The following is a 144,179-nucleotide window of genomic DNA, read 5'->3' on the forward strand; positions in this document are numbered from 1 at the left end:
AAAAGAACTTATATAAATTGCACACAGTGTACATGAAATAAAACATTGTTATACACGGAAAAGTGTGTCTCTATTAAATTATATTTTCCCTTGATGTGCCTGATGTCAACATTATATTCCTGTAGCAACAAACTCTATCTTGTTAGACTTTGTTTTCAGTTTTCATCTTGCTGATGAAAGTAAGAGGGTTGTGGTCACTAATCACACTAATCGAAGAAGGAGCTGAACTAAGGTAAACTTCAAAATGTTGTAATGCCAATATCAAAGCCAAACATTCTTTCTAGATAGTTGAATAATTTCTTTTGTGCTTATTTAGTTTCTTATATTAAAAAATAGTTCACTGGATGATCAGTGCAATTTTCAATTAATCAAAACTGCGCCAACCCCAACATCACTTGCATCAAAAGATAATTTAAATGATTGGCTGATATTTGGAGCTGCAAGAACTGGCGCGTTTACTGGTATGGCTTTCAACTTGTCAAAAGACTCCTGACATTTTTCAGACGAAAGGCCTTACCCAAAAATCGCATCAGTTGATTTTTATTAACAGGCACGGGAAATTAAAAGATAGCATTGACCTTAGCATATATAGGTTTAACTTGTCCATGTCCCACGATGTGTCCTATTAAAGTTAACTAGCACGACATAACTCACTTTTAGATAAATTAATTGTCAAACATGCATCTGTGAGTCTGTCAAAGAATTTCTGAATTGTTGATAAATGTTCTTTCCAGGTGTCGTTGTAGATGATGACATCATCGATGTAAGCATCACAATTGTCTAGACCAGAAGTAACAGTATTCATGAGACGTTGAAATGTACTTGGCGACCCTTTCATCCCAAACGGCATTACTTTATATTGGTAAAATCCATCTGGAATCACGAATGTCGAAATATCCTTTGCACTTTCCTTCAGTGGAATTTGCCAAAATCCTTTCAGAAGGTCAAATTTGTTGACATACTTGGTATTTCTAATCTTATCGATATAGTCATCGATTCTTGGTAATGAGAATGAATCTGTTTTTGTCACAATATTCACCTTCCTGTAATCAGTACACATACGAACAGTTTTATCTGGTTCTGGAACAAGTATGCATGGTGAACTCCAATCACGTTTACTGGACTCTATAAAATCATTCTCCAGCAAATATTGAATTTCTTTTCTCAAGTATTCCTGTTTGAGAGGGTTCATTCTTTACGGGTGTTGTTTCACAGGTTAGGAATTTACAATTTCAACGTCATGGAAAAATTTGTTCGTTCTTCTAGGAACATCTGGAAATAAGTGCTCATATTCAACGAATAGCTGTTTAAGTTTATTTCTGTCTTGCTCGTGCAAATGTGAAAGTCTCTGGTCCTGATGTTTCATAATTTCTGAATTCCAAAGATTTGTCACTCCAATATTAGTAGAATCCGATGATATTCATTCACATAAATCTTCAATGAGTGGGACAGGTACAACTAAATTAATTGCATGTTTAACCTGGCTATATATTTCAAAATACAGGTATTCCTATAATTTATTTAGATTCCAGGAGCGCCAATACTATAATCAACTCATTCATTTTCCTCTCAACCTTGTATTGGTCGCAATATCTAATCTGAAGAAAAATTTGAAGACTGAGCAAGAGAAACAGAACTCCATTATTACAAAACTCAAACATTCTCTCCGCTACAGTTCTGTCAAACCATAATTTCACTTTTGAATTGAATTGCTGATTGCCAAATTCAAGCATAATAGGCTGGAAAGTTACAGACCTAACAGTTAACCCTTGACCTCATTGGATAGATTTGGGAAGACCAAATTGTGCTAAACAAAAACTTTATCAAAGTTTTAATATTCCTCAAAGGAATTGCCTCTGGAAACCTTGCTGACGCACACATAATGGTCAATAGGTATTGGTTACCTAACTTAGTCTTAGTTAAGTGGCCAGCACAGTCTATCATAATTCTAATAAATGGTTCGTCAAAGGCATGAATAGGTCGTAGATGAGCCTTGTGATTTTCTGATTTGGTTTTTCTACCATTTGACAGGTATGACCAGATCTACAGTATTTACCAATATCACTTTTAATTTTTGGCCAAGAGAAGTGAGTTAAGATCTTGTGATAAGTTTTATTGATCCCTAAATGATCAGCCAATGGAGTTTCATGGGCAAGACTAAGTATTTCCTATCTGTAAAGTTTTGGAACTACACTTTGATAGCTCACTGATAATTCATCATCAGCAGGCACCTCGGGAAGTCTCCATCGTCGCATAAGAGTTCCATTTTTAATGAAATAACAGACATGAACTTCAGTAGCTTCAGTTTTACTAATGGACCTTTGAAACAAACAGGCGATCTCATGATCTTTATCCTGCTCGACGATTAGTGATTGTCGTATTAAACATTGATTAGAATAAAGACACTGTGATCAATATCTTCTGATTGATCCAAAGTGATTGAGTGAGAGTGACCTCCTCAAAAGCCTGACCGTATTGTATGTCAGCTAAAGGAATACTTTCCTTATCAACATCATTCTCAAGAGCTTTTTTGGCTATAGCTCTGGTAACTGCACAAGCTGAGAATAAATCAGGAAATGCTTTTTCAATTGGATCGACTTTCTGATCCAAGCAAGGCTTGTGAGTTACAAGGGGATTAACTCAACCTTGTCTCCAGCTAGGTCGTTACCTAATAATAAATGAATGACTTCAACGGGTAAAACAGTGACTGTTCCGACTGTCACGATCCTAAGACTAAGTCTGATGACAAATTTACACAATGGAGAGGAACATTAACAAAGCCGCACTCTACTCCCTGATTAAGAACACTCTCATTAGAAGAAGACTTCTCAGAAAAAGGCAAAGTATCTGACCATAAGAGACTCTGACAAGCTGCTGTGTCCCTTACAATTTTAATACAGATAGGATTGGACGCAATACCTAAGAGTGATATAAAACCCTTTTATAAGAATGGTTCATAATTCTCCACAATAAAATCAGACTGGGGTTTATTAGACACAACAAATGGTTTGCTTTCAATGCATCACCCTCACCTTGACCTCTTAGAAATAAGAGCATTTGGAATAGATCTGTCTTGATTCTGATGCCTATTCAATTAGTAGCAATCAAAAATAACGTGTCCATTTTTCTTGCAATAGGTACACGTAGGAAGAGACAAGGATCTTGAATCATGCTTCATTGGAGTCTGATTTTTAAACGTTGTACCAGTTTGAGTCTTAGAAGGGCCTGTATTAGGCTGAAATACTGTTATGCCAGAAGACTGTTGAGTAGAAGTCGTAGTTTCAAAAGAACTTTATGAGTGAAAGAATACTCATCGGCAGCTCGAGCAGCATTTTCCAAGGTTTCAATCTGATGTTCGTCAAGATAAGACCTAATGTCACTACGGACACATTTTTTGAAATATTCAAGTAATACAAATTATTTCTAGAATAGCACCGTCTATCAAACTGTCGAGCCTTTCCCCATGCAAATTCGACATAGGTCTGGTCAGCATCTTTTTTGTTTTCCAGTGGCATGCGTTCATGGTCCATCCATTCGACCTTGTTGATTCCCTTATAAATCCCACTGGTGTGGCTTAATCTGATAGGGATGGTGGCATTTTGCGAGTTCCATCAGCCTGATAATTAAAGAGGAAAGTAGATGATGAAGTTTGCGAACGTATCTTGGGCCATGATAGGTCTGTAAGACGGAGGTAGAGAACATTGCATTTGTTCCATCTCCTGTAACATCATAGCTGCTATAAGGACTTTATTATGTTGTGCCTCTTATGAAAATGACCATCCTATGAATATGCTCTTGCTTATTCTTTTCACTAAACTCGTGAAGCGCCCTGAAATGATATTGTGGCTTCCAAGCCGTCGCTGTGTACGGAGTTCCTTCTCGTAGCAACGGGTTGAGAACTGTTGGTATTTAAGGCACTAACCTTGTAATCGTAAATAATTAGTGTCTTGAGAAAATATGCGTGTTGGACTTTTTTCTAATTGCCTTTATAGCCCGGGTTCGATTGTGTGAGTTATCATGTATATGGTATGGTCGTGGCCCCTCTGATCCCTTTTATATGGCCTAGTCTAGTCGAAACGGAAGTGGTTCATCTGTGTATGGAGAACATCAACCGATTCATTATGTTGAGACATGGTACGGGATGTTGATCCACGTATCCTGTCCATAATTCTGGTATGTGAGACTTGAACTGGTGCTTGTTGCCGCTCTCTATATCGCTGCCCAGAAAAGATATGGTTCGGACTCCTGCGTGCAATCAGATGTTTTCCTCCCCAAAGTATGATTGACTTCTGTCCAAAATTTGTCCGACGTGTATTTTTTTAACGTAGCTTTAAAAACGTTTCAGTCATATCGCTACGTTGTTTGCAGTGTGACAGTTTTCAGTGATGTCTAGCACTAGGGCATCATGCCGCAGACATGAGCATGACGTCCCACCCAGTCACAATATCCTGACATGGTCTCGACCACGGTCCAAATCTGTATGACAAAATAGAGCAGACCCTCTATACACGTTGTGTGTGTGTGTGTGTGTGTGTGTGTGTGTGTGTGATTTGGATTTTTAACTTAGCTTTAACAATTTTTTCAGTCATATCGCTACGATGAGTGCAGTGTGACAATTTACAGTGATGTCTAGCATTGGGGCATTATGCCGCACACATGTAGGATGATGCCCCACCCAGTCACATTATCCTGACACCATGCCGACCAGTTCTAACACTAACCTCTTAATGCTTAGCGCCAAGCGAGGTAGATGTTACTAACATTTTTGTGAGTCTTTGGTATGACTCGGCCGGGGATCAAATCCACGACCTCCCGCAATCGATGCGGACGCTCTAACCACTAGGCCAATGGAGCGGTCTACACGTATTGTAGTGAATGGCCTGCTTATGAACTTGTGAGTATCCGTGCCGAGTTACCCATGATAATAAATACCTGTAAAAGGGTGCACGGGACCTGTACAGGTAGAATTAGAGCATCGCTATTAATATGAAAAATGTGGACGCTAAATAGTCAAGTCTTGTCACAATAACCTGTAGGCATGTGCATTTGACGGCCTGTACAGGTAGAAACCCTGAAGCGTCGTTTATATTGATTTCATGTACTAACTGGACGGCAAATAATCAATTCTACTCACACCTTATCCGTAGGAAGAATGCCTGAACAGATAAAATCACTCAAGCATCGCTTACAGTAATATGGATGCAGCTGAGTGAACCATGCATAAAAAACGTGTCTTACTTATCCGACCTGAGCGGAAGCTATACAGTATAATAAACAATTTGTTTTTATTATTACTCACAATAACCACAAAAATGAAACCGGGACCTCTCGCCAATTTCTTATGTCACTTGTTTAGACTCAGATAAACAGTAACACAAGAAAGAATGAAAACAACAAGCTTTGAAAAAATACAATCTGTAAAACTGAAAAAAATATGAACTTACGATTTTATAGAATTAAATCCAAACAAAATCAAAAAATAATCAGAGAATAAAATTTTGGTAGTCCTAATAATAAAATGTTCTACTGAATTCACGTTCTAATCCCGACGAAGAATCCAAGATGGAAGACGATGACTATGCTGCAATCTGGAGTGTTGAAGTCTACAGTTCCTTGTAGAAAAAAGAATTATCACTCCGGTTTCTGATAGCTATATAAATTTTTATTTTAAAAAAAAACTGCTTGTTCCACAATTTTACACGAGCACACGTATTTTCCAGAAAAATAACAGAATTGATAATTTTGAATCCAAGTAATTTGAAATAACTCCAAACCAAGTAATTTGAAATAACTCCAAACAGCACAGCATAAAACAGTTGAACAGCCCAACTTCTACTGAGATTAATTCTCCAAAACATGGGTCATATGGGCTTTCTAAAACGTAAACAAGGGTCACTTGATCATCTTCTGGAAGTTTATATAAGCAAATACTTGTTACAGATCACGTTTACCCAATGTGACCCTGACGAAAACCAATCATTTTTACTTTAAGAAATAAAATATTTAGAATAGAAATAGAACATGTTTACGAAAGTTGCTACAAATTCTGAAACAAGGTCAGGATTTAGATCAACACCTGGTGTTGATAAACTAACAGTCAAGGTCAAACAATTTTCTTAAAAAAGTATCATCTCTTTGAATAAATTTACATTACAATATCATGTAATGAAAATATTAAACAAATTTGAAACTGACAAACAATTAAATTTGAATAAGTATATATTAAATCAGATATAATTAAATCAAATATACATGCCATACAAAAGACAATGATATATTACTTCTCCGTCTCCAGTATGAATTTGGCATTCATGATACAGCCTTACTGTGGTTAAAGTCCTACTTGGTCAACAGGACACAAATTGCGTCTGCAAATGGAATACACTCCAGTCCAGTTGATCTATGTTATGGTGTTCCACAGGGGTCTGTTCTTGGACCTGTTCTCTTCATTACTCAGCCGCTCTAAAGTGTCATAGATCACCATCCAGTGTCTCACCAATTGCACGCTGACGACACCAGACAAATCTAGCCACCCAACTGAAGTTGATGCCACCATCCAATGTGTTCTGATGTGCATTTCTGATGTGAAATCATGGATGACATGTAACAAGCTGCAGATGAATGATGATAAAACTGAGGTCATTCTGATCACAATACAAAGACTCTTATTCACATCCTTTACCTCAAAAATAAATATCAGCAACACCAACATTAAATTCACACAGTCAGTACGAAACCTAGGTGTTACTCTGGACAGTACTCTCACATTGCACCAACATGTCATGAACATATGCAAGGCTGCATATCTTGAGCTGAGACGCAACAGCTCCATTTGCAAATATCTTTCAGTTGATGCCACGAAAACACTTGTGTGTTCATCAGAACTTTCAAGGCTGGACTATTGTAACTCATTTCTGTATGTTTCATCTCAATATCTACTACAGAAACTTCAGAAAGTTCAAAACACAGCTGCTAGGATCATCCTTAGAGAACCACAGTCAGAGCACACCTCCCCGCTGCTCTGTACCGTATACGTGATATCCATTCGATCCAGAATCAAACACAAAATTTGTTCTCTATGCTACGTTTCACTAACAGACTCCAGTCCAACATACCTATCCAACTTCACCCACGTGTACACACCAGCAAGATACTTACGCTCATCTTCTGACAATCGTATGCTCATTATTCCCACTAATGAAAACGAAGTCATATGGACAACGTTCTTTTGCATACCAGAGACCAACAACGTGGAATGAATTACCCACTGAACTTAGACACAAAGTATGAGTTGATAAATATGTATGCAGTCGAGATAACACGAACAAGTTACCTTAACGAGAAGACAAATCAGTTCGACACTTCAAGAGTTCGTTTAGTTCTGAAACCGTCGGGATGTAAAATAGACCTTACGCGCCCTCCGGAGTGTCATTACTGGTGAGTAATGGTAGCTCAGTAGTTACTGTGCCAGATAAGCTATGGACAAGGTGCAGGTTCGAATTCTACTACTGGACATTTCGGTTGACTACTATGGTATGTCCTTAGGCAAGACACCTGAATCCAGTTGCTCTTGAGCTAAATAATGTACTTATATTGCCATGCTGTAAAACAACATTCTGAAAACTTCTTCAAGGGACAGGTGTAAAAACACCGTTAGACCGTTTCGAAGCAAAACGTAATATATTAGGGGAATGAAAGAAATGAATGCTGGGTTAGATATTTTCTTAGAATTAATTACACAGATTGTTATTTGAAGAGATGTGCATTCTCCCGTAACTGTATGACACCTTTGTCTCACCGATGCGACCGAGAAATCTACCCGTTTTGCTAACTATACTTTCCCTGTCTCAGTCTGGTTATCTCAGTCCTGTCGTGTCGGTCATGGTGTCCACGTCCTAAGGACTACTTTATCAAGGGACGCAATCATTGTTGCCTTCTACTTGGCCTGATGGATGTTTTCTGATCAAACAAACGCGGACACTTAGGAAAATTTACCGAAATAGTTTTTGGAGGAGAGAAAAATATTTCTTACAAAAATAAGATTTTTAAAAAATTATAAAGATGAAATAGAATGAAAATGGACTACAAACTAGGGAACATTTTGACTTTTAAATGTAGGGGAGTAAATGTTTACCCAAGTGTGTCCCAGTTGTATCAAACACGTACATGCAACCATTAATGACAAATAATGCACTTACCAGTTAGAAGGAATCATTTATCCGTCCACACGTTATTCCACAAGCAGATTACCCTGTATCATATCCTTCCAATACTAAAAGAAACACTTGCCATAATTCCAGGACAGAAAATATAAATTTGTAAAGAAACCGTGAACATGACAAGTTTAGCACAGTGTTATCCGATCAGGTCTGCATTTGGAAAATGTTTCATACACGTTTTTTTTTTTTTTTTTTTTTTTTTTTTTACAAGCAATATTAATTATACATTAGTGTGTCACAGTTTCACCTCCTCCAAAGAAAAGGAGAGTTATATACGACAGTGAGATAGATATTTAATTACCCATGAATCATCCAGTCACGGTCGCTCGTGCTCTTCTTTATGGTTATGTACTGAGTAGAGCGGTGTATCCAGTATCGTTTTATTATTTACAACATAACTTTTCCAAATTAGAACTGATGAAATGAAATATTCTCTTGTAATTACTATTAATTATTTATTGTTAACTTCATATAACATCCATTTATTAAATACGATATCTCAATACTATGAAACGTTTTATGTTAGTTTTGGTCACTTGTAAAATTTATGTACTTTCAATGAAACTGTCACGCCACAGCCCTCATTGATCTATTTGTATTAATGCGCCGCAGTAAAACATTTGCGCGTGAACTGTATTGTAAACGGGAAGAATTCTTTTCACTTTAGAGGAGATTATAGGGCGAGAGAAACAATATACGCTGGGCTTTGCACCGAGACAAGGAAATCTCAGTCCAGGGCTTACATTATTTGTCTTCCCAAGAAACTTCGATTTCCGTGTCTGTGTGTGTGTGTGTGATTTGGATTTTTAACGTAGCTTTAACGAGTTTTCAGTCATATTGCTACGATGTCTGCAGTGTGGCAGTTTATAGTGATGTCCAGCACTGGGACATCATGCCGCAGACATGTAGTACGATGTTCCACCTAGTCACATTATCCTGACACCAGGCCGACCAGTCCTAACACTAACCTCTTAATGCTGAGCGCCAAGCGAGGCACATGTTAGTACTATTTTTTAAAGTCTTTGGTATGACTCGACCTCCCGCATCCGAGGCGGAATCTCTAACCACTAGGCCACCGGAGCGGTGGTCCTTGTCTCGGTGCAAACCCCAGCATATATTATAATAATCATTTAATCTTGGACATCAGTGTGCCGTAAATTTAATCGATTTTGAATAAATCCTTCTACATGTAAATGTGATTGAGGAAGTAAAACTGTTTAAAATATTTGCTATCTGCATAGAAAGTCGTCTGATTGTGCGTGCCTTACTTTGTATAAAAGCGTGCTTTATTGACTAACAACCAACTTTCGCTGGACGTGCTCTTGGCCATTCTGTTAAGCGTACAAGGCTTTAAAGTTGGAGTAAATTAAATGTACTGGAAAGAGAAATATTGTAATTAAAATGATTTTATACTAAGGTGAATTCAAGCAGAAAAGTCATCCTGGTGCATTGTTTGTTAAAAGAACATTGAGATATTGGACATGATAAATAAAAACGAAACTATGTTTTTCCCAACCCATTTTTTTTTCCACATTGATGATTCAATAAAGAGTCATAATCAAATAGGCAGCTCATAATTATTCTCCATCGTTTTGCAGAATGTTTTGTAAAGAACTAATATCTTAGAGCGACTGTGCCCAAAATAACAGTCATTAGCACAATTTATCGTCTTATCTGATGTTGGTCTCTCTGCTTTGAATCACTCAAAGTCACCGCCAAAAGATTCTAAAAAATTGCAACCTGTTAACATTAGATTTGAATTAAGATATGATTGTTAACATCTCAATGGATTTCAGATACATTTTCAAAAATAAAAGAAATTCAGTGGATATGATCCCAGTTTGTGCACACTCAAGTAGTAGTATAATAAGAATTAGAATTTGTATGTCTACGCTAGGTGGTTGGTCAGATGGAGATGGACGCTCAATCCCTTTATTATACCATCCTCTTGATCTTCAATCTAGCATCAGGAATATTAATATTTATCGCACATATGATTACAATATGACAGATCAGGTAGGAGATCACTGCTATTTCCGTCAAATAGACAAATATTTACTGAACCATCATAACATATAGTGTGCCGGAGATGGTTAATATTATCCGCAACACTTGAAGACGTTAACAATCTTCTGAGACAAAAGTATATTTGCAGTTTTAAACAAACTGAATTATTCTTCGCAACATGATATTATATCAGTTTTCAAGTCTCCTACATGTTTCATCGCGCCCTATTGTTTAGAAGGCATGGCAGCGAAAATGACAAATTGCAAACGGTTAAGACTTGTACGATTGAAGTTAATAAGATGATCATAAAAATACAAATAGATGAAAACGGATTAACGCAAGGAAACCATGCAATGAATCCAAAACTACTTGAAAATATATAGGTAGGTGTCGGTAAGTGTCATTACAGATACATATCAGATAGTGCTCAGTCACTAAATTACTCATGTAATAATGCCGAATTTAAAAAATCATAAAAATGCTCATTTAGACGGTCAGAGATCCCTCTTATAAAACACAAAAGAAAAGGTTTTGCCGGTGATCGAGCTTTTTTCAATATGACAGTTATTAAGATTAGATAGGTTTCCGCAACAGAGCGACAATGCTGCTGAGTTATGACTGGTTATAAATAACTGACGAGTTCTCAAGATCTCATGTACTTTTCGTGAAGTTTATAATTATCTTTCTCATGGCTGTTTTTGAGATTATTAAAGGTGTATTAGAATTTTTATTTTTCGTTATTTAACAAGAGACATACGCCATAAACACGTCTTTTAACGTTCTATTACTCCACGAGTTTAAAGCGCTACGATTTACTTAACAAATGATGCCAAATTGATGATGTCATAATGCAATGTTCACGTCATTTCCAGGTGCTTAATAAACCTTTATTTCATGAAAGCGGACTACCTTAATTGATGTCAACACTTTAAACTAAGTGAGCTTCAGAAAGAGATATGGTCTGATAATATCACAAAAATTTCATTAAGATAGCACGTGACTTCCAACGTAATTTATTACACCAGTGATGTAGAATGCTATTCAAATTTACTATACTTTTGTGAACAAATACGAAATATAGCATCTAAGTCAAACGAACATTGCAGATCACTTTATTTTTTATTCTTACACATTTGAATTCAGGACTAATGATTACGTTCACATTTCCGCTGTAAGATGAACATCAACAAAAAATTAAAAATTGATCCTTTAAGCAATGATTTGAGCATTGCTATTCTGAGAAACGAGCAGATTTTATTAATCCTGGAACAAATGCAGCCACCGCAGTCGTTTTTGTCGTCATCATAATCTCCAGTTCTGTGTTAGCCAGTGAAATGCTTTCATAACCAAGGGAAAAGGTATGACCATGACACTATCTGGAAAATATGATTGGACGCAGTGAAAATTCAAACCAATGAGTATTAATTTCCCATTCACTAAGTTTTCGTAGTCTGCAATAGCCACTGTAAACACTAATTATCATGCAGAAACTAAATTGAGATTAAAGTAACCGTAGCAAAGAAATGTTGCCCTCTTTTGTAACGAGTAGTTGTTTGATATATTTTATCTTTACATTTTAACTACTACTATTTTTAAAATGTAAGATTTTAATTTTTAATCGGTATTATATAGCCACCATTATGATCACATCCAGTTAACTACATGCAAACATATACGCATACTGAGAAAGGCTTTTAAAGACATAAAAAGAAACAGAACATACTTTCATATATGATAAAAGCTGAGGTGCCATAATGAGTTGATAAAAGGAGGAGATTAACGTTGTTTTTGTATAGTTGTTAATATTTTTTCCTAAAATCTACTTACGAAGCAAATGTCATTATCCGTCTCTAGAAACCAGATTTTACGGAGTGAAAGTCAGAGGATTACTTTAAACCAGGAGTTGTAGTCATCAGTACAAGCAGAGTTCGTGCATCAATAATTACCTTGATTCGCCTCACATAAAATGCATGGAGCCGGTTACCGATGTATCTAGTTCATATGCTTATTGACATGCACAACACAGTTAACCTGTTAGGGATAACCTATGAAAATATGCCAAGTATTCTCAATAATATCGAAGGTTAAACGTTGAATAAACATACTTATTCCTGCTTTGAACTGAACTGGTTAAAAAGGACTTAGGATTAGACTTGGATATTTAAACAGAGCCTGGAAATATCTATATGATTATAAATCTAAGTACTTAGCAAATGTTACTAAGGCATAAATTCCTACATTTTATTACCTTGTATGGTGCAGTATTAACAGATATAATCCATTTTTTTTTAAATTTCTGATTAGGAATATACCCGCTGTCCAATAAATGAACGAGAAACAAAATTTCAGTAAAGTCATTCAACACTGAGATTTAGGCCACATGTATATTTTACGTGAAGTCAACCCTCTCAACAAGTTACGTCATTTTAGGCATGGTGCTATGCACACAGCATGCTACAAAGTCATCTGGTCAAGAGCTAAACGAATTCAGGGGTAGTACTCACAAGTTTGCATCCCTTCATCAAGTTTCTTGAGTCTAAACTGGCTAATACTATGTCTTAGCAATATTAGTAGCATACACAATAACCTACGTGGCCACGAGTTAATCACATAAATTTAATCAATGCACGTAAAATGTGGAATTACATTACAATCGCTCTCCTCAACTTTGTAGAGGTGAGCTCTGATAACTTAATTGGTAACAAATACAAAATGACCAAAAACAAGAAACAATATATCAACTTATTACCAAAAAGTCATTATAAGAGGGTTACATAGAAGTCTGTACCAGGGGTAAATACATTTAGGAGGTGATTTTGAAATCTAAGGAGCTGGAATACATATGCATTGTTAGGTTTATTCAAGACAAAACAACTCATAACGATCACATTAGACTAACAAGCTACGAGTTTCTTATGTCGTTAAAGTGCGGCCCAAATGCATTCATTAATTTACTTGCGACTTTTGATGACTATGCCTATATTTGATGACTATTCCATATATTCTGATAAATCATTCTTATACAGAAAAAAGTTTAAAACTAAAGTATAAATATTAATGTAATTTTAGAAGAATGTGAAGGCTTTGAGAGTATTTACTGCCTCAAAGACTAAACTAATGTAAAAAAAAATTAGGGGAACATCTATCCATTTCGATACATCCTCGACATCCAACATATTTGATGGCGGGTAGCAATTTTTATAGATTCAGATGCTCAATATTTACGAGAAAATACGTACTCTTTATCCGTAAAGATGTATTGGCAGATAGTTTCGAGGTTAATTCTTCAGTATGTATGAATAGAATGGACTGCACAAACACGTGAGAAAATTCAAGACTCGAGTAGTTGAGGACGTTCTCCGCATGTCTTCTACGCCTTACGGGGCACGTCTGCAACATAATCATAAATCCATGACAAAAACTATAGACCAACCAATCCAAATATATTTCAACTTTGTTAAATGACTTCAAAGACTTCATTATACATATTTCAAAAGTGAATGATTGATGGTCAGGTAAATATTTAAATCTCTGAAATAAATCGACATTCTCATTCAGATAGATACAGTCCGAAAGATGAATAGATAGGAGTGTATGTATGTGGTATAGCATGTAGTCGAGTCGTACATTTTTGTATATACGAACGGATAGTAGGTCAACGAGGAGTTGACAATCGAGCAGGAAGTTTGAAAGTTCATTGAGGTAGGAAATTGCTGGTCATTTAGTTGGAGCTATGTTCTCACTAGCATACTGCAACATTAATACAAGTGAACGAAAAACAAGATGTCAGTTTAATTTTCCTTCACGCAAGGTCTCCATTATCACTCTAAAGAGAAAGAAAGTGTGCATGTAAGATCGAAAGAAAGACAAAAGAGTTGGGTAAAATATTAAACGAGCAAAAACGAAAACTAAGTAGTATTATTGCGAACTTACATAATTACAAGCGATCTGGCCACGCGGGCACACAAGCACTTTGCACTCGACTGTGATGAAGGGACTACTATGGAAGCGAAAAGCAAACAGACTGGCAAGTAATACGTCACTATGGTGGTCACTTTTACCCAACTCCTGACCAATGGCTTGAAAATTGCTCAACAGTGATGTGTCCAGTGAGCAGCTGGAATGAACTTTCAAAATACAGTTTACAGGGAATGGTGACATAATGTAGTATAAACCATGTGTGTGCGGTATTTACACTTTACAGCAATGTTAGCAAGATAATCTTTTAACTTTATTTTCAAGATTGGGATATACGTTTTAAAGAGGCTATTTAATTCTTAAGTGTTTGTTCCTACAGATTCTCATTTTTGTCCATATAGTTATTAGCTGATTTGTACTTTTGATTAGTTCGTATGAGAGAGAAACAGTACAGCAGACATGTGCGACTTCCTCCAGGGTGCGGGCCGGATAAGAGATTTCTATTGCCACACAAACAGAAAAGTTGAAAATATAATACATACTTTATTTTCGAAATGTGTGACAATGCCGTCAACCCTTAGTGGAATGTTCATTAGTCCCTACTCAAATCTAAAACTAGGACATTGCCGTGAACCCGTAAATAGCATATTCGTTAGTCCGAACCGAAATCGAAACCAATTTTGTTTCCTAGTAAAATGTTTGTCCTCGAAAATACTTACCCGATCATAATACCTTAGGAGAACTACAACTACCTCGCAAATCGGGGCCCCGAGTGGCCGGGTGTTCTAAAGCGCTCTCCGTTACGGATCACTGCCATCTCATTTTTGTCTGCGTGTGTTCGACTCTCGGATTCAGCCAATGTGGGTATGTGAGAAAGCTTTCCAGTAGCTTCTCGTGGGTCGGTGGTTCTTTCCGGGATTTTCCCGGGTTCTTCCTCCACCATTAATACTGTCCGCCATGTATAGCCTATCGTGTGCTAAAAAAAGAGCGTTAAACCCTACAACAACAACAACCTCGCAAATCCACCCTTCACAGATAACACTTTTAGCTTAATAAGCTAACAGTTATCTACCCATCTACGAGGCGGTTGGGCAGAGTGATCTCCCCTTGATAAAGGGATTGATGTCAAATGGAGATAATTTATGTACGCTCTAAATTTTTATGTAACTACGGGGAGGCTTGGGTGGGATTGTATATTAAGATTAGGTAAGCATTCTCAAAGAAACATATTTTACTAGAAAATATTGGCTACTTCTTTAAATAATTCACCCAATCATAATACCTCAGGACAATAGGTAAGATGTGGAAGGAGATACGTCTCCTTACCCGACACATGCCATGTCTGGTCCCTTAATGTATGTGAGACAGCTCTAGATAACCCGATTGGAGAAGACTCCATCTGTTGAATAGCAGCTTCAAATAGGGAAAACAATTTCACCGCAAATCCGAGTCGTGAAACCGAGTTTTAAGAAGTTGTAGTGCTACCTGGAAAGGCGACCTGCTGCACCACGGATATAGATTCAACCAGATTCGAGATAGGTCTTTGGAATGAAAGAACACTGAGATCAAAACTGGAAAATGTAAATTCCGATCTCCATCTCACGGTCTGATTAAAGTCAGAGAACAGTTCCGGTCAAATACTATGCTGTTGGCAATTGCTCTATCCTCGTGAACTGCAAAGCGTAATAATTTCATTTGAGCCTTGGGTTATTGTTGGATATGAAATGCGAATAACCCGTATTATCCAGAACGAAAGTGAGTGGAATTAGGTTGGTCCAGTGGGCAAACTATTGGCCTGCATTTGGATATAAGAATAATTTGTAACGGGGGCATATACATGCGACCTAGGATTATGAAGTCCGCTTCCGCGTTAATCAATTCTATTACGTGAATGAATTACCGTGCGGTTCAAGTTTTCCTCAACAGTAAAGAAGCTATTATGGTCACGATTTTCAATGCCCGTCCCTGAGTGAGACGTACTCTGTTTACCTTTGTGTTGAATTCATACCTAAATGAACACATTCTTGAGATGGGGCTAGGTCGGATTTGTCCTGGTTGACAAAAATGCCTAGATTGGTAAGTAGTTTAACAAGGGTGATCAGGTATTCCAATATATAACTCCGCTGATGCTTTTGTAGGACGTCGTCCATGTAACTTGCCATTGCCACCGTAGAGAAAGTTTGGACAGGAGCCATTACTCGGCTCAACAGAGGAGTGAAGACCCAGGAACTGATGTTGAGTCCAAGTGGTTGAGCTCTGAAGTGATACACGATGTCGTTTTACGCGAATCGCAGAAAATGCCTGGAAGCCTTGTGAACTGGGACGTGACGATATGCATCTGTTAGGTTCACACTGGTTGCGGAGTCCCATTGTTGGATGGCATATCAAATGCGTTTTGCTGTTTCCATTGAAAACCAGGGGGAGTGAATTAACTCACTGAGGACACTTAGGTCGATGGCAGTGCGCAGATTGTCGGTTGCCTTTGCGACCAAGTCAAGTCTGCAATAAAAACCGAGCACATTTTTATTTCGAACGATATCTACCTCCTATTCCGGTGAAGGTCGTTTAGTTCTTGCCGCATGGTTGTGGCTTTTGAATGGGTATGCTGGGACGTTATTAGCGGATGAGGATCTAGACCATGATGGTGTATTGAAACGGATGCAATATGCCTCAGAAACAGTTTGTCGAGTCCATTTATTATCGTGGCAAAGGTTGTTCCATTCTGCAGAAAGAATTGAAGCCTTCCACTTACTGGGATCTGTGGTAAATGATGAGTCCAGATAATGTCATTTTTCAAGAGATAGAAGCGAAAGTGTAGAGAAACCAATTTTTCCTAGTAAAATGTTGGGTTTTTTTCGTCGAGAATATATACCCAATCATAACACATTAGGAGAACTACTACTAACTCGCACATCCAGCCCTCGTAGATACTACTTTTAGCTAAACCAAGCTAAACTTTGTATGCCGGCTTATGTGGCGATCGTGTGTGTGTGTGTGTGTGTGTGTGTGTGTGTGTGTGTGTGTTGGGTAAGTATATTCGAAGAAACATATTTTACTATGAAAAATTGGTTTATTTTTTTATATACGTTATCCAATCATAATACCTTAGGGGAATAGGCATAAGGTTAAGACAGGTACATCCCTTTCCCCGGAGATATAATCGTTGGTCCCCTAATGTATTGAGACAGCTTCTACTAAAGTATTGAGACAGCTTCTACGTAAACCGACTGGAGGGGACTCCATCTGTCAGGACGCGGTTTCAAAAGTGAAAGAATTTCCACCATGAAATCAAGCGGAAGCCGTGAAGTCGCGTCATAAGAAGATGTCAATCGATCTGGAATGCTGACCTTTTAAGTTGCGGCTATTTGTCCTAACACATCGAATTGGTCACTGTGGGATGACAGATTTCGGAGATAAAAACTATAGAATGTGGACTCCGATATCTATCCCAGTCTGAGTAACGACGGTTAGTGAACAGTTCTAGGTTGGTGGCAACTGCTGGAACCCCGTAAGCCTAAGTGCTTAACTATTGCATTAAGTTGGGGTTATTTCCCTATATCCTGAGCGAATAATCCCCCTTACTCCAGGACGCGATAACATGTGCTGATAAATCTTCCTGTCCTTTTATGACAAGCAGAAAGCGGCGTTTTCGCCCTCGACGCAACGGCTCGTGCTTATAAGTATCACCTGAAAACCCGGACTGAGTCTAGTAGGTGGTCTTTAGTTGATTTATCCAGATGTGAGAGCGGGTTCATTACAAAAATTTAGTTACCCGTGGAAGAGAGATGGTTCTTGGCAATAGAAGAAGATGCCGTTACGAGCAAGACTGTCACTTACAGACATTCTGACCCGCCTTCATCATCAGTTCGTCGGCGGTTCTACCTTTGCCACATACCAGTCTTTTATTTTATACCTTAGCAGTTGACAGTGATTTTGCCTCTTTGGGGATGACACAGCCAAACTCCACCATACGTATGGATCGGATGCTCTTTTTTGACACTCTGCAGTTAGCGAGCTATATCGTGGCCGTGACTTCGTTGTTGAACTTCGTTCTCTCTGGCTATCTTCGACGGAACATAGCTTTCTTCTCCCACTCTGAATACCTCATGACATTCATGGGAGTCATTTTCAAGAATAGTTCGAGTACTGAGAGAATCCACTCATCATATTTGGCCAATGCAGTAACTTCAGTTACCAGTCTAAATTGGCAGAACGCAGCTCAGTGCCCTCTGCCTGCATTTACTGGAAGGACCACTATATGGCCAAGCTAAGAGTGCAGCTTTTTAACCTCTACCCTTCTGTGTAAAGTCCCGATGGATGACGTCAGTAAACAAACCACCAAGGAGACATATTTCTCTCCCTCCCATAACCACAGTGTCGATTTAGGGATAGTACGGGAACGCAATATACGGACCTAAGACGGGGAAGAATCTCTAACTCTCCCAGAATGTTATAGTAACTGAAGTCAGCATCTTCCGTTCCGTCTTAAAATCAACAGATGATGGAGCTCTGGGCCAGGATATTGATGGGGTGGGTGGAGAAGGACAATATCCTCAATGGAGGCTCGCAAGGCTGAATCTTCATGTGCCATCGTATAGAGTAGAATAGGTGATAGTACTGGCAAACAATCAGCATCACCTTGGTTTTGTGAGGTGAGGCTAATGTTCCTGTAACTTTTGAGACTTAGCTGGTGAAGAGTGCCGAGGTCTGTCGATCACTAACCTCGAAGAAATCCCTAAATTAGAAAGTTACTTCAACACAGTCACTGAGTAAAGAGTCTCTTCTATTATCAGAGTGTAGAGAAATTGCGAAGCGACGTGTGTTGATGCGTGAAAAACCATCTGTGGCATAGTGCCGAATGAGTGTCTCGATGTGGTATAAGGGTTAGACTTTCCCTGCTCATGTCTGCAACTGTCGGTTTCGAAGTACTATGTCACGTTGCCTGCCCGCGATTACGTAAGTCAAGAACAAAGGAACTGGTTAGAAGCCATGTATATATGCTTGACCCCGCGGCTATAGTGATACTGTTCGTAATTGTTACGAGAGCCAGCTTTGTTGAGTGTCAAAAATCACATGTGGATGTTAAAAGCTTTGTTCAAGAACAAAGGACCCTTAATGGTGTCGTAAATCTCACCACGGTGACAGACGGCCGGAGCATCCTCTGCTAAGTCTAATAAAACAGGGTAGAATCGATATCTAATCGGAACTGAGAGAGGGTGTGGTCACCATTTCAATCCGAATTTAAATGAGTAATTTAAACTAGAAACTTCCGTAATTGTGAAACATCGTGCTGAAACGTTAAAGCAATAACTCCGGGAAAGCCACTCGTAAATTGGCGGGCAAAAAATAGGAAAGACAAAGCTTCGTAAAGGTCTGTGAGTTATTTGCTCGATTGTTGTAGGATATTATGGCAATGTAATTGTAATTATGTAAAGTATGTATACTTCATTACTAGAATCGTTAGTACGTAGAATTACCTTTATAGTGTTTAATTTACATGCGTATTTGAGAAATGAGCTACGATTATGTAAAGAATTATGTAGATTGCTAGCTCGTGGTTAGAATTAATATTGTTGTTGTTGTTGTTGTAGAATTTAACGCCATTTTCAGCACGAGATAGGCTATACATGGCGGCCAGTATAAACGGTGGAGAACCACCGACCCACAAGAAGCTACTGGAAAGCTTTCTCACATACCCACATTGGCTGAATCCGAGACTCGAACCCACGCAGACAGTGATGAGATGGCAGTAACGGTGAGCGCCATAGACCACTCGGGGCCCTCGAATTAATATTGTGATTCGCTGTTTGGTTACTTCGTAGTAAACTAGTGCATTTATTCATGTGATATTCTAGATTTTGCAACTGTTGAATTGTAACTTTGGAAAATTGTTGCAGTGTGTAAAATTAGTTAATATGGATATATTTGTGTACACTTGTGGCAGTGTAATGTACAGAAATGCTTCTGATTGCTGTGCTATTGTTCGTTATAATGAGATTAGAATATATATATATATATATATATATATATATATATATATATATATATATATATATATATATATATATATATATATATATATACTGATGTGACGCAATTTATTGATGTCTATGATAAGTAGTTGATACCGTGCTTTTATTACGACGTTGTTTACCATACAAGAGCGTATTGGTATTTCGATGTTCACGAATGCGTGCCCGAAAAATGAAATAGCCTTTATCTGATGACTGACTGTTGGTTTAGTGTCAGACGAGATGGCTAAGGAAATATGCTAACGTCCTTGTGTTTTCACATTAAGCTTTTAGGGGACAGACCTACGGTGTGGTTTAGTCCCGAGTTTCTAGGAGAGAGAGACGGAATAGAGACTAGTGGAGAAGTTGATTGTGAATCGTAGGATAGTCGGAGAGCAGTCAAGGAGGAGGAGGAAAAAGGAGTCGAGGAGGAGGAACTGGAGAAGAAGGAGCAGTCTAGGAGAAGAAGTTAGGAGGGAGGTCAGAAGGAGAGAAGAAATTGGCGGGATAGGAGAGATACAGATGACTAGAAAACAAGGACAGGTGGAAAAGCGATCTCACACTATAAATCAAAGGATGTAATAGGCTATCACTTGGTCGAGAGAAGGAAGAGTGATTGGGAAATTATTATCATTTGAATATTGAATTGTATTAAATTGTTATTCTTTTTGATCTCAATATTTTAACTGTCGGCATTGCTGACTGGGGGCTCAGAGCCTTACCTCTTTCTATCACTAATTACACCCCCTACAAAATCGAGCCCGTGGTGGGACTTCTATGGTAATTTAAATAATACATTGGGAGCACCCCTCCCCAAACCTACCAAACGCCACATACTGGAAGCCGGGCTTTTGTTGACTGAGTACGTAATAATGATGGTTGGCCCTTCGTGACCTCTACTATATGGCATAGACAGGTCTCAATGTATCTAGAATATCATTAGGATCATCAGTTTGGACGGGTTATGGTATATTTGATCCATGTAACCTGTCCTTATAGACGTTCAAGGAGAAGGAACTTGGCTGTTTTAGCTATATCCCGCGCTGTTCCGCGAGAAGAATCAAGTCAAACCCCGAGGAGGCAAGATAGAAAGAGTTCCACAATGCTGGAACCTGTGGTGATGACGTGGATGCCGGAGCTGTTTCAGATCTTGTCAATGTCTGGTGCGTCGAGGCTGAATGACAATTTGAATTATCTACCTTTTCCCCATAAAGTTTCAAAATGAGGAGAGGCAGCATTATTTGTCCTGATTGTCCTAAGCTGTGTGTTGTTTGTGCTTTGGCCATAGTTCTAAACTGTAAGACAAAATAGAGCACAACATAAAACTGTAGCCCTGCCCTGTCTTTACAACGCAATATTCATGCTGAGGAAATTCATTAACAAAGATGACCAAGAATAGATTACAGAGAATCTGATGAAGCAAGAAAGCATACAGGTAAATTATAATGACAATACCACCTGTTTGTAAACCTGTGAGCCTGCACGTGATGTTTGAATATCGCATGGGCACAGAGTCGTACGAAATAACGGTTACCTGAAAAAAATTGATAACAGATGATCTCAATTACAATGCTACCTGTGGGGAAGGTCAATGACGGCTTGTAGAGGTAGAATCATTGAAACATGGTGCTCCAAGGCTAAAGATACCGTAGTAAATGAAACCCACCTGTATATACCAAAACTGACTGAATTATATATATATATATATATATATATATATATATATATATATATATATATATATATATATATATATATATATATATATATATATATATATATATATATATATATATATATATATATATATATATATTTCTTAACAGCAAATAGACATGAACACATGTAAATAATTTGCTCGAAACTAACTTGTGAAGTCGCAGGGGCTACACATTCGAGGATTAAGTGTTCGATAAATCTGGCTTAAACGTTTATACAGATAAACATGACTAAAGTGTCGCCTATAGAAACATGCATGCGCAATATCCATTCTGAGACAATAATTGTTGGGGAAAAGGTCCAGGGGCATCGTGTACAAGTAAATACATTAATATTGGCGCCCGGACGGTACGAATACCTTGGAAAGAACCTTGCCGTTGTGTTCCGTTTGTAATGGAATTAGATATATACAGGAGTTATATAAGCACTAAAGACTTTCACGTACAAAATAAGTTTAGCCTACACTAAATGCGAAGTCGCTTAGACTCCACGACCAAGTACCTAAATGTGTGACGACGGCAAAGTGTGAGCAACCTGTAGAGGCAGAACTTTGCCGTGATAGAAAAATTTGGAAATATAGATTGAGTATACTTTCCTTAGATGTATCTCCAGCTTGCAATTGTACATCTTCTACGTAGCTTCTGGTTTGTGCACTGTGTCTCGTGACGAGAGCGTACTTCTTGGCACGAACGGAAGAAATAACTGCTGTATTTTAGTTTTATACCTAAGAGGAGATGAATCTGCCTGACTGCCACATAGGCTGGTAGAAAACGTTTAGCTCCCTTCAGCTAAATGTAGTATCTGGGACGGATGGATTTGTGAGGTAGTAATACTTCTCCTAAGGTATTAAAAGTCGGTACCGTATTTTTTAAGAAACGTTCGCGCAAATGATCGCTTCTTCTTTGTCTTTTATTCACTTTGGTTTTCGATAATTGTGCTTTTCGACGGGTGGAACTTCGGTAGGAAAGTTTTTCAGGGGTTTGTGTCCTAGGTGAGTTCCTCCTTTTTGTGTTGTTTTTGTTCATTTCCTGGACAGTATCTATGATACGATTGTGGAGGAGGAAAATCGGTCTCTTTGGTGGCTTGTTTGCGGGCTTCCTTGCTCTAGCCATTACAATGTAGATTAGAGGATACAGGCTGTGATTGTAGCATGGCTTTATGATGATCCTTAAGGAAGCTTGCGGTAGAGAGCAATGCGTATCACTCTGCCAGTTGTAAATTTGTAGGTTCTGCTACAGCATTTGCTATAGTGTGTAGAGCAGCTCTGTCGAATATTCGGGCCACTCTACAGAATAACCTCCACGCATACCCTGTGGAATTCGAGAAGGGAGAAGACAACCTATGCTCCGCCTGCTGCAAGATAGCCATGTATACTAAGTCCAACATAGAGCTACCAGCTAAGATATTGCGTACCAACTGCTGAGAGTCATTAAGCGTCGTTCGATCCATATTTATGGAATATGGCTTTTTCATCCCCAAAGCTGTGATATCAAGGTCGACGGATAGGATTTCCAAATTAAATACTGGTGTATAGCGATTATAGAATGGTGGATGTTATGCACTTTTGTCAGAAAAACTAGTTGATGCTTTGATCTTGTAATTGATGATGTAGGCAGTTCAGAATGTTTGTAACTATGTCGGACTGCAGAAATAATTTAAAGTTGGATTCTTCATTTTCGTCATAATATCAACTGATGCTGTAGCCCAGGTCCAGATAGTTGATGGAGTGGGAGGAGCAGGAGGGCAGAACTTCCGAGCTAAAAGGCGGAAAGCTTCTTCACTAGAAGCTCTAAAGGCTGTTCATAGGCCTCTGTTAGGGACATAAAAGGTAACCAGGCTCTGGAACGGATTGTGAAATGAATACAATTAGTGACATTACTGATGAATTCAATGAAAACAGACAAGAACCCGGTAGCATGAGAACAGCTCATACTCGTTTACATAGTCATGTTCCATGTTACTAGGAAGAACGTTGGGCTATTTAAGGTGAATCGTTTTTGTTTCTTTTCGTTTGTTTTCGTTTCTGTTTTGATTCGTTTTGGTTTGTGGTTAAACGCCATTGTTCACCATATGCTACGTTATCCGTGACGGACAATATATTTGGTGGAGGAAGACTCAGGGAAGAACAACCGATCTAATGGAAATCACAGGAAAGATTTCATACATTGTCGTGTTGGCCGAGCCGATTCCAGTCGAGACTCGAACCCATGCGGACAGAAGTAAGATGGGAGTTATCTGTAAAGGAGAGCGCCCTAGATCACTCGGCCAGCGTGGGTGCCGAGACAAATCGTACGAGATGAAGTCGCAAGAAAAGAGGGATTCTTAATAGGACGACAAAGCGCCTATACATGGCCCTCTGAATATAAAGGACTAAAGTATAATAAAATGCATCAGTTGCCAGCAACTTGTATTAACAGTACATAAATGGTCTGGTTGTTTATTGAGAAGAAACTTTATTGTAGACTTCATTTGATACATTCCAATAGATATTTGGCGCATATTGATAAAAAATTTGACTAACATATATTCAAATTCTGTTAATAGCGAAAGTAACAAAATTGATAGAACAGCTGACGATGTATTAAGGCAAATGTTCATTTTCTGAGTTCTCATTTTCTCTTCTAGAGCATAATTACAATTACGAAAGGCAACTGATTGACTTTCGGAAGAAAACAATATGGCGGCCATTTTACCAAATATTTTTTGTATCTCTCTGAAGGAATGGACCCGGAGTCTGAAATCCTCTCATTAAGAACTTTCCATTACACATATTCGGATCGGGGTCAATACTCTATGGCAGACATATATAAATAACCCAATAAAATAATTAATTTCTACATAATGATTGTTATTCTCGAAAACATGTTGTGCAGTAAATAACTTTAACTTTCCTATCCCAAGCCTTTCTGATTAATATTCTATTTTGGAACTACATTTCCGTATTATTCTCCTATCAGAGAGACTCAAAACAGTGTAAAAATTATTAGGGTATATTTTTGAAACATCTAACGGACCTTTAATCAATGATGCAGAAACATTCGAATGCGTATATGAGAATAATATATAATTTCGTGGTTTGCCTGTCCGTCAAAGATTTTCTGTGAATTGTGATGGCACTGAAAGCATATTAGTAGTGAATGGGGACACCCTAGGGACAAGGGGACTTTAATGTTAAATAGGGGTATATCCACTCTGGGGACAATGGAAATTTAACATGGGAAGCAATATCCACTCTGGGGACAATGGAAATTTAACATGGGAAAAAAAGACATCCACTCTGGGGACAAGGGAATTTAACATGGGAGAAAGGAAATATCCACTCTAGGGACAAATGCATTGGAACAATGGGAGAAAAAAATATCCATTCTAGGGACAAAGGCAATTGAACATGGGATTTTATTTTTTTTAATTTTTTTTTAAAAATAAAAAATAAAAAATAAAAAAAGGGGTAGGCAATGGAAAGTCAATCTCTTTTCGAGAAATGTGGGTGGCCCTGAAAAGGGCCTTTTGGTTTCATCATCATCTTCTTTTATTTCCTCCACTTCTGTAGCCATCTTCTAACTTTTGCCATTATTCCTGTCTTCTTCTTTATTTCTGATTCCGGTATCCAGTCCGGGTGATCCATGGCTCGGAACTTCTGTTGGATTTTCATCCAGTTAGCGTTTAGTTTCTCTAGTTCTTCCTTTTTCTTTCTCTTTTCTTCTTCTTTTCTTTCCTTTGACCACTTTTCTTTGATCTTCTTGACCTCTTCGGTCAGCACATTCCTCATTACTTCTTCCGCTTTCTTAAGCTTGTCTAAGCCCCACTTCACAAAAGACCAATCTGTCCATTCTACAATGTCTTCTAAAATACACCTTACACTCGTCACATAAACTATGGCTTCTTTCAACTTGCCCACTTTCACATACGGTGGGTTAATGAAACCTCTGATTCTCTTCTCCTCATCCTCTATCATTTCTTTCACAATATCGATGGCTAAGTGGAGGCTGGTTACTTATCTTGAGACGAAGTCTTTTGTCACTGCATGCCTCCATTCCTGTTCAAGCCTTTCTGCTACATTCAATCCATCCACCATCCAATACCATCTTCCCATAAGGTTGTTATACAAAGCTGAAGCTGCTGGCATCTTCTTGTTTGCTTATTCCGTGGAATGGGCTCCAATGGCAAACACTGTTAGTTTTATAGTGAAAGCGCGGACGTGATGGAAAACATCCCCCCTAAAGCCCAAAAGTTATATTACCTAGATCATCACTTAAAACGTGCGGACGTGAAGGAAAACATCCCCTACTTTTCTCATTTCATATGATCTACTATCCACATACGTGAAGCAGCAATAAACAAACCCCTAATCTACTATTCACACACGCAAAGCATTAAAATGAAACCCAAATCTACTATCCACACAAATGTACGTGAGCTCTTACAAACTCTCTCTCTCTCTCTCTCTCTCTCTCACACACACACACACACACACACATAAAAAAACACACTCACACAAATAAAAAGAGTCAGTGTTTATATTCACACTACTCTACATACACACACACACACACACACACACACACACACACACACACACACACATTGGCAAATTGATTACTATTTCTTTTCTAAAGGTTGGGTAGCCCTGAAAAGGGCTGTTTGTTTTTGAACTCCAGATGCACCTATCTAATGCTGGCACCTTCCTGGCCTGGCACCACACACACATCTTCTACTCCAATCTTTACAGTTGACTCGCTTGACTGGGAGCGCAGAGGGAGGATGATTGGCTTCAGCACCCCAATCCTCTGTCTCTGGTATCTTGTAAGCCATCCTCTCTCCTATTTTCTTTTCCTCCTCTTCCCTCTGTCTTCTCTCCTCCTCTTCCTTCTTTATTCTTTCCTCTTCTACTATGGCCTCCGCGGCCAGTTCATTTAACAGGCGCCTGACATATTCCAGATGTATCTGGAGTTCAAGAAGTTTGCTTATTCTGGTATTCATTGTCTTGTTAACGAATGAACAGGGTAGCTAGACTGCCCAGCGAGTTTCAAATTATACTGAAAGCGCGGACGTGATGGAAAACATCCCCCTAAAGCCCAAAAGTTATATTACCTAGATCATCACTTAAAACGTGCGGACGTGAAGGAAAACATCCCCTACTTTTCTCATTTCATATTATCTACTATCCACATACGTGAAGCAGCAATAAACAAACCCCTAATCTACTATTCACACACGCAAAGCATTAAAATGAAACCCAAATCTACTATCCACACAAACGTACGTGAGCTCTTACAAACACACAATCCTATACACAAACACATACCCTCACACTATAAAAAAGAGTTAGTGTTTATATTCACACTACTCTACCTACACACATTGGCAAATCGATTGTTATTTCTTTTCTAGAGTATTGGTTTAGCCCTGAAAAGGGCTGTTTTTTGTTTGCTATGGCAATCTTTTAGTTTCTAAGAATGCGACGTCCTTTGAGGATAGACTTTCTGACCATAGGTCTGCTTCTTCGGAAAGAGAAGAACTCTTTGGTGTCGATACGACAATCGACAAAGCCTCTGTCAGATTCAGGTTCCTGCTGCTGCTGCTGTTGTTGTTGCTGTTGCTGCTGTCTCTGAAGTCTGTACTTCTCTGTCCATTCTTCTTTCTCCCTGTTCACTTTTTCTCTGAAGAGCTCTTCTATCAGGTCTTCAGTGACTTTTAACATTCTCACATTCTCTATCTCTTCAGCTTTTGGTATCAGACTGTGTCTGACCCTATGCAAATTCACGTAGGCTTCGTTTAGCTTAGCTAGTTTGGAGCACATCTTCGTAGGAGGATGAGTCGACAATGGATGGTTAGACTGGAAACTCTCCCGGTTCTTAAAGTCAAAGCGCGGACGTGAAGGAAAACATCCCTCTACGGTTTTCGAGCCGGAACGTTCAATGAGTGTCATGAGAGGGATAGTAAGAAGTCAAAGAGCATGAATCAACATTCTTATAGCCAAACAAAAGACAAAGGCATTTTTTCAAAACACAACATTTTTTATTCAAAATCACTTAACACTAACAAACAACTCTAACATTTTTAACAATAATCCAACAATATAACATCAAACATTTTTTTTTCAAATGACAAACATTTTTTTCAATTCACACTCTACTTTAAACAGGGCTGACAACGTTGTGAATGAAATTGTGATTTCCACTATTGGAAGTCATTAGGCCATTGATGGACACTACGTTTCCTAGCTTGAGACAAAAGATAAGCATAATGGTCACAAAACCATCGATCTACTTTCACATCATTTCTAGAAGAAGAACGAGGATCAAAATGAGTCACTAAATGTTCTAAGGAATAGCCCAGGCTGCGATGATGCAGAAAATACACACAATATTGTCCACACACCAAGGAATCTGTGCCTCGTAATTTCACATTATTGAATCGGGTGGTCTGAGCATTTCTTCTCATAAAGTCAATGATATCGTCTTCCAAAGGGGGCAATCAGTACGAATCGAAATATTCCACACATCCTTCTTGAGGAAAGTAGACGGCTACCCAGTGGGTTCCTGGAAGATGACTGTCGTCCGTGTTGATCACATAAGCTAGATGGTCTTGAGGTTTGCGATGAGGGAGTTCATCTTTAGCACAGACGACAGGATTCCAAGAAGCCGTATACGAACTGTGGTTCAAAAGGTAATAAAGTTCCCAGGTATCCATGTTTTATGTGGTTTTTTTCTTCTTCACAGGTAATAATAAGTCATCAATTCGATCCTGACTTTTTGCTTGAAAATGTCTGACAAATAACCGTTTCTTCGTTTCGTTTCCTCACTCTGATTCAGAAGAGCTTCGATACGATGGATCTCTTGAGTGGTTAATGGTGGACAAGAATGTTCACGCAAGTCTTTATACCACTGGTGCAACACGACTTCGTCCGAGATGAGACTCCAAGCTTCGTCCAGATACTCCATCAATTTTTCTTCTTGACTCAGCATCAGGCATTTATCGTGTTGAATTTGACTGGGATGATCGTTTTGACATCCATAGCACTCTTTTTTGATCAATTCCGTCATTTTTTCGACCAAGTGTTTGGCAAAACAGGAGACTAAATGCGCTTCTTGTTCTGGCCATCTCGACTTCATCATAACTTCGTCGTCTTGGGATTCTTCTTCTTCCACGGTCTCCTCACATTCCATCTCCAAAGTTTCTCCACTAGGTAAAGAGGGATAACAGTCTTCCATAGCTTCTAATAGTCTAGAATGACTTCTCTCAAACTGTTGATTTCTATGGTATTATCGAATTCTGCATACAGGATGACGTTCACTGTCTCTTTCACTTCTTTTGCAAACTGAAGTTCCACACGAATCTGACCAGATTTTATAGGGTGGAAATGTCCCTCGTCGCTACCTTGGTCTGGAGTGAAATCGAAAGCCCACAAAGCATAGCCTCCTGCGTAATCTTCGTACGTAATGCCGTGACTGGTGTTGGTTCCTAACTGGCCGGTGGCTTCGTACAGGGACAAGTACGATCTCAAGTAATTCATTTTATTGGGATCAAAGTCAGGTTCGAAAGGTCTGGTACACAAGGTCTTGCCAACGCGACTGACTTCGATTTTCTTCACGTCGAAGTGTTTAAACTTAAAAGGATTTCAGCGAAGGCTCCGTTGAAGGCTGAATTCTTGACCATACCAAGGATTAAACGCTTGGGTAACTGTCCTTGAAACAGATGATCTTCGATCATGGAATGATGAACGTTTTCACTTCCACGCGTCGGATGGGATACTTGGCGGTCATTCTGTTCAACGTCTGACTGATGTCGTTTCCCACTTTGCGTAACACTTCCACGCGTCGTACGTAGAGTTTGACCTCCTCGATTTTGCTTTTGGGATTGACGTCATCACTATTAGCCAACAAATGGAAAGCGGTACTGCTACGATTCAGTCTCAAGCGGACATTTACACCGTTCAGCAAATATTTCTCTTGCAACCACATGTCCAAATGCAAACGATCCATCAGTTCTAAACTCTTTCCATTTAATATTTTGTTTCTTCGTTCTACAAATCCCTCATTGTGTGGTGTTTTGCTTGCATCCGGTTCGGTTGTGTTAAACTGGCCCGCATCGTCAGGTTCCCATAGCACGCAGGCATTGAGATGGGTGTTCTTGGCGTCTATTCCGTACGTCAAGAGATTTTCCAGGTAGGCACGATAAGGGTAAGTATCCATGCTGCTGCTGACCAGTTTGTTATTCAAGTACAAATCCACTGAGCTGAACAAGGAATGCATGAAATTGTTGACGGGAGCTACTTTCTCGTCTAGTATAGTATCTCCTCCCTTATCTAGAACTTTGACTTTCAAGTACAAGTAACTGCTATTTAGATCGATGTAATCTTCGGGCTGTCCCTTGATTTCAAACTCGATGGGAGCGGAATCTGTCAATGAGGAGACGGGGTGAAATTCCACCCATTGGGATTCTTGCATCGTCTTCATGGTGGGGGCATGGCAAACAGATCCAGTTCCGACTTGGAACAGGCGCAAAACTCTCGGTGCATCATTTTTTTCTTCTGTTTCTCAATAATCAAAAACGTCTAAGTCTCTAACGGTTCTTCTTTTCTTTGCCTTTCTAGCTTTAGACGTGTGAAGTCTGGTGAAAGGGTGTTTTCTTCGTCGTCTCTTTCTGCCTTGTCCTTGCTGAATGCCTGACTCGGTAGCCTGCAGGGCATTTATAGGTGTGTCTCGTCGGCCCAAAATGTCTTTACCCGTTTGTAGCAAGACATTTTTGCCTGCCCTCATGAAAGCTTCTTTAGGGTTTTGTTTGTCGATGATGACATTTTGGAGAAATTCTTTGCCTTGCGTCAGTGCCGCATCTTTCAAGGCGTGCAATCCGCGTGTCACCATCGGTTTCAACACCGGGGCCACCGAACGAAAGGCCGATTTTAACATATCTCCTAAATCGTGTCCTCGCTGTCGAGCAACCCCTCGGTACACTGGATACAAGACTTACGAATCGTGAGAGAACCGTTTTCGAAAATGGAGTTTCACCGTGACTTTTCCTTTGGTGAATGGAATATTTTGTCCCAAATCTCCTTTTATAGCAATGTTGACCGTGTCCAAATACGACTTGCTGAGAGGCAAATAATGAGGATGTACAAATTCGCGGTGGACGTGGTAAGTGTTTCCACCTTCCTGGTCATTGGTTGTGGCAGAATCCACTTTGAAAGGAATGACACGCAGTAACGGCACGGAGGTGTGTCCCACCACGTTGTACTCCACCACATCGGAGTACACGAACATCAAATTCAGTCCCTGGTTCAGTTCTACCGGGAAACGAAAATACCTCCCAAAATGCACGTTGTTGTCAATCTCTGCTATGTGAATCGTTTTGGTCTTTTTATCCGTGACCAAATTCAGGTCTCCACCCAACATGTCATACAATTCAGGGCAAACTTTAATACGTATACTTTTTTCCTCACTTTCAAATCTGATGAGTAGACGATGAGACAGTTTGTGGTACTCAATGGTGACACGTTTATTTAGTTTGGTCAGAACTTTGTCAAATGCTGCATAGAATTTGTCAGCGATGGCCTCCACCAGATGTTGACCACTAAAATAATGGCCTAAGTTAATTTTAAAGTGATAAACGTAAAAAGGAGGAGAAGTGTCACTGCTGCGGGGTAATGTGTCCTTCGCAAGTGATTTATGTTGAGAAGTGGTCGTCATGCTTTGCTGCACCGTTGGGTCCAGAATTTCAACGTCAAAAGTGTTTTGAGTTTCAGTGATGTTTTGGATTTGTGTAGGGTTAATCATTTCCACCAAAGCCACTTCCCAATGGGCTTCGTGATCTAATGGGATGGCCTGAGGTAATTTGGCCGTGTAACAGCACAACTTGTTGTTGGGAAACACTTCCATGGAACTGTCACTGGGTAAGGTTAAGTAAAATTTGTTTTGGTGACTCATAATTCCAGACTTCTGTGGCTGTCCGAGGGGTTACTGGACGTCAGAGGTGTGTCTCCGCTCAAAATGGGGTTCTGGTTGTGGTTGTTGTTGGAGTGGTGACTGGCACTGGCACTGGACACAAGGTTCCCGTGGTTCCCGTGCGAGGTGAATTTCAGGGAGGGATTAGGAAGCAGGTAACCGATGCAACTGCTCAATAAAATGGTCCACAATTGTTTGTCTCCTTGTTGCAAACTCAAATTCGCGATGGTTGCCCCGATGACACAATACACCACGAAGATTTGGCAGAAAAAGACGATTTGCGTTTTAGGCACACGTTCTCCACACCACAAGCACACAAGGGTTGTTTTTGTAAATTTTGCACAGAAGAACTGGGTGAAGGAGTGGTCGACGTAGCTGCGTCTGTGTGAAAGGGCATGATGGTCACTTCTTTTTATAGTCGATGACTTGCGAATCGTCGATCCAAGAATCAAAACTGGGTGGATATCCTTTCCAACGTACTTTGACTTCTTTGACACGTCGTTTGCCCACTTTACGGGTTCTGCGTTCGAGAATGCTTTCGATGTCGTACACGTCGTCTTCTTTTTTGGTGACACGTTGTAACTCGGGCAAATAAAACGTTCCTTTGAGCACTTCTCCGTTCATGTCTTCCAATTTATAGATGGTAGGATGACGGCCATGCACTCGTCCAGTGACACGAAACAATTCGGTCGTCCAGTTAGGTAAGTAACCTTTGTCGAAAGTGCGTTTGGTTTTGCCAATGCGCACCCAATCTCCTACGGTCAACTCTCCACTTTTCTTGGGGACAGCCTCGTCGGGGACGTACCAAACAGGCGCTCAAACACCAGCACTTCGTTGTCGGGAGTCACTTCTTGCAGGGCACGTCCGATGCTTCGATGGTAAGATTGGTTGTACGCTTGCACCAGGTGCGGTAAGATGTCGATGTACTTCAGAGTGTGGTGATGCGTAAAATATTTCCACATGCGTTCTTTCAAAGTGCGTTGAAAACGTTCCACGATGCTGGCTTTGGTTTCGGGATTCTCGGTGGTAAAAAATGAATGTCACGTTTCTTTAATTCTTTTTGGAAAGCTTGGTTCAGAAATTCGGTACCTTTGTCCGTTTGCCATCGAAGAGGGTGACGACCGCTTTGTTTCAACACCTGTTGCAGGGCTCGCACTAACTCGCTGCTCGATTTGGAAGTCAAGGGCACGACCCAGGCAAATTTGGAAAAGACGTCGATGACACAAAACAAATATTTGTAGCCGCGATTGTAGCTGGCCAAATGAGAGACATCGACTAAATCGGCTTGCCATTGATGATCGATGCCTTCCACTCGGGTGCGACTTCTGGAAAACTTGCGTCGAATGGGTTTGTGTAAAGTGTAGGTAGCTTGTTCTTGTAACCATCGTTGCACTTGAGGTAAACGGAGACTTTTCAGTCGCGTTTTGGCAGCACGATACAATTTTTGAACTCCTGCGTAACCTGCAGGATGAGAGGGATCGTAGTAAATGCTGGCTAACACTTTTTCCACTTTTTTTGTGTTTATTTGTGTGTTAATAAGACACCCACTCTTGAAGGATGCTACTCTTTTCTCTTGGGGTATTTTCTTGGATTGCAATGCTTTGCGTGTGCGACCGGCAATAGGTGTCGAGGAGGAGGAGGAGGATGTGTGAACAGGGGATATCGGTTCTTGTTTTACTTCTGTCTTCACTTCTCTCTTCACTTTCTTTTTCTCTTGTGATGAAGAAGGGGTGGCCATCATCTTTTTAATCCATCCAATTCTGGAGATAGGTGGTGTTGTTAACTTGCGTACTTTTTCTGGTGGAGTTTGAAACCCTTCTTCTTCTTCTCCTTTTTCTGTCTTGGTCACTGGTACTGGTACTGGTACTGGTACTGGTGATGGTGCTGGACTTTTCATCAAGGTCTTAAAATCTTTCAGAGTGGGTAGAGCTGTTTCGTCTAAAGCTTTCTGGTGAAAGAGTTGCAGTCGTTGCAAGAGTTGACCGTACTTTTGCGAATTTTCTGTTTCGGACAAATCTTGGCGATCCATCAAGGACTGCAATTCGTGCTGTAACTGGGACATCTCGCTCAAATGGGGATTGGGAGGTAAATGCGGGGTGCGTTGTTCTTGCCAACGATGGTATTCCATCCATCGTTTGTAAGGCACTAAAGCTAGTTTTCGTCCTTCCATGGGGTTGTCAGGGGTCGATTCTGAGATCTTGGGACTTCAGAGGGACTTTTTATCTTGCTCCCACCAGTCCTCCCAACATGGTTCCCAAGACTCCTTTCAGTAAGGGACCTAACAAGAGGGGTAAAATGCCTCCACGTTGGACCAACATCTTCTTCTTTTGACGAATGGGAATTTTCTTTTGAACCATTTGACGAAGAACGTGACGATGTTTGCCTAAGCATTGTTTCTGGTGTTTGGACAAAGCGATCGTGCCTTTCAAGACGTTTAAACAGCATTCGCACACGGTATCGATGACCTCTTTGGAGGCTGATTGAATGAGTTTTTTTCGTAGAGGTGGAGAAGCTCTGGACAGGACATATAACATGTCCCCATGTTTGACTAAAAGAGGAGGCAGTCCTTTTCTTTTCTTTCCTTGGGGCTGTTTAGAAGAGGGATGTTTTCTGGAGGGTGACATCTTTGAGTCTTCAGCACCAAAAACACTGATACCCCGACTTGGTCACAGGCCTTTTTTATACTGGAACGCGTCGCCACTGATTGTCTTTACGTCGTATCAATTTGAGGACAGGCATGACACGTCGTGCAGGGGTACGCAACGGACTAAATCGAGCCAGTTCTTGCTTGGACAAATCCAGTAAACTTTGTAACATGCCCGATCTTTCTTGAACTTTAATTTTGGGAGAAGGTACTTTGTGAGCAGCAGCCACTGCCACTAAATTGGAGGGTCCTGTCACTGGGGAAGTTCTTGGGGTCATCAACGGAGAAGTTCTTGGTGTGATCAACGTCTGCAAGTACTCTTCAGTTCTTGGTGTCATCAACGGAGAAGTGGATGAACGTGAGGCTGCCGGAGACGCGGTCACCGCCGTGGCAGGTCGTGGTTTGCGAGTGTAAGGTTGCGTCCTGGCCGAAGTGCCTCTCTTGCGACTAGTTTTCTTCTGTGGACGTTTCTTTTTCTGCGGACTTTTTCTCTGTTTCTTTTTCTGGGGGCTTCTTTTCTTTTTCCGGGGTGGTGTCTGGTAAGAGGAGGGTCCCGCCACTGGAGAAGTTCTCCTTGGGGACCTGGTCTTCTTCTTCTTCTTGGGGCTTCGTTTGACTTTTTTCTTGGGGAGAAGTTTGGGGGCATTAGGATCCCATCTTAAGAGAGAGCGAATGATGACCCCTCCTAGAGTACCGCTCCCTCCAGGTTTCAAAATGATTTGTTTTTTGGTTTGAGTGTCGATGCGGGGATCGGCCAGTTGGACCAAAGCGACTTTGTTTCGATCAAAAAAGCGTTTGGTTTGATGAGGACTCTGAATGATCCCTTTGAGTAATTGACGTGCCGTCACCGTGAACCATCGTAAGACTTCTTTGAGACTAGCTTCTAAGACACGAGTTCGTATTTGTGGATTTTTTTCTCGACTGATGCCATACAAGGCACGAATCAATTTGACGGGAAGATGCGACTGAAGGGACGTCATGTTCAAAATGTGTGTGAGACAGACGAAAAGGGTCTGTGTTTTTATAGATTTTTTTTGTGGAGTGAAATTAAGTCGAGGACGGAGACGTGTACAGGACAGGCCCTCCGTCTTGGCACCAGTGGTGAAACAAGTGGATACGAAATCGCAAATCATCGGGGGTCGTAGGTTTCAAATCGACGAGTAAATAGGCGTGTGGCGTTTGAGTGGCATAGTCGTACGCCTGAGCCAGCCAAGGCGTTCCTAACTGTTTGGCTAAGACTTGCACTTGCGATTTATCTCGAGGGCTTTTAAACAAGACCACGTAATGCGCATTGAGACTGATGGTGCGATGGGCTTTACTTTGTTGAAACAAATTTTGGGTGATGTAAACGACACTGGCATTACGGTGATGCCCTTTGCGCGTGAACCACAGTTTAATTTCTTCTTCGTCTTCTCCTAACATGTCGTCAAAAATGACCAAATGGGTTTGACGGGAGTCAGAGACGATGCCGTCGTCTTCTTTAGGAATGCCTTCCACAAACACGATGGAATCGCCTTGACTTTCTCGCAAGAGGCTGTACGCCGATTGCCACTCTTTGTAACACCACACGATCCGCTGAGGTGGCCGATCGATCAAATGGTGTTTATGTTCGATCAAACGTTTGACGAATTCGGTTTTGCCTGAACCGCTAGGTCCAGCAATGAGCATGTTAAAGGGATGGCGAAGATACAAAGCCTCCCAGCTGGCACGATCTAAGTGTTCGTCAATGACGTTGACAGTAGAGGAAGAGGGAGCAGAGACAGCAGAGGTAGCCATAGTGTTAGGAATGTCACTTGTGACACGAAAACAAACAAGACGAGAGTTTATATACTTTTTTCAGGACACGTTTATTGAATGTTTTAAACATGAATACGAAAGACAAAAATACATAAAAGCCAAAGGCTTAAGTACAAGGATAAAAGGCACATGATAACCATCAACGTGGAATAAACACAAGTGTCTGTACAACATGTTTTGAGTAATGTTCTGACCAGTTCTATAGAGGGTAAGGTCACACAAGTGTCCTCCCGAAAGGGTCTTTCAGGCATGTCCACGACAGTCCTGTCCTGGGTGACGGGTTCTTCTGGCACCGTCACTAACACTGGTTGAAAAGTAACTTTTTTCCTTGAACAACTCTCGTGCATACTGGGCCACTTCTTGGGTCCAAGCCTCAAAATCCCATTCTTTCCAGGCACGGACATCTGTCCAATGGGGGTGTAAGTCACAAGCTACACACACATCGTCATACACGTCTTGGGTAGCTAAAAGTTGACGAATCTTTTTTTCCCGTAGAGGTCGAGAAGTATCCAGATGAAAACTCAAGGCTTTGAGCAAAAGGAGTCTTTCGTGACCATTTAAGGCCATTGGGGTGGTAAGTACTGTTCGTAAAGAGTCCACAAGGAATCGGCTGGTAAACGAAATCCCAGAAAACAAGTCACTAAAACACACACCACTTGTCGACCTAAATTGAATGGATACAGTTCTTGTAATAATCGATGGTAATGATCCACGGTTTGAATATGGTCATTGAGTTCCTTCCACGGAATCTGTTCAATAACATGTGACATAATCCGTGGCATGGCAGCCTGATTTTATATTCTCATTGTTTCGGAAGCAATAAAGGTAATTTCTAACTAGACATCTTCGTTCTCTAGTAGGGAATCTAAATCTTGCACACTGTAACCGAAACGTCAGAGTTTGTCTAGATGTTTCGTCTTCCGCTAAGTAGATTCCACGTAAAATATGTTGGTAATCCTTTAACTCGTCTTCCTCAATACGTTGCAGTAGGTGAATCTCGAAGTAACCAAAATTACGAACGTTTAGTTCATTCACTAACTGAAAGTGTTCAACAAGGTCTGACCACTGAAACAATTTCTGACGAATCAGTCCTCTTATACCATTCAGGTACCAGTGGTTAAAGATCTGGTGACGTAACGGATGCAACTGTTCTTTACGTTTGACTTGTATTTTGACCAGCTCTCGGTAAATGCGTTCTCTCAACTCCACAGGCAAGCCCAAAATGTTCTCTTGTAAAGTATCCATAAGTATATACACTGTTTTTGGAATCCTTGGGTGGTGGCCAATAGCCTCGTTTACCTTTGTGGCTGATGTAATATCCACTCATAATCAGTCTTCTTATACTTTGGAACAGAGCATAATTTAAAAACGGATGAATAACTTTGCGTTTGCGTTTCACTTGTATTTTGATCAGTTCTCGGTAAATGCGTTCTCTCAACTCCACAGGCAAAGCACGAATGTTCTCTAGCAAAGTATCCATGAATAGGTCAGTCCGTACAATTCACAATCTTCTTCTAGAGCAAAAGTAATCCACATAGTGAGTAATTTCTGACCACTGCCATTCAGGGTAACGTCCAAGAATCTCACTGAACTCTTTTGATGTAAACGGTCTAGAGTGATATAATAGGACGAATGCACACTTGACCCAAAGAAATCTAACACACTGGTTGACTTTTTTCACTTTCCTCTTGCGAATTTCTCGGCACAAAAGTTCTACAGTGACCCATTGAGATTTCACTCTGGCAAACCCCTGCCAAACTTCTTTGTAAATCTTCTCTTGCAGTTCTTTAGGTAATGATTCAATATCGTTTTTGAAATGAAGTTTAAATACTGGTCTCGGTGATGTCCAACATTTGGCTCCTAACCAATCTGGTTTCTTCTTCGTCAACGACATGGTAAGTTACTTCAATGTCTCGGTCCCACTAAAGGTAAGTAATGACAATTCGGTGACCATCGAGCATGTTCTAGGTAGGCCGAATCTTGCGGTTCCCAGTGGTGAAGTGACACACCGCAACTGAAGCACTTGACTTTATCTACTTCGCCCAAGTAGAACAATCCGGCTCTGGCTAATTCTTCGGGGGTCGGTCCTCCCAGATACTTAGGCCATTTTCCTTTGAACGATTGAAGACGATTTTCAAAGTCGCAGTATTCCGACAAACGCACAGGAAACGAATATTCGTCTTTCACAGGTTCGTTTCGATGAGGGTTGGGTGACATGAACAGGAGTTTGCTCAGGGCTGGATGACATCCGTAGGGAGGTAAACGTGAAGGTCGACATTCCCCTTTAAAACGAAACCCAGTAAAATGTCCAAGAGGACGAGTGGCATCGCTTTCGCATCCCTCAGGTTTGACACGCACAGCATCACTTTCCATGATAGGGGTAGTGACACTAAAGTTCCCATGATGCTTTACGGCATCGCTAAGGTCACAACGTACAGCATCGTACCCATTGCAAGGCTCACAATCGCATTCCACTTCAGAAGCCCCATACTTGAATTGTGCCTGTCTGAACTTGTTTTGTGTTTCTCTGAAAGTATTCATCTTGTTCGCTTGGTCTTGGTAGTCCCAATGAACTATCGATCTTGCCTAGGGTTCCTTTTTATATACAGACCAATACCGACGTGTCCATACGGTAAGGTGAAATGATTGGGAAGTCGCACTCGCTTCTGGTACACGATTTGATAGACTTTTTCCAAGGGTCGACTGACGATGTGGTGAGTGGGTAAATGTACAATCTTGTTCGGTTGATAGGTGGTCTTTTCCAGACTGCAAGGCTTCTTTCAGTACCCCAAAGTTGACCACTCGACTGGTACGATAATTCAGAGTCAATTCTTTCACTTTGCACTGCGTGTGCACTTCTCCTTGTTTGTCCCGGTATTCGTAACCGTAATTTTTGGGACCGCCACTGACGAAACTTAGAATCTTGTCGTCGGGATGCTCGTCTGTCCAGGCTCCTAAACGGTCTCCTTCGATGTCAGGGTGCTGTTGACTCGGGTGATGGATGTAAATGCAACTGTCCGTGTCAAAGTACAGGACGCGCTCCCCTAACAGTTCTAAAGCTTCGTACAATTTTAAGCGAGCATGAGCTGTCACGTAAGCCGCAATGATAACATTTCCAAAAGGGTCGTCTTGTACAAAGTCCAGATCTTCTTCGTAATTGACCAAGATCAAATCCTCTCGAACGACGTCCACGTGTTTCATGTATTTGGTTTTGTCGTGAATCATCTGGAAGTAGCGGGAAGGTTCTGTCAAATATTCCGTCTTGGGTAAACACGGTCGTTGTGCCATTTTACCCCACAAGCAATTTAACATCACTTTGGCAAACGATCGCCTGCCTTCGTTTTTCACGATGTGATCTAAAGTGATGCCTTCATGTTCATAGTATTTCTCTTTGAATGTCTTTTGGTCTTCGGGAGTGTGACACCAGGAAGGATAGCCACTGGCTTCTTGCTTCAGTTTCAAAAAGGCATCCACGTAGTCGGCGAAAATGCCTTTCTGCGTGGGGTCACCCTTGTGGTATTGTTGTGTCTTGGGAAAGTGGCAAATTTCGTACACTTCTAACAGTTGGTATCCCATGTCCAGAGCTTTGAACAATTCCACGCTAACCCACGTCCCCGTCAAGGCCCGTTCTTCCTGGGTGTGCTGACAAGGCTGATCTTGGTTGCACGTTTCGGCACAAGTACGGCACAAAGGAAACATTAGTTTGCCTTGGCAATGGTGAGGTAAGACGGGATGGTACAAGTCCGTGGGAGGCAAGACTTTGCACTTGATCAAGCCTTCGTATTGTCGAATGTTTTTCAGGTCGATGTGTTCCGTCAGCAATTGTGGGTGCCCTACAGGAAAGCGACAATATTTGCACACGTAGGGATACAGCGAACACACGTCCAAGTATTTGATTTCTTCTCCTTTCTCTTCGTCGGCTTGGTACAGCAAACAGGTGGCATTGGTTCTTCCTCCGTACAAATTATCCCTCGGGTTCAGGGGGTCCATGAACTGGTAACTTTCCACGAGGCGTTTAAACTCGGGATCGGTTTTCAAACGGTGATCGTACTCGTGTTCCCACATTTCCACCACTTGGTATCCTTCCTGTTCTAACTTTAGGCGTCGCTGACAAGTGGCCTGGTACAAGTCTTCCATGGTTCGTTGTAAAAACTGATTTTTAGTGTCACGATCAGGGTAACAGACGGGACATCCGTGAAATAAGCAACCGTTAAACTCGTACACGATCTTGGGGTTTTCTAAGTCCCAGCCATCGACCGAATGCGTTCCGATGGTCTTTTCACCCCCTCCGTTGTGGGCATGGTGAATCCATTTGTCTTCCTTGTCGCACAAGTAATGTAACCAGCGTAGGGCTTGACCGAGTATTGACGTTTGACATAGTGGGTCGTTTGAGGACTGATGACAGCCACGGTGTTTTCAGGCATGAATCGTTGTCGATACACTAAGGAACACGCTTTGGCAATGGTGCAAGCTTCTTTCAAAGGATCGACCCCTCCGTGTTCCATGAACAGTTCTCGAAATTTTCCACAGCAACGCCGTAAAATGTCCACGTCGGAACGACAATACTTTAGCATTTCTTCCTGAAAGTCGAAAGGGTCGGAGGCATGAGCCTGGTACCAAGCGTAGAAAGCTTCTCGTTGTTCGGTACGCATGTTGTCGGGGTCGTAATAGTGAGCCTCAGGCAAATGGGGTAGAACGGCATGTTGATTGGCTTCCGTATTGAAAAAGTGTGGAAAGTACCCTTTAGCCATTTCTGCCATTCCAAACGTTTTAGGCATTCGACTCAAAGGCATGGCCAAGTAACTCATCGAATCTTTAAACTTTACTTGTCCCACTTGCATGAAAATGATTTTGGCTCCGTTCAAAGTCACTTTCGGACGTTCGGTACCATGTTCCGTATAGTATCTGAGAAGAAACTGTCCATCGTATCCGGAGAAATTGTGAGCCATCACCGTGGCATGGCGATGACAATCTCCGTAACGTTCGATGTCCTCTTGGCTCCACGTCTCGTCGATGGGGTCTAAGACCCATTGGGCAAAATCGGCTAGCGTATTCGGTCCTCGAAAGATTTTTTCACGTCCTCCAGGAATCTTTCTGCAGTGAGGGCAATGACTGAAGATAGGTTCTTGAATGCACTTCTCGCATGCTCGATGAGCCACGCAGAAATTAGGAATGTGAATGCCGGTCTCTTGCATGCATTCGAAATCGAAAAAGATGAAATTGCCTTTCTTCTTGTGACCGTCCTCTTTCTCTGGTGGGGATTGGTATTTTTGCACGTAGCATTGGTGTTCCAAGTCCACGATGTGGTGACAAATGTGACATTTTTTCTTTCCTGAACATACGTGTGCCTTGGCACTATTGGTACGTAGGCCGTGTCCACACATAGGGCACAATCTCGGCAGTTGACAAGCACATTTCCGCTGTGAACCTTGCGTCTTTAGATGTTGTTGGTAACAGGCAGGGCTGACAAACGTGCACAGACAAGCAGGACAATGTACTCTTTCTTGCCCTTCGCTCAGACAGGGTGGAGAGGCCAAACATCCTGGGCATTTCGATCCACAATGCTTGTGTTGCTCTCGATTATTATAACCACGGTCACATTTCTCACAGTAATATTTGTATCCCAGGAATCCAGTGATACTGGTAATGGTATCGAAATGGTCATCGTGATGATAAAGGTGAATGTATTTTCGGTCCTTAAAGTCTTTCCCTCGAAACAACAGAGGCCCGCGCACTTCTTGAGGGTACACTTTCAAGGTGTATCGTGGAGCTAGGGCATCTTGTAATTTTTGCATCTCAGGAATGCCACAGGGTTTGTCTTTGGGCAAGTCGGCTTGTCGTAACAGGAGTTCTGCTTCACTTCGTTGTTTGGCTCGGTCCGATTTTCGAATAGTCTTCCAGGCTCTTTGCCATTCTACCGTGTCGTTTTTGTTGGCATAGGTTCATCCCACCACGATGGCACGGGCTGAACACATCTGGTCTTGAGGGTTGTTAATTCGGACGAGACTTGTTTTGGTGTTGCGAAGGTCGTCCACCAATAAGACCTTTTTGCGTCCAGTCCCTTGAGGAGGAGAGACGTGGGCCATTTTCAGTGTGGCTTTTCCATCGGTGATGTCAAACTGGTCATTAGATTGTTGTACGTGTTGAATCTTGTCCATGACTTTGGAAGGGGTTAGTTCTGCGGGTCTGCTAAACTCGATCGAAACAGGGGATTTCAAGCTGTCGTGATCTATGGATAGTGTCAAGCGATCGTCTTCTTTGGGTTGACATTGTCGCTTGAGTGCGGTGAGCAAAGAATCCCACATCTCGGTGATAAACCCTTCTGCTTTCTCCAATGGTACGTCGGACTTGAAATCTTTAAACTTCACTGTGTAGGTGTAAGCCGTGGTTCTAAATTTTCTAGAGGAGCGCTTTTCCGTCTCTCGAATGGAATAGTACTTTTCAGGGTTGACTAAGGGTGGTGAACTTTGTTTAGAGGGTTCGGATTCTGGTTCACTCATGTCCTCTTCAAAATCACTGGCATGAATTTGTTCCAAGACTTCAGCTCTGGTACGAGGCGATAGATCACGTTTCTGCCTCTTACTTTCTTCTTCTTTCTTCTCGAATGAATAGGATCGTTTCATCTTAAGTGCAAAACGTCATATGACTCAAGTTTAAACACCATAGACTAATTTATAGTCATGGCAAACCAGCGTATATAAAAGGGTGTGTGTCTTGTCCTTTCACTATTCATTTCACTCTCAAACCGAGCACAACGATGGAAGAGACTAGCCAAATCGAACGTTTCATCAGAGCTTTGCGAGGGGTCATTAGAAAATTCTCTTCAGACCAGCCGACGGACTACTCTCCTTCCTTTCGAGATAAAAGTCAAGATACTTGCTATATCTGTCAAAAGAAAGGGCATTGGTCTTCAGAGTGTCCAGACCGTCAAAAAAGAAAAAAAGGGGCTAGAAAAGGCAAAAGTCAAGATACCTGTTATTATTGTCAAGAAAAAAGACATTGGTCTCCAGATTGCCCAAAAAAGAAACAAAAGGAGTCAGAAGAAGAGACGGATTCTTCAGAGGAAGAAGAGAGGGATTCTTCAGAGGAAAAAGAGGAAGAAAGAAGACAATTCTATTTACAAGAGGCAAAGAAAAAGAAACAGGGGAAGAAAAGAAGAAGAGAAGAAAGTGAGGAGGAAGAAGAGGAAAAGCCTGTGACGGTGAAGAAATTGAAAAAACAGAGAGACTAAAGAGTGAGACAGAAGAAGTGTATGAACCTTTTAAAGTGTTCTGTTGTGAATTGTGAATTGGATTGTAACTATTGAGAAAAGAATAAATTAATTATATAAGGTAAGTGTCTTTGAGTTTTGATTTTAAATAAGAAGCTACACTCACGCACTCATATACACGTACTATAGGGGTAAAATGGTTTTTTTTTGTTGATTTTTGAGTTATTGGCAAATTGAAAGGCTATCTCTTTTCGAGAGACGTGGGTGGCCCTGAAAAGGGCCTTTTTCTTGGTGTAGGGGTGAGTTTAAGCAATCAACTTTAACTGCCTTAAGCCTTTGCCACGGCCAAGGCCTACTTCTGGACTGCGTACTGTTGATGATGATGATGATTTGGTTGAAATCACTAACGGTGGTACGGTAGGCTTAGTCACAGGGTTGACGTGTTTAGCTCGGGAAGGTCGTATTCTCTTCGGTCGTAATAAAGAAGTCTGATACATTTGTTTCAGACTTCTTAACTCCGCTAAAATGTCCAACAGTACCGTGACCGTTTGATTTTCACCCTCTTGTTTCTTTGCTGCTACTTCTTCTTGTTGTTGTTTTTTTTCTTACCTCTTCTTCTTGCTGCTGTTGCTGTAGGAGACAAGTTTGTTCCGCTTCCTTTTGTCGTTGTATAAATTTCTCCAATTCTTCTTTCTGTCTCTGTCTAAAATTCTCCAATTGCGGTAATGAAGGTGACGAAGGAACAAATTCTTGCGAGGTAAGAAAATCCACAAAATCCCAATTTACCTCTTCTGAAAGTAAGTCCGGGTTCCCTTGGGCGGTCTCCACTGCTGGTGCACCCCAATGAATCGTTTTCTGAGTTTCCGTCATGTTGAATCACTGTCGCATAGATTGACTGCACACAGGCGCTAGCGAATCTAATAAGACCACGTGACGTCACAGACTGTTCTCTTCGGATTGGATGCGGACTGACTGAATTTTGTCACGCGTGTTTGGATTGGTCAATGAACTCAATCCGTTTCAATCCTTCCTCTACCTATAAATAAGCGCAGTTCACTGCATTGATTCACCTGTTCTCGTCGCCTCAAGATGTGGACCACAGTCGAATCATCCACCCTTGTGTCTTCAATGATGTTTAGGACGGACATGCTCATGTATGTCCGATCCAAGTGGACCGTTGTCCACAAGTCAGACACCAGTCTGTGGATACAAAGAGTGTACGTGGAGAGACAAGGTTGCCTCAAGAGGACACTGATTTATGGCCCTCGAGCAAGACGCAGCTTGAGGACAAGAAGATGCCGCAAATGCCCTTTATGTTAAGGGCATATTAACATAAATTCAAAGGTCCTTTTCAGGGCCACCCACATTTCTCGAAAAGAGATTGACTTTCCATTGCCTACCCCTTTTTTTATTTTTTATTTTTTATTTTTTTTTAAAAAAAAAAAATAAAATAAAATCCCATGTTCAATTGCCTTTGTCCCTAGAATGGATATTTTTCTCCCATTGTTCCAATGCATTTGTCCCTAGAGTGGATATTTCCTTTCTCCCATGTTAAATTCCCTTGTCCCCAGAGTGGATGTCTTTTTTTTCCCATGTTAAATTTCCATTGTCCCCAGAGTGGATATTGCTTCCCATGTTAAATTTTCATTGTCCCCAGAGTGGATATACCCCTATTTAACATTAAAGTCCCCTTGTCCCTAGGGTGTCCCCATTCACTACTGATATTCCAGCATTTTTAATTTAGACAATAGGAAGAAAGCAATTTAAAAACAAAAACATGATAATACTTGCCCATTAGATACGAAGATATATTTCGTGTATGCCTCTCTGATGTCCGTACCGGGATAAACTGTGCAGGTTAACGGAAGAATATTGTATTGCACTGTAATAAAATGTAGAAATTCACAAGAATAAACTCGCCTAAATTGTAAAAGAATCAAACAAAAATACAATATCTAGATCATAACAGTTCTCATGGTTCTGTGTAAGCTTCTCATATGGGATGATGATCTCAAGGATTCAATCGAGTCTGATTGAACGAGACTTCAATTCTCAAAACACGTTGTTATTAAATGCCACTGTACAATAGTTTAGATTTAGCTTCAAAGGTTTAACCTTACAACAAAAAAGAAAACTTTAATCTGAGATTATTTGCATTGTATTTGTTAATTTCCTCTTTTCGTATCTTCTTCATGTCTAAAAATGTCGTTATGACCTTTCAAAATCAACGTTCGACTTTCAGTAGTACACTCTTCATAACCTGGCAAAATTAAAGATCGGAAAATTGGGGGAAACTTATTAAAATTTGAGTATACGACACAAGAAACTAGTAACTGACGGTGGTACTGCGATGGTTATTTTGTGTTTGTGTAAGAAAGAATATCAGGAAGTATTCATCCATCCATTTATATATGAAGATATGTTGATAGACATATATAGAAAAACGGAGAAAGTGTACATACCAGGCCCCCTTAATACCCAGTACAATGTTTGTCCAATCGAAGCATTTGTAGCTAGGAAGAGGAGGTCTTGCGATGTATAGATCCTCGAGGTAAGCGTGAAAGACGGCGTTACGCCTGGTTGGAGTATAGTGTAGTCGCTTGAAAAAGAAGTGATGTCTGGACAGTTTTGATATCTATAATTATTGTTAAATAACTACATTTCTGGATAGTGAAAAGATTATGTTCTAGTTTTTCGATAGGAAAACATGTAGTATAAGAGTCAGTAACACTCTGCATTTTATACAAATCCTTAAACACTCTTCTCTGAGCATGGATTGTACAGCAGTATAAAATATATCGTTATTTTAATCTTAACTATAACAAATGAGTTTAACCTGCAGGGAACAAATCTTTCTTAAAACCTTGATGTCTTAGAGAATATCATGTTTCCGAAATAGCTCATCTATGCGTCTGGCATTCTTTAATTGATGACTTTCATAGCCAGTTTGAAGGTTTCGATTGCAAGAATTGCTCCGAAACATATTTGCGGTTTCTTGTTATTTCAAATCCTTGTGTGTTTTCATTTGATGATATTGTATTGATTCCCCCACAAATTTCATACTGTTTGTTTTCACCAAAAGAGAAATTCTTACACTGGAGTCAACTGAACACGGACTGTTTTATAGACTTGCGCCGAGATGTCATTGCATTTAACTGTAAAAAGTTTCGAGGTCTTCCCGCCATAGATGAAATTTGTCTCCTCTCTTGTGCTGAAAACCACTCTTACATCTGTGTTCTGTAATCAAGTAGACAAACTACCTTTTATCAGCAATATACTAAGGAAATGAAACATAGAAACCAATTTTCCTAGTAAAATACGTTTCTTCGAGAATACTTACCCCGTCATAGTACCTTAGACATGCTGCTCCCTCGCAAATCCAGCCCTCACCGATACTACTTGTAGTGTAAGGATACAAAGGATACACTGTACTAATTATATGGAAAAATAGTAACCAGCCAGTAAATTGGTGAACATAAAATAGATTATATATTGGTCTGGCTGACCAGGACTGGTTAATAATGCAAGTTATGTTTTAGGAAAGAGAATCTTTTGAGAGCTTATCTTAGTTGTAAGTGAAAAAAATAGAGACATTGTTTAATTGATGCAATTTCAGTCCTTTAACAGCCTTGAGTTTGGAACACTCAATACAAAAATCAGCATCTGACTCTTTGGTGCGGAAGTAAAAGCACGTTTCAAACTCATGAAGGTCCAGAAAATGCCGCGGCTCATATCCTTTCCTCTACACAGAAGCTAACATCCAGGTTTCATCTATACTTATAAATATAGGTTTAATCATGAGCACTCAGAAATTGTAAGTTCTTGAATTTGTATTATCATGGTGCTTGCATATGTTTACTATGCAAACTGAATTAATAACACGAGTTCTAAAGGGAGCTAAACGTTCTACTGCCGACCTATGTAGTGATAATGCAGAGTGCTCTCCCCTTATGTATAAGTCTAAGTCGTTTAAGTCTAAGAACCCTTATGTTGCTACTGGAGCGGAAGTCACGCTCTTTATGGATGTAACTGCGGGGAGGCCGGGAGGGGGTACATGTATTATGACTGGGTAAGTATTCTCGAAGAAATATTTTACTAGGAAAATATGGTGTCTTCTTTAAATACGTTAGGTCACAGGTGGAGGGAGGTACACTCATTTTCCCCAAGAATTCAATCTACGGTCTTCTAAGGTACTGAGACAGCTTCTAGGTAACCCAACTGGATTGTACGACATCTGTCTGGGCGAGGCTTAAGGTAGGGAAAAATTTCCCCCGTCCCGCAAATCCAGCTGAAAACGGAAACCCCGGCTTAGAAAGCTGTCGATCGACCTAAAAGACTGACCTGTTGCTCTTCGGTTATATGTCCTACCATATCGAATCGGGCCCACTGGGATGACATATCTCGGAAATACGAGATATTCTGTATTAATATATCCCACTGTCCTGTCTTGATATGTAGAATGAGGCGTGATCTCACTCGACGCAACGACTCTGTTAAGGTACACTTCAACGCCTGAACTGGTTCTTGTAGGTGGCCTTCAGCTAATGTGTCCAGATGGGACAGAGGGTTATTGACGAAAGTCTGGTTACCCGTGGAAGGGATTCGGCTCTCGGAGATGAAAGAGGGTGTCATTACGACTAAGAATGACACGTCTTGTCTGAACTTGCATATAATTCGGACCTGCAGATAGAGCATGCATTTCTCTAATTTCCCCTACAGTCGCTACGCTGACGCCATGAGAAAGAAGGTCTTGTGGGAATGGTGTGCGCCAGAGATGCTCTTGAAATTGGTTTAGACGGTTCCTTCTTCAGCCGTAATAATACCATAGATAAGATCTACTACGGAATAGGGTTAATGTTTTCGGCCATGTATACTCAAATTTGGCGAGTATGTTCGAGAAGTCCATGCTTTGTCCGATATTCTCCCTTTCGTGATGACGAAAGATGCCAGCGTTCTTGGAGCGGTTACCGTTTATCGCAATAGGTACGACGTTTCATCGAGAGCCAGAGGAATAACTATTTGCGTCACAGATGCCTGGAGCGGGATTATGCGTTTGTCTGTGCATCACTGGGTGAAAACGTACCATGTGTCTTCGTGTGCTTTCAGAGTGGAGAGCATTCTTGCTAGCGCTATTCTATCCACGACAGTTTGTGAGAACTGTTTATTTCACGGGACCTCTTTAGCATGATCCTGACGTGATGTTTCCGTAGATCTGAGCAGGAATGAAACAAATGCCGTTGTGGTTGTTCGAGTAGATGAGGGCAAATCCGAATTCATCGAGGAATTCCCGTTGTGGGATTGACGAGGTCGTTGATCCACGATTTCTTCCATCAAAGTGGTGTAATGGGAACAAGGCGGCACTTTGATTCTCTTGCGTTCTGTATTAGTTTCGGAATCGATGGTGTTGGGGTGTAGGCGCATGAATCTAGGCGTTTCCTATCGATCGATAGAACGTCGACTACCCAGACCTTTAGTCCGGGACTGGGACTGCGAAGGTTGGAAATTTGGTATTACAGATCCATCAAAGATTGGTCCCATCTTATACATATATGAATGAAAATCTAGAAATGAAAAGACCATTCTGCATGTATTAGTCGATTATTCAGACACAAAAATTCGCCTAGTACATTAGGAGTCCTGGGATATGGCGAACTTTTACATAAATCAGTTGTTGACGAGATCACTTTAGAAATTTCCATACCTGAACGCAAAGGTCTTGGGACTTGGTTCTTCCTTGTCGTTTGAGATAAGACAACTGTAGAGTTGTCGGACAGAATGAGAAATATTTTAACGTGCATATATTCTTGCTACTTGCGAAAGGCTTTCATAATGACCATCTTCTCCATTATTTTATTCGAATTCTTATGTTACGTGTTTAGGCTCGAAATAACAGTAACACAAAAAGGAGTGAAAACAACAAGCTTTGAAAAGTACAACAAATAATTTATTTCCCTGAAAAAAATACTGTAAAAAAGAAGAAGAAAAAATATGTTCATTTCTGGGCACAGCAGAAGAAAACAACTTGACATCAAGTATTTAAAAGCCCTGGACTCTGATCTCTCTCTCTCTCTCTCTCTCTCTCTCTCTCTCTCTCTCTCTCTCTCACAATATCCCTATTAATACTAAGTATACCGCAATTTCGGAAATGCCAAATTGCGAAATATATTGCGAAATAGATTATAACGTAATCATGTTTACATGTAAAAGTCACATAGCTCATGTATGTCCTTGATAAGAACCAATCATTTTACACCTTGAAAAAGTTGTTTACTTGACCCTCAATCAAGGCCAGGAACTATGTCAAAAATAGAAACAAGTGTTTCTATTATTAGGTATCTAAGTTAAAACTCGGGTCAAACTGAATTTTCTGGAAAATATCAAATTCCTTGTAAACAAAGTTACATTATATTGACATGTAAAGAAAATAAAAAGATTCCAAAACCCACAAACAGTCAAATCAAATCAAAGAATATCTAATATATGTAAACAAAATGGAGATGTCGTTCCTGGAGAGAGGCTGGACAGCTGGCTTCCCGACAGAATGATAGAAGGTGACCTCCCCAGCCTCCCATACTTGCATTGGTACGAACTGTAATCTCGGACAGTTGTACTTGTAGATGTTTACCCGCCATGAGCCAAGTCAGGTTACCCCAGTACGGCAGATGATGCCTCAGTTGTGTGCAGATTTTGAGAGGATTGTCCAGTGGGAAAACGTTAGGCCTCCATTCCGGCAGAGGAATCAATTGCAATGGACACATAAAAATGTGAGCTCGGATCATGAAGTCCGCTGCCGGGTTGAGCAAGCCCAGTAGGCGAAGGAATTCTCGCGCAGATAGAATTATTAAACGTAAAATTATTACGATGGTTCGGATGTCAATGCCTTTTTCTGAGGGACATGAAATATGTTGCCCGTGTATGCCTAGGCGAATAAATTGCTGAGATGGTACTGGATCGGATATTTCCTTGTCGACGAGAACTCCAAATTGGTAACAAGGGGTATCATGTCCTGTTAGATCTAACTCCCTGATGTTTCTGCAGGATGTCGTCCAGGTAACAATGTTGCCGCCATAGAAATGGTCCGGATATGTGCAATTACTTGATTCGTCAGACGAGTGAAATCCCAGGAGCTGATGTTGAGTCCTGATGGGGGTTCTCTGAATTGATATAGGATGTTATATGCGAATCTCCGGAACGCCCTGGAAATGTTGTGAACTGGGGAATGAAGGTATGCGCCGTTGAAGTCACACTGATAGCTGCGGTTACGAAAATGGTGTGTTGAGCAGTTATATTCGGAACTCACCAATTTGTACCCGTTCGTAATGGGAGTTAGACGTGTATTATGAGCTTTTATAAGAGCTAGAGTCTTGCATGTACAAAATACTTATAGCCCGAACTGAATGTGAAGTTGCAAGTACCTAAATGTGTGACGACGAAAGCGTTAGCAAATTCTAAAGCAAAACTTTGTCGGATAGGAAGAGAAAAAGTTGGAAATATAGATGGAGTATACTTTCCTTAGAAGTTGAAAAAACTCCAATTTGTAATTGTATATCTTTCACGTAGATTCTGACTTTTGAGATGTCCCTCGTGAATACATCATGCTTCCTAGCACAAGCGTTATTAGTAACAGAAGCGTTCTTACACTTTGCCGCAAAGTCTTATACCTGAGGAGAGGTCATTCTGCCTGACCGCCACATAGATTGGCAGACAACCTTTAGCTAAAGGAAGAATCTAGGAGGACTGGATTTGCGAGGTAGTAGTATTTCTCCAACGGTATTATGATTGGGCAAAGTATTTAAGAAGAAACAAGGAAACTGAAAAGTTAAAAACAAAGATAACTCGACTTTTGATCTTGTGAATTAATTTTATTAATATCCAATCAATATGTTAAAACATACGAGAAAATACTTCCAGAATACAAACACGTGTATATAAGACGGCATGCAAAGGACCTCAACATTTAGCAACATTTCACTCACACTTTCAAACAGTAAAACAACCAACCTTTGTTATATGGTAGATGCGAGCCTTCATTGTTAAAGACTTCATCTTTTAAAAAATATGCTTTATATGTTTAGCTAGAAACAACGACAACTAGAGTTATGTAGTATATTTCTAATTTTTGTGGAATATCTCCCTTTTTGTTTCCTGGGGAATGCGGTTTAAATAAAACATTTTGACTATATATTGTGAAGATTTTTCATCACTTACCTTATTCTTTTATTTGATATTCATTTAGCAGAATGTTAAGATCTTTATCTTTGTATTATTGTACCTTTTTGTACATCATGTTTACATTTTTTGTAGGGTTTTTCTTCTTTTACCTTTTAATGTAATGCTCCACGTGTACATTTGTCCAACTTCATCTTTCGTTGGCACTATATTGCCATTATTGTGTTGGAGTGCTGTAAAACTCTTTCATACATACACTGTTTTGTCTGTTTTAACGGCCTTCTTAACTCAGTAGTGGCTAAATCATGTCGAGGAAGTGTGTTGTCTTTTCTCCATGATTATATGTTATGCATATCTGTATTTTGTATTTGTGCTTGAACCAAACAATGAGTTAATGGTGTACCTGACCAGTGACATTTATTTTGTAAACAACATAATACATAACTAATATTTACCTACGACAGTGAATTAAATAATCATATCATTATTCTGATCTTAGAATCTTCTAGGATGAAAAATTCAGATGAAGTTGACAGATTATTTCCAAACTTTGGTAATTGCTAATTCAGTCAATTAAAGGGATATATAACCCCATTTACATTCGGATTATTCACTCTTGCTTTAACATCTGAAGGATTCTTATTCTAGTGTTCTGTTTGTAATTTAGGTGGATTTTTATTTAAATTAATTATTATTCGCTAGAATTGTGATGTGCTCTCTATATATATATATATATATATATATATATATATATATATATATATATATATATATATATATATATATATATATATATATATATATATATATATATATAGATAGATAGATAGATAGATAGATAGATAGATAGATAGACACACTACTTCAACCTGTTCACATCGAATCAGAGGCCAAAAAGTGTAAAAGAATGAGAAAACAAGTAATAAGTTTACTTTAAATGTTCTCTTGATATTGATCATAAAATCATATGCTTAAGTTCTTTCTCTCATCAAGGAGCAACTTGGGATGTTTGGTAATGGGATGTGCATAAATACACATGCCATTATATAAAATATTATTACTACTGTTTCATACTGATGTTATGTTAATAACGTGGTACACATAAATTAATGATAAGCTTCTTTTTTGTCGAGGTCAACAGATGTTTAAGTTCCGCTGAAGATATGTTTCTATTTAGCAAACAGCGATTGCTGCACCACTCAGTTTTTGTATTTAACGTTCTTATATTGCCAGAAGAGTACATTAAAATAAAAAGTTGCAAAATCACTAGTTCCAGCACAGCGTGACGTAATTTGAAAATAAATGACAATTGCTAGACAACTAGTCTAAGAAGACAATTAGAAGACAGTTAGAAAAGGGCAACATTTATTTCATTTTTACCCATCCCAAGTAATTACACGAAGCTATATATGATAGCAATAATTTAAAATATATGACAAATCTAATTCATGGGTTTAACATGAAAGCGTAAATCAAGAAAAAATGTGAAATTGTTTAGAAGTGTCGATCGAATAAAAGTAAGTTCAAAGATAACTCTCTTACAAAATAACACAAAAGTGAGTAACTGATAATCGTGTATGTAACCATACCCACTTTACGTTTGTCGTTTGTCTGATCATTATGTCGAGATCTACTTTTACACTCCCAGATTGTCAAATTGTTCTACTGAATGTGTTTTCCACTTTTTTAAAATATGGTTTACTGTCATTGAAACGTCCACACAAATCTTGATTGTACTGGAACATAAATCTAAAGGCATTAAAGGTACTCTTCATTGTCCAGGCTTATTTAGTGAAAATTCTTTTTAATTTTTGCTTCTTTGCTTGTGCGTTGGTCTCAGTTTGCTTTTAGGTGGACGACCTATTTAAAGGAAAGACAAATAAACTTAACTGGTCGAATTCCAAAGTTAAGATACAAGCTATTCATAAGAACTTAACAGGGTGCTAAAACTGTCACAAAGATCCAATGTTTGGATGGAGGGGATAGAGAGAGAGAAACGGTAGGTCGGAGGGAGTAAGATAATTCTGCAGACCTTGCCACAATTTTGTATGGTCAACCGCTGACGTGTTGAGTTATCCACCCACTCTGCTTTACACAAGGAGTTCCCATACTCGGCGAATGCCGAGAGATACTTGTCTGGATTGGGATTGACCATCTCAAGCCGTCCATCTGGAAAACACTCTGAAACAAATGAAAGAAACACACACACACACACACACACACACACACACACACACACACAAACTATGAAATAAGTAAATTGACCAAGAAACTCCGTGACAATTATTGAAAACGGATGAGTCAAATTTAACTGGACGGATAAACAGATGAACAAGGTTAACGCTATTTTCCTGTCCATAATCGTTGTAGGATGTAGAAACAAGATTTTACGTGTTGAAGAATCTCTTGAAAACTAGCAGAACATGTTTTATTTTACTGAGTGCATGATATCAACACCCATGTGTATAAAATATGGTGCATTATTAATGTTTTGGATTGTACATGTGTCAAAGTAAGGCGTGCGATGAATGACCTAGCCGTCAGTGACTACTACTAGACGGCCCAATCTGCTTTACATACAAGATTGTTATATATAACTTGGTGTATTTGTTTATATTCTTCAAGTCTTTGTCTGCATTTCTGTATGACGGTCTATGTGCATAATACTCTTTATTTACCTTTGGCCTTACAGTCATACTATGTAAATTAGGATTTTCTCTTTCAGTAGTAGTAGAATGAGCAAGATAAATAAGCAACTAATTTGGTTTATGTTGTATCGTAAGCAAACAATTTAAAATGGCGCGTATGTGTATGTGCTTCAGATGTTAAGTAACAAAAATGTTCTTAATTAGTTACAGCGTTTTATTTGAAGTGGTTCGCCTTAGAAAATTGGCTAAATTATATGGTTTTCATCAACTGATGTGCCAAAGCCAGATTAGCAATGGCAGTTAGTGCTAAAAAAAAAATTAAAAAAAAAAGGCCCGACAGCTCGACGCGTAGGGCTCCTCTAATTTAAGATCGGGCCCCTCCTGTATTCTCAGTGAAGTGCTTATCGAGCATATTGGAAAAATCTAATTTGCCTGAGAAAAACGTAGATAACGCTGATGAAATGTGGCATTTTATTTCCAAGTTGTTGAACGAGCAGTAAATTATTAATATGTATCCCCATTTATGCCGTTACCCTTATTGATTGGCCAAATACATACTTCTATCGAAAGATGCACACCTCGTGTATAAAGCAAAGCAAGTGACATGAATGGAAAACTGTTTTCTATAATTATTCTAGCAATGGGGCATCATATCGCAGACATGTAGCACGATGTCCCACCCAGTCACATTATCCTGACACCAGGCCGACCAGTCCTAATACTTACCTCTTGATGCTGAGCGCCAAGCGAGGGAGCTGTTATTACCATACGACTCGGCTGGGGATCGAACCCGCGACCTCCCACATATCGTTTTATTGTTGAAACCTACAACTTCTGAAACTTAACCGATTTTTAAAAAAAGGAAAACAGGAAAATGGTATTTTCCCGCGTTCTATGTATGCATTTGACAAACCAGTCAAAGTCAATATACTGAGTACAGAACTCTTGCAGCAGTCGTTGCAACCGGTTTAGTGATGTATAGCTGAGTAATGGGCCTTAGGCTAACGTGCACATAACAATTTGTTGGCAGTTTGTAGAGTTTGGGCTTTATGAAGGTGTTATAATTAACAATTAGGGTCATATGCGGTCCGTGATGACTATTCAGTCTTCGATTAAGAATAGGTCGTCCTTTGACGGAGGTGACATAAAAAGAAAAGACTCATCCTAAAATGATTTCGGCAGAAACTTTTAAGCATCTTCAGTTTTGTCCTGCTTAACTGCTATTGCACTCATCAAGAGATTTCATGTTAATATTAATGAATTATAACCGAGCTTTCTTTACTCACGGCTCAAACCTGTTTAAATGCTCCACTGGCGTATTCCATTAAAAGTGATATTTATGATTTTCTGTCTGATACGTGTACATGTATGTTGATTCTGCTGTCGGATGGTACATTCTTTATTCATATAATTTACAAATGCATGATTGCTTTTGGGGTTGTTTTTTTATAATTAATACTATTAAATACTAGTTCTGAAAGTAATCATACCGGTATATCGTTATATATTAAATCAAGTTAGTTATGTAGTATTCTTGCAGATTTCAACTTGTTATGGTAGTGGCGTTTGAAAACAAGCGCGAGCGCCATCTGGGCCGCAGTCTGTCTGGAGGACACAGCTGATTTTAATGTACCGCATTGTCTACTCACCTATAATAAAATAAACAACTACGGCTATAGCCCTTCACAAATCCGGACTTTAACAGTCATCTGGTTTTGATGTGTATGTTTAAAAAGACATTATTACGTATAATGTTTAATGACACAAAAAGAAAAGAAAAGAAAATACTACCACATCCACCCTACCCATTTCCCATCAGTAGAACACGGCTGATTCACTGACAAAAAGTGACAATACAAAATTTTCAACCGTATATTGGATTACAAGTTGGCTTGGTTGCAAGTGTAATGGTATTGGCTTGTAGGCATCACTTTTCTACTCTCTCGTTTGCAACATTTTAATAATTATGTAAAAACAATTCATTAAATTAAAGAGCGTATTTCGCATAACAAGCTGGCGGTTTGTATAACGGAGACAAACAAATTATTAACATTAAGACAGCTTTGAGGAATCATTTCCCAAGTAAATTCCATAGTACATTAATATATTTGTTCATCCCACATTTCTACCATCTATCAATATACTTTTTCAGAACTGCATTCTTAAATTAAAGCAAAACAGTATATTCAATTATGAAACATCAATCTCAACAAATCTCTCTCTCTCGATCGACGATACTCTTTGTAAATCTTTGTCTTTAACGTTCCACGAGAAAATGACTTCACTGGCATCTCAAAATGATATTGGCATTGGAGACCATCAACTACACTGGAACGGGATATTTCATTGTGTGATATGGGAGACGATGACGATAGCAATTATAGCCTAATAGTTGTAGTACAGTCCTGGTCCGTCAATTGTAAAAGAATGAACGTTGCGTTTCCGTTGTGTGACTTTAAATGGTAATACACAACAGGCCCTGCGCTGTGTGACTATTAGGAATTCACGAGGATGCTTGTAGCTGTGCAACACTTGCCAGAGTTACAACCATTACGATGCATTAAAGCCAGCCGCTGCCGAGCCTTGCAACAAAAATGTATAGCGTGTTAAAACCGCGCAGAGGGGTACAACCGTAGCCGTTATCGGACTCAGTTCCATGTCAACTATTAAAGCCATTTCTTCGCGCTGTTTGAACACGTTTGTGATGCCCTCTTCACAACGACTTTAAATTATAACAAATTTAAATTTGTATCAGGCAAAATTTACAAACGGTAAATTCACTAAAAATCTAAATTAGATCTAAAATTAAAATCAGCTAAATAAAAATGTAAGAGACAGCCTGTGAACCCCATATGTTGGCAGCAAGGTTTTCTTACATTTAAGAACTTCTGTTTAAATATATGTATGTGGTTAACATATTTATTCGATGTAGTGATAAATGTATAAAAATAAGTTTACTCAGTATTTATAGGTTACTGCATTTGTATGGGAAAATATGAACGAGTTTTGGGATGGAATACTGCACGACCTTGGGAGTGAAGTATATATACCCTTCCGACAAAACGAGTTCATATTTTCCCATACAAATGCAGTAACCTTTTGATTATATGCTCATTTTTTATTCTACCAAAGGTTTAATTATATAAACAAAATACACTACAAGAAACAACGTAAATGAATGTATGCCGCATTCCAAACTAAATACACATGCGCATATTCATCATTACACAAATCAACATTATTACTGCGCACATAACTCCGCCCAAATAAATTTGAACTTAGTCGCGCGCTCGACATATCTTTCGAAAGAAAATAGCGTGTCTAGTTAAAATTAAAATTTGGAGTCATATTGTGAATGAATGTGCATTGCTACAACTTTTCCATTTGATATGGAATGAATAGATTTTGGTATTTTTCTCGATTCTAGGAAATTTCGCGATTATGGACTGGATTTGTATGTGACGATTCCACATGAAATACACGAGATTTAATTAGCTAGGGAGAAGCGTGTTGACATCTGCAAATGTGTTTCTGTTTCTGTCATTGAATGTTTGAAATCATAATGTGGGAAAAATATGAAGTCTTTCAATTGCAATTATCAAAAGGACGCTGTGGAATTTAATGCTTATTTCATTTTGAGTGCATTAAGGAGGATGCAATTGCACTTATCATCGAAATTACAGCACAATTTCGAAATGTGTAATCCAGAATGAAAACCTATGACATGGCTCATGTAATTCGGATTTGCAGAATTAAGAAAATACATTTTGAGGAAATTCAGGATGGAAAACTGTAAGTATATTTTATTTTGCCATTCTTATCACCAGCTAAAGAAGAGGGTATATGACTTGTCACTTGTATATTATTTATAAGGACCTTATCTTGGGTCTGTTATGTACTGTAGCTAGCCTAAATCCGTAACATTGTATCAACGCGGAATGTGCCAAAACAGCTGGTATGTGGCAGTCCACGAAGCATCTGTTTTAGTTCATTCAGAAACAAATTTAAACAACCACAACGTAAAGAGCCTCTTACGCAAGTGTACATGATTTGTGTACAAATAAAAAGTGCTGGCGTCTGCGTCCATTGTTTGTTTACAATAGAAAGTAGTTCCTTTATTCACGTGAATGCTATATGTGTATTGTCGCGCAAGTTCAGTATTGGGTAATACTGAACGATTCTGACAATGTGAAGTTAACGGGGGAAAAAATAAGCATATAATAAGAATTGATACAAAAATGTAAGCATTTTAAGTATTGCAAATACTTTTTGGAATAAAACTGTATTTCGGAAATAGGTGTTTTGCCTCATTCACTAATATATGGGTCCCCTAACACCTTTCATCGCCTTTAACCCCCATGACAAGCTATCCCCCACGCGACCATTAGATATTTGGTTATCTTTTGTCGAGGGGTTGCTAGAGGTGAAAAATAAACAGGTGAAGTGAGTGAGCCAGACATGGCGGTTAGAATCTCGTATGGCTGTCCGTATCCCAATAGGGAACTGAATGAGGTCAAACAGCACTTCCATACTACTCTGTGCTAGTCTGCAGCGATTGTGGAAAGGAAAATCGCTGCAGTCAGACAATCACCATTTATGGTAGTGATCGATATAAGCACTTTACCAAACCCATTATATCAGCTTTACTTTGTATTGATTTTTTTAAGTGTAGTATATAGCCTCTATGGTAATAGTGCATTGATCCTTTTATGTTTGTAGATAGGAAATTGTAGTTGAGCAGAGAATATTATATTAAAGATATTATCAGCTGTTTATATACAAATGAACGGCGACGATATTATTGATTCGCAGAGTATATTGAAAGAGTTCTGGGAAGTTACTAATGGCGGCATACATTTTCCAAGCGAATGGAATCTCAAGACTTTGACAGGCAAATTGAGATCGTTGTATCGTCCAAATGCGTCATACGGGTTCATCAAAAGGCGCAGAAAATGTTGTACGAAGTCTCCGAAACAAGCGCAGAAAATATTGATAAGTTGGTAGATTTATCAGTGATCTTGAAATAAAAAATAAAAAATCTTCGGCAGATTTCGTAGGCAAACAGAACAACAGCAAAAAAGAAGTTGCAGAATATCGTGCATGAAAGAGTACACCCCCAAAAGAAACCGGATTACACCCAAACAGCGTCTGACGTTTTTAATGAGGTCAGCGACGAAGATGCTTTAGAGCAGGCTAATTAGACGGATGCTTCTGGGCCATAATTATAAGAATGGCTTCCCATCTGACTTCTCTTCAGTGGATACAAGAAAAGTATTACACCCACTCAGAAAAGAGAGAAGCAAGCACCTGAAAGCATTGCATGAGGCTATTGCCAAAAGGGACCAAGTAAAAACGATTGGGGAAATTTACCAGTGCTCCAAGAAAATTTATGCAAATGGGTACAAACACACAAAGTCTGTTCGTATTCGAGTTGGTGCAGTGCTCAGTGTCAAGTCATTTGAGCGCATTTGGTCTGATGCTGGGTTAAAATACATTTTATCCGCGTGTTCACGAACTAAGTCCAAAAAGAATGCGCCATTGTTTCTGAAAAAGCCTGATCTGAAATTAAGAGTTACCATAAAGTCGCGTAATTGACTCTGTGAGGCTCGCTATCGGCCAAGTCTCATTATGCCAAAGAGTAGATAAACAGAAACGGGTGGCAGCCATACTCAAGCTGGTTGAAAGAAGCTATTAAGTATGCTTTCGGTAATTGCACAAAAGCTCAAACATATGTAAATAGGAAGCGCCATGGCATTGAGACGTAACAAATACAAGGCAATCTACCTTGGCAAATACGAACCCTGCACTGCAAAACACACGCAGATATTTGGTGAAGGTCTAGGGTACGACCTTGCCTGGAATGTGGTAACGGAGTCAAATCCAACTTTGCCAGCCCTGTGGATCTCTTCGTAAGAACTATAAATTGCTCAGACATAAAAAAGACAAACGCCCGTGACTGCATAAACACAATCTGATAAAACAAAACTAGATGATATATTCAACTGTATTGTGGCGATCGCAGATTCTGATCCTGGCAAAATAAAACAAATCACTGACAACATTTTTCATTTAGAAAGTCGCTTTGTCCCCACCCTATCGAGTATAACCATGCCGATAGTGCCACAACTAAAACAGCTCTCGTGCGACCGCATGGCATACGCATACCAAGCCGTATGTGAACAGCAGACAGACCGCCACCAACGATTGTCACTGCCACCGCGGCAGCAGAAACAACAATAAAAAATGCACAAAACAACGGTAAACAATTAAGACCATTAGCGCTCACACACCATATCATAGGCGAAAGAAAAGCCGATATCCTTGCAATAGTAGACTGGTATGAACAGGACTGTTGTCTTCGTGCTGAGGAAGAACAATATTGTCGTCTTGCCTCTTCTAATAAAGCGGCTGGGAGCATTCGTGCAAAAACATAACAATTACAAGTGGGGGTCTCGAGTGGCCGAGTGGTCTAAAGCGCTCTCCGTTACGGATCACTGCCATCTCACCTGTCTGCGTGGGTTCGAGTCTCGGATTCGGCCACTGTGGGTGTGTGAGAAAGCTTGCCAGTAGCTTCTCGTGGGTCGGTGTTTTTTTCTGGGGTTTTCCCGGGTTCTTCCTCCACCATTAATACTAGTCGCCATGTATATCCTATCGTGTGCTGAAAAATGGCGTTAAACCCTACAACAACAACAATTACAAGTGACCGAATCCCAGTTTCAGAGTAGCAGTGGTTAGTTGGAATATCACGTAGTCATTATCCCGCCCACCTACAGACTAGGCAAAGATGTTCAACAACTGCTAACAAATCTAATTCTTGGAATCGTAGCAGTGTTACTTAACTTTGGCCCCCATGATAAAGAGCAAAGTCCGTCCACTGACGTAGTACAAACCCCGTCCAGTGACGAATGTAAAAGTTCTCGTTCAAAAGTTCGTGGTCACTGACATCACTGATGTGTAGAAGGATATCTCACACAAAGCGTGTTAATGCGCAGCTGCGGATTTATCCCAACAAATCCAAAATCCCTGTGGTATTTCATAACCTGCGTGAGCACTATAGCCATTTTATCATCCAATCAGTAGTAACGGCATCGGACTCACTGATTAGCGTGATCCCTAAAGGAAAAATGCATGACGTTTCGGCTGAAACATTTACAGATCATTGACTCGATCCAGTTGAATAAATTCTTCCTTCGAGGAGTTAGCGAGCAATCTGATGACAGAGAACTTCAAAGTTATTCGTCGATACTTTTACACCAATACGGAACTAATCACGAGAAAAGGCGTGTATCTGTACGAGTATATAAATGGCTGCAGAACATTTGCCGAAAATCGGCTGCCACTGTTCGAAGTGTTTTATTCATCGCCGGCACGCGAAATTATTGCGGCTGCCTACTACGAACATGCGAAGAAAGTTTGGTTTACGTTCGAGTGCGAAAACCTCAGCGACTATCTCGATCTCTATATGAGCACGGACCTGTTGTTGGTCGCCAACGTGTCAGAGGAATTTCGTGACAACGCCATGCACGTGTACATGAATCGCGCACACTGCAGCGGTATAGCCTCATTGGGAGTGCATTACTGTTGGCCTAATATCCAATCCCAACTGTTGGTGGTCTTCCCGCGAATAATATGTTTGTGTTTTCAGCAGACAGTGGCGCCAACTAGCATAAGATCGACCATTCCTCGTGAGCTTACTACATAGATTTGATCAATGATGAAATTCGAAGATAAATCTCTGTGGTAACTGGCAAAGACTCTAAAATGTTCATACGTGCCCATCAGCCCACACTCAGCTCTGGCAATGCCATTGAAATCTCAAACGTATGTGGTGGATATCAATAAGACCATTGTTAGCCAGGCCTAGCCACGTTTCAGAGGATAAACGATTATTGTGTGTGGGATATCATGTCGCGCCTGACACTGAGAATAACCTCAACGACGCAACTTAATTTAACTTGTGACGCAGTCAGTGGCAGTTAAAAAGGCAGGTCCGATACGACAGGCGTAGTTATACAGGGTAAATTTTGTTTGGGTTTTCACCCACCGTGGAATCAGGTGACTTGATCTTGGTTACACCCGTAGCACCTATGCATCTTCCATGCCATAATATTCGGCTTATCTGTATTCGTTCTTTCCTGGAAGATCCAGACGTGCATGTGGTGGGTCTGCGTGGTAATCCTGTGATGATACAACTGTGCATTTGAGATCGGCCTGACATGTAACAATAATGACTGTCATACGTGAACGTTTGAGGCCCATTCGCGTAGTCAACGTTCTTAAACCCATGTACATGACCTATTACGGAACTTGCCTCTGTGACTTTGTTCGTGTATATTTGTGTGTGCACCAAAATCACTCACAGCTTCTACCTCGCGCGGTGCACCCATCGCTAAACAAGTGAACCTGCAAGTTGTGGATATTGTTAAAAGTATTTCTGTGTATTGATTAAAGCAGCTGCGATCGCAGTCAACTCAGACGCTTCGAGACTGAATACAGCTATTCGTAAAACGAGCACGAATTACATTACAATCAACTGAACCAATGCCGCCTGCAGTGAATAAAATCATTAAAGATGCCGCTCAACAGCGATTGTCAGATTCCAAGATTACAACTCTGGCTATGGGGAGTGGATTGCACTGATTCAGTGAAAAATAGATATTATATAAACCATTGCACACTGCAAAGTGGTATTTGATCCATCGTTTGACGAGGGAGAGGGTGGATTGAAGCAAACGAGATTTTCAGTATTAGTCCTATCCAGCCAGAGACCCAAATCAGTTAAAAGCAGAATTACAAGCGCAAGACACCTATAGGTTTTTCCTTCCCTATGAGGAGGAAGAACTTGTGCGCGTGAACAATCCCAATAAAGACGGCATTGCCTAAGAGGAATTTGTTAATTCTGGCGTCATGGCGTTGTTCAATAGTATATTTTACTCCATCGATGGAAAAGAAATTGAATCCGTTCTGGAAAACGTTGATTTGGCCACAATGATTCTCGGAATCGCTCGCCCGATACAGCTATGATTGCATGAGAACCGCTAGCCCAACTATGGTATTTGTCAAAGATGTAGCTGATCACACAGATCATAAACTAAATATGTGTGTGTGTGTGTGTGTGTGTGTGTGTGTGTGTGTGTGTGAAAGAGAGATAGATTTTGATTTTTAACTTAACTTTAACAATTTTTCAGTCATATTGCTACGATGTCTGCAGTGTGACAGTTTATAGTGATGTCCAGCCCTGGTGCATCATGCCGCAGACATGTAGCACGATGTCCCACCCAGTCACATTATCCTTACACCAGGCCGACCAGTCCTAACACTAAATTCTTAATGCTGAGCGCCCGGTACCATTTTTGTAAGTCTTTGGTATGACTCGGCCGGGGATGGAACCCACGACCACTCGCATCCGATGCGGACGCTCTAACCACTTGACCACCGGAGCGGTTAGACCAATAAGGCAGCCATAACAATAATGTCAGCAACACGTCCGCATATGTGGACAATTTAGTTGTTTCCTAAACCAAGTGTAGATCTTGAATTTGCCCAGCACTGAACACAACTTAGTGGAACCTCATTACCATTTTCTTGTGCCATTCCCCTCAGTCATATATTTGGGTTTTGCAGAGGTGTTCGCAAAGTGATATTTGGACTCATACACACGGTAAACTTGTTTCGTAAAAATATCTCCAGTGATGCCATTTAGCTTAATACAAGTTCTCCTGCGTGTAAATTTGAAATAGATGAACTGGCTTTGTGGCTGCCAGTGTTATCCCCTTCACTGTGCATAATCACGCTTGTTATCGCTGATGCAGTCAGGAACCACATCAACGTTGACGTTCCTTGCTCTGATATTGTGGAGCAGTTTATCTGGTAAATAAGTACCCAGTTCGGTCTTACTGCACTAACACATGTTTCTGGCGTTTCAACTTGCAGCGCGAAATAAAAACAAGGCAACAAAATAAAATGGTATTTGACAACTAGAAGTAACTGAGGTTTATTCACTGTTAACCGTTCATCATGAACCGTCGAAGAAATTCAGTTGACTGTGTAAATGCCAATCATATTGCCTGTGCATATCACAGTCTGTGGTCGTACATTGACCGGCATCTAAATGTCGATACGGACCTTCAAAAAACTCAGCAAAATCTTTATACGTTGTACCCGATATATCACTTTTCTCTGGAACATCTGGAGTTGTTCAGGTAGTCCGTTGTAGACATGCATTGTCATATTTTCATGCACATGTTGGTAATGCTGGTTGTGAAAATTGGAATGCTGTTATTTGATACTTTCTGACAAGACTCACTTGATGGACGTTGCTGGTAGCCAAATGAAAGTAATATATGCACCTGTAGAAAATTAGTAAAATTTGAAATTGAACGTGCTACGTATTTAAATACTAATGTTCTGTCGCAAAGTAAAAGTCAACCTTACTCAAAATCAGCTGGGAAAAATCAAAACATGCAATAAAAATAACTCGGGTCACACTGAAACTGCTTGCAGGAAAATTAACAGGAAATATCCCAGTGTTGCTCACCCAAACGCAGCACACACAGCTTAATGCGGCCAAACACAAAAACGCTTCAGTAACATTGAGATTATCCAAGACAAAGGTGGCACAATTGTAAAATATCGATGGAATATTTCCATTCCTTGCATACATTCCAGCATTGTTGACAGAAGTATCTCCAGTGGTATAAACAGCATAGAACATCCTCCCTCTTTTTAGAACATTTTGAAAGAAAAAAATATATAAAAAATAAAATAAAATAAAAAAAACTCGCATGAAACACCAGGCAAATGCAACAAGAAACCAGCGATGTAAAGCATCCAGGACCGTTCCCGAGCTCTCCTTCCCACTAATGACAGCCAACCATTCAACTGTAAGGAACCTTTATGGACCCACAGATTGAGGCCAAACTGTCAGGGTTCCTTGAACCCATACAAGCCTGGGGGAGGTGGCACCATTCCCTTCCCCAGGAACAACTAGCAGGCTGCAGTGCAGTCAGAAAAAAGTGGCACATGCACAATTGTGCGCACGCCACTATAATTAAACTCAACAACAACAAATCTTCAGCGGTTGCAAAAGCTGCAGCGTTGGAAGCTGTCGTAACTGCAATAAGAATGGCTTTATAAAAAGGCGGCTGGTGGTCGCATAAGAAGGATGAGGCCTTCGTTTACCAGACACAAATAATCGAATACCCTCATGCAGAGGTCTTCGATGACCAGATCACATAAGTTCATGCCGTTGATGGAAGCGAATCGTCATTTGACTAATATCGATTCTCTCGAAATCGAATATTTTCTTGGTGTTTTCTTGAGAGATGATTCTGCAGCGATGGTGCCATGCACATGCGAAACGGGAATCGTCAATCTGGATTCATCGACAGGCCCTGGTACTCGCTGAGTCACATGCGTGGTGACATCACAACATAGTTTGTATTTTGGCTAGAATGGACTTGAACTGCAGTCGAAGTGGTTAATTATATATTCCGGGGCACTAGTGAACGTGGACATCAGGGTCGTCTGCCTTTCTTTCATTCGACTATGCCAGTACAAACAGGGTTGGATGACATCATATGCGGTCACCTTGTAACTATGGTACCAAATTACGGGAATATTAGTCAGAGCAGGAGAAAATCCATGGAAACGGCAACTTTAACAAAAGGCCCACTTGTTTTCCATTCTGCTGTAAATAGTTGTAATAAGGATAAACCTCATAATTAAGAGGTGCCCGCGTTTGGAACATCTGTTTATCATAATTGGAAGTAGAGCCGCGTGGGATCGAATGAGAATGTTACTAAATCACAAGCAGCATCCTATCATGTACCACTAATTTTGCAAATGAACAGGTCGCCAAGTGATAATTTAAACTTCTACACAGTTGCCATTATCAACATCATTAATGACCTGAGGAGAAATTCAGTATGAGGTACTCAACATTTATCCGGACAGATGGCTAACCGTCTTTGGTGTTTGTGTTAATAATTAGATTTTTACCCTTATGTATGCGTAATGGATTCCGACCGTGGTGATGAAGTTGCGGAATTTACCGATAAGGTGTTGGATATTCTGTCAGCGATTCTACCATTGTTAATAATTTTGCTCCTCTTCTCGAGGAATATCTGCTTCAGAATGGCGTTACCAAACCCTCGTATGGGCTGTAATTTAATTCGGGTCAGGTAGAAATTGCCATTTGGAATCACTCTGGTGTGTCACAACCAGGTTGGAATCATCACACGTACACGAAAAAATGCTAAATCGTTGACTGCAGCACCAGGTGCAAAAACAATAGCAAAGTGGCATCCACCGAATTACCCACACTGTTTAAGTTCACCAAGGAATGTTTTAAACCTACATTGAACGAACTGAGAAGATAAAAGTCTCAGATATTATTCAACAGCAAGGACGCACGTGTTTGGATCATAATTACTGGGCAAAGACGATCGTTAGACTACAAAAGCTCTGGCGTAATAGGTGTTTTTTTATAAGAGAAGTGCTAAACCACCAGAGCTTACAACATCCTGAAATTTACATGTTCCCGGGGAAGAAATCTTGTATAATTGCAGTACAATTCTGCCAGTCGAAAAGGTATTGGCTAGAAGTGCGCGTGAGTACTGTGCCTGCTCTTGATGATGAAACCGGATAAGGTCTGTCTGTTTGTAGTGCAATTAAAATACTCGATTGTATTATGAATAAAGGAACTATAATAGACCCTCAGTCTTACCGGCGCGTTTATCGTGAAATATAAACGTGCGTGTCTGGTCGTAGATGCTTTTTGCGGGCTCACTGTGTCAGCAACTGTCGGTTTTGGTGTGACTGGAGCCACCACAACATACACCATTGTAGGTGCACCAACCGGTGTTAATGTCTGAGCTATATCGATAGTAACTGTTCTCTCTGGTTATGCGAGCAAGTTAATTTCGATGCGACTGCATTCCTGAGTACGCGTCTATTCCATATTGGTTACGGCCACACAGAGTAGTTTCAATACGATCAGCAGTGTACTCAGTTGCAATCGAGGATAAAATAATCAGTGCCGCCGAGTATGAAACTGTGCTGGAGAAATGGAAAATCACAGACAGTTATAACACAAATAAGAAACCACGTTGTATATATGTGTGTGCAAAAAACATCTCATCCAGAAACTATTAAGGAAATAAAGAGCCGGTGTGGTCCTGTTTTTATCAGATATGAAATGGTCAAATATTGCCCTGATTTTTAACAATCTGATCTCAGTCAAGAAGATTTATTTTATATAACTAGCAACCTAAACAAACTTAAGTCCCTCGTAGAAGAAACCTTACCAATGCTGAGCAACGATATGTATGTGATAATGTTGCCATGCAGTGACATGGGAAAAAACAGACAATATAAAAAAGTTAAATAAACGCCTCAAAATTACAAATATTACAGCAGTATTGTCTCCCTTTGTGGGGAAAAAAAAAAGATCGTAGGATGTACACTCAAACAACAACATGAAGAAAAAAAAACAGCAAAGTGATAGCAAAAAAAATGCTATAGAATATCAAAACCGAATAGTTGTTTCAGAAATATACGGATCAACCATTGATTTGGTAATAAACAATATCGATTATCACTTCACGCAAAAACCCGATAATTATTCAATCAAACTGATATTCATTATGCAGTGTGTTTATCGATCACTACCATAAAACGTGCCTGTCTTTCCGCAGAGATTTTTCTTCCACCACCGTTGCAGACTAGCACATATTAATTGTACGGAAGTGTTGTTTGACCTTATTCGGTACCATATGGGGACACGGACAGCTGTACAAGACTCTAACCCCCATGTCTGGCTCACTCGCGTCACTTGGGTGTTCACACTCTAGCAACCCCTCGACAAAAAGTAACCAACTATCTACGGGTCGCGTGGGGGATGGGAGTAAGTGGTGAGTACGGGTGCCTGTTGACTCGTAGGGTAGCGAATGAGGCAAGATACCCACTTCCGTAATATTAAAATGGTGATTTTTCATTTTCAATAGCTTTACATGGTAGAGACAAATCTGGGCTGTAATTATATCTGTAACAGTTATAAGGCTTAATGATCGATCGATTTGATACAATATGCTTCAGTTATAATCTCACAGGAAAATGGTGAGTATCGATCGATTCAGCACTGTTGTCTATCGCACAGAAAACAGCACGGGGAGCAGCAGAGGGGGGGGGGAACAGACCTTTGCCTGAAAAGCGTCGAAATGTCGAAAATAAACCTTCCTACGAACGATTGAAAAATAAAAAGCGTCGACAGATTTTAAAAAAGCGTCGACACTTTACTGAGAAAAATCTCTGGAATTTTTCTAATTAATATTACTCCATTGTCGTTGGTGATTTTTTCTAGTTTATTATGCATGCTGTTTACGCAATTACGCCTTCACTGAGGTCATCACCCCCTCTGCTGATATTAATTTATCCAAATTTACCACCATACCAAGTTTGATGAATATTTCTCAACACGTTCTCGCTGTCGTTTCTCCTCATCTGTTTCATCTTTATTTGTTTCATCTTTATTTGTTCTATGTTTCAAGTAATATTCAAGTTCTGATGGTGGTTTTTCTATTTTTGGATTTATGTTTTTTCTTTTTCTGTAATATATCATTAAACTTCTGTATCGATCTCCACCGCAATTTTTGCAAATCTGATATAATCCTCTAACGCCGTTGTTACATCCAACACATCTTCGTGGACCAGCATGAGGATTTTTCTTTATAAGATAATTATGTTTTTTGCAATATTCTCCACGACATTTTTTATCACATTTATTAGTGGTTCCTTGACGCAGCCACGCACAATTGTTCATTATATTAATGATATCTTTTTAATTCAGTTTAATTTTATCATCACCCCTGTTATCCAAATATTTTATCAAGTCCAATACGATATCTTGTTCTAGGATCGTGTAAATTTATTGTTATAAACCCATGCGGAGTAGCTTGCGCTCGTAAAAAGAAATTTCTGAATTTAATTATATCCATGTCACCGCTGCACCAGGTTTGATGAATATTTCGCAACGTATGTGTGTCTACACCATTAAACACAACTAAAATATTACAATTATCTCTGATCACTTTTGGTATTTGTGTGTATCGTTGAGTAACATAAATAACGTCGGTATTTTTATGTCTACCTCGAGAAAAAATCCTGGCTGGGTTTGATTGTTTGTCCAGCATCACATCGTCGTATACAACTAAATTATTAATAAGTCCGTCTATGGAATCAACTGATGGTGCTTCATCAATATCGGTTATAAACTCGATAACGTCGTTAGCCTTTTCATTAAAATCCTTAAGTACATTATAACATCGCTGATCATCAACTGACGGGGCTACCAAATATAATTTATCCCATTTTAACCATCTCATTATAAGATTAAGTAACAACTGTGTCTTTCCACTTCCAGATGGGCCTATTATTATCATTCTGATGGAATTTGGTAACGCAGGATGGTGCTTGACAGGTTCTTGTTTTCTTGTCGCTGAGAAATCAATTATATCCATGTTGTATAAAATATCTATGGATTTATATTGCTTACGCTGTAAAGTTAAAACTCCAACCACTGATTTAGCTACGGTTATAACAAAAAATAAAAAAATAGCATATGGTGGAAAATGTTCTATATGCGGTAGAAAGAAATTTTCGTTTTTACCTAATAGGCGCGGTGGTGATATTGCAAATTTGATGTCAAAGTTTCCAGGTGCTCCATGGGCTAAATACAGCGGAGAAAAACATCTACCAGGATATAATTATTGCGGTCCTGGTACTCGACTCGATATCAGGCTTGATAATCAGGATCAACCAAAACCAGGCGAGGAACCAATAAACGCTATTGATCGAGCTTGTCATGTTCATGATGTAGCTTATAAGAGTAAAAATCTACAAAATAGGCATATTGCAGATGTGAAATTAATTCATGCGTTAAATGCTATAAAAAATAATAATATCAAAGAAAAATTAGCTAATTGGTTAGTAAAATCCGCGATGAAAGGTAAATTAGCGCTGGGGGCTGGTAATATATAAATGGAATCGATTTATTATTCACCAGTTGGATACTGGAAGGGTAAAGCAGCAATTAGTAAACTCGCTGATGCAGCAGCGGTTAAACATTCTACTGCTAAAGCGTGGTTATCCAGGCAGGCAATATGGCAAATTTATCTACCACGTCCTAAGCAAATTCGATTTGCTCATTTCAGTGTCAGTGTTCCTAATGAGGTTCATCAAGCTGATATTCTGTTTTTACCACATGATACTGTACGTAGAAAAACGTACAAATACGCGCTAACTGTTGTTGATGTTGCAAGTAGATATAAAAAAGCAGAACCGTTAACGACTAAAACAGCAACTGAGGTAGCCGACGCGTTTAAACGAATTTATCAACGAGGTGGTGGATCACAAAGTGGTCTACGATGGCCACAGCTACTACAGGTTGATCCTGGCAAGGAATTTCTTGGTCCAGTATCATCGTTGATGAAACAACATAATACCAAAATACGACGAGGACATACTGCAATTCATCGTGATCAGGCAATTGTTGAGCGATTTAATCGAACACTTGCTGAGCGGTTATTTGGATATCAGTACGCAAAGGAATTTATTCAGGATACGAGATCTCGTGAATGGGTGGCAAGATTACCAAATGTGATAGCTGCATTAAATAATGAGATTACTCGAACGACCAACATGAAACCTATTAATGCAATTACAAGCGCGCACATACCCACACAACAACGTGATTTTTCAGCACAACCATTATTAGGTAATATCACTGTTAGGTATTTATACGAGCCCGGTGAACTTGAAGGCGGTAAAAAAAGAGCAACTGATCCTATTTGGAGCGTTACCACACATAAGATATCCACCGTGACAAGATCCTCAGGTAGACCCGCAATCTACAGACTGGATTCGGCTGCTCCTCAGCGTGGATTTGTGCGTGAACAATTACAGATAATTCCCGATAACACACAATTACCACCAAAATCACTTCGGTGATTTCGATCACTTAACTAGCAACGAAGGCGCTGGCGCCTCTACGTCGATTACATTCAAGACAGGTCAACATTATATTTTCTCGTGTATGACCAAGATTGTTATTTTTTCTATCTACGGTAAATTGTCTTGGATCATTTTTCAGATACCGCCATAGCATTATACAATTACAACTTGCGCAATGATTATTCTGTTGTTGTTTCAGCGCATTAATAAAATCAACATCAAGATCAAAATTGCGTTTATTTTTTTTATCACACTGTTCATAACCAGATAATTTTTTTCTTATTATATCATCGTCAACAACATCATCACTAATCACTGACGAGTCCATGACGATTCGTCTCAATTGAGATATTTTTCTAACTCGAGACACTGCGAGATAAACCAAGTTCGACCATTCGATGTGATCATCAACGATCCAAACAACTGTATCAGTAATAGTTAATCCCTGAGATGAATGAATCGTCATCGCGTATCCAAGCGTCCACGGGGATTTATCAGCACGTAGAGCATCTTCAACAACATCAACATCAACTGCAACAATATCATTCAATACAAGATTCTGTTTCCTCTTTGACTCTCCTGGTATATCAACGTCGATATTTTGCCGTCGCGTATCTGCTGGTCGATAACATAACGGAACTGACAACGTTGGAAACTTTTCTCGTTGTAACTGAAACAATTCCCGTTGAAGTTTATCACGAACTATCTTTCTGCTTGCAACTATCAAATCGTTTGGTCGCCACGTTTGCAGAAAGTCTTTCATGGGTGTTTCTGAAATTATTTCACGCATTATTTCACATTGAATTTTATTCGGTTGTAGTCTGATTAATTTTTTAAATTCCTTCAACGCTGCATCAAGTGCTCTATGATCATCAGATACTTCTTCAGCATGGTCAACGAAATTTTTCAGCCAATCATGTGGAGATGGTCCAGCTACGGGTGGTGGTTGACCATGATTGCCGCACATTATCACGGCAGTATTTCTTGTTAACAACCAATCAAGAAATGTTTTTAATGTTTCTAGCGGTACAGTGCATATCTCATCCCATATTATGATCCTTGGAATGTATTTCTCTCCCATCCTTAAAGATGTCCATGTATCACCCTTCCATCGGAAAAAGCTGTGATAAGTACAGGAATTAACACCGCGTTGTTTCATCTCTCTCGCTAGTCTATGTGTAGGTGTTAGTACAATCATATCTGAATTCTGAAATAGTTCGATAGCTCGAGTGGTTTTACCAGAACTGCCAGGTCCATTTAGATAAACCGTTTTGTGTCTAGTTATTGGATCGTATACCGATGGTAACAACGAAGTTGTCAACGTTTGACATTTTTTACAGTAAATATCTTTAACCGCAACATCAGCGGATTCGGAATAATCGAGCATATATTCATTTTTTATTCTCCACGAACCCCACGATGTATGAGTGCCTATGTTTAATCCTTCTAACAGTGCTGAATGTTTTTTATTTATATAAAACGAATCAGTAGCAACTCTGACGGCATGTGTAGAAACCTTATTTATCATCGATAATAGATTTATTGAAACATACGCGAGCATCGATGATCTTAAATGAGTATACTGAGGTGACTCACCGTCCATGTAGCTCACAATTGTACCTAGTTTATTTCCATTTGACAAGAAAACTGTTTCTCGACTTATAAACGTGTTCTTGTTCGTTGTATCAACGATTATAAAATCTAACTCAGTATCGTCCATGATCAATCTTGCACAATGTCGTCTGTGATCATATGCTGCTCCTTGTGTAAACTTGCCAATTATTTTTCTACCAAGATCCTTCGAATCGGTTTCGTCCGAATGTGGTAACCAAACCTCGGTTTGTTTTCGATATGATATAATTGCTTCACTTACAATCAACCGTGTTAATGTCGTATAATCAAGCATATACCGTAATAGTACTATTGGTGTCCACATTTTTTCTGAAAAATGTTTACCAAACCAAACATAACAAATTGGATGAAGTCCCATAGCAAACTCGAATGATTCGATACGAGCGAATCCAGTTAGGTCAAAATCCGGTAATGGTCCATTTATCGATACTCGCGTCATTTCGTGCGTCGGATGACCGAATCGCTCAAAATACACAGAACAATCTCCGTATCCAAGAAAACTTCCCGGATAACACGCAACCATATCAACTGAAATAACATCTCTGTGATCGTATTTAGTATTCCACAATCCGCCGTGTCCATATTCGACACAACTAGATACTATGTCATTGAGAAAATCAAACCGAGTTGGTTTCCACGAATTTTTCTTTCTAGCAAAATGAGCCGCAACTGACGGAACAGTAAAGCAGCTGCTCAATAATTCGTCAGCGTCATCAGTATATTGCAGTGCAAGATTTTTCATTTTTTCGTGAAGAGGATTTGTTCGATAAATAACGCCATTTGGTCTCACAAACTGATCAAATTTCATATCTGATTCGTCGTTAGAACTCTGAAATAACCATACTGACCAGGATTGTTTTTACTTATTTCGTTAATAAAATCAAACATACCTCCCCCAGAATTATCTATGGGATAACATTTAACAGTTCGATTTCGTGGAAACACTGTTACTGCGTTAGTCCACGCGTGTGCGTTATGATCAATAATTGTAATTGAGGCTCCTTTTGATTTATATTTTGATTCATACAAAATCTCCCCTGTTATCGTCGCTACGGTTATTGGAAATTTTAATATTTTTCCTAACCCAGCTACATCTTTGACAGACGCACCGGTATCTTTAACCATATCTCCCCACGTGTTTATTATTTTACGTCTTTTATCCGTTAGACCGTTTCCACGGGCCGCGTTTGTAAAATGTTCTGTTACTCGTTCAGCCACACAATTTATTTTTGAAAGTTTCATCGGTGATAGTTTATCAACGCTGGGTTTTTCATTTATCACATAGATTCCATAAATAACCGCGGTCACAGGATATGCTCGTTCATAATACGGTTTGTCAATGCCAGTCAATAGACCTGGTTTGGAATTTCTACTTAGCATGACAGTTTTTTTATTACCGTGGACAGGATCATATTTGTCAAGGATAATCCAATCATCTGTTTCTGTCAACACGACGAATTTTATTCTGAAAAGATACTTGCGATTATCAAGATAGTTAATGATAAGTGCTGCTCGTTTGTCGTTCATCATAGCGTTAATGATATTTTTGTTGCGTATAATCTTGAACGTTGACCAGACATGAGATGCACCATCTGTGTGAAATTCTTTCTTGGCGTCGTGAATTTTATTAATCAAACCTCTGTTTTTCGGATCAACCAAATATTTCATCGGTAGGCCAGGAGATATTCTGTCAAGATGAAATCTATTTCCACTTAAGGGTTTTATTCGGGATAATCTATCGAATTCGTTCATATATTTCAAACAAATATTTAAATAAAGAATATATGTATACAATGTCTCAATGCAAATGGCTCATGGTGGGTTCACTAACTCGTTGTAATAAATCTGGCAAAAAGGAATTTTGCGGACAACACATGCAGTGCGTTAACCGTGGAAGCTTAGGACCAATACCATGTCTGCGATGTGGTGCTGGAGTGCGAGGAAAAACAGAATCATGTGGAAAGTGCGGTGGTAAACGATACAGAGAGCTTAAAAGATATTATGACAAAAAAAATAATAATAGTGAAAATGCTATAAAATCCGTGGAGGATTATATATCAAGATTTCAGACAAACAATGATTTAAACAAATAATATTATTATAATGGAGCAAAATAAATTTGTCCCACATCCTGTTATAACAAACTATGAATCAAATATTAACGGTGTCATTAGACACTGTAAGTTAAAAAAACCGGTTGGTTATATTACTAATGCTGGTTATCTAATGTTTACTGTTGGGAAGAGAAAACATTATCATTGTCATCGTTTCATCTACGAATGTTTCTTTGGAGTAATCAAAAACGGTCTTGTGATCGATCATACTGACGGGGATACTCAAAACAATAATTTATCCAACCTTCAGGTTATTACATATAGCGAAAACTGTGCACGTGGTAATACTGGAAGATGTAAGACAGTTTCTAGAAGGGTGGTAAATTCTGCGAACAGAGAAACTGGCGAAGAAATTATATTTCGTTCGATGTGTTCTGCTGCGAAATACTTTGATATTAATCCGTCTTCAGTACAAAAAGTAGCAGAAAATATAACCAGATCTGCTTTCTCAAAAAAATATAAACAGAAAATCACCTTTCAGTATTGTTAACTATCATCACCACCTCGAATTAATGTTTTAATTTATGTCATAGTATTTCCCCCATACACTACTTATTTTTTGACTCATGAAAGGGAGGTAATTTTATGATCCTCGGTATATGGTCATAATTATCTACGGTTTCTAACTTACAAAAATATACAGTTCGTGTATTTTTCTGTTCTATTCGTGAAACATTTAGAACAACACAACACATAGACAGCAACATTACATCTAAACTACAGAAAACCGAATGTATATTCCAGCTTACTGAGTGCAGAATCCAGCGTCTAGTCTGTATCGATCGTGGGGTTAATTTTAGATCTACAGTACAGCACAGGGATCCTGCGTGCATTTACTCGATTACAGAAATACGTGCATATAGTATTTGGAATTAAAAATCAGTTGCATTTTCCTTGTTCAGTGCAGAAATATAATGCGAGATTGTGTACGTGTGTATTTATGCGTATGTGTGGTTCGAGTAATATTAGCAACTAAATACTCCCTTGACTATGACACGGATTTACGAGTGGGAAATCTCGTAAATATATTTCTCCACTGAACAGTTATAGAGAGGACTGAAAATCTCGTATAGTCACAGGAAGGATGAAAACATCTAACAGTTATATTATAGGAAGGATGAAAACATCTAACAGTTAGATGGCGTGGTATAGTAAATAATCCAGCTTTTATAAATTAACTTGTTTGGTGAAAACGTATTTCTTGAACTCAGAATTGTACTGGTTCCTTAGCTATATATTAACTTCCGAAACATATGTTCGTAACAAGGTTCGATAGCTCAATCAGTACGGTATTGGACTGTGATGCTCGCGGTCCAGGATCGAATCCCCATGGCTGACAATTTGTCGGTGGTGCGCATAATTGCGATTTTTATAATAATGGGGGGAACCGCAAAACCCCCTCGCTCAGCAAAATTCAACCACAATATTGACTGGTGGTTGATACATTTTCGTATCACCCACTGGATTAATTATTGTGGGTGGGATTTTGCTGAGCGTATATGTTTGTGCCGTCCTTCATTCATTGTATATATCATCATTGTATATATCATCATTATATATATCATTGTATATATTCATTTCCTTAATTAAGTTATATGTTTGTACCGTCCAATGCATAATCTGAGCTCGCTAATACACTCGATAGGGGCTCTTCATTCATAATCTGAGCTCGCTAATACACTCGACAGGAGCTCTTCATTCATTATTGTCCTTGAAACATCCCGACGAACTCGCTAAAGACTCGATAGGGATAAAAAAAAATTTATTTTAAAGATTTATATACTAAATAATGAACCATGAAAATATAAATGATGTAATTGTTGCTATCAAAATACTAGAGAAAAACGGGATTAATATATCTAATGAACTAAATCCTGAAAAAATAGTTTCTGATTTTGAGATTTTACAAGAACGTAAAAACCAAGGAATACACACACTATCATCTGAATACAAGCTCATGAAACGGATTCAGGCGGCAATGTTTCAGTCGCTAGCTACCGTAGAAGATAATCAGGTGAAGGAATTCATTCCTCTCTCTGCCTCCGTAGAAAGAATTAGATCGTTGTTATCCCACGAGTACGAGGAAAAGAAAACAATTAGTACTCGCATAAGACTATTAAGAAAAATTATGTTAGCGAGCAACCCCGTCCAAAGTAATAATTCTGGTGAAAATAATTCGCTCTGACCACGTGCAGATTATATTTATTTCTGAGATTATATTTATTTCTGAAATTATATTTATTTCTGAAATTATATTTATTTCTGAAATTATATTTTTTCTGAAATTATATTTATTTCTGAAATTATATTTATTTCTGAAATTATATTTATTTTGTAATTTTGATGGGTTAGTTGGTACTTAGATTTATGTGAAATGATCAAATTTGTAATTCTGATGGGTTAGTTGGTACTTAGATTCATGCAAATCAATCAAATTTGTAATTTTGATGGGTTAGCTGATACTTAGATTTATTATTTTTTCTGAATTATTATTTATTTCTGAATTATTATTTATTTCTGAATTATTATTTATTTATTCTGAATTATTATTTATTTCTGAATTATTATTTATTTCTGAATTATTATTTATTTATTCTGAATTATTATTTATTTCTGAATTATTATTTATTTCTGAATTATTATTTATTTATTTCTGAATTATTATTTATTTCTGAATTATTATTTATTTCTGAATTATTATTTATTTATTTCTGAATTATTATTTATTTATTCTGAATTATTATTTATTTCTGAATTATTATTTATTTATTTCTGAATTATTATTTATTTACGTAAAATGATCAAATTTATAACTCGATGGGTTAGTTGGTACTTAGATTTATGCAAATCAATCAAATTTATAATTCTGATGGGTTAGTTGGTACTTTGATTTATGCAAATCAATCAAATTTGTAATTTTGATGGCTTAGTTGGTACTTAGATTTATGCAAATCAATCAAATTTATGATTCTGATGGGTCAGTCGGTACTTAGATTTATTATTTATTCTGAATTTGATGTGTTAGTTGATGACTCCGATTTATTATTTATTATTATTTATTTTGAATTATTATTTATTTCTGAAATTGATGGACTAGTTGGTACTTAGAATCGAAGATTCTTATTTATGTAAAATGATCAAATTTATAACTCGATGGGCTAGTTGGTACTTAGATTTATTATTTATTCTGAATTTGATGTGTTAGTTGATGACTCAGATTTATGTGAAATGATCAAATTTTCAGGGAAAAAAAATAAAATATTCAAAAAAGATGAATTTTTCAACACAATTACCTCATTAGATATATTTTGCACCAATATTTTTATTTATTTATTATTTTTTTAAGTTGATTCACTTTAATACAGGAGTGTGCATAATTTAGAATCTGATCTCTGTCACAAATGATCTCGATAATATGTTCTCGACGGAGTTCATCTAACTGTTCTTGTGTTAATAAGAAATCCTCGCTTCCGTATTCATCAATAACTAAATTAACGTTAAATTGTTCTGTGTTTTGTGAAAACCGTGTTCTGATGGCGTTTTCAAGTGCTTCTTTGTCATGTATAAAAACCCTCACGTGCTGGTACATTATATAATATTTATTGGATTAATTTAGAATCGAAGATTCTTGATCAAAAGATCTAAGACTTTACATATAAATTTATCACAAGCTCTTCTCCACGTAGGTCAATTAAGCGATTAAGGTGGTCTGTGAGTTTGAAATTTATTCGTGACAAATACTGATTATGCGTGCATAAATAAACAGGATTGGTTGGTACTTGCACGATCAAATCCCCAGGGGGAACTTGTGGTGTAAATGTATATAAAATATATCCTTGTTGAGCTTGATTTGATTTTCCAAGATCTATTTGATAACTGCCTTCTATTACGTCACAAACTAGATTAACCGCGATTGTCGATGTTATATTAACGATTCCCGGAGATACGTGTCTTCCACCGCCGAGTGGATCATTATTATATCTAAGAACAGTTAGTTTTCTCCACACATCGAGTATTTCAGAAAAACTTTTCGTGATAAGATCCATGAGCGTTTTTCTTAATTCGCCGGTTTCAAATACTGGTAGTGTAAATTTTAATAATTCTGCTTCAGTTATTTTATAATGATCAATGTATGCTTGTTTGATACTATTTTTTTTTCTCTTGTATCTATATAATCACGAGCATTTATTGCCTCAATAATTTCCTGATTAAAATATTTAAGATCTAATATAATTTGATTTAAATGTTGTATCGTTACAATGATTTGATGTTTTAGATCGTCATTAGGATACTCCAGGATATAGTTTTTAAACAACTGTGCTAGTGTCGTTAATGTAGTTGTGTATTCAATTCTAATTTTGTTAGCATGTAATCTGAGATATCCTTCAGAAACGATAACAACTGAAGTTTCTGTAACATCATGGATAGAAAACGGTAGTAAAGGATATCTTTTACCATCTCTCAAAACGTAAGCCATAGTCCATGGATACGAATCTCGGTATTCTGGAGTTGTTATAAAACTGGCTTCGTCAGTAAGAAATTCAATTAATTTTGGTTCTGGTGGTCCTTCATGTACCGGGGAAACATCAGGCCAACCTAGTACGGATCTGATTGAAGATTGATGAATATCAACGGCATAATCAGGAGAATGTATCTCTATCGTCGAGGACAGCGTCGGCTCATGAATATTAATCGATAATTTTGCTTCCTTTCCTGTTATTGATTTTATTCTACGTTGAAATTCATCATTGATCTCCTCGATCTCATAACTACCAGTGGGTATTCCAACAACAACCCAGTCAGGTGTTCCATCGGGTTTGTTTTTATTAGCAAATACGAGCGAATTATTTGCTGGTGTACCATTAAATGATTTTGATTTGATATTTGGCCAGCTGTAATATACCCGTAGTTGCGCTAGTGCAATTTCATTAGCGTGAATTGCAGTAGGAAAGTTAATACTAAATTCAGGATTAGTTGAACTTACCGAGATCATCGTTGTCTTGTGCGGGGTTGTGTTAGTCACGATCTGCTGGAGTAATTCCGTCATTATTAATACTTGTATCTTTAATACCGATACCTTCGTCGTATATTTTAGTTATCATTGAAAACTCGAAATCAGATATAATTCCATCACTGAGACTTGCTGATAACAACGAGGATAATTTCGAGTATGCTACCGTCGCTGTGTGTAATTTTATTATGTAATAGGATAATTTTTCGTTCGTGCAAGTACATATTTTTTTTGCGATGATATTAAGCACACCTGCAATCGTTGTTGCTGCACAAACAGAAATAGTCACAGCTACTGGTGCCATCATTGTCACCGCTGATAATATAACACCCGTTCCAGCAACAACAGCGGATACTGAATAAACAATCACGTCGACGATAACTAATCGTCGTCGATATTTTTTTACTTTTACTGTATATTGTTCGACTTGATCTTTTAGCGCCGCCTGCCATTCACGCGCTTGATTGTACCTGTATTGTGCACCGTCCATATATTTTTATGCAGTAACCAATTGAGGTGTTTCAGCTACAAATTCCAAACACCACCAGTAAGATGTTGCGGTTAATTTCTTATAAGCTGCTTCCAGAATAAATATTTCTTCGGTTCCGCTATTTAATATAATAGATACAACCCCGGAAAACCTGTCGGTGGAATGACGCCATGGATACGTTGTGAAGATCTCAAATCGCGCAGCACTAAACACAGACAGCCTGTACACGCCAGTGACTGTTCCGGTATATTTGATAGTATTATTTTGCTGCGACCATGTTGCAAATCCCGATGATACCGTGCATACGATGTTTGTGATATGTCCGGGAGTTATTCCGGCTGGGATTTTAATCAGACTGGTTTTATTGACGATCTCAGGAATCCCCGCTACGATGTCTTGCTGTGTTTGTTTAATCGTGTCTAGGTTAGTTTTGATATCAACGAGTTTCATGTCAATGGCGTGCGGAGTGCCGAAGAATTTATCTATGGCATCATCGGTTTTTTGAAAATTTCTTCGAAATCTTCCAAAAGCGCCTACGTGAACATCATACTCGGTCCGTAACGTGGATAATTTACCGTCTACGGTGTCGACGTATTTTTTTGTTGCTGCATCTTCGTCGGATGTTGGATCTCTTAAAACTACTATTTTATTTCCGTTCATGCTAAGTTCACCTGTCATTATGTCACCGGTATTTTTTATGCGATTAGCAACACTTTTTGCAATTTCATCTCTGATGGTTTTAAGTGACATACTTGAATCCCTAATTCTGCCGCTGTCAGTAAACACAGGAATATTATCCGTAACTGCACCAAGTACTCGTCGAATTATATCATTCCATTTGATATTGCTTGTTTTTAGTTTACCATGTCGATCTTGAAAAATAACAACCTCATCTGGGTCAACTCCAGCCAGGTTCATAACGTCAGCGAGGTCATCCTTAGTCGCGTACTTTGACAAATCAACATCGCCGGATTTTCTCTTAACGCGTGAAGAAGATCTTCCATAAATATCAACCATTATAATAAGACCTGTTGTTTAAAACGCTTTACGCGCAACGAATCGGTTGCTTGTATAATCATGCACGACTTTATGTGGTGGTTTGGATGATTTTGATATAGCGTTAAGTACATTAATTACTTCACGGCCGCATATTGGCGGATCTGTCATTGTTTGTGTGGGTAACGTTGAATACCAAACTCTGGTTGTTGCGTGGAGTGGTGCGACATACTTGATAAATTCAACAGGTGGAGCTAACCCGTATGAATCAAAATAAACGATTCCACGTGGATCAACCGCGTATGATACCCAATGAGTACCAGGCCCAGAACGTTCATCGAGATTAATAATACCTGTTTCTAGTTTGTTTGGTTGTGTTGGTAATTGATCTCGCATGAAAACACCTCTGAAGTTTTTTATTTTTAATCGTTTAGCAGCATCAAGTAAATCAAAATTTGATGCTGGAACGTCTAACGTGGAAGCCTCAGACCCTTTCCCCAACGAGATCCTGGCAATCTTAAGCCGCGTCCCTTTTTTTGTATCCTTGCCCTGTTGCTTTCTTTAGAGCCATTCCAGCAGCTGTTCCAACAGCACCTAACGCGGCTGCTTTTGCTACGGCTGGAGCAGCAGCAGCTATTAACGCTGGAATAGCCGCGAGAAGTGGGAAAATACCACCGGTTTTAACTGAGTCCTTAATCGCACCCGCAGAGAGATTGAGTTTGACGCCTGTTTTTGATTGTTTAGCGCCATTGAAATGTTTAAGCTGGCGTTCTGATAATGATAGTTTATTTTGACCACCCGTGATCTGATCTCGCTTTAGTGATATTTTCATTCCACAGTTTTTTGCTGAATTTGATTGAAGGTTTTTAATCTGACCAGGAGTCAGACTGACACTAACGTGATGATATGACATTTTATGATAAATAACTACCACGCTCCAAATAATAATTAAAGATTTTCCACTGGTGCATCAACGACCCTCATTCGACCACTACCACCTTCAAGTAACATGGCTTTATCGCTAAGTATAACCGCGATTGCTCTGTAATCAACACCACCTGTATTTAATGTTGCTTTAAGATGTATATCAACGACAGATTGTTTTGATAGATCAAGATGCTCCAGTGAAAAATAATAAATCGGATACAACGTCCTGAAATCATATTGTGATATTTGCAACCCAGTATCTACATTTTGATCATGTCCCATGAATGACATCAAACGATGATATGCACGTCCTATACGATTTTGTTCATAATTTAGTTGTATATTCTCTGTTGGTTCTTGTTGTCCGTTTATCCGCAAGGAAATATTTGTAAGACCTAGTTTATCAAATATCATATGAGAGTGAACTTGATTACCTAAACGATCATGGTTTTGAAACGCAATAAAAATATGTCGTGGTGCAGAAACACCTTGTTGTGATGCTATATGCCATGTAAACTGACCGTTAACGTTAGTTTGCATACTATCTGTGTTTGTTGTCAACCATGACAACAAGGATTTACCACCTGTGTCCATGAAAGAAATTAATTTCTGTTCTTCTGCGATCGTTGGAGTCATTACCGGCATCCACAGTGAAAGTTTCGATAATACTACTTTACCAGCATCACCAACAGGTCTCCACAGAGCATCGTTATCATCACCCTTTCTTACAAGAACAACCGTGTGTCTAGCTCCAAAAATAACCTTTTTAACATTCCTGCAAAATCCAAAAATATGCGATAGTGGAATTGTACATGAAAATCTTCTATTGTCTCCTAGCAACATATTTCTACGTGCTGCAAATCCCAAGTTGAAATTTTCATTAGAACCATGAACCACCGGCCACACAGGAGCATCAGCGGTATTGGTTTCGTTTCTTGGTCGTCTTATATTATACGGATCGCTTTCAGAGTTATTAGAATTATCTTTCACAAACATCATTGTGGGACCTGCTGACCTTGTATAATCATCAGAATATCTTGCCAGCCCTATTATTGTTGTAGCAACGTCTACATCCTTCTCAATCGATTCAATATTTTTTCCATCAATCATATACGTGGCGCTATCAAATAATGCCATGATCCCGTTGTTGACGAAACCAACTTTTACTGGATCTAAGTAATTAGTATTATCCGTTTTTATGATTGTACCTTCTACCTCAATAAAAGCCTCAGCGGGTAGAAAATATCTACTTGTGTCATGAACTTGTAGTTCAATTCTTCCACGTTGATCTGGTGTTCGTGCGTCATAAGAATAAAACTGATAATCAAGTACCGATTCATCTTTAAGGACAGGTGCTTCCATGTCAAATGCTGTGTCGGATACGCGCTTGAACATTTTATTATAATTATTTTCGTCTAACACGTTGATTACCGCGTTCGTAAAGTTCCACCTCGGGAAGTTCCACTTCCTGATATTAAACTTGAAATATTATTTCCCGATTCACCGAGTCCCCGATCTGCTAACGCTGCTAGTTTTTTATTTGCAGCTTGATTTATTATTTTACTTACGTCTGCGGGCATAATTTCAGTACTTGCCAGTTTTACTGGTGGTTGTTGTTTTCGTCTTATTAATCGTGCTAGTCTATCTTTGATCGCCGAGAACGCCTTCCCAGCAACATTGATAATTGCACCAGGAGCTTTTTCACGAACAATATCAATAGCTTTCATCGATAATTGTTTTGCAATAGGCGCTGCTTTTGGGGCTAACCTTGTAAATAATCCCTGAATAACATCACCAAGTCCATCTCCGTAAATAACCCTATAGATTGGTAATCGTGAGTTTACCGCTCTGACCGATACGGATTTACGATGATTATTGTGTATGATCATCTTATTTTATTTACCATTTATCTAATCGCGGTGACTAATCATCAACGAGCTCATCAATAAGCTCTCGGTAAACGCCAATATCCATGACACCACCTTGAAATAATTGCCGACAAATATCAGCTGCTTCATTGGTTATTTCTGGTGAATTATTTCCGGCACGTTTTCCTCCTATGAGAACTTCTAACCGTGACACGTCATTGAGGATATTATCAGGACAAACAAAATTATTTTCCAAACCACTGCCAGTAGCTCCTTCTTCTGTTGTTTTCTTAAATAGTCTAAAGGGTGATCTTTCTTCTTTTGATTTTTTAAGATACATCTCTTTAAGTTTCGGCGAAGAAGACTGTTGTTGTTCTATTTGTCGCAGAGGTGGAGAAGATTGTTGTTGTTCTATTTGTTGCAGAGGTGGAGGAAGTTGATACTGGGCGAGTTGTTCTCGTTGTTTCAGGCTCTTTCTATAAAGTCTTTTTACTTCTTCATGAAGACTTTCGTATTCTGGACCTCTAGCTTGTTTTTTGTTGTAATATACGCGATATATCCATTTAATAAAATTATCATCATTTACTTTTTCATGACCAGTTTTTAAAATACTAGATTTATTAAATATACCAGATAATATCATTTTAGGTAATTTTTTTTCTTCAGTATTTCTAATGTCTTCAACAATTCCTTTGTTAAATCTTGCAATCAATTCTAAGTTTTCTTCTACTGGTTTGGGTTCAGATGCAAGTTCTTTTCTCACGTCGGCGACTTCAGTACGAAGTTTTCCAATACCTTCAAGTATTTCTTCACCGACATGTGGAGGTTGAGCTGCAGCTATTTCCCTGGCTATGTCAGGTGGAAGATCTCGTAAAATCTTCTTTGTTTTTTTAGTTCTCGCTGCTATTTTTTCGGTTTGTTCTGCTGTTTGTTTTGATACTGGAAGAAGATCTTCCTTGATGACTGTTGTAACTTTCTCAGTAGCTGCAGTAACGGGCTTAAACAGTTTTTTAGTGTCTTCTTCGTACTCAATTTGTGCTTCTTGCTGCGCTTGTAGATTTTTTCTAAATGAATCTCTAACAGGAATAAATTTTTTGATTGCTTCTAATCGTTCTCGAGCTATTCTTGCAGTATGAGATTCCGGATGTACCATTTTATTATAACATAATGATTTAATTATAGCAGCAGAGGGGGTGATGACCTCAGTGAAGGCGTAATTGCGTCAACAGCATGCATAATAAACTAGAAAAAATCACCAACGACAATGGAGTAATATTAATTAGAAAAATTCCAGAGATTTTTCTCAGTAAAGTGTCGACGCTTTTTTAAATCTGTCGACGCTTTTTATTTTTCAATCGTTCGTAGGAAGGTTTATTTTCGACATTTCGACGCTTTTCAGGCAAAGGTCTGTTCCCCCCCCTCTGCTGCTCGGGGAGTATCGATCGATTCAGCACCTGGCTGTATACAGCCTAAAGATTATGCATACGTTTTGATCGCGTTAGTGGACTAATCATCCATGGGTTGCACATTCTATATTTTGCTTACTTGTCCAAAGAGGCTGAAACTTTGGGCCAGGACCCAGGGGTGTAAAAAAAAACAAAATCACCAAAACAAATTACTTTTCATGTTAAATCTATACTTTAGGCCCCCTCACACTTCCGCAAGCAAGAATGTGCGGAACGTGCGTAAAAGAGATCGTGAAAAACTGTTAGATTTCTCAATTCCCCTCTAAATAAAGGTGAACGTATCAGCATAAATACGTAAATATTGAAAGTGTGGAACATAAAGTCTAAATAATTAGACCAGTTGAGTTTCATGAATGCACAACAGTTTTCTGAGAAACTAAAAAACAAAAGAATCCTTGAAGTATATAATATCACTGAAGCCTGATATAGATGTGTATTACCCGTTATGAATAAACAATGTCACAGGAGACTTAAACTTTAAAAGTGGGCATTATCATTTAATGCACGAAGAGTATCTAGGTCTCATTAAGGAACTTTTGGTATCTTGTGATTGCATTCCTTTGGATTCAGGGACATCTCTATTTTCATGACGGTACGAATAACAATGTCAAGGAATCTAAGTTAAATGTGCAAATTAATCTATGATGTAATGAACGCCAAAATAAGCCATAGTGGCCTAGTTTTAGCATAGATTTGTGTTATTCCTCGACATATATTGACGTATATATTTGAATGACTGTTCAAGTAAAAGTGCACCGTAAACTGGCCTAAACGTAAAAAAGTTTACATAACAATTGAACTTAACAACTTGGTCACAGTCACCTACTCTGAGAGGTTTAAAACATATCAGAATATAGGCACATGTCAACTTTGATGAATGTATAAGCACAAAGTCATCTGCATTTTCACATATGGAAGCAAATAATGTACTTACTATGCTCTATTGATGACGCTGAAGTCACACCGAGGATGAAAATAAAGCAAAATGGATTTAAGTGTCCCATCTGTCTGAAGAAAAGAAAGTGGTTTGACTCGTGACTTGCGGTATGTTACAATGTTATATTTTAGGCAATTGCCAATGCACAGTGTGTGTGTGTGTGTGTGTGTGTGTGTGTGTGTGTGTGTCTCTCTCCCAACTTCATTTAGTCTTAGCAGTTACAATATTGGAGTCGTCCATTTATCAAGTTCTTGCGAAAGACAGTCATAGTAACTGCAGCTGCATCGTTGGTCAGAACATAACCATGTGATAGACCCAGACGCGCTTATTTATGTATAAACTGTACAGAGAATTACTTTATACCGCTATAAATACAGTCACGTGCAAAGAACTAATATAAACACTGAATCAGAAGGCATGCACACTGCATGCCTTTAAAATGAAATAAAAACGGTGGATTTGTATTTTCTGTAGAACATTTAATGAACTGATTTGACAGAATCGAATAACAAATCTTTATACATTTTCTGAAGATAAAAGATTCTTTGATTAGGTTGGGGGAAAAAACATGGCAAACTAAAACTCTGCCAGGAAGAATACTGGGTATATGTTGTAAGGCACCTTCATTGCGGCTTATTACAAATGAATTTAAAACTCTTGGAAAATGGATATAGGGATTGGGAGGAGGGAGGTTCATAGACTAACATTATAACAATTGGATTCACAGTCCTCCAGTGTAAGACGCCGACCTTTACAGTTCCAATATGGGGTGGGGGTTATAAACCCAGCTATTCCCCCATCGTAATTGTCATGGTCGATATCTTACACTGTATGACTATTGAACCCCATCACTATAAACATTTACCGGTAGTCTTAATTTCATTTGTAAGTATCCCCTATACGTAGCTAAGCTGTAATGAACACGAAAACAGATTTAAAGAAACGAAAATTGGTTACTCACGTGTGTGGACAGTAACGATTCGGCCAAGTCACAATGAACTCAATGAAGCATCAAATCCCATTATCATTCGAATGTAAAACAAAACATCCTTTGCCTTAATATTGAATTCTAATCAGATCACATATGCCATTTTATATAAAAGATTAAAACCATGCAGTGGAATGTTCAGAACTTTACATCGCCTACCATTAGTGTATTATTAGTTTGATGTTGACGTATCTATTATGTTGCAGATGAAGAATCCCCTGTTCTATCAATAGCTACATTGTCAGTTGCGACTCACACAACTTACATAACGTCCTTCTGGTGTTACCTGCTGTGTGATTCGGTAACTGACAGTTTGTACCACGATAAACTCAGGAAAAACAGCATTAAACTCTGAGTTGTCTGTTACATAGTAAAGGATTTGTCACATACAGAGAACGACGATTTGATACGACTAATTAATGTGCTAAGCAAAGCAAAGAGACGTAGGGCGTTGACCGAGATCCCTTCGCTCAGCGTAGGTCTCGTATAGTCCGCTTCGAAGAATAATCTTATCGTTACCAAACCGTTAACAATGACGCACTCTACTTTCAAACGTTAAACTGTTAAACTGTGATTGATAAATTTTTAATTGAACCATTTCAACACTTTTAAATCATCAAGAGGGCGAGACTAGAGAAAAGTGTCCTAATATGCATGTTTATATTTCCAAACAAAATATAGCCTGTGTAAGCCGTGCGAGCAACTACCTGTTGCATGTCATTGTTGTAAAATGGCACTTTTGGCAGGCGTAGCTTGTCGCAGTAAGACTCTTTTCGCACGTAGTATAACTCTCCATTCCGAGGAAATCAGGTTCTTTTTCGGATAATCGAATTGCACGACAAGCCATCAATGCCATAACGTAAGAACATTACACATTCTTGAGGCTCTAATGCGCGTATTCTAGCCTCGTATATGCGATCTCAAGAGAGTCAACCAGAAAAGTTTTTAATCACAGTGTGTATTTGAAAGATACCTGTGCGTGTTCTCGAGAATGATGGTATATGCAATGTCGTTTGCCAATTGGATGTTGGTTTTATTAATAATTCTCCACTAGATCCATAGTTGCGTCGACAGCACGAATAGTAATATTAAGTTTCTGAAATATTTAAATCTGATTCCATATATGTTTAATTGAACTTTGGTTTCCATAAATACTTGTTTCAAATACAGATCATGTGATTGAATAACATTTTCTGATCGGCTCCCTTGAGTCTTAATAATGTGATATACTGTTACCTAGATCATGCGATCTGCAGACGGGTCATGATTAAAACAGCATATCAGACCGACTTTCCTGAGATCGCCTATTAAAGATTTGAAAACGCGAAATGTTTTCCCTGTTGGTCCTGTTTGCTGTAGCTTGCCAGCTAGTTTATATATATATATATATATATATATATATATATATATATATATATATATATATATATATATATATATATATATATAATGGATGTTCTATTTCATAAAACTGAGAACCATTTTGCACGTAATAGAGATCGATTGTGCGAGTTGCAGAAAACATGTAATCAAATATCTTCCGATTGGTTTTCTCAAGCTCGCATTTGTCATGGTTTGAGATAGTGAATCGTGTCTATTATACAATCCTGATTGCTTGGCATATGCGACTCGTACGTGGATGAGGTTTGGATCGAAGTAGTTGAACATAAAATTGCAAAAAGGATGAGGCATCGAGCGGACAAAAGTTGGTCCAATGAGAATTCAGTAGCTAAGATTCCAGTTTCAGGCATTGAATCAAACTGTTGGCTGTGAAAGTTCCATTTAGTATGTCAAACTTTCAAGTTTTTTTTGTTTTTGTTTTTTTTTTGCGGGGGGTGGGTGAATCACAGAGTGGTAGTGGAAGTTCGAAATCGTACGTCGATGTTTTAAATTTCATCTACTGAATTACACAGGGCTGGTTGAAATGCCGATTCATGATGTCGAGAATTCCGATTTCGTATGCTGAATGAACTATTTGTGTTTCATGTCAAGGTTTTTGAATTGCATAGCAGTTGTTGAAAGGGATTTTTCCCCTACGCTGACAATTATAATTTCTTATTTTAAATCTAATTGTTAGCGTTGATACTGTCTGTCAAACTTGCATTGTACTGCATATTTTATTTAATGAACTTTAATTTTTTTTTGGCCTATACATGTAAAGACGGAAATTTCTTGTATTCGAGAAATTACTATGCCCAAACGTTACCGATAATCAGAATACAAGTAAATATTACAAGATGTAAACATACCTTATTACCACTATCTTGCTCAAGTGTTTCAGCAAAATAAATTTATTCTATTCGTTTCCATTATAATTACATCTTCAACCTGCCGTGATCTGTAATATTCTTCTTTTATATCGTCGCAGAGTAAATTTTGTCACCAAATATCAAGAAAACTTACTAAAACCTGTACTGGTAAACGAAATCAACCAAAAATACCCGGACTATGTTAAAATATATACCGATGGATCAAAAACAAACAACCCACCAAGAACAGCAGCAGTAATAGTCATCCCTGAATTCAATATACAAACGGGATCCAGATTACCTGACTATTGCTCCATTTACACCACTGAATTCTGGCCTATACTTGAATCACTACAATGGATCGAAGACAACCAAATACCTAAAGCAGTCATTATAAGCGATTCCCTAAGCGTTATCAAATCGATCCAAAATCGCAATACACACTCTAGGGAACAATTCCTCGACAGAGCATGCCAATTAATCGACGATATCACCACAGCACATCAATTAGTCGAGCTCATGTGGATACCGTCGCACATTGGAATCTCTGGCAACGAAACAGCAGACAAAGTTGCAAAAACCAAACTAGGAGATCAAAACTCTATCAAGCTTAACTATAGCTCTACAGAAGCAATAAGCTTCGCACAAACATATATAGACCAAACATGGCAAGATTTTTGGAACTCCTCCACAAAAGGTAAAAAGCACCATGAAACCCAAAAAAACGTAGATAGGAACATACAGCTACCTAAGGGTACCTTTTTAGAACAGAAAACCATAAACAGGATAATAACTGGAAAAACTAAACAAGCAAGCAGTTTTGGAAGGTTTATAGGACCCAAACCAGCAACCATTAACTGCTTTAACTGCCACACCACCGAAGATCTACACCACGTATTCAATATATGCCCAAAATATCAACCCGCTCGGAAAATATTTATCAAAAACCAAAAAGAGATTGGATCACTACACACATACCCAGAGTTACTTATGGACTCTAATAAAAATAAACAATCAGCATATAAAAATATAAATCAATTCATAGGCTCAGCAGGACTTAGGAACAAAATATAATTACTATCCCCACAAGACCAAAAGACCCAGTAACTAGCTAAATAAATTTAGAAGCCACCACATAAAAAACCATAACATATCATTCAATTTTATAAAAGTATTAATAAATAATTCACTTACGAAGCACCTATAAAAAACTAAGGAAACCGCAAAATCGGATGTCCTAGATATCCTTAACGAACCGAGTAATCAGCTAGGATTCCTGTCCTAGATGTCCTTAACGAACATTGTAATCGGCTAGGACTCCGGTCTCTTGCTAAATAAAGTATAAATAACATTCACTCTCTAAAAACATCAATCAATAAATAACTTAAAGAGGTAATATCTAAAAACTTATAAATAACATAACGTAGGAAACACACCCTAAACACCTCGACTAGTAATCCCATAATAACCTTGAAAATCTCTCTTCATGAATGATATCTACTAAGAACCTCTATAAACAGCATAGAACATCCCCCTCCTTTTAGAACATTTTGAAGAAGAAAAAAAAATCGAAAAAAATAAAAAAGATAATAAAACAAAAATCGCAAGAAACACCAGGCAAATGCAACAAGAAACTAACGATGTAAAGCAAGCAGGACCGTTCCCGAGCTCTCCTTCCCACTAATGACAGCCAACCATTCAACTGTAGTGACCTTTATGGACCCACAGATTGAGGCCAAACTATCAGGGTTCCTTGAATCCATAAAAGCCTGGGGGAGGTGGCACCATCCCCTTCCCCAGGAACAACTAGCAGGCTGCAGTGCAGTCAGAAAAAAGTGGCACATGCACTATTGTGCGAACGCTACTATAATTAAACTCAACAACAACAACAACAACCAAATATCAAGAAACAATTATTGCTACTTTTTTAATGATTGTACAAGTTATCTATTTTACTGCATTAAAATTAAAAGCTTATATGGCTGTGTATTGGTTGTAACATAATGTTGGAAACAGGTATCAAATTACTTTGTAGGCATCCTTGCGTTAAACATGTATACATTGAACTTGTGTGCCTCAAACTTACTTCCCTCAGGATCTACAAATTGCAAATAGGATAGTTTAAACGCTCACCTCACTATCAAAACGGAATGGCTTTGTTTATCATGAATCGTTGTTGCTATTATTATTATTATTATTATCATTATCTCTGCAAGGGAAAAGTTGAGTCGTACAATATGAAAATTACACAGTTGATATGTCCAACGGTTCTTAAGAATTCACGCTAGGAGAGATAATCCCATAAATCATATCTACTCAACTGAATGTACTCACAATGATAACCTTTCTATTACACCGAGTAGTGTTAATCAGCTCTAATAAGCTACACAATTTAGGGGATATTGCCGCTTACGATCATAGAATATGTTTAACTGAGGACATGAGCGACTGCTTTAGCCCGTTAGAAACGAAATGGGCATTTACAACTGGAAAAAAAGAAAACTGATGCGAATATGGCTTGGCACGATGCATACAATGGCACGATGCAGGAACAAATGTAAAAGTTAATCTCCATAATTTCGCCAAGATTGTGTTGATGTGCCGCTAAAACCGTTGCACACATCTATATGTATTCTCTATATGGGTCTCTATATGGGTCACACCAGAGTACAAAATTGAGTACAAAATTGCATTCACGTATTAGAGACTGCATGTACCAGAGAAGTTGAAAGGTTTCTTTGATAGAGGTAGTATCGTGAGCGGGATGGATAGATTACAGACCATTTTATCGGGGAGGGGAGGTGTTTTTTATTTTTGTGGGGCGGGGTGGGGTTTAAGTATGTGTAAGCTTTGTTTCGTTTTACTTTATTTCAATTTCCTGTCAGTTTTTTTTAAATTTAAAAAATGCTTCCTTGGACCCATCCAATTTGGAAAATAATAGTATACAGGAATCGAAACTGCATCGCACTATCTACACCACATTCTCCACAATCCCAGTGGCAACCCCATTCATTTGAACAAGACGAAACAATCGCTGCCTTAGAAAAATAAGGTCTATTGATAATGCACAATTCAGTACAGATGGGCTGGGGGTGGGAATGGTACCCTCATTGTGAAAAAATTTTTATGGTAATAATGATGTCTCTATACAGTGGAATAAGAAATGCGACTGACACTTATGAAGAGGATTTTGCGTAAAATTTGGCGAAATTATACAGGAGCTGTTTTCTGCACGCAAGGACCAAATCCATAGGAAAAATGATACGCTCGTTGCATCTCTATGCAACACGATAATTACAATACAATTCTCAATTCTCTCTTAATGATGTGATGTATTGCATGTAAAATGCATCAAAAAATATTGTGCATGCACCTTTAAACGACAGGTTGTTGTTGTTGTAGGGTTTAACGCCATGTTTCAGAACACGATAGGCCATACATGGCGGCCAGTACTAATGGTGGAAGAAGAACCCGGGAAAACCCCGGAAAGAACCACCGACCCACGAGAAGCTACTGGCAAGCTTTCTCACATACCCTGATTAGCCGAATCCGAGACTCGAACACACGCAGACAGAGGTGAGATGGCAGTGATCCGTAACGGAGAGCGCTTTAGACCACTCGGCCACTCGGGGCCCCTTAAACGACTGGTTCTTTAGAAGTTAATAATTTTAAAAATTTCTCTTATTACGTACTTGATTGTTTGATTGGCGGCACATAAAACAATATATAATACCAAGACAAAAAGAACAAGCACGCCTGCCCTGTGACACACCACGGCAGTTGAAATTGGCTAGTCTGGACAGCAGCTGAACTCTTCAACACACTGATGATTTTCTGTCCCACACAGAAAAAAAAAAAGATCATTTTCTAACTTCCGAGAGTTTCAATGCGTTTTCGTACATACTCCAATATTACACTTACCTGAGTGTTTGTAGTGCTGATGTATGCACGAATCTTCGTTTACCTAGGGACAGCACGCACCATCATATATATTTGCAAAACGTTAGATTCTGCGCCGATAGTCTTCCAGTCTGCCCGCACATGTCGTGCGAGCTCGCATGAACTTACATGTACGATGGAATGAAAAACTAGAACTCAGAATCGAGAATTATATCATTTGGCGATAGGAATGGAGAGGGGTAAATTTTAAAGAGGAACTACCCGCATTTTGCGATGTTTGTATTATCAGGAAAGCGCACCGAATTATAATATTCCGATTCCTGGTCATATACATGGGCAACAATAATAATAAATGTATTCTTTCAAACATTATGATGATCCACAAAATTAATATATACCGTGGAATAGTTCCATATTCCCTGTTCAAATGTCTTTCTCAAGATGCAGTACATGTATATATGCATACGTGTGTTTACATGCTTACCTGGCTCTACTGGTTTCTAACAATATGAGGTGAAATATTACATATCACAATTGATAGTGAATTTTCCATGCTTTTTTAAAGTTATGAGTCTTGAGTTTACAACTCCAACCAGTTTCTTGATATCTTTTATATGAGTTTATTGCAAAATGTACTAGAGGTAAGACTGCTGACATTTTCCCCGTTTGCTTCATTTGTGAAAGAAAGTGTGTTGAACTGCATCCAAGCAACACAGAATATAGATGTGATGAGTGAGGACTTTACGTGAAGCTGAATCACCTACCGGTATGTACAAAGGAGCTGAACACTGCTGAGATTTTACATATTGACAATTGGCTAAGAAATAACACGAAACATGAGCCAGGAAAGAGACGCTAGATTATTTTCTATTGTTTGCCACCAATGGCCAATAATATACAAAATTATACTATGTGGCAGACATTCCACATTGTCTTGAATTCTACTTCGTGGGGACTTGAATGTAAAGCCCCAAAATGTAAATAATTGAGATGACCGTTTTCAACGTATATGTATAATTAGTGAATGTGATAAAACCAAGTTAATCTGTGTCTAACATTGGCCCACGCAGTTTATCTGATACCAGCCCGTTATTGGAAGACATACCGAGTTCATAGTTTTGAATAGTATTGAAAATGCGGTCTAATTCTCATATATGTGCATAGTAAGCATTAAACAAATTGCATATAGTAATAATACAGGGCCTTGTGTTAAATTTGACTCTTTGGTCCGTAGTAAATAACAGGGGCCGCTGATATTAATTCATTTGAAAAGATTGTCTGGTGTAAATGATCTTGCGGAAACATAGACTTCAAATATATTTACTCATATGTTCCATTCCACACCTCGGGATGATGGAGATAATAATGGTGCCCATAACTGGTCTATTACTTTCTGCTGCTGTTTGCACATAAATGACCACACTACTACAGGCTACGAAGAAAAATATGATGCTTAATTTATAAAACATGTCTTGTACATAACCTTTCGCATGTTAATAGTTCAATTTCTTTATCGGTGATATATGATGACTATCATAACGTCTTACCGTGGACTCATTTCATACATGTATAGTTTATACTTTAATAAGATTTTAAAAAATAGTCCTTATATACCAGTTATCAAAGAACCTGATAATTTAAGGAGCAATAATACTATGTGAAATATGTTTAGTGTAATAAAGCCACGTCTATCAAGGCAGCGGCACGCGTACCACTGGGGGAGAGGAAATTTCTGCTCTGAATTTAGTGCATAAAATTTCTGCTCTGAATTTAGTGCATAAATCCATTAAATAAATACCTCATTGTGCGAGGGGCTGTATTTTATGTGTCTGCTGCTGAAACTAACATATATGTATCACTTTAATACAAGAAAAGTCTCTTCCATTTGTGATATTAGAAGTGCAAAACATGCACTTGCCGCACAGTTATATCTTTTCTGAACTTCATTGTACCATGCAATAAATGTGTCAGTATAACAGATAACAAGTCTCTTACAGGTTTCCTGATGAAAGTCGTATATATGTATCAATATAGCAGAAAATATAAATCTGTTGCGTGTAAGATGGTGCCAATGACAAAAAGATGTCCATGTGGTAAAGGCAATCTCTGTTTTGGGTTCAGTGGTGCAAGTCCCAAACATGTCTAATTGTTCGAAATGACAAGCCTTCAGTGGAACAAGACCCAAACATATCACATTGTGCGAGATGACAAGCCTGCTCAGTGTTAGTTGGAACCAATCCTATATGTATAAAGGATTAAGTTTGTTCTTGGTTTCATGCTTCAAGTTGTGTTTATGTATCACTTGTAGAGACTAGGTGGTAGTAAACGTGAGCGGATCATTTGTTTGCGTCGGCAGTATCGCCCCTCGCTCCCAACATTGTGAAAAAATGGCAGAAACAGCCCTTACTTCTACTCTTCGAAGGGGCTGAATTAAAGATAAAACCGGAAAATACCCCAAAATATATTTTCTATATAAACACGTTGTTATTGTTTAATGGTGATATTACCCTCTCAAAGCCTTACTGTTATCTAATCGATCGCTAAAATTATTCTGAATGGAATTTCCATATCTTACCTGAATAACGACATCATTTCAGTTTGATTGAGGATCGGTACGGGTCACATGTTTACTTTGTTTGTTTCATTTCGATTTTTAACGTAGTTTTAACGATATTATTCATAATGCAACGATGTCTATTGGGTGGCAATGTATAGTGATATCTAACACTAGGGCATCGTGCTATAGACTATAAGCATGATGTCCCACCCAGTCACATTATCCTGACCCTAGGCCGACCAGTCTTAACACCAACCTCTCAATACTGAATGCCGAGCGAGGCAAATGCTAGTACCATTTTTATAAGTCTTTGGTATGACTCAATCGGGCTTCCAACCTGCGACTTCCCGCATCCGAGGCGGACGGTCTAATTACTTAGGCCACCGCAACGACCAGGAGTAAAATCCAACAATGCAAATTCTGTGGGTTTTTTTACTCTCATGGAGGAATCGACGTTGTTAGATTCTAGCTGACCTCAGTCAAGCTTAGTCCCCAACATAAGAACTAAAATTCATTGTTACGGCTTAAAAGGGCGCGATAAAAAATAAAATATGGGCTATAATTCAGCATACATTCAGTGGGAGAAATTCTTTTTCTATATCAATTGAGACAATCGATTTTTGGTTCAGCTGCTTATGCATTTCGTTTTGACAATTAAGTTGCATCTGATTTTAAAAACTGTATCAATTTCTACACGAAAACGTGTTCGGGGATCGGCAAGATTGATAATGATAAATCCATATGGCTTATGTTGCATGTTTGGAATGAAATTTTTGAACTGGATTTCCTTTTCATCAGAGTACCACGTCAAATGGATATTTCTCAGCGTGTTGGTGTCAAAAACTACAAAACATTACGATTATCCCTGATTATTTTAAGCACTTGAGTTTATCGCTGTGTAACAAAGATGCTATCAGTTTGTTTTTTTTCTCTTCCTCGTGAAAAGATTCGTGACGGATTTGTTTGATAATCCAACATAACGTTTTCTTAAACCACTAAATTACTGAGATTCCCATCAAGTCACCGATTGATTGGGTTTAGTTGATATCTTTCATAAATTTGACTGGCTCGTCATCAGGCGATAAATAGCCTTCGCGGGTTCTATTCACAGTCCATAATGCTTGTTCCATTTTAACCATCTGATTATTATAACAGTTGAGCTGTACCAGATACTGACGGCTCAACGATAAGATCACGGATAGAATTTGACAGTAGTGGACATGTTGAACGGTCGGGTGTTCTCACTTCGCTGAAAACTGAGTCACTTCTATGTTGGATGCGTGGTGACAATGCAGCATCGCTTGGTAGATTGCCAGGAACAGCATGGGCAAATACTCTTGGTGAGAACATATAGGCCTACCTGGATATAATTATTACGGCCCAATCATAAAATTAAGACATCATACCTGATCAGCAAAATCGCATTCGAGCTGGTGACAATATAATTAATCAAAACGATAATGCGTGTTATCATCACGATCCTGCCGACAAAAATAAATATTTACAGCAACAACGCATTGCCATCGGTAAAGCTGATACACTCGTTTAAAGCAGTCAACGACACAAATTTAAGACAAAAAATCGCACAATGGTTAATAACATCTGCGATGACAGGTAAATTGTTGATAGGCGATTAGTTAATTGTTTATTAATATATAATGGAATTTATGTGTTATAGCCCAAACAGCAATATAAATGTTAGCTAGTGCAGCTAACATCGACAAGGGATTAGCTGCAGCTTGGTTGGCCGACAAGTAATATGGTAGATTTATCTACCGGGATCCCTCCCATAATAAAATCGAAACAGTAAAACCCACATAATGGAAGGGTTAGATGTTAAAACAACCAACGACTTTCATCCGGCGAATATTTTGGTTTTACCGCGCGAGAAAGTGGGTATTCAACAAGGTCTATCGCACATACACAAATACACGTTAACGGTCTTGCAAGCAAATACAAAAGAGGAACCAGCTATCGACAAAGGCAGCAGCGAAAGTCATATCCGAATTTACGCGAATTTGTAAACGTCATCCATTACGCTGGCCATGATTGCTACAGGTCGATCATGTTAAAGACTTAAATGGAGCAGTATCCGCGTTGATATATTAGCATAAAGTAAAATTCGACCAGGTCACGCTGAAATATACCGCGACCTGGCAATTGTTGACCGATTTAATCAAACACTTGAAAGCGATTGTTTGGGCATCACCATACCCAGCAATTATTGATGCAACCTGCAGATCTATCCCACGAATGGGTGGTAAGACTGCCTAATGTTACTGCGCGTTGAACAACGAAGTAACATGCACAATTGCAATGAAAGCCGCCGATCAGTTGAAAAAAAAATAATACATGTACGCTAATACGTTAATGATAACAAACCTGTATTAGGCAGCCTAGTAACAGTCCGGTATTTATAAGAGCCTGGTAAACTGGAAGGTGGTAAAAGAAGAACATCCGATCCACTATGGAGTTGTCCGAGTTTCATCTGACCCTTGCCACCTCATTTTTGATATTTGTAAATTTACGTTGCTGTGTACGGTGAGAGTATATTCCCTATCGTAATGTTGGAATTCGCCGACACCATTTGTTGTCGGCTTGGGGTATCTGTTTACTAGCCGGACTAGCAAACTTGAACTACCTTTTATTGAGATATACCTGCATGAAATCGATAGGAATATGCTTTATTTTCTCAAAAATCGCAAACATGGCATTCGTCATGTCTTTAATACGCTTGCAGAGGAGACGAAAGTACATCGTTGCTGATATTTAACCTGTATCTGGCCATTTGCATTCCGAGTCACAATGTCGTAGCCATCTTTGGTAAATTTGTTTGGTGCCATAATGGTGACAAATTTTTAATTTTTTCTCCGCCAAGCCTTACGGCGTATGTCCACTCATTCCGACATTCTTCAATTTCAGAAAAGATATACCCTCTCCTCTGCGAACAGTTTGGCATGACACATCTTTAAGGCATGAATTAATACTTTTTGCTACTCAAATGTCAAACTCTTACTGCACAACAATAGACTCGCGATGTGAGATAAAATCAAACGAGTTCAGAACGAGGAACCTATTTGGCCGCAGCGCCATCTATAAATATCGATTAGGAAGACATCCTGCCGATGCCCCTCTTTAAGATACGCGCTTGATCCGCGATACAGCCATGTATGTTACTTCGACCATTCAATGCAGTCGCTGATGATCTAGTCCCGGGTGGGATCTGGTATTGTCAAACATTGTTATGAATGGATCATAATTGCGCATCCGAGCGCCCAGCAAGACTAAGTTTTACCTGTTGGCGCTAACCGACGGGACGTGAATGACGTCATTGTGCAAAAGTACTTGACTTTCGTCAGTCCCTGGTATCGCCACTAATATACTCTGACGACGACTAGCTACAAGACTGTACATCATTCAAACAAGTTTAATTGCAAATTTCTTGGCATAAAGTCTAAACAGCTCTGAGTTTCAGCTCAAATATCTGTTCGTGATGCATCTATTAAATCGTAGGACGTCCACTGATTTATAAAAGTTCAAAGACGTTAATGTGTGTGTGAAAATGTGTATGTGTGTGTGTGTTAAATTTTTAACTAAGTTGTAACGATTTTAGTCATATGGCTACTATGTCTGCGACGTGGCAGTTTATAATCATGTCAAGCACTTGGGCAACGTATCACAGACATGTAGCACTATGCCCACTCATTCACATTATCATGCCCACCCAATCACATTATCCTAACCCCAGGATGACCAGCCCTAATAATACTCGCTTATTTATGAGCGCCAAGGAAGGTATCTGTAAGTACAAATTTTATAAATCTTTTGTGTGACTCGGCTTGGGTTCCAACCCGCGACCATACCGCATCCGCGGTAGACGTTCTAACTACTTAGGTTACAACAACGTTTCTGAAATAGGTTTAAGCATTTCTTGATATTGAATTGATCTGGTGCTAACATTCTCTTGACTTTTAACCGTCATAGCGCTTCTTCTTAGCCCAATAATCAGCAAACACCTCGCAGTAATCAACATTCTCTGTCAGCCAACAATGACGTGATTAGCCTGCAATCGGAGCAGGTTGTTTTTTATCACAGCGCATAATCACCGCTACCGGTTTGGTTTTCAAACAAATTAAAAACATTTCTAACGCCGCTTTCAGTACAATACAAATTTCATACCAGATAAAAACTCGGGGTATATATTTGTGCCCTCCTTGGCAAGATCCAACGTGTCGCCATGCCATATACAGAAGCTGTGATAAGTTTGGTATTTAATTGATCTATTAATTTGCATAGCCTTCGCAAGCCCATGTTCTAGAGTCAGCACAACAACGCTGTCAGATCCGGTAAACAATTTTGTTGCCAACGTTGTTTTACCAGAGCCTCCAGCACAGTTTAGATAAACAAGTTTGTGTTCGAAATCAGATGGCAAGATCATTGTTGCAAAAATATTTTTCAACCAAACAGTAATTGGAGGATTCTCTTGTTTTGATTATTCCTGCCTGTTTCCCCGGTGCCCGTTTGGTATAGTGTTATCGACTATAGCATAGGTGGATTGTCACCTGTCACCTGGTGAGGTACAATTACCGCGTTGAGAGCTACAGTTACCGCGTTGAGAATTTGCTGATATCACAGTATCGACCAAAGAATTCTAACACCGAAAGCTGATCAGTTTGGGTCATCAGCGATGGTAAATGTGCTTGACTAGTATAAAATGAATCAGTTGTTATCCGAAATGCTTCAAAAGGAAATCGATTGAAAATCAACAACAAATTCAAACTTAGTTACGCGAGCATCGATGGTCTTAAATGATTGTACTGCGGAGACTCGCAGTCTTAATATTAAATTCTATATTCAAGCCGCTATCCGCCAGGTAAATATAAGGTTCTTCATCCACGAAGCACGGTTTTACGTGCAGTGCTTTCAGTGATGAAACCTATTTCTGTTTTGTGGATGACTAATCGATAAAAATAACGTTTGCAATCCAACATCACCCCGGCGGTAAAATGTCCAATACTCTTTAGTCCTTTAATCTTTTGTCGCTTGAAATTAATATGGGATTATCCCATGCTCAGGTTCGGGTAACCATATCTGTTTCTGAGGTTTATAGCATATAATTCCTACGCCTACAGTCAACCTGGTCAAAAGATTTTTATCCTCGTTTATCTAATAGCCAATTTATCTTCGCCTGGTGGACTAAAATGTCGACCAAATCACGCCGGGATAACCGGATGAACGTTTCTGCTAAGTTCAAAAGAACATATGTCGGTGAATCCCCGTTACATTAAGTCCGGCAAATCACCCTTAACATTAAAACGTGTGAGTTCAAGCGTGGAGTGTCCAAATCTCGCTAATCAAGGAGAATATTATCCACATCCGAGAAAACTAGCTGAATTACACGCCACCGTATCAAACGAAACTACGTCGGCGGTGTTATAATTAGTATTCTCTAACCATCCATGCCTGTATTCGATAAATCCACTCTGAGTTGGTTACCAGTTATTTCCATGTTGTGCACAATGCGACGCCACCCGTGTAATGTACAAATAATTGTTCGTTAACTCGCTGATCGCCAATTCATCTAACGTGTATTTGGCTACGACCAATCTTAGTTTATTGAGAGACTCTTCCGTCCGATAGTAGTCCCCTGATGGTAGCACAAACGGATCGAAAACTCCAGGTTGTGGGTCTGTAGAAAACAACTAAACGGAGAACATATCGGAAGTTTGATTTTGTGCTGCAACACCGCAATGTCGTACGAAGTTTTCTCCACGCCGAGCAGAGCCGCTTTCCCACTTAGCGATCACTACAACTCCTTGCACGGTCAATTCAAATTCCCGCTTGGTGTTTGAAAATGTCTGATAACACAGTGAGTTACACAATTTAACCCGTCAGTTTTCAATCGTATCAATTTGTTTTTGTCAGGTTCGTGAAGCACACATACCTCGTACACTACCACGGTCACCGAATATGCGTTCCCGTATTAATATCTATAACTTAAGGTCAACAATCCAGGCTATGTTAACTTTGATAAAGCAACAATGTGCCCTCCATATCGTTGTGGTGCACGTTTTGGATCCATTTTTATCTCGGATCAACCACGACGAATCCTCACGGTGTTCAACAAAACAATTATTTCTAAAACTATCTCAGTGGATGGTACCCGCACAGCTATATCTCGAGCACGCTAAACTGTCATCTTTGCGTCGACGATGCTATTACCAGATGCAATGTTAACATGCGGATTTATCGTTTGATCGCCACATCACTGTTTATCCAGTTGTTCAATCAACCATGTCACCGCTTTGGTGGCCTAATGGTTAGAGCATCCGCCTCATAAGCGGGAGGTCGTGTGTTCGAACCCCGGCCGAGACATACCAAAGACTTAAAAAATGGTATTAACAACTGTCTCGCTAGGCTCTCAATATTAAGAGGTTAGTGTTAGGCCTGGTCGGCCTGGTGTCAAGATAATGTGACAGGGTGGGACATCATGCTACGTGTCTGCATTATGATGCCCCAGTGCTAAACATCACTATAAAACAGACACTGCAGACATCGTAGCGATATGACTGAAAAATTGTTAAAGCTACGTTACAAATCCTAATCACACACACACACACACAATCCACCATGTCGACCAAGTATTGAAGGCACTGTCAATTTCAATTCACTTTGATATATTCGTGCAGTTGTAATTTGTGTAGAATTTTGGCCTCGACCGAAACTTCTCGGTCAAAGTCTAATCGTATTTCTAATTCAGGTTCTATCAATCGAAGCATGGCAGGCTCATGTTCCTCATTAATGCTCGCAACCAACCGTTTCAATTGCTTTTTGGATCAGGGCCCATTCGGGGCAGTCCCGGTCAACACAGCGTATCGATATACACTTTCTCTGGCACGCTTTTGTCTTTCTAGTGTCGTACACTGTATCATTGATATGCCACGAGATGTATAAATTTTTCATTGAAAGGAAAGAGTTGTATATCAATGATACTGTGTACATATTATAAAAAAAACTTTCATTTATATAACATACAAATACACATACTTGCCTTTTAAACGGAGTAAGAATTAACTACAGGAGTAGTATCGAAAAATACGGTTCTGGAAAACATTTTCTTGAAGGTGAGCTTTATGCGGAAAATATGGGTGTTTTGGACCTTATATGGTAAACGTTAGGTTCTGAACCACTTATTATGCAGAAAAAGTCGGTGTTTGGACCATATTTTGTAAAATGTTTTTTTTGGACCAGACACAGGGGAGCCCCTTTTGATGTATGGATTGTTCTGCGTATGACCAGCAATGCTAATCCCACTGTATTCCCATGGGGATTCTGGACCAGTTTGTGGTGCATGTTAGATATTTATCATTAGTATAAACAATGGATTAGGAAGCCTCATTTCTGGAAAAATTCCAGGGTCGTCAGTGCTACCATGGAAGTGGCCACGGAAGGCATCTGAGACAGTGCTACCAGATTTGCCTGAGGTGGCAGATGACTCGATGATATTTTGAAACGTTTTGGTGATGATGTGGTGATGGCTAAAAAGAATCAGAGTTATATTCCGGATATAATTTTTTGGGATGATGATGATAAGGAGGAGAACAAAGATGACCAGTGGAGAAGAGGATGTTATAAAGCAGAAATATCATATCAGGAATAAGCTCAAGCTTTTTAACCTGACTGCATCACAAATAGATCAATATGTCTTAGCTGACTGAGCTGGTCACGCGTGCTTAGAATTCAGGTCGCATGAAATCCATCTAATTTGATGACGTGCTCAAGCATGATTTTGAGTTCATTGGATTGCCAGAACAGGCTAGGAAACCCGTTTCTGGAAAAAAACTTGTAAGAAGCGTATTATCAGACGATTTCGGAGGAACTGCAACATGCGACAAGGACTACAACGCCTCCGTCGGGATCCGCGAATTAAATTTGTCAGGATAACCAAACCATTTGACGAGAGATTTCTTACCTTTTTGATCCTGGAAATATCCTGATTGGTTTCCTGTAATTCTAGTTCGTAAAAGAAACATTTGATGGACTTACATGAGGCATCTTTAGGCCTGTACGTGACCGGCATAGTTGTCTTGACTGTATCTACAATAAACACTTCCTCGGTTCTTTCTCGAAGGTGCACTTTTGTCGCTTGATTTGCACGTGGTCATCCACATCAATTTAACCGTAACAAAAAAGGTGTCAGTCACTTTCTGTTTTATTGGCCTCCCTCAGACGCTTCCTTGTGCGTCATTTTGATACTTTTTAGTTTGGTGTGATTGCATGGTTCACGACCTTGATTTTGTGTGCTGTACAAGTCTGTTATATTTTTGAAGCCAATACGAGACACTTTTGTTGTAAATTTATCTGCCGTGATCGACTTACAATTTTTGATGTCTAAGCACACCCGCAATACTGTCCAATGCCTCAACGTTAGAGTTTCCTTGTTTGCTTTTCAGAGTAACCACTCAAGCGTATTTGCTAAACACATCTATAACTGTTAGCAAATACTTGAAATGATCGTTGTACGAGCTGTAATCTCTCATGTCGACGCGATTCACTGACAATTTGTTGTCACCGTTACAGCAATTACCTTACGACATAGAAAAGGCTTAAGCACAGGCTTGTGCAGCTATTCCGCTAGATACCCCATTTCTAGCATCTGAACACCAACACCAAGGTCATACCGACACCGAACTTATACTTAGTCCCTATGATACTACGTACGAGAGCGTGGTCTATTCGCTCCTTAAATCACTCAACATGACCTCATCTCATCAAGCTTTGTCGTCGCGTTAAACAAATCCCCGTAACAATGCTGCCGAATACATTTTCACGCGGCCCGTTAGGAGTTGCGATTTTTTTCGCTCCACGCCTTGCAGAATGATTTGACCATGACGCGACCATTTTTGGTCATCACCCCTATTTTAGCTCTACACTTGAGACACTATGAGTTCATGATTGAGCTATACCTAATACATCCACTAGAAAAAGTAGGTTATTTTTGCAACGATAAGATGGTTTTCACAGCCGACTTTCTATGGTATCTCAGGTTATAAAAACGCGTTTCTGGCGGACAGTACCTTTTCCCATTACCGCTTTGTGAGCCGCTCCAGAGACTGCTCCTGACGCTGAAAAGAGACGCAGGGGAAGCAATACACTGGCGCTGCACAATAATTTTGCAGCATACGTTGTGACGATAGGAACAATTACGCTGATATTTGAACCTCTCTGTGCGGTTATGGAACCACCCGGTGAAACATAGTAGCCACTGTTAGCTTTTGCTCTACTACGTCGTTTTTTCGTCTCTGGCATTATTGTCGCTGACCACGCTGTTATGAGGAGATGATGTATAAAAGTGGTTTAGATGTTTTCTCAGCCACAACATAATCGTCTACGTGACTACATTCATTTTTTTTTTTTTTTGTCTTTATCACAACTAGTGAAATGAATCGGTCTGGTGTCACCAGAGCGTTATACACGTATTCCACACAATGATTACCATGGGTACACATAAACTCGATTTCATTTGTGGAATCCTTGAGACATTAGGAATGCTTGGACACACAACGAACTGGAAAATAGGATACTGCGTTGCGAAATCGTCTAGCGATACCCGTTTGCCAGTGTTTACATCTTGCTATTTTTGCATGGCCTCCTTTAGCATCATGTACACGCGGGTGTAATTTCTCGTGGTGTCAAAATTGAGCTCGAGTTCTCGCTCTGTATAGTGCCTTGAAGTGATGCAGACGTGAATGCGAGAGCAAATAAGATAATCAATTACATGCTTGTAGCCGGTGTTCTCAGCACACCGGGCCGCTAACTGAAATGCCACGAACATGTGCCTGGGAAATTCGCTACCTGATAGGTGGCTACTCTCCACTATGTGGTCACCGGCATCCTGACATTTTGTTGCATTTAAATCCGGTGTTACTGGAAATAAAGCTTTGTGGTGAATCAAACCAATGTGAGTTCTAACTCAAGTGCATGATACGTCGATGAGGTGGTGCTAGGAATCCACAACGTGAGCCCCGTCATAGTAGCCAGACCATCGGCCACTACAGCCGCTTAATGTATATACTGCGTGTGAGAATCTATTTCCAGGATCAGAATGTGTTTGGCGCCTCTGAAAATGCTGAGGATATCACGGCACACTCCGAAAACGCTGCTCCGAATATGCATCATGCAAATTTCGCTGCCTGAATTAGTGAGATTTTGCTGTGTGGAAAAATTGAAATGTCAAGTATGCCTGTGCTAACGCGGAAACGATGGTTTTCGTAACATTTACAGATCCTGCACCATTTGCGGTCATCGCTGCAATCCGATAAGAATTCCCTCAAGCTCCTGCATGGCAATAAACAATATCGATATCAGCTTCTGTTTTGGTCAGCGTGGCGAAGTTTACATGTAATGTACCTGTGCGAAATTCATTACTAACTGTAGCAGACGTGTTGGTGTCTGTGAACTATCACAAGCTGGTGACGCACTATCGTATGTAGTCGTCGCTGAACATGATCAAATCCAAGATCGTCCTGGCCTGTAGTAAGTACCCGTTGCGCTCTTCCACGGTTTGATTGTTTAGCTGATAATGTACCGACTTAAACATCGACAATCCGTTGTTCTTAAGCGTGATCAGAGATCAGGGGACAAAATCTCCTTCCAGGACAGACTGGATTTTCTCATGGACCTCGAGGTAACCCTTGAGTGGTAGCAGATACGCACCCTCATCATGTGTCTCCATTTGTCGACGGTTGATCGCATTGAGGTTGGTGATTTTCGTGTCCTGGTACTCGATCGTCGAGTCGTCGATGGGCGTGTTATCGTTCATACTCAGTTAATCGGGTGTAAATGTCGATTACACGGTTTTTATACTATGTCAGTGTGATTAAAATCGCACAGTGGTCACCAGAATCTTTTCAGGCCATATTCCACCATGAGTCGACCAGCTCATTGCGCATTAACGTTGAAATTTTCATATCCAGGTCAGACGAAATCTTTCAGACTGAGCACACGATGTCTCTTTTCCCGGTTTTTTCGAGGGATTACATGATCTGGGGCAATAACGATTCCATTAAAAATGCTGCTGACTGTTTCACAGGTACGGGCGTGGGCGAGGTGTGCCCGTGATCGTGCTGACAATCTTCTGTGCTACTGATGCTCCAGCTACAGAAGCAGCTCAGGTCCCTCCGGCTTCGGTGGCTTCGAGAGCAATGTTAGTAGCTTACGCAGAGATTTCAGGTAAAGCCGATGAATCGAAACAACAACGTGAATACAAAATATATCCACGATCTTACGTCGCTGTGAGTAATCGTCTCATGTTTTATACTTTAATCCATCACTGTTTTGGAGACCCCGTGGCCCGGCCTCGTCTTGCGTTTTAGGTGCAAGTAATACTTGATTCTTTCATTGTTGTTATCCATGGTGTTTCCGGACTGATCCGTGAGCCACGTGGTGATTTCCGAGATCGCGTAGGTGTTCCCGACCGGGTAATAAATGAAAGAATTATCCCGAATCTGTATCAGCAATCCCGAGGAAACTTCAATCGCTGTAAAATAAATGACGTTCGAGGCCGAACCAACCAAAGAGAATGGCCCTTGAGCGATCGAGCATTTTATGAGTAAACTGTCCACCTAGGTGATGTTCACTGATAAATGTCCATCGTACACACCATTACCTGTCATAACAGTTCCAATGCTGAATCTCATGATGGCTCCAATGTGGGAATGTCATTTCCTAAAGAATAACCACCCGAATAACCACATGATTCTGGTGCGCAGCGTGTAATATTTGGGTTCAATTTTGCTGTTCGCGGCGGTGAGCCCGCTGGGTGTGATCAGTCTGGAAATTTCCGTGGCGCTGTTAGTAATATCATAATCGCCTGGAGAGATCGTGATTGTTTGACGTTGTGCACTGGCCCAGTACGAGAAATGATTGTTGCTCACGGTGACGTTAAAAGAACTGTTTCAGATATTGGAAAAACGTTATAATCTGCTCATGCTTCATCCTTTTAGACAGTCGGTGTCATATTCTGCACATATTCTGGTATCAGCTTATACTCATCATTGAATCTCCCCATTTCATAAGTGGTTATACCACGTCGACGAGGCCGATAAAAAGAATCTGCAGGTTGTAAATGCAGGGTGAGTGCAGATAGTGCAGATGATGTGAGAACGAGTAATACTCAAGATGGACTTTCCGGTGCCTAAGCCTTATATTGTTTCGTCTTTCTTTGACTTGTACACTGGTCGTAGTGGGTATCCTCAACGCTCTAACAGTACAGTTTGCGAGATAACGCAGCTGCCTCTCAGGGTTAACTTCTATTGTTTTGTAAAGACGACGCAGATTATCGATGTCGCTCACTAGCAACTCTTTATCATCGACAGATGTTTTTGTTTTACGCATTTAAAGAATGTGTTGTAGTCTGTCTCCGGTCGTGCACATATACTCTTCTATCCTCGTGGCCTGATCTGGTCGATCATTTTAAGCCAGAGCTTCCATCATCTTTCGGTCTTGATCTTCTCTCTAACCTTTAGGATCCACCAGTTTTTCCTTGAGCTAGACCTGTTGGCTGCATCCGTGCTGCTTTTAAAAACACTATTTCCTGTTGTTGCGCAATCGCATCGGTGATAGGATTGAACAGTTCCTAGGTGACATCGCGCTGAAATGCCTTTTTGTCCACTTTATTCTCGATGACGCGCTGACGAAGCTCCACCCGTCACTTGAAAAATTTCCTTAGTAGTTCTTGCGTTGGTGTTTACTGCTGATTCTCAAACGGCATGGTGGTGTACCGAAAGAGTAGATAAACAATTAACATTGTGAGGGACACAAGCTTCTTAAAATCCCTTTAGATATCGTTCAGGGACCATTTTCGCATGAAATTGTGTCCGGAACCGGATATTGTGCCATCGTAAGAGTCTTTGAATTCCTATGGCATGATTCCAATGAAGTGATTCCGTGATCACGTCGATGTCCAAGCTTGAACGCTCATCTTATAAGGCAGCTTCATTGTTGAGAGCAGCGTCACTGCCAACAAGGAGCTAGATGTAAATAAATAAAAAAAACAGTCGCACCGTGACTTCATGCAGGGCTATCTCAACATGAATGGACACAATATCACAACTCTCAAGGACTTGAGGTATCTTCCACCGGACGCTTACGCCGCGCAGTATTCGCACGTAACTGACACAGACTGAATTATCGCTCACAGGAGAGATGACTGGAAACATTTACACGGGAGGTAAACAATTGTAGGCTCAACCGGCTCCCACCGGACAAACTCCATTATCGTCCCAGGCCGTCTCAGTGGCGGATCTAGAAGAAGTATTTGCTGAAAATATAATAAAACAAGTGGACACGTGTCAGGAATCTTGCGTGTCGCAAATACATTTTCCGTGGCCAAAGAAGTCGATCCTAATTTAACGATGGTTTCGCCCAACTCTGGCATGGACACACAGACTATAAGATGCGTGGGTGTATATGCAGGGTTCAATCCTGGAGCGACTATGGGGCATTATTTCGGCACTTTCAGCAGGATTATCGGGGCCGAACGATACCCGTCAGGAATTCACTCGCATATCACCATTCAAACGAGCGACGAGGGAGTCAGGGTCAATGTCATCATCTCTCTGGCACTAATCATTGTCACCAACTCCAGAATCATGCTGCCCAGACTGACGAGACTCCAGACGATGTAGTCAGTTACGAATAATACCTCAGCGATCTAGTATTCACAGCTAAACTCGGTCGGAGACCCTAGGTTATCAATCACCGGACCCTCGTCGCGTCAGTAGGAGCTAAACTCGTGATGATGGAATATCTACCACTGGTGAACAGCGAGGTAGCTATGAAATTGTACGTGTTCACACGGCACGCCGTAAAAGCCCATGACACATCCCATCTCTCACAGAAAACACTGGAAATTGCTATCTGGTGATCATCTCGGTGTCATTGGAATTTTTCTCTTCTTTCAAACTTTATTATGTCTTTGCTCGTCACATCATGCCATCCTCCACGAAAAGCGAATTGGCAACAGCTGAATTCACGTACAATTTCTGTCTGCAGATCCAGCTCTCCTGAGACGATCGCAATCTCGAAATTTCAGGTACACGGACGAACATAGGGATCAGAGCACACTCTCATGTGGACATTAGACGGCATCAAGCCCAACACCACGACGGACTTGCATTTTGAGGAGCACTGCAACCCTCGCAGTGACCACGCTCGAATTTTACATCATCTCAGCACTTACACCAAGCGTTCCAAGTTTACCTTTACATCGCCCATGGCGGACCTCCTAATCTTAAGCTCAATATTTTCCGAATTATTATTACCTTGGACGACATGCTCTCACCATAAGGTGAAGAAGAAATTTGCCTTAAACGCACTGTATAACCATGGAGAAAATCATCCAAATCGCCATCGAACTTTAGCAGTTGCCGATAACTACGGCCAGGACGCGTCGTGCTTCGAGACCACCTGCACGTGCTCATGCAGATCACGGGACATTATGCAAAGTTTAACCAAGTGAGGATTATGTGTAAGTCCTCGCTCGACGAAGCCTACGAACAATGGCAGCACAATGCGGTCTCACCTCTGCGTGGAACATGGTGGAATGTAACGAAGAAAAAGATGCAACATCAGCAGCTGAGATCCCCCATCGACATGTATATTGCAGTGTTTAAATTTTGTACAACAGACAATTGATGCAGATAGTTATCGCAGATATCGCAGAGCAAGTTCACACCATCATCCAGGAACTTTATCCTAGACACGTCGTTGTTATCGTAAAAACCCGAAATATCAAGCCGCATATTTTGCACGAAAGGTAGGCTATGACGATCACAAAAAGGAACACGACTGCATGGATAAAGTCATAACGTAACAGCAATTTCGCAGTAACAAAAAAATACGCGATGCCCTGGACAAAAGGACTTTTCAGCATGCCGGGTTAAAGCAGGAACTTGTAGACGTCATCGTGGAGGTGATGACCTCGACAAGCTATCTAGTAATGCTTTAGACGAGGATCCGGTAGTGGTTCCTAACTTCGTCGATTTTTGAATCCATGAAAGCCATGGATGCGCTGTTTCACGTGCTCATGTACAACGTGCATGGAAAAGTGATTGCAGAGGTGTATGCCTATCAAGAGAATTTTCAGTCTGGTGAAATTGGACAAAATCTGAGCAGTGCTTTTAAGAAAGGGAGGGTTCTTCTTCATGGAAACTTTGTGAATCCTCTACCGGCAGTGCTGGAGCTACTGAAGTAAATTAATGATAAAAAAAAATATTGCAAACAATAATGGAATCATGGAGCATCTACGGACAGATATTCTATGTTTCCTGTAATATAAGTCTTCAAAAATGTAAACTTTAAAGTTGAAAAAATCGCTCTGGCTTCTCATTACCATTACAAATACCAGCTAAAAATACATTATTCCTTAAAAGATTTAAGGCTATTGTACGTCGTAAAAGCACGGAGGTAGTTATATTATATTGGCCTGCAGGAAACTCTTGATATGTACCATATCTTGTCAAGTTAAATTAGCTGCTAAAATTAATAAAATGGTGAAACAGATACCAAGTGTTTGTTGTTGTAGTGTCACTGAATTAAATTAAGAATAAAGAGAATAAGATCGTTAAGCACATGAAATTACTAACAGAACAACGGCTTCAGATGGAGCTACTTATTCAGAGTTTAGTGGATTCAGAAGCATAAGATGATACCAATTATCGATTTTAATCGCATCGTCGGACGAGGACCGGAGTGAAGTTGAATCGTATTACCGCTATTACCATCGAAAGGTCTACGTGTACAAACGTACGTATCCGTATTATCGCCATTTACTGAGAATCTCAGCATCAGTACCCATTGCGGTGACTATGGCTGCGATCGTCTCTACGGGCACTATGGCCAATCGGTTCATGCTGATTTTATCTAGAGCCAAATTTGCTTTACAAACGATGGTCAAGCTGATTAAACCTGTGCTGGAAACCAAGCAAAATATTACCAATCAGGCTTTCTGCCATATCAAAAAATGCTCAATAAAATCCGGTCGGAATGCATGGTGGTAAATTTGACATGTCCCTACTGATTCGTTAGCTGATAACGGTAGATGACATCCCGATCAATCTGGCACTGACGACGCTTAGCCGCTTCGAAGAGGTCTTCGACAAAAAGAGCACGATACCAATGGCGAGTGGTGCTTTGGTATAACGATAATGAAATTTGTTTTCTTAAATCACGTGCAAAAGACCGCATCGATCAGCAGGCCTTTGGACGAAGTCAGAGACAAAGCCAGACCAGATAATACTTGCGGATGACAATAATCTGGCAGCACGCCCACTTGTCTCACAAACAGAAACTTAAATTTGACCAGAACAATCTGGTGAACCGTCATTATGTACCCGTACAGGAAATAGAGGAAACCTATAATTGCGTCGACGATATAGATTTCGTTGTTCACCATCTCACCCCCAAAAGGGTTATCCGTGTTGAGTCGTGCCGCATGTGCGAACATCGATCTCCACAGCCACGGTAAAGTCAGTGACACGATCTTACCCCCGGGAGAAGATACTTTTTAGTCACAATTGATCTCGCCGTAAGAGCAGCATCCTAGACCGTAGCTAGTTTGGATCCGCCCAGGATCGTCTCGTCCAGCTGATATATAATTTCCGCGTACTTTTGCCTAACGTGGTAACGTACAACAAATACATTTAGTTTCTTGTGCAAATCTTCATCTATTATGCATATGTCAAGAGTCATTGTAAAAAAATGGGTGCCTACGGCCACAACCAGGAGTTTATCATCGACGTCCTCTCTCACAACCCATGGATCATAGACGAAGCCATCTCGACAGTGGTGAGTAACAACCTTCCTGTGACTTTAGAGCTCACCGTTACGAGAGGCATAAGAGTGGTGCGCAGGCTAATCTTGATCATGCGAGAATAGCGGCGAAACCTGTCCGAAAATGATGTCATCGGGGTCATCTATGATGTAAACCTCGTCTGTAAGCACTGAGTGAGATGCATGGCAACATAATACTTTTTTAAAATCTTAAAATTTTCTTAGTCGTAAGATAGAGAGAGACATGGCCGACAATACGCATTATTTCACATATGCCATCGTCGTAAATCGTAAAGATTTCGAGGATGTCATCGTGAACACGTACAATATCAACATCGACATCAGTGTGCCGCTCACGCTCACCAAAGTGGTCGGCATAGGAACATCTCTTGCTGATCTCGGCAGTCCAGCAAAATTAACTCATCAACATTGGCATGCTCAACATCGTCTACGACAGAGACCTCGTGAAACAACATGTCCTTGCCTGCATCGAGAAGAACTCATCAACTTATACACGGGGCATCATTACCGATGTAAAATTATTTGCCGCAGTCTAAATGATCTCGTAAACACCGGGAAATCGGCTCACCTTTTTTATGTGCCTTTCGATATCGCTATTTCTGCTGTAGTTTCCTGATCGCGGCATCATTAATCAGTGCTATGTAGTCGTCGATGATCCATGTGGTTTTCTTGACTTTGTGGCTTTCTCTTACTTTATGGTAATACTATTTTGTCGCCCTGAGGTTTCGGCTACCGCAGTTCTGACACGCTTGTAAGCGTCCACGAACACCTGTCCTGCAACCGATCCAGGGCTGAGGTGATGACCTTAATTTGTAATGATCGCGTTGTACTTTGCACAGTAGTCGCCTCTGCAACTTCCAATCCACCACTTCGTCGTGCTCTGAAATAACTACAGACACCGGTTCTTTCCTTTTGATAGCATTTTCCTTATGATATATTATTATTAAGATTAGAAAATTAAAAAAATTGAAAAATGATAAGTAATCATATCTATATTTTAAAAGCAATCATATCTATATTTTAAAAGCATATATAAGATAATTAAATTTATCTGAACCATTGATACAATGATGGAGAGAAAGAAACGCAGAATGTTATAATCAGACCCCCTCCCCGAAAGAAAAAAAATCATTTTACGAGATGAATTGATACGACGTCTCGGAGACCTTTATTTAGGGATCACCCAGATCGAATGCTGAGTTTTATGAACTCATCGCACAGATACGTAAACTGCTACTGTAGTTCTCTGGAGGTGACATCGTGACGGATTTTACCATCTCATCGACCGAGAGATCATCCCCCACAGCGGTATGCGAAACAATCACGCAACGAGTACAAGGCGCTTACGGGGATACCAACGGCGTATCCCAGATGTAAGGCAGCAGTGGAGGAACAACCTGGCGAAGGTTTTCGGTAAGTGGGTATACAAAAAGATTGCATCTTTTTCTTTGTTACATTCCATCATGTTCAAACCGAACGTCACACCAGGGTGCTAGAGATAATTTAAGTAAATATTTACTATTGATGCGATACAAAATTTAAATTTAATAACAGTTCAAAACTTAAGAGGGACAAGTTCTGACATTAAAATAAGAGCTGTATAAGGAAGTATGTCAACTGGTGGTGGCTGCACATCATTTGGATGTTGGAGTAAATAATCATACAAGCATACATACAAAAATACTAGAATATGCCAACCATGCATGCAAGAGTTTGAGAGCCAATTTGTGAAAATGGTAGTGGAAAAATCACATAATAAAGGAATGGGAAACTTATCTGAGGTTGAACGAGTACGTTTGACAATGTTTGTTCAAACCAGCTTGTGGATAGAACGTTTGTGATAGATGTGATGATTTGAATAGGCTTCATTCTAATAGTAAACAAGTGATTGGTAACTTTCGGACGAACTGGTAGAAATGTCCATCCGGTCAAACTTGTATTGTGACTTGGAGCCCCGAGCAAGAATCTAGGACCAGTATGGTCCCCAGTTGCCCATGAGAGAAGAACACTTGAAAGCCAGGAAGATTATTTTACACAGATTGCCGAATCCAATCTTTTCACAAGCGGAGGTCAATATCTGATGAATGAGGAGATGGAATTGAGACCGCGAGTGGATAATCATTGTGATATTCAGGCATGAAAGGTCAAAACGACTATGATGTCTTGAATGATATACCAGAATAATACCAAAAATTAATTTGCACATTATATGTTGATAAAGTTGTACAAAAGACGAATAACACGTTTCTAAAATATCGAATTAGTAACCAGACATCGGCATCAATCATATGAAAAAAGAATTGAAACATGTAGCCAGACCAGTTCAAGGGATGAAAAGCGATTTCAGAAACGTAATAAGTTCTGTAAGAAATTAGTGAATAATCTATTACATTCAAATATCATTGGCATTATATTCGCTGTCAGAGTCTAGGCACATGTGAGCAACACGTTAACAGAGTTCAGACAAGCAGGTGATGGTATTCACCTGGATGTCTGTACTCTGTTAACGTGTTGCACCAGCCATTGATAGAGACCATCTACATCTGGTTGTATCCACTGATATAGAGGTTATTCAGCAGAATGGAAACTTTGGCCTGCTTTGCAGAACAATCAGCAATTTTTAAAAGAACCGGCTCTCAAAATAACTAATTTCCGCCTCAAAGTTGACAGAAGGGGAATTAATTTAAAAGAAAATCATGGCTTTTGCTTTCATATACAAGGAGAGGATACATGAAATATGAATGTTTGAACTTTGTTGTCTGGCACACCAAACCATATGAAATGTTCATTCCGCGTATTGATCGTTGAAAACACCTCTGGATTAATGGAAAGGATCCCCAAACTATACCCCTTCAATCATTTTCTTCTGCCACAATTACACACAATAAAAGAAGTACAGTAATAAGGACGCCGGCAGCACCTTTTGTACGTTTACAGTTAAACTGCAGATACATTAAAACGAGGAATACAGAAAAATAGTGCAACTAATGTTTGCTTCTTTTGATTGTTTGAAAACGGTATATATGCGCACGTTGTAAAGCAAAACTGAATCTTCATTCAAGCGATACCAGTTGATGGATATCAGAAATAGAAATATCGAAATCTAAATATGTGGGCCAACTGTTTGTTTCTGCATGATTTGTAATTCCTATTTATGCACAGTGCGTATTAGTGGTCGTATTGATCTTAATAGTGTGCAACATTTGGGTGCTTGTCTCCTATACTTCGATAATTGTTGCACAACACACGCAGTAACTTCACCCACATTTGATACGACACTTGATACAATTTGATCAATTGCTATTTTTGGAACCGATAGCAGGAGCGTATTCACGGGGCATTGCTATGCAAATACAGTTGGCATGTTTCTGGATCACAATTTAAGCAGAGTCCATACAGGCCAGATCAGGTCATATGTTAGGGGTAGGTGGGTTCCAAAATTTCAAAAGGGCCCTGTCTTTCCGCGAAAGGGCACCACAGTAAAAGCCTGTCTGTTAATTCAAAGTGCGTAATACGCAATAAACGTGCACAAGAATAAAACGATGGTCAAATTTCATGTGACAAGTAACTGTACATTACTTTGCTTTTCAACATGCGCATATATACCGCTGTACATTTGATGGTTACATTGTATTCAACAAGCTTTTATAATTGTCATTGTTACATGTATTTTTTTGAAGGGGATTTGGAAAATAGTAATAAAAATAGTATGGGGGGGGGTCAGAAAACCTGGACACCCCTGTCCCGATATAGCCCTTCAACAGTGAAAATTTTATGCACTAATGGCCACAGGTGCTCGACGCGAGCTTGATGTTAAGAAAAAAAAAACAATCATCTAAAGGAAAAAAAATCATACAGAGTGAAAAAATACCTTAGATTACCCCGATGACCCGTTCTGACATAGGACCCTCTGTATCATAATATATGAGAGAAGGTACGGAACTTCCAAATACTTCGCTCCACCCATGACCCTCGATTTCCTTCTGCTATTTCCGTCTTTAAAGGCACACGACCATACTATATGGCTTGTTTTACTTCTGAGATATTTTTCTATCCATCAAGCCATCATTGACTTTTCTGCGTTGTACCAAACTGAAGTTACGGGCTCCGAAACGTGCGATTTTCGCGAAGTTTACCATTGTGGACACTTCCGTGCTCATCTGAAAACCGGTGACAAGAGCGATATGGACAATGTTTTCAACTCTATAGTGCATCCCTTCTTGAATTACAGAACAGTGGTAGATGCAAAAGTAAGTTTTTTACTTACCATTCACTCAATTTAACTTTAGGAATCCTGTTCCATGCAAGAATTATACATTGTCTTCTTCACTGCACAACACATCGTATACATGCATCTCTATTTTCAAAATAGGCGGCACTAACGTCAACGCCGAAATATGATTGGCTCAAAAGGTTATACTTATTATCATAGGAGCACGGATGTGTCCACAATGGTAAACTTCGCGAAAATCGCACGTTTCGGAGCCCGTAACTTCAGTTTGGTACAACGCAGAATAGTCAATGATGGCTTGATGGATAGAAAATTATCTCAGAAGTAAAACAAGCCATATAATATGGTCGTGTGCCTTTAAAGACGGAAATAGCAGAAGGAAATCGAGGGTCATGGGTGGAGCGAAGTATTTGGAAGTTCCGTATCTTCTCTCTTATATATTATGATACAGAGGGTTCTATGTCAGAACGGGTCATCGGGGTAATCTAAGGCATTTTTTTCACTCTGTATGATTTTTTTTCCTTTAGATGATTGGGTTTTTTTTCTTAACATCAAGCTCGCGTCGAGCACCTGTGCTAATGGCCTGTGACCGTACTCATGAGTTTGCATTATGAAACGTTGCTCACAGCCGACACTCGCTGGTACTACATATGCAAAGTCTGGACGTTGTATCATGCAAATGTTGGCTGTTATAATAAACGTTATACACGTGGGTACAGATGGACTGGAAATGAGATGAACGTGATATACCCACTCGTTTCCGCAAACCAGATAGAATTAGGTTATTGATGGTTACATTGTATTCAACAAGCTTTTATAATTTCCATTGTTACATGTATTTTTTTTAAGGGGATTTGGAAAATAGTAATAAAAATAGTATTAAAAACTGTCAGATCCGGCTGCCACCACACCCCACTCATTAAAAATGAGCTGATACAACTTGAACATTGTCTTTTTCCAGCTTGAAGTTAAATGTATGCCCTGAAACCGATTAAAATGAAAGAAGCAGGCCTTGTTTCTTACTTGTTTATTCCGGCCTCCACCTGGAAAAAAGTTATGGATTCACTCCCGATAAACATTTGTGTGCCAATAAATTTCTGCTTTATTTATTAGCAAAAGTCTTCAAAATATAACATTTACGATCGGATACATAATGTGCCACCTATATTTAAAACTACTTTGTTTCTTGCATCTATAACCTATATTAACCCGGGTAGTCCTGTATTCATAGTTAAACATCAAGGATTTGTTCCTATTGGTTGTATTAAGATTAAAGGTGAAGAGGGCCTCGGCATGCATGGGGTGGGTATGAATTCGCGAAAGAACCAGACAGGATGGGTTAGAAGTCCAAATCATGTGTACAGGAGATGTTGGTACTAGATGAAGTGTGCATACATGCCATACATGGGTCAGTATGTATTGCAAACTGGAGTATATTTCAAGAAATATACAATGAATACTGCTTTCATTTTCCATTTGCCCTGCAAAGATGAAGGTGTAAATGGGAGAAGATGACTTCTGAGGATCATTACAGTAACGGACCAACATGCACAATATCACAACAACAAGGACCAAGTGTGAACGTTACATACCGACGGTAGTTTTCTGACTGTCATCATTGCACTGGTTTCATTCTGTTATATACTGTGCATAGCTTTTGACTTATTTTCAGCTGTTTGAAGCACGAGTTAGAAGCAAACTCAATGTCATGTCAAAGTTTAAACTATGCATGTTTGAATTATCCGTATGTACTGTCCACAAATATTGGACTTTATCATGGGCGAACGATTCCACTCTGGACCTGCAAATGTGATTTTGAAAAACATTGTATAGAAATCAACATTTACACATATAGATCACATCAGTCTATTTACATTAAGTATCGCGTCCCCAGCAATGTTTATATTGGTCAGGGACGATTGTGCATTGAAGTTGTCGCTCCCTGCTTATATCATATACGTTTAACCGAACTTACGCAATCAAATTGCGACCATTTCAGAGGAAAGAGACCGGCATAACAGAATAAATCAGACCCTGGATATGTCGCCAATGTAATAGCGCAATCCAGAGCATTGCATTGAGCTCTTGATATTTAGTATATGCATCGTGACAACAAGATGCCAGTTGAAATAAGTTTTAAAACTTTTGTCCGAGTATCCAGGAAGTTTTGGCTTCAAATGACCCGCACTGGCCAATGTTAGGCACATTGCTAACATAGATATAATGGTCATGCCAATTATTTACATGTTGTGACCCATGAAGCAAGTCTCTAAAGGGTAGGATTGAAGACTTGGGACAAAATTTGTAATGCTCATTGTAATTTATACGTTTATGGATATTGAAGGTTCACCAATAATCCTAAAGCATCTTGTTCCTTGCGTGCACTTTGGTGTATTTCTTGCACAGGAGAACAATATTTTACACCATCTCACACCCCAGTGCACGTTGGTTTCACATATGCCTCTCGGGACCAGTTATGGTTATTTAGCATCAAATTTATCAGACTTTGTGTCTAAGGATGAGTCTCGACATACTCTATTTCACGAAAGAAGCAATGGAAAAGCAACGTTTTCAGTAAATTATGTTTCTCTGAGGAAAATTACCCTATCAGTCACTTTAAAATGAATAGCCTGCTACCTGGAAAATCCAGCCGTACTAAAAGACGACAATTTTCTTTTCCTGTCTATATTATATAGCCAAAGGGCAAAAAATCTTGCCCGTTAAATCCCATTGCCACCGCCAGGTGTCGCTAGATTTATATGAGCGATATACTAAAGAGGGTGTTTGGGAAGTGAAAGGTTGTACTTGTTTTTAGGTATTGTGATTGGGTAAATATTCTCGGAGACACATAATTTACTGAATAATTTGCTTTCTCCTCCTAATACATTGCACAATCACATTGACATTAAGAATAATATGTAACAGGAGGAGGGAATGATGAGCATCCGACCACTGCCTAGGGTATGTTTCTTGGGAATGATAACTGGATTCCCCATGCGATTGATAACCCGTTTTTTTTTAATTATATAAGCAACAAAGCCCATAGTCGCTGATTTGTGATCCTTACATAGGATTAAGAAGATAATTATTGAAACATTACCTAAAAAATTTCACTTTCGAATCTTGCGAAGGTCATAGGCTCTGCTGATTGTTTTAAATGGGTCTGGTGGTTGTCTGTGCTGCCGCCACCGGATATCTGATTCAATGTTTGCCTCTGATATAAAACTATTGAAGGTTGATTCTGCATGACAGCCAACAACTGATGTATCTCGATTCTATGGTAGCCTTTGATAGTAATTGTGGCCAACTGTTTCTCCACAAAGAACCAGAGAAATAAGTTGGCCAGTTGATGGATTGAGGAGTTCTGAGGAACGATGTTATATGGATGGCACCAGTCCCTGAAAACACGCCAGTTTCTCTTGTAAGCCTTCGGAGTGGAGGGCCGTTTTACTCTCGTGATTCTCTGCACATTCGACGGTTTAAATTGTTTTTCTTGCTTTGCCCTCCGGATTAGAGCCAAGCGTGCAGAAGACAACGGTTCGGTCAGGAATAGAACACTCCTGACCATGTTTTTCTCAAGAATATTCGGGTTGGCCTAAATCTATCTGCGCAGATTTATCGATAGATCTAGTAGATTGGTGACACATGACCTATTCTATCTGAGTGGGGCAATAAAAATAATCTTGAATTTCTGATCCCCTAATTTATGAATTAATTTTGGTATCAGTACCGTGTAATGTAGGACATACAGCATACAGCCCTTGCCAACTGATTGGTAGTGCGTCCACAGTCCAAGCTTTTGGGTCTGAGACTGAAGAGATGAAGGTGGGCAACCTGTGATTCCACCATGTCGAAAGAAGGTCAATCATTGGAGGCCCCCAAATGGTGCAGATCCGTGTACAGACTGATGGAGAGTCCATGATATGTGAAGGACTTGACCTTTACTGGACGGATTGATGACCAAGACTGTCAGGAATGTGTCTAACGTGTGTGTTGATTTAGATATTGTCACACCAACGTATAAACTGCCAGATCAGAGCACACAGGTCAGGTGATTTAATGACCCTGTTTAAGGAGGTAGGTCACCACTATTGAGTTGTCAGACATAATGAGGACCATTTTGTCTGTGACAGTAGTGAATACCGGTAACGAGTGGGCGTATGTACATACCGTTATTTCTGCTTGGGGATTTCTCAGCGGGACGCCAGTGACCAGATAACCTGAATTGTGCCATTGACGCAAGAATTATCATATATCGAGCATGATAATGACTGGTTCACCGAGGGGACATGAAAAGGAGCTCTTTTGTGCTGTCAACATTATTTGTAGAGACGTGTGTAAAGACGGCCAAGCATTCACGTCCGTTACCGCAGTGAATTTTCCGAGGCATTGCAAGAAATCTCTGGCTAAAATCCAAGTCCTATTTGAAACGGACTCGACGAGTGTGACGTTATTGATTATACGAACACGAAAAGCTGTAGCAGATTCAGGTTGATAATAAACTATATACCCAGATGGACAGAAATCAGGGATGGACGAAGGTTGTACATTTCCTACTTCACTAGAATTCAGGGATGGACGAAGGTTGTACATTTCCTAATTCACTAGAAAGCCTAGATGATCAAAAGTGAAATTTTCTAATGAAAGAATAGAACATTTCTATTTGTCCAAAAAAGAAACATTTTTAGGAAGTTAACAATTGGACAGTTTGTGTAATATCTTGCTTTTTTGGCAAAATATTGTATTTATACATGCAGATTCAATGTGAAAAATCTTTCTATTTCTGTTTTTAAGCAAATAGTTGCAACACATAAGAACATTGAATAATAAACAGCTACGGTGAATAAAAAAGGATTAATTTCTTCAAAAATGGACCTCAATAATGAATATGTAACTTTGTACCTGATTTGATGGTAAACAGGAACAAAATACTATAATAACACAAAGTCCATGTCACCTAGATTGTGTGCCATATTCATGTGTGCATACGTGCGCGCGTGTGTGTGTGTGTGTGTGTGTTTTCTTTTACTGTAGATTATATTTATTGCTCTAGATTATCTGATAACCAGAAATGCTTTAGTTTACGGTGACCATGGGATGGTTCCCGACACAGTGGTCAACCTATTACGGTGTTAATAAAAACAAAATCACAAAAAAAGCATAGACAATACATTTTTATTTACAGATAATCGGGTTAACGTAACAGTTTAAGGCTTATGCAGCCAGTCGACGAAGGGATTAGTAGATGTGCTCCAAATAATCAAAGTAATAAAGTAAAGTGAACGTTGCAGAATTTCAGAATGGAAAAATATGATCTCGAAATTAAAAATGGAATAAATACAAAGTCATAATAGGAAGTTCAGCTAAAAGTCTGGAAAGCTAAACTAATCATGTTTGAAAACAAGATAGAAAATAATTTTAATGGTATTAAAGTCTGATGAAAATGCATATGCTCGCAACCTCTGTGAAAGTAATGTCTAGCTGAATCCTGAAGCTACCAATAGTACGCATTATGTTAATGGTAACAATTCCTTCATAGAGAGATGGTCTAAGACCCATATTAATGAGGTTCCCTAACTGAAGTAACCATAAAAACATGTTGTCCAGTGCCTGCAAAGGGTCAAAAACCTGCATTGACCACAAAAAGATCTCTAAACCAAATTTAAAGACGTGGGCTCAAAATCGTCGTCAAAACCAGAAGGTAGTAATAGTAGAGTGTAACGCATTTTTTCAGCACACGATATTCTATACATGTCGGCCAGTATAAATGGTGGACGAAGAACCCGGAAAACCCCAGAAAGAACCACCGACCCCCGAGAAGCTACTGGCAAGCTTTCTCACATACCCACATTGTCCTAACGCGAGACTCGAATCCATGAAGACAAAGGTGATATGGCAATAATCCGTAAAGGGGAGCGCTTTAGACCACTCGGCCACTCTGGGCCCCAAAACCAGAAGGAATTGAGAGCTTTCCTTTGGTAAACAGGAGATTAGACATTCCAACTAAACAACATCTAGCAAATATATAGCAAGAGCATATAATTTTATATTTGTTTGTTTAAGGAATGGTCCAAACGTTTACAGTTCACACAGCTACATAATTATACACCGATAGGGATTGTCTACATATGCACAACTCTAGTTTGAAAGGCAAAGTTTATTATTTTTTGTTTATATATACACGTGTATCTTTTGCGTTTTACCTACTTTGTTGACTGGTTTGGATATAGAAACAAAGTATAGTCAAACTAGATAACCACATGGTGTGTGGTTGGGTGGAGGGTTATCTGTGGACGGCCTATTTTGTTGGTTTAGATTTTATATAAAGACTACAAGGTTTCATTAGTTGAATTATTTTCTTTTGCTTCATTATGCATTGTTGATAATCAAAGAGAAAAGTGAGTGATTACATAAAACAAAACAAAACTAGATGTATACTATATAAAAATAGATGGATGTTGGTCTTGCCAAAGGAGTGTGGTCAGATAAGGACCTGAGAAGGGAGAATGTCAGATGTCAAAGGTAGTGGATGATCAAAAGAAGAATAATTTAGTTCTTTAATAATGCCTGTAACTTGCATCTTGTTGCCTGCTCTGCCAAACTGAATACGTTTAGTAAGTTGAAAGTACTGTCGCAGACCAAATTCAATTTAAGTGCTTGACTATATTATAGTTGTATGCTCTCAAGCGAAATTTTTAGTAACTTCTTTGTTTTGCAAAGAGTGTCTCCCCCAGTTACAATTATACTGTTTATAACATATTACAGCATATATTTCATATATTTCTTGTATTGTGATTTTGCGACTTTTGGAAATTAACACCATTTTTCAACACAATATATGCCACACATGGCGGCCAGCATATTTGGTGAAGGAAGAGACCGTAAAGAACCAACAATTCACGGACAGATACCTGCAAGTTTTCTCACGTACTCACATTAGTCGAGCAAAGACGTGAACCCACGCTGACGGAAGTGAGATGTGATTGATCTGTAAAGGTAAGCGCCTTACGCCATTGGGGCCGCTGGGCCCGATATTTCTTGGAACAGAAAGGTGGGAATTGTAAAACATGTTAAATGAATTCGTTATATAGGCTTACATATTTATTTTTCAGTTGTTTCTTGTGGAATAATGTGACAGAGTTTATTCTTTTCACGCTTTTGATGATAGCATTTTGTGGATTACTCGTTTTTATTGCATTTTAAACCGTTGCAGTCAAGATTCATGGGAAGCAGCAGGGAGGGCGAACCATACAAACTTTTAGAGGCCCTTAAATCGTAAACTGAAGCCTCCATCAAAACGAAACAAAAAGTCAGCGATAATTAATCGGGGAAGGTCCCGCTGCTTTCCAAACGATTTCTTTTTCGTCTCGATGAAAGCCTTAGTTTACGCGACGACCTCGACTTGTTGTCGCGGCCCTCCCTGCTGCTGTCAATTAAAAATTGTTATATCATAATATGGTGCATCCGGAATCTTACACAGCTAGATTAGCACGAGAACGAGAAGAGGCACTTAAAAAATATATCCCCGTAAAAGATGAGTTCAATAAAAAAAAAACGTTCAGTTGCAACAGCAAGCACAAGTTGAATTCGCGGCCGGCACAGGACAGTTTTTTAAACCCGTAACAACAGCTACTGAAAAAGCTGCAGCGATTACTACTGAAAGCGCTATATGGGGGATATTAAGGATGAGGAGAAAAGAAAAAAGCTGGGTATTATTCCAGTATTAAAACAAACCGCTGAGCAGACTGAAAAAATAGCAGCAAGAACTAAAAAACAAAAAAGATTTTACAAGATCTTCCAACTGACATAGCTGTAGCGCAACCTCGACCCGTCGACGAAGAAATGCCTGAAGGTGAAGCTAGCGCTGACGCTGCTGATATACAACAGCACAGGCCAGGGTTAAGGCTGATATAATCGATAGATTTACCGAACAAAGTATTAAGCTCATAAGGTCGGCTACAAACATAGATGATTTAGCTGAGCTTGCCGTGCGAAGTTATGATGACCGAAACAGAGTTTTAAAACCCGAGCATGCTAATGATGCTGTAAGTCGTGAAAACTGGTACAAGCGGATATTTCGTGTATGCTATGGTCTTAATCGGGTTAAATCCAGTGATGCTAGATTTACTGAATTTGATTCCGCAATAGATCGTTTTTTAAAACGACTACAATCGCCGTCACAACCTACGCAGAAGTCTTCGCCACCGCAACAACAACCTCAACCCAAGTCTCGGCCCAAGTCTCAGCCCGAGAAATTACCACTACAATCTAAGGAGATGTTTCACGGAGACGCTTTTGAGTTTATTACCTCAAGAACACCTTTACAATGAGCCATTATTTCTGCGGGTGGTTATGATGATTTTCACTCGACGTGGCTAAAATCTGAATATGTTGAAAGAGTAACACGTGATAATTGGCCTACTGCGATATATTTTGCCTGTAGTGAGTCGTGTGTTGATCTAAACGATCCCAATTACATATCATTTATGTAAAATGTAGCTAAAGTAAAGCAGCGAATGCTTCAAGAGAAACGAACAAAATCCGGCGAAGGTTTGGGAAGTGGTTTTATTGCTTGTCCTAACAATATCATCGATGACGTTTCGCGGTTAGAAGTTCTCATAGGAGGAAAACGCGCTGGAAATAACTCACCGGAAATAATTAATGAAGCCGCTGATTTCTGTCTGCGATTATTTCAAGGTGGTGTCATGGATACTAGTATATACCGAGAACTCGTTGATGAACTCGTTGATGATTACAGCGATTAGATAAACAATAGCAAATAACATAACATGGTCATATACAATAGACACTATACACCCATGCAGGTCAGAGCAGTAAACTCACGATTACCAATCTATAGAGCAACTTACGGAGATGGACTCGGTGATGTTGTTCAGGGGTTATTCGCGGGGTTAGCACAAAAAGTGGGGCCTCTTGCAAAACAATTATCAATGAAAGCTATTAATGTTGTTGGTGAAAAAGCTCCTGGTGCAATCGCCGACGTTGCTGGTAAGGCGTTCTCGGCAATCAAAGAAAGACTAGCACGATTAATAAGACGAAAGTCACCACCAGTAAAACTGGCAAGCACCAAAATGTTTCCCGCGGGTGTCAGTAACGTGATAAATCAAGCTGCAAATCAAAAACTAGCAGCGTTGATAGATCAAGGGGTTGACGCAGAAAGAAATATAACAGCGAATTGGATAGCAGGAAGTGGACTTCGTGTGCGACGACGATAATCACCATTTGGAAAATAGGCAATTGTATATAATGTTCAAACGCATATCCAACCCAGCATTTAACATAGATGAGCCGGTCCAGCGAGATAACTCAGTGCGTGATTATCAATTTTATTCCTATGATGCAGTCAAACCAGATCAACGGGGGCGTATCGAACTTCAAGTTCATGATACAAGTAGATATTTCTTGCCCTGTGAGGCGTTTATTGAAGTAGAAGGCGAACTTGTAAAAGCGGATAATAATAACTACGGTGCTAATGAACGAGTTGGTTTTGTCAATAATGGGATTATGGAATTGTTTAGTAGCGCCACATATATGATTGATGGATAAAATATCGAATCGATTCAGAATGATGTCGATGTTGCTACAACAATAATTGGTCTAGCAAGATATTCTGATGATTACGCAAGATCAGCTGGGCCATCGATGATGTTTGCTAAAGATATTGCCAATAACGCCGTTCATAATGAATATGTTACAAGACGGCAAAAAAAGTCTCTGGCGGTGGAGCTGATGACGCAGATGTGAAACCGATAATTATCAGTGCTAACCCAGATCACAACTTAGGATTTGCAACACGCCGAACAATATTGAAAGGAAATAAAAATAGTTTCTCGTGCGCGATTCCACTGTCTCACATCTTTGGATTTTGCAGGGATGTTATAAAGGTCATCTTTGGAGCTAGACAAACAGTTGTGCTTTATAGAAAAGGTGATGATAATGATGCGATCTGGCGAGGAGTGGCGTCGATGCTGGTATGGTAAATATAACAAAACTTTCACTGTAGATGCCGGTATTAACTCCATCGGTCACAGAATAACCGCGATTACTCTCTTTTATGAATCAAGGTGGTAAATCACTGTTATCGTGGTTAACAGTAACCACAGACGCCATCCAAAGTTCCGTCAAAGGTTTATTTACTTGGCATATAGCATCACAGCAGGGTGTTTCTGCGCCACGACATATTTTGATTGCGCTGCAAGATAAAGCCCGATTGAATAATCAGCAACATTTGCATATGATATTTGACCAATTCGACGTTACCGATGTTTCATTGAGAATAAACAGACAACAAGAACCGTCTGAGGATATATCATTAAATTTTGCACAAAATCATGTGGCACGCGTACACAATCGCTGGCTGACGTTTCTGGCGCGTAATATAAATATAGATACCGGGACGCAGATATCTCAGCTTTATTTTACAAAGCTGTACCCGATTTATTACTTTCCACTGGAGCATCTTGATTTGTCCAAGCAAACTGCCGTTGATATACACTTTCTAGCTAAGGTTGGTGACCCGCCAGCTGGTGCCGACGCTGGTTACAGAGCAATCACGGTCATACTCAGTGACAAGGCAATGTTACTTGAAGGCATTAGTGGTCGAATGAGAGTCGTTGATGCGCCAGTGGAAAATATGTAGACAATTAGATCAATCGCGTTAATTATAAAAATGTCATACAGTCACGTTAATGTCACTCTGACTCCCGGTCAGGTGAAAATATTACAATCGAAAAACGCGAGAGCGTGTGGGACAACGATAACACTAACGCGGGACAAATTGCTAGTGGTGGCCCAAACGAGTTATCGTTGACTAAAACTCAACTAAATCACCTCAACAAAGCAAAGAAAGCAAAAACTGGAGTTCAACTTAATTTTACTCCAAAAGCCATCTGCGACATGATTAAAACCGGTGGTATATTTCCACTTCTCGCAGCGTTACCAGCGATAATAGCTGCTGCCGCCACAGCTGTCGCAAAATCCGCTGCGTTAGGTGCTGTTGGAACCGCTGCTGGAATGGCATTAAAGAAAGCAACCGCGCAAGGATACAAAAAAAGGATCCGATTTCAGACTCCCGGGAACAAATCTGGGAAAAGGCTTCAAACTGCCTGGGACTTATCTACGATAACCCCAATGTCAAATTTTGATTTACTCGATGCCGCTAAACAATTCAAGATAAAAAATTTCAGAGGTGTCTATGCGAAATCAGTTGCCGCAACGGCCAAATAATCCAGAAACAGGAATTATTAATCTCGATAACAGCGACGGTGTTGGAACTCACTGGGTTGTTTACGCAATCGATCCGCGTGGAATTATCTATTTCGAGTACAACTTCCAGTCTTGGTTTCAACGCTACCAACACAAACATTAACTGATCCACCAATATGTGGCCGTGAGGCAATTAACGTGCTTACGACAATATCAGCATCAACTAAACCGCCTCATAAAACAGCGCACAAGTGCACAACACGACAATATGAAATTAAAAGTAAACAAAAAGAATAATGGTTGATATTTTCGGACGAACTCTCAGCGATATAAGAAGTAAAAAACGCGACGACGTGGATTTATCAAAAGAAGCAACTAAAGATGACGTTGACAATCTTTTATCTCTCTCCGGAGTAGACCCAGATGAGGTCGTTATTTTTCAGGACCGATACGGAAAACTAAAAACCAGCGATATCAAATGGCATGAAATAATTCGTAGAGTTATTGGAGCTACTCCAAATAACATCCCTGTGTTCACTGACAGTGGAAAAATCAGAGACTCAAGTATGTCAATTGCCGGCATCAAAGATCAAATCACAGCAAGTGTTGATAATCGCGTGAAAAATACTGGCGACACAATGACAGGCGAACTCAGCATGAACGGAAATAAGATAACAGTGCTACGAGATCCAACATCCGACGAAGATGCCACGACGAAAAGGTTTGTTGACGTTAACTATGGCACCGTTGAAGTAAATTATCCACGTTACGGGCCGAGTATGACGTTCGCGTAAACGCGTTTACAAATCTCCGTAGAAACTTTAGAAAAATTAATGAAACCGCAGAGGAATTCTTTGGTACACCACTCACCGTTGACGCAAAACTTTCTGATATCAAGACGAACATCGACACGATCAAACGAACACTGGAAGATGTCGTAAGTGGAATTCCTGAAATTGTTAACAAAATTAATCTATTTAAAATCCCACCTGGAGTTACTCCCGGGCACATTACCAACATAGTAAACACGGTATCATCTGGATTCGCAACATGGTCAAAACAAAATAATACTATCAAATATACCGCAAAGGTCACTGGAGTGTATAGATTGTCTGTGTTCAGTGCTGCAAAATTTGAGATATTTACAACATATCCCTGGCGACATTCCACTGACAAGTTTTCTGGGGTTGTGACTATCATGTTAAATAAGGGAAACGAAGAAACGTTTATACTGGAAGCAGCTGATAAGAAATTAACCGCAACATCTTACTGGTGGTGTTTGGAATTCGTAGCTGAAACACCTCAATTGGTTACTGTGTAAAATAATAAATGGCCCCCCTGACAGCATCAACAACAACATCAGATGCGCAACAATATAGATACGATCAAGTACGTAAATGGCAGTCAGAGTTAAAAAATACCGTCGACACGTATACAACAAAAGTAAAAAAATACAAGCTACGTGTAATTATCCTGGATGCGTTAGTGTACTCGGTATCTGCGTTAGTTGCATCCACTGGAGTAATATTGTCAGCGCTAACGCCAGTAACAACTGCAATCGCGGTAACAATATGCGTTTCATCCACAGCGGCCGCGGCTGGTGTTTTTAATATAATCGAGAAAAAGATATCCACGTGCACGAGCACAAAATTGCACGACGCTGTCACGCGGTTAAACACAGCAACAACAGCATACTCAAAATTGTCGTCGTTGATATCATCAAGCCTCGACGATACAACGATATCAGATTCCGAATTCACGAGCATGGCAAAGATATACGAAGACTACAAATAAGTCCGCCATTTGAAAACAACGAAAATGAATAATGACAGAATTACTTCAGCAGATAGCGACAAGTACAAGCCCAGTGATAACCTCAATGATAATACTAAGCTCAACCAAACCTGAATTCAGTATTAATTTTCAACTGCGATTTCGGTAAGCGAGATCGCGCTGTCACAGTTGCGAGTATACTACAGTTGGCCCAACATCAGTGTATGTTTCGTATTCTTTTCTTTGTTGTAGTGTTTCAAAATCATTTCTGATTTTTTCAGGATTTAGTTCATCAGATATATTAATTCCGTTTTCTTCTAATTTTTAATAGCAACAATTATATTACTGATATTTTCGTAATTCACTATACCGAATATTATATATTTAAAAGAAAAATATTTCGGACCAAAAATAAACAGTAGCTATGATGAGCGGTTATCAGTCATGGGCCCTGCACTGGCATGTGTGTCTTTCATGGGAGTCCTTTGTTTGAGACTTTTGTCTTTGTTTGATATCTTTTTGTGATCTTCTTGGCTCCCATGACCGTTTCTTCCTTGACTCTGTCAAGGGCCAAACATTCTTTCTGTGGGGTACCCATGTGCCTTAGAGCTTATGCATCCACGCTACTGTTTATTTTGGGGAGCCAGCGAAACGAAATGTCTGTCTGTGCATGTACACCCCCCAAGATCAAATCCAGGGCGAGTAAAACGTACACACCACGGTTTGACGTGATAAGAGGGGTGTGTACATGAGGCAGTTGCTGCTGACGCCCCACTTATATAGGAAAAACCCTATAAATCGGTAACGTCGACAATATGCCCGTTACGAGACTCAAACCGCCGACCCCTCAACATCATTAGAAGAACTACAAACACTAACAGGAGAACTACCCTTAAAATTACGTAGGCAAGAACTGCTCCTCCGATACTCCATTCGATTAGATACCCACCCAGACAACCATCCCACCAAAATAGCTATAAATAAGTGTAAAGTTGTCTTCAAACCCAAAATCATAACTATCACACCAAGTGGCAAAGTAATCCTTGAACTAAGAGAAAAGATACCTCTACTAAAAAAACAGGTAACAAACAATACAGACCAGAACAAATCACCATGGTTACAAAAACCACCAAGGATTAACATTGAAGCTACCAAATTAGGCAATAAAGAAGGACAAGAAAACTTACTAAAACCTGTACTGGTAAACGAAATCAACCAAAAATACCCGGACTATGTTAAAATATATACCGATGGATCAAAAACAAACAACCCACCAAGAACAGCAGCAGTAATAGTCATCCCTGAATTCAATATACAAACGGGATCCAGATTACCTGACTATTGCTCCATTTACACCACTGAATTCTGGCCTATACTTGAATCACTACAATGGATCGAAGACAACCAAATACCTAAAGCAGTCATTATAAGCGATTCCCTAAGCGTTATCAAATCGATCCAAAATCGCAATACACACTCTAGGGAACAATTCCTCGACAGAGCATGCCAATTAATCGACGATATCACCACAGCACATCAATTAGTCGAGCTCATGCGGATACCGTCGCACATTGGAATCTCTGGCAACGAAACAGCAGATAAAGTTGCAAAAACCAAACTAGGAGATCAAAACTCTATCAAGCTTAACTATAGCTCTACAGAAGCAATAAGCTTCGCACAAACATATATAGACCAAACATGGCAAGATTTTTGGAACTCCTCCACAAAAGGTAAAAAGCACCATGAAACCCAAAAAAACGTAGATAGGAACATACAGCTACCTAAGGGTACCTATTTAGAACAGAAAACCATAAACAGGATAATAACTGGAAAAACTAAACTAGCAAGCAGTTTTGGAAGGTTTATAGGACCCAAACCAGCAACCATTAACTGCTTTAACTGCCACACCACCGAAGATCTACACCACGTATTCAATATATGCCCAAAATATCAACTCGCTCGGAAAATATTTATCAGAAACCAAAAAGAGATTGGATTACCACACACATACCCAGAGTTACTTATGGACTCTAATAAAAATAAACAATCAGCATATAAAAATATAAATCAATTCATAGACTCAGCAGGACTTAGGAACAAAATATAATTACTATCCCCACAAAACCAAAAGACCCAGTAACTAGCTAAATAAATGTAGAAGCCACCACATAAAAAACCATAACATATCATTCAATTTTATAAAAGTATTAATAAATAATTCACTTACGAATCACCTATAAAAAAAACTAAGGAAACCGCAAAATCGGATGCCGTAGATGTCCTTAACGAACCGAGTAATCAGCTAGAATTCCTGTCCTAGATGTCCTTAACGAACCGTGTAATCGGCTAGGACTCCGGTCTCTTGCTAAATAAAGTATAAATAACATTCAGTCTCTAAAAACATCAATCAATAAATAACTTAAAGAGGTAATATCTAAAAACTTATAAATAACATAACGTAGGAAACACACCCTAAACACCTCGACTAGTAATACCATAATAATCTTGAAAATCTCTCTTCATACATGATATCTACTAAGAACCTCTATAAACAGCATAGAACATCCCCCCTCCTTTTAGAACATTTTGAAGAGGAAAAAAAAAAAAAGGCAAATGCAACAAGAAACCAACGTGTAAAGCAAGCAGGACCGTTCCCGAACTCTCCTTCCCACTAATGACAGCCAACCATTCAACTGTAGGGACCTTTATGGACCCACAGATAGAGGCCAAGCTATCAGGGTTCCTTGAATCCATAAAAGCCTGGGGGAGGTGGCACCATCCCCTTCCCCAGGAACAACTAGCAGGCTGCAGTGCAGTCAGAAAAAAGTGGCACATGCACAATTGTGCGAACGCTACTATAATTAAACTCAACAACAAAAGCCGACCCCTTGACAACGTCAAGGAACGAAAGTCAGCTGCTCTACCACTTTCGCCAATGGCTCTAATCTACTGATATAGGATTTTACAATTATTATATAGTTAACCGTTTACAGTTAACAATTTGCAGCTGAATTTTATTTCTGAACTGGATTTTAATTCTAAACATACCCGTAAAAAAGCATACCTGTACAATTCTTGATTTTATCAACAGGGAAGTGTTAACTTACTGGTGCAGTGTGTATACAATCAGACGGTTACGCCACGAAACTATATGGCTGTTAAAAAAATAACTGTATACAGTTCTGCCGCGCTGGATTATCTGTAAAATAGGTAATAATGTGTGTTGCACAATCTCAAGGGAGTATTGCGCAATCTCAGGGAGGTAATTGCATCATTGACTTTTACACAATCGCTGCAGAGTTATCTCCGTTATCTGTATAATGAAATGAAATCCAGCTTCCAGCTTGGTATGAAAACGTTGATTTGATTATATTTTCTGCAATACGTTGGACTGACATCGAGTGAATATCGAAATACTTGCCAGCCGCAGTCATTGATTGAAAAATTCTCTCTTCGCCGGTCGCTATATTTAAAGATTGAACCGCCTTAGGCTTTCTGCTCTCCCCAGCATTCCCACGTGCAGAATTTTCTCTCGGCGTGATGGCCCGAAGGTTAAATAAAATATTGTTAACTTTATCTCCGTCAATATGATCGATAACAAGACCGTCTTCTATCTCTCCAAAGAAACATTCGAATATGAAACGATGACAGAAATAACTTTTCCCCCAGTGGTAAATTTAAAATAACCAGAATTGCCAACAGCACCAACTGGTTCCTTCAGCAGACAATGTCTAACTATTCCATTACGATTTTCTTCATAATTCTTGATGATGGGGTGTCTGACAAATTCTTGGTTAATTTATACAATAGTGTATTTGTTTAAATTATAATTTGTCTGAAAACTTATTTAAATAATCCTCTTCACACGCTATAACTCTACTCCTGATTTTCTCAGGGACAGAGTCTGGTTTTTTATCATAATATCTTTTAAGTTCCCTGTATCGCTTACCACCGAACTTGCACACAACTGTGTCTTGCGCCGGACTCCGACGCCACATCGTAAGCAGGGTATTGGACCTAAGCTTCCATTACGAACACATTGTGAATGTTGCCCGCAGAATTCATTTACGCAGGATTTGCCACATGGAGTCACAGAGCCTACCTTAAACCATTTACATTGATTTCTTGTTTGAGACACTGTCTATATAATATTTTTTATTTAAATGTTTGTCTTAATTATATATGGACGAGTTTGAGAGATTATCCAGAATCAAGCCCTGGAAAGCTTCTAGATTCGATCTTGACAGACTAAACCCTGACTCGCGGAGGCGATTTCTGACTGATCTGATTGATATCATCAGAGATGCCAAAAGAGAATTTCGTGATGATGGAGCATCTCACGTGTGGTCTACATTCAAAATTATACGCGACGACTCTGTCATTGATGCTACAATGAACGATGCACGAGCGAAAACGATTATCCATTATCTCCCCTTGATCAAAAATATTTTTTCAGAGTAAAGTTTATCGTGCTAGCAGAAACAGATAATTGGATTACCCGTGACAAACGCGACCCTGTCCTTGCTAATGGAAAAACTGTCATACTGAGTAAAAATTCCAAACCAGGAGTGCTGACTGCGATTGATAAACCATATTATGAGCGAGCGTATCCTGTAACAGCAGTCATTTATGGAATCTATGCGATAGAAAAACCCAGTGTTGATAAACTGGCCCCGATGAAATTATCAAAAATAAATTGTGTAGCTGAACGAGTAACAGAACATTTTACAAATGCGATGCGTGGAAACGGTCTAACGGCGTTACGACGTGAAAAAATAAACAAATGGGCTGAACGGGTCAAGGATACCGGAGCTACAATAAACGATGTTGCCGAGTTAGAAAAAAACACTAAGATTCCCAATAACCGTAGCAACGATAACAGGGGAAGTATTATACGAATCGAAATATAAATCGCAAGGAACTCCAATAAATATCGTTGATCATAACGCTCACGCGTGGACCAACGCAGTCACAATATTTCCACGAAATCAAACTGTAAGATTTTACCCAGAGAACTCTGGGAGAAACATATTTGATTTTATTAATGGGATAGGTAAAAGCGATCCTGTGTCAGTGTGGTTATTTAAAAGTTCAGATGATGAAAAATATGATCAATTTGTACGCATTAACGGTGAAATATACCGTAAAGAATCTCTTCATGAAACAATGAGAAAACTTGCGCAGAGATAGTCAAAAGATACTGACCGATTACTAACTAATTGTTTCACTGTTACATCAGTTGCAGCCCACGCTGCCAGAGAAAAAAATTCGTGGAAGCCAACCCGAAGTGAGTTTCTCGAAGATGTACAATTAAGTTGTTGTGAATAAGGACACGGCGGATTGTGGAATACCAAGTATAATTACAAGGAAATGATATCAGTTGATATGGTTGCGTGTTATCCAGGAAGCTTTCTCGGGATGGGAGAATGATCTGGATATTTTAAAAGATTTGGGCACCCCACGAACTCGATGACGCGAGTGGCCATTAATGGACCATTACCCGATTTTGACCTAACATGATTCGCTCGTGTAGTGTCATTCGAAATGGCTAAGGGTCTTCATGTTATTTGCTATGTTTGGTTTGGTCGGCATTTTAGTGAAAAGCGCTGGACACCAATAGTGTTGCTACGATATATGCTTGATTGTAAAATACTGATATCGCTGACAGTCAGTGAGACAATTATATCATATCGGGCACAGACTGAAGTTTGGTTACCAACGCCTGAACTGGTTGATTGCGAAAGTGATGATTACAGTACATTAATCGCCAACCTCGAAGAGAAAAGAACCGCGAAGGATCTCGGTAGAAGAATAATTGTCAAGTTTACTCAAGGCGGTGCATATGATCACAAAAGACATTATGCACGACTAATTATGAACGATGCTGAATACGATTTTATAATCGCTGATGCAACTGCGAGAGATATATTTGTAAGTCGAGAAAGCGCTTATTTATCTGACGTAACTCGGCTGGGTACAATTGTAAGTTTAAGATCTTCGATGCTAGGTTATGTTTCCATCAATTTGCTATCGATGATAAATAGATTCCCTGACGATGCAGTTAGAGTTGCAACGGATTCGTTTTACATCAACAAGAAATACCTGAATTCGGTAACTCGTTTTACAACTGATGATGCATCATGGGGTTCGTGGAGAATAAAAGAAGAAATGGTATATGATTATTCCGAATCCGCAGATGTTGAGATCAAAGACAGTTATTATAAATCAGAATTATAGGAAACGTCGAGTGCGCCATCTGTGTACGATCCAGTATCCAGACACAAGACTGTTTATCTCAATGGGCCGGGAGGGTCTGATAAGACGACTCGAGCGATTGAATTATTTCGGAATTCAGATATGATCGTGTTAACACCTACACACAGACTCGCTCGAAAGATGAAACAACGAGGGGTTAACTCATGCACTTATCACAGCTTTTTCAGGGCGACGCATGGACTCCTGATCGAATGGGAGAGAAATATATTCCAAGGATTATGATTAGGGATGAAATATGTACGGTACCGTTAGAAACATTAAAAATATTTCTGGATTGGTTATTAACAAAAAATACAGCTGTTGTAATGTGTGGCGATCATGGTCAACCACCGCCCTTTGTTGGACCATCTCCACATTTGTGGTTAAAAGATTTTGTTGATTATTATGAAGAAATAAACGATGATTATAGAGCGCTTGATGCAGAATTAAACGAGTTCAAGAAATTAATCAGACTACAACCGAATAAAATTCAATGCGAAATGATGCGTAAAATAATTTCAGAGACTTCAATGAGCGACTTTCTGCAAGCGTGGAGACCAAACGACTTGATAGTGGCAAGTAGAAAGATAGTTAGAGACACACTTCAACAGCAGTTGTTTCACTTACAACGGGAGAATTTTCCAACATTGCCAGTGCCGTTGTGTTATAGAGCAGCTGATACACGACTACAAAATATTGACGTTGATATACCAGGACAGACCGAAAAACAAAATCTCGTATTAAATGACATTGTCGCAGTTGATGTCAATGTTGCTGAAGATGCACTGCGCACTAATAAATCCCCGTGGACGCTAGGATACGCAATGACGATACATTCATCTCAAGGACTGACTGTCTCTGACACAGTTGTTTGGATCATTCATGATCGTATCGAGTGGTCAAACTTAGTTTACTTGGCTGTGTCCAAAGTCAGAAGAATATCTCAACTGAGGAGAATTGTCTTGGACGAGTCAGTGATCGATGACAACGATAAATGTCGTCTATATAATAAGAAAAAAATTAGCCGGTTATAAACAAAGTGACAGAAAAAATAATCGCGATTTTGATCTTGACACTGATTTCATCAGCGCACTGAAACAACGGCAGAATAATCACTGTGCAAGCTGTAATTGTGTAATGTTGTAATGGCAGTACTCGAGTAATAATCCAAGACAATTTACCATAGACAGAAAAGATAATAGTCGCGGTCATACACGAGAAAATGTAATGCTGACCTGTCTTGAATGTAATCGACGTCGGGGTGCTAGTTAAGTGATCTGGGCGGTAATTGTGTGTCTTCGGGAATTACTTGTAATTGCTCGTGTGTAAATCCCTGCTGAGAAGCAGTTAAATCCAGTCTGTAGATTGCGGGTCTACCCGAGGATCTTGTTATGTTAGATATTTTGTGTGTGGTAATACTCCAGATAGGATTAGTCGCTCTTTTTTTACCACCTTCAAGTTCACCGGGCTCATATAAATATCTCACAGTGACATTACCCAGCAATGGCTGTGTTGAAAAATCACGTCGTTGTACAGGAATATGTTTTTTGGTAATTGCGTTAATAGGTTTCATGTTGGTTGTTCGAGTTATTTCATTTTTCAATGCAATTATCACGCTTGGTAATCTTGCAACCCATTCACGAGATCTCTTTTCTTGAAGGAATTACTTCGCGTATTGATATCCAAATAACCACTCAACAAGTGTTCGATTAAATCGTTCAACAATTGCCTGATCACGATGAATCTCAGTATGCCCTCGTCGTATTTTGACATTACGTCGCTTCATCAACGATGATACTGGACCAAGAAATTCTTTGCCAGGATCAACCTGTAGCAGATTTGGCCATCGTAGACCACCTCGTTGATAAATTCGTTCAAAAGCAGAAGCAACCTCAGCAGCCGTCTTCGTTGACAACGGTTCTGCATCTTTGTATCTACTTGCAACATCAACTACAGTTAGCGCATACTTGTATGTTATTTGACGTCTTTGTATTTTAACATTATCATGAGGTAAAAATAAAATATCAGCCTGGTGAACTTCATTAGGAACACTAACATCAAAATGTGCAAAGTGAATTTGTTTAGGCGGTGGTTGGTAAATTTGCCTTATTGCCTGTCGGGATAACCAATTTTTAGCAGTAACACGTGTAACTTTTGCTGCTTCAGCAGCTTACTAATCGCTGCGGTACCCTTCCAGTATCCTCTTGGGGAATAATAAATCGATTCCATTTATAAATTACCAGCACCTAGCGCTAATGTACCTTTCATTGCGGATTTTATTAACCAACTAGCTAATCTTTCCTTGAAAGATTTATCAGTGATGGAATTTAACGCGTGAATTAATTTCACATCTGCGAGATGCCTATGCTGCAGATCCTTACTTCGGTAAGCTACATCATGAGCATGACACGCTTTATCAATAGCGTTTATTGGTTCCTCACCTGGTTTTGGTTGGTCTTGGTTGTCAAGTCTGATATCAAGTCGGGTTCCAGGCCCGCAGTAATTATATCCTGGAAGATGTTTTTCTCCTGGGTATTGAGCCCACGGAGCCCCTGGTAATTTTCCTAATTTTGCTGCAATATCACCTCCTCGTATTTTTTAAAACCCAACTGTGCGGGAATAAAATTAAATTTCTTTGTACCGCATCGTTCACACTTACCCGTAACCGCTGATCTGTTATCTTTTGTTGTAATGGTTGTTAGATCACCTGTTGGGGTACGCTTCCTGCATTTCACACAATATAAATCCATATTACTTTATATATTTTCTATATGGAAATCTTTGACTTCTCTGCAACAAGGAAACGAGAACCAGTTAAGCATCATGCAGCGCTACCAAATTATGTTTGTATGATTATTATAGGACCATCTGGAAGTGGTAAGACGCAGTTATTACTTAATTTAATAATGAAGTGGATGAAATGGGATAAATTATATTTGGTAGCGCCATCAGTTGATGATCAACGATGCTACGATGTGCTGAAAGACTTTAATGAAAGCGCAAAATCGTTAAACGATGATGATGTTATCGAGTTTATCACTGATATCGATGAAGCGCCGAGTGTTGGTGATCTTGATGGGTTTATTAACAATTTAGTCGTGTACGATGATGTGATGCTTGATAAACAATCAAATCCAGCTAGGATTTTTTCCAGAGGTAGACACAAAAACACAGACGTAATTTATGTAACCCAGCGGTATACACAAATTCATAAAGTGATCAGGGATAACTGTAATATTCTTACTGTGTTTAACGGAGTTTATACTCACACGTTACGAAATATTCATCAGACCTGGTGTAGCGGTGACATGGACTATAATTGGTTTAGAAACATTTTTTTCACGAGCACAAGCTACTCCGCACGGATTTATAACAATAAACTTACATGATCCTCGAACACGACATCGAGTTGGTCTTGATAAAATTTTTGGATAATAGCAGCAGGGAGCGCGCGACAACAAGTCGAGGTCGTCGCGTAAACTAAAGCCTCCATCGAAACAAAAAAATCTTTTAGAAAGCAACGATAGCAACATCGGGGTCTCCCCGGGTAATTATCGTTACCCTCTAATTGACTTTTTTTTTGTTTCGATGGAGGTTTTAGTTTACGATTTAAGGCCCTCTAAAAGTTTGTATGGTTCGCCCTCCCTGCTGCTTGGGACATCTGTATATCTGAGAAGTTTGAATATTGTTATGTATATTTAATTTGTGTTGTTTCCTAATTTTCCTCCGTGATTAGATGTGGTGTACAATAATATTTTGGACTTGACCTTCTTAAAAATCAAGTTCATGGTGTACCTAACCAGTAACTTTCATTTAAACAAATAATACACAGTTAATATTTATCTAGGAATGTGGGTTAAATATTAGGATCATTATAAATAGAGGTAAATATGTTTATTTGGATCTGGGTTTACAACATTGGTATTCCCCATGGAAAACTTGTACCAGATGTTTACTACGTTCTATATAATAATTATTGTAACTTTTTTACTTGTTGACAGTTTAGAACGTTCTACCAAAAAAGCTTTCGGCTTTCATCCTGATTCTGTTGTTGTATCTAGATTTTTTATGTAATCTTCTTTACTTGAGAAACGACCCAGTCTTGCTTTTAACATCAGTCATATTGTTGTGTTCAGTGTTTCATTTTTGTGGAATTATGTATTCAAGTTATTTTTTACTGGAAATACAAAGTACATGTTTATAATATTCTTCGACTGGAACATTAATTTGGAATTATAGTTGTTTCAGAGAAGAACATCTTGGATTATATTATTGTGATTCATCAAAAGACTGTTGGAACACCTCCACGTCACAGGTCACTACAGGCACATAAACGCATTCAGAGTTGAAGTTTGTTTTTATTTGGAACACCGCTGAAATTTAATTAACACTTTATTTATTAGGTCTGGTGATAGAAAGTTTTGAACTATTTGGGAATTAAGTCACAATATTGCATGCTCTTTTTAAATTATCACTTTCTATTTTAGTGAAATAAACTTGTCTTGAATTGTAAAAAAAGCATGTTGGTTTTCGCTCTTTTCTGTTACTTAGTTTAAGACCATATAATCGTATTAATAAAAAATGCATGAATTAGATTCTGAAGGGAATTCGCTTGCTCTGATAAAGAGATTAATAATACCAAATTTTCACTTTTCATTTTATATCGTCCTAAAAAAAAACATTCAGGCGAATTTTACCCAGATGAAAATGATATGTTCTTGTACAGTATGTATTGGACCCAGGATTACTGTACACGTTAACAATTCCAAAGTGAGAGGTGATATTGAATGTCATAGTTCGTAGTGATCTGTCGATGTAGCGGTACAGATGAAGGAAAACTCCATTTAAGACAGATATCGGAGGCACTGGTATCCAAAGTTAAGGAAATATAAATTGGGCCTAGCTAGAGGTCTTGCTCCGGTTTTCACTAAAGAATCAATATTTCTCCAAAGACTGATAGTTTTCATTATCTTGCTTATAATACTTTAAATAATAACTGTATACTATCAGAGGCAGAAATTATAGAAAAGATACAAAATTCACTTAATTTTAAAATCTTGTACAGGGAAATCTTTGTAATATTACAATAAGCTGAATTCCATCCAATGCGAGGAAAATCAACATTGCTTTCTGATAATCGACAAGACTCCTTGATGAATAATTCTAGGTTATAACTATTTTATTTCATGATGCGTGCCTACCCAAGCAATATGAAATGTATCAAACTCAGAGAAAGAATATCTGAGAGGTTTATTGAAAATGCTTAGATCATTAAATGGTTTATAGAAATATAAACTCTAAAACCTTGAGGGGACTAGGAATGTAATTAACAGCAGAGCTCAATATTAGCACAGATACAAGGGTGATTTGGAAGCTCAGTATATTATCAAGTGGATCATGGTGATTTGAACGCTAATTATAAAGAGAGTCAGGGGATTTATAAACTCGATAAAATCAGAGGAATACGGGTGATTTAAAAGCTCGTTATTATCGTGGGGAGAAGGGTGATGTGGCAGATTTATCCAATGCTAAATAAACATTGCTATCAATCACAATCAATGTTTGGATACATTTAGATGTTAATACAAGATACACGTATGTTATATGTGAGTTACAAAAAGTGGAATAGTCAATAAACAACAGATTGGTTATGAGAAGGACTCCAAATTAACTGATGAAAAAGCAGTTGCATAATATTAGAAAAGAAATTAAATGACGTATTGTCAGAATAGATCATCGAAAAATAGTTTAAGTTAGGGACGAGCAGAAATAAAAAAGAATAATGTCCGAATATTTTACATGGGTCGGAAATGTAGAAATATATTTATGATTCAATTTACCCATGCTCGCTTAATTAAAGAATCTTATTTCCTTTAGGGAAACGTGTATCATCGATGCAATTTTATATATATCAGGTGACAGTAAATTAGTAATGCGATTAGAAAACATTGCAGACATTATAACTTTTCAATCTGATCCGTAAGCTTTGTATTCATTAAAAGCTAAAAATTGCACCCCAGTCCGAGAGAATGGATTGGATTATATTATTGTGATCCATCAAACGACTGTATGATATTACAAGTACATACAGCTTATGAGCCATCACAAGCAAAGCAACACCTTCAGCGTTGTTCTTAATTTGGATTTTCACGAAAGTATATTCAGAATTTTTATTAATAGGACTTGTAGCAGTAATTCTATGATTCTTTGTGATTCAGTTCGGAATACCGTAAGTTTTCTTTTTTTCCATTTTCAGTCTGTATTTTAGTGACATAAATTATTTGTCGAATTTTACAAAGTTGCTTTTCACTCTTTTCTTTTGATTATTTTAATATCATAGAGTTGTAATAATGTAAATGCCAACATGTCTTTAATCATTATACTTGGTGACAGCATTTTCTAAATATTTTTAGTGAAAAGTTTCGCTGCTGTGCTTGTGTTATATTATTCTTCGTAACATCAGCCTGAAACCACAAGAGTAGTTAAGTGGGATACTATAGGGACAATGGGACTTAGCATTAAAAAGACCCCTGGGACACTTTAGGGACAATGGAAATTTAACATGGAGAAAAATCGTGGGTCACTTTAGGGACAATGGGAATTTAACATAGAGTTTGGGTCTGTCTAGGGACAAGGGAAATTAACATGGGAATAGAGTTTGGGTTTGTCTAGGGACAAGGGGAATTGAATATGGGATTTTTTTTTTTTTTTTTTTAAAGTTTTTTTTAAATTTAAATTTAAATTTAAATTTAGAAAAGGGGTAAGCAATGGAAAGGCTATCTCTTTTCGAGAAATATGGCTGGCCCCTGAAAAGGGCCTTTGGGTTTATGTTAATATTAATATTAACATAGATGGCATCTGTCACATCTTCTTCTTCTTCTTCTTCTTAAACTCCTTCTAACTACCGGTCCATACACAAGTACCCTCTTGAGACATCCTTGTCTTTCTATGTAAACTCTCCTCATCCATTGACTAGTATCTGTCCTATCAACAACAGTCCACTTGGACCTGACATACATGAGCATGTCCGTCCTAAACATCATGGAAGACACAAGGGTGGATGACTCAACTGTGGTCCACATCTTGAAGCGACGAGAATAGGTGAATCAATGCAGTGAACTGTGCTTATTTATAGGTACAGGAAGGATTGAAACGGATTGAATTCATTCACCAATCCGAACACGCGTTACAAAATTCAGTCAGCTCGCATCCAATCCGAAGAGAGCAGTCTGTGAGGTCACGTGGTCTATATTAGATTCGTTAGCGCTTGTGTGCAGTCAATCTATGCGACAGTGATTCAACATGACGGAAACTCAGAAAACGATCCATTGGGGTGCACCAGCAGGGGAGACTGCCCAAGGGAACCCGGACTTACTTTCAGAAGAGGTACACTGGGATTTTGTGGATTT

General features: G+C 39.3%; 1 protein-coding gene across 3 annotated transcripts; it reads right to left on the reverse strand.

The window, feature by feature from the left end:
- Positions 1-11,322: 11,322 nt before the first annotated feature.
- LOC149781406 (uncharacterized) lies at positions 11,323-93,980 on the reverse strand. Of its 3 annotated transcripts, none has more exons than XM_089934748.1 (9): positions 93,896-93,980; positions 86,735-86,808; positions 53,671-53,819; positions 46,564-46,706; positions 45,932-46,068; positions 45,261-45,351; positions 14,160-14,343; positions 13,466-13,616; positions 11,323-11,602 (listed from the first exon to the last, which is right to left on the reverse strand). In XM_089934748.1, the coding sequence occupies exons 2-9, from the start codon at positions 86,802-86,804 to the stop codon at positions 11,529-11,531; spliced, it is 999 nt and encodes a 332-aa protein (XP_089790874.1). In that variant the 5' UTR covers positions 86,805-86,808; positions 93,896-93,980; the 3' UTR covers positions 11,323-11,528. The 3 variants fall into 3 exon arrangements, with proteins under 3 accessions (XP_089790874.1, XP_089790876.1, XP_089790875.1); XM_089934750.1 differs by having other exon boundaries at positions 53,671-53,807; positions 93,896-93,974; XM_089934749.1 differs by having other exon boundaries at positions 86,735-86,804; positions 93,896-93,965.
- Positions 93,981-144,179: the final 50,199 nt, after the last annotated feature.

Source organism: Sinohyriopsis cumingii, chromosome 15, assembly GCF_028554795.1.
Source record: "Sinohyriopsis cumingii isolate HCF-2022 chromosome 15, ASM2855479v2, whole genome shotgun sequence".
Classification (NCBI taxonomy): Eukaryota; Metazoa; Mollusca; class Bivalvia; order Unionida; family Unionidae; genus Sinohyriopsis; species Sinohyriopsis cumingii.

Coding starts and splice junctions, on each gene's coding strand:
- LOC149781406 (XM_089934748.1), bottom strand. CDS start 86,804: ATGGGACACTTAAATCCATTTTGCTTTATTTTCATCCTCGGTGTGACT. Junction 46,707..53,670: donor CCATACAAAATTGTGGCAAG/GTCTGCAGAATT, acceptor ACTTGATTACAG/AACACAGATGTAAGAGTGGT. Junction 13,617..14,159: donor GCCAGATCGCTTGTAATTAT/GTAAGTTCGCAA, acceptor ATTATGTTGCAG/ACGTGCCCCGTAAGGCGTAG.